General features: G+C 42.6%; 7 protein-coding genes across 11 annotated transcripts in view; 5 read left to right on the plus strand and 2 right to left on the minus strand.

Moving 5' to 3' along the window:
* Positions 1-4,388: 4,388 nt before the first annotated feature.
* Positions 4,389-18,932, minus strand: LOC110166970 (TIP41-like protein). 3 transcript variants are annotated; one of them, XM_055148718.1, is made up of 10 exons: positions 18,819-18,932; positions 18,270-18,397; positions 15,455-15,634; positions 14,168-14,267; positions 12,163-12,294; positions 11,333-11,428; positions 9,227-9,289; positions 6,993-7,085; positions 5,036-5,212; positions 4,389-4,613 (listed from the first exon to the last, which is right to left on the minus strand). In XM_055148718.1, the coding sequence occupies exons 1-10, from the start codon at positions 18,888-18,890 to the stop codon at positions 4,575-4,577; spliced, it is 1,080 nt and encodes a 359-aa protein (XP_055004693.1). In that variant the 5' UTR covers positions 18,891-18,932; the 3' UTR covers positions 4,389-4,574. The 3 variants fall into 3 exon arrangements, with proteins under 3 accessions (XP_055004693.1, XP_055004692.1, XP_020787933.1); XM_055148717.1 differs by lacking the exons at positions 4,389-4,613; positions 5,036-5,212; positions 6,993-7,085 and adding an exon at positions 8,594-8,876; XM_020932274.2 differs by lacking the exons at positions 4,389-4,613; positions 5,036-5,212; positions 6,993-7,085 and adding an exon at positions 8,594-8,876 and having other exon boundaries at positions 18,671-18,914.
* Positions 18,933-20,041: 1,109 nt separating this feature from the next.
* Positions 20,042-34,007, plus strand: zw10 (zw10 kinetochore protein). The gene is made up of 16 exons (XM_020932266.2): positions 20,042-20,273; positions 24,026-24,160; positions 24,658-24,759; positions 24,906-24,983; positions 25,086-25,245; positions 25,770-25,925; positions 26,261-26,458; positions 28,351-28,487; positions 30,080-30,262; positions 30,793-31,013; positions 31,790-31,861; positions 31,927-32,096; positions 32,208-32,338; positions 32,412-32,543; positions 32,828-33,030; positions 33,748-34,007. Exons 1-16 carry the CDS (start codon positions 20,169-20,171, stop codon positions 33,866-33,868), a joined length of 2,304 nt encoding a protein of 767 aa, XP_020787925.1. The 5' UTR covers positions 20,042-20,168; the 3' UTR covers positions 33,869-34,007.
* A 2,078-nt stretch (positions 34,008-36,085) lies between these two features.
* On the plus strand, positions 36,086-38,190 carry LOC110166978 (G protein-activated inward rectifier potassium channel 4-like). The gene is made up of 2 exons (XM_020932281.2): positions 36,086-37,110; positions 37,409-38,190. The coding sequence occupies exons 1-2, from the start codon at positions 36,138-36,140 to the stop codon at positions 37,609-37,611; spliced, it is 1,176 nt and encodes a 391-aa protein (XP_020787940.2). The 5' UTR covers positions 36,086-36,137; the 3' UTR covers positions 37,612-38,190.
* Positions 38,191-38,463: 273 nt separating this feature from the next.
* On the plus strand, positions 38,464-51,669 carry pom121 (POM121 transmembrane nucleoporin). The gene is made up of 13 exons (XM_055148780.1): positions 38,464-39,028; positions 39,453-39,656; positions 40,018-40,167; positions 40,602-40,682; positions 43,103-43,274; positions 45,112-45,197; positions 45,287-45,363; positions 46,217-46,332; positions 48,226-48,325; positions 48,434-48,646; positions 48,718-50,079; positions 50,270-50,359; positions 51,235-51,669. The coding sequence occupies exons 1-13, from the start codon at positions 38,475-38,477 to the stop codon at positions 51,333-51,335; spliced, it is 3,306 nt and encodes a 1,101-aa protein (XP_055004755.1). The 5' UTR covers positions 38,464-38,474; the 3' UTR covers positions 51,336-51,669.
* A 2,483-nt stretch (positions 51,670-54,152) lies between these two features.
* On the plus strand, positions 54,153-63,728 carry tbl2 (transducin beta like 2). The gene is made up of 7 exons (XM_020932267.2): positions 54,153-54,370; positions 56,035-56,165; positions 58,131-58,315; positions 58,607-58,758; positions 59,322-59,448; positions 59,956-60,108; positions 62,059-63,728. Exons 1-7 carry the CDS (start codon positions 54,256-54,258, stop codon positions 62,528-62,530), a joined length of 1,335 nt encoding a protein of 444 aa, XP_020787926.1. The 5' UTR covers positions 54,153-54,255; the 3' UTR covers positions 62,531-63,728.
* Positions 63,729-64,550: 822 nt separating this feature from the next.
* Positions 64,551-90,303, plus strand: mybbp1a (MYB binding protein (P160) 1a). 3 transcript variants are annotated; one of them, XM_020932269.2, is made up of 27 exons: positions 64,551-64,784; positions 65,577-65,672; positions 66,078-66,161; positions 67,218-67,292; positions 67,838-67,945; positions 68,834-69,024; positions 69,572-69,739; positions 69,812-69,929; positions 71,333-71,616; positions 71,987-72,094; positions 73,222-73,347; positions 74,689-74,892; positions 76,152-76,260; positions 80,254-80,338; positions 80,678-80,832; positions 81,645-81,812; positions 82,108-82,254; positions 82,859-83,032; positions 83,181-83,338; positions 84,606-84,740; positions 84,811-84,886; positions 85,470-85,601; positions 85,782-85,850; positions 86,343-86,456; positions 88,775-88,876; positions 88,994-89,118; positions 89,200-90,303. In XM_020932269.2, exons 1-27 carry the CDS (start codon positions 64,575-64,577, stop codon positions 89,543-89,545), a joined length of 3,867 nt encoding a protein of 1,288 aa, XP_020787928.2. In that variant the 5' UTR covers positions 64,551-64,574; the 3' UTR covers positions 89,546-90,303. The 3 variants fall into 3 exon arrangements, with proteins under 3 accessions (XP_020787928.2, XP_055004540.1, XP_055004541.1); XM_055148565.1 differs by having other exon boundaries at positions 81,645-81,785; XM_055148566.1 differs by having other exon boundaries at positions 88,994-89,122; positions 89,200-89,339.
* A 17,784-nt stretch (positions 90,304-108,087) lies between these two features.
* The window catches only part of doc2b (double C2-like domains, beta), a 218,045-nt gene continuing 200,871 nt past the window's right edge, over positions 108,088-125,261 (minus strand). The window contains exons 7-9 of the mRNA XM_055148661.1: positions 113,352-113,433; positions 109,668-109,764; positions 108,088-108,221 (exon numbers count right to left, since the gene is read on the minus strand). Coding sequence (XP_055004636.1) covers positions 108,088-108,221; positions 109,668-109,764; positions 113,352-113,433 — 313 coding nt within the window. The remainder of the gene's footprint in view (positions 108,222-109,667; positions 109,765-113,351; positions 113,434-125,261) is intronic.

Here is a 125,261-nt window from a genome sequence, read left to right on the forward strand (position 1 = left end):
AGATGACGTCACCATAAATGTACTTGTACTGTCCCATTCCAGCCTCCAGCAGTGAAGTACAGCCCAACCTAGACACGCCCCCTCCTTAATACTTACTCTGGTACTAAGACTGGGGGCAAGATCAGGCCCACAGAGTGAAATATTTCAAGTGTATTTCTTGAATTTTTATGATTGTGGCTCACAGATAATGAAAACCCAAAAATCAGTGTCTCAGAAAAATTGAAGATTACATAATATCTTTTTTTTTTTAAAGAAAACAGAAATGTCAAGCTTCTAAAGAGTATGTTCATATGTTCAAGTATGTTGAAGTACTCATAGTTGGCTGGGTCTCCTTTGGCATGAATTACTGCATCAATGCACCGACGCATGGACGAGATCACCCTGTGGCACTGCTCACGTGGAATGGATGATGTTTTGACAGTGGCCCTCAGGTCATCTGCTCTGTGCCTCTGGTGTGTCTCATCTTCCTCTCGACAGACATTCTCTGTGAGGTTCAGGTCAGGAGAGATTGTAGAACAATCAAAGTGAATCACCTGTTTGTACCTTTGGCTGTGTGGGCACGTGCCAAGTCCTGCTGTAAAATGAAGTCAGCATCTCCATAAAGCAGCAGATGGAAAGTGCTGTAAAATGTGCTGGTAGATGCTGCTCTGACTGTGGACTTCAGAAAACACGGTGGACCAACACCAGCAGATGACAGAGCAGCCCAAACCATCACTGACTGTGGAAACGTCACATCAGACTTCAAGAAACGTGGATTCTGTGCCTTTCCACTCTTCTTGCAGACTCTGGGACCTTGATTTCCAAACGATATGCAAAATGTGTTTTCATCTGAAAAGAGACTTTAGACTGAGCATGACTCCAGTTTTTTTTCTCCACAGCCCAGGTCAGACTCTCCTGACATCATCTCATATCACATGGGCTTCATCTCTGTGCACAGTGGCTCTTGATGCTCCAACTCCAGGCTCAGTCCTTGTGAAGCTCTAGATAATACATGGGTTTGACTTTCTGAAATGAGTGTCAAAAAGTATTGAGCTTTTTCATGATGTTCACATTTTCTGAGATGGACTAGACTGCACATGGCGACTGGGGGCTGAGGAACTCTGGGGTTTAGCAAGATATAGACTCTAAACTCAACACTGGACCTTACGGTTCCTTTTTTAGCCATATCCATGTTATAGGTTTTATGAAAGAGGAAAGGGACATTTCACTTCTACAGGGTAACTCTTAACTCTTAATACAGAACAGATTTAGATCACCGTGTACCTTTTATTGTTTTGAAAGTGTTATATTTGATGTTTTATAAGTTTCACTTTCATTTCATACGCTGAGTCCCCCCCACCCCTTTTGCTCTAAGCTCTCTCCCCCTTCAGAGCACTATCACAACAATCATCCCACAAATGAAACGACTGCACATCACACCAGGTTTGTCAAGTTGCTGTGGATTTAAGAGAAGTGTCGTGTGTGAGCATGGGTGACAGGCTTGTGGGCTAACTGTAGGGAGGGATTCAGTAGAGCCCAGGAGAGATCACCAGATTACTTAAACATGCATGGATGACTTTAATCCAAAGCCAGATGAGAATTTATTCTCCAGAAGTGTTCTATTTCCCATATTTAGTTTGTTCAAATGGACAACATTTGTATTTCTCTCTTCAGATTGTTTTGAAGTTGTATTTTGTCCATATTGTCATTGTTTATTTGCCTGTAAAGCTGCATTTTATTACAGTTTGGTTGAAAATTTGAAAAAATGTTTGCTTCAATGTTGTAATTGAAAAATTAAAAAATACCACAATTAAATATGTCATGTGGTTTCACTCTACAAGCTCAGCTTTTAATCAACTAAATAAGTCAAAAATAAACTCACTGCTTGGACATGTATGCTTAAAACAAGGGTACTTTTTTTTTGTTCCATGGCAGTGGAGTGTTTGGTTGCTTTTGTGACTCCGTTGCTCACACACTGAGCAGATTTTGAAACTTTTTTTTTTGAGTTCAGTTTTTGACATCCTGTCATAGGATTTTAACAAACTAGGAAGGGCAGCATGTGCATTTTAAAGGACATAAGTAAAGGACCGTTGGATTTTGTGAAATGAGCTGTTTGTTTTGGCTGTGTCCATGGTGACTGCAAGAGGATAGTTAAGGAGCTAACTATGTAACTATGGACATTTGAGATGCTACAGGCTTTTTACACCATATGGGGCAGCAAATGTGGCAGAAGACTTTCCAGAGGAAACACTTTGAAGGAATGAACCATTTCATCACCAACTGAAACACCAGAGTGGAGCCTTTCCTGTTGAGTTCACCTGTCTCCCCCTGGACTCAGCTGTGACGCTGCAGGACACAGAGGAGAGACACTTTTGTCTCTTCCACAGGATCTGCTGACCCTCCCTGACCAGTCCTCCTGTGAAACTGACCTCAGACCTTTGACTGAGACACAAAAGCCACTGAGACACGCAGTGGAAATGTTGCAGCAACATCAACTGCAACATTTTGCTGCAGCAAAACTTGAATTCAGAGGCCATGGTCCTGTATAACTGTATGGAAGGGGAGACTGACTGTTTTTGAAAGAAATCTCCAAACTTATGATCCACAAATGTTGAATGTTTCTAAGGCTATTGTGAAAAAGTACCACTACCTTTTACTTATTTATACTGACAAAGGCTTTAAGTTTATGCAAATTTTTGTTTCACAATATATAATAATGTATAGGACCAGTAATTACAGAGAACATTCCAGAAACACTCTACCTACTGAGCTACCGCCACCCATTTAAAGGTCCTATATTCATTTAATTGTGTCTTCAGACTAAATTCTAGCTTCAGTCAAAGTCCATCTTGAAAAGCCCAGAGGAGCATGTTTTCACATGAGAATGGCATTACAAAACTGACTACACTGCTCACAGTTTATGAGAGGAACGTGGCCTAAATATGCTGGAAGACTTATGTGAATGAAATGAACAAAACAACTACAGTATTTTTGAAAACATGATTACAACATTAAGTATAATAAACAACATTTAGAATACAGGTTAGACTAGGCACTGCACCAATACATAGTTAACATCATTACATTTAAGATTTGGTTCAAATCACTGTAACACTGTAAACAGGGGCCAAAGCTTGTTTCATTTTATGTAGTTTAATTCAACTACAACTTGTCCAAAACTCTGTAACCTGAATTATCACCAGATCCGCAGAGCCATCACATCACCCCCGTCCTCCAGCAGCTTCACTGTTCGTCCATTGAACAACACATCCTCCTCACATTCAAAGCCACATTCAGTCCTGCTCTCTCTGGTTCTCCTCCTCCTCCTGACACTCCCTACACTCCCCTGTACCCTCCACCCTGCTGGTCAACATGGAAATGAGCTTTCAGCTGTTCAGCATCTAGAATTCCCTCCCTCCTAAACTCAAATCACCTTTTTCAAGTCCCGCCTCAAATCCCACCTTTTTAGATGAGCTTATTTTGATCTTATTCTTATAATGTTCTTATCATTCTATTCATGTAAGGTCAAATGTATTGTGGTAGAATTTAGCATCCCCTGCAGAGCCTTAGCGAGGGCACCCCCACTTCATTACTGACATTTCTCAGTTGTTAGCTCTCGTGCCATTCAACTATTACAGAATTTGTCCTTCAGTTTCTTTGGTCAACTCGTTTCACAGAAGCGGTATTCGATACTCCTCCCATTTGACCTCGACCAGCTTTGCTCCAATCTGTTTTTCTTGGCTCTTATTGAAACCTTATGTGGAAGCACGGTTAAGCTTGAATAGTCAATATTAATGCACATTGTTGACTATTCAAGTCACCGGGTCCTGGACTGATGGTAAATGGTGGTTGATGCCTCTGCCTGAGTCTCCTTCCTCTGTACATCTCTAGGACTTGTTTTCCCTAACAAATCTTATTATTCATTTACACAATAGTTTGACATTGACAAATTCATGTAAAATAACCTTCATTTTGCACCATTGCACTTTGGATGGCAGAGATAGAGAATAAACCTGTTCTTCAGCTTGTTCCAAACTGTCACTTAAATGATACAAACCTATAATATATATTTACTATACCCACTAAACCTGTCAAATGCACTGGATATACATTCCTTTAGCAGCTACTGATTTTCATAATTAAATGGCAGTACTTTCTTTTATATTACCCGTGTATTTGCCTTATATCTGGGTAATCGTGTCGTCCATGTAGGTTTCATTACACTTGTTCTGAGGCAGCTCAAAATCTTTCTAAAGCTATTCACAGGAAAGGTTCATTTCCGTCCTGTGAATGGAACTTTTTTAATATTGATACCTGCTCAAATGAGTTGAGCTGATCTAGTGAATTGATCTAGTGTTGATACTTTTAGCAATACCTATCAGCTACCAATTTGCACCAAACAAGACACATTTCATGACAAGTATTTTAATAACACCAAAGTTCAAAAATTTTACAACATGTACAAAAGTCCATCTGCAGATTACAAATGTCAACATCATAGTATTAGGCTTGTGAAACTGTAGTAGAATGTTCAAAATATGAGCACATTTAAACCAGCATATCCACCCTGTCCTTCCACCGCGCTGACGCAATATTCATGTGGACTGTCCAGGAAGTGCAGCGTCCTGCAGCTCCTGTGGAGAAAACAAACACATGTATGAGCGACCAAGCACACCCACAAACCCACTGGTTCATACTCTACAGGCATAAAGACAGCAACAGTGAGTCAGGATTAGGTGGATGTACCTTAATGTGGTGGATGTACCTTAATGTGATGAATGTACCACATGTCTGATTTGGTCTACTTTGCCTTATGAACTGTACTGTCATGTGTGTGAGTGTTAAACGTGTGAATAAAACAAAACACTTCTCCAGGTGTGTTTTTTGAGGAACAATATTATAACATAGATCAGAAATGAGCATAATATGGGCCCTTTAATACATCAATACAGTGGTAATATAAGATTACATTAATACATGATTCATACAGGATTGTTAATCTTATATTTTTAAAATATCAAATGTATTTGTTTGTGTGAGCAGGAGCAGGGGTCACCTTTATTTGGGCAGTGTTCTGCAGCTGGCTCAACACCTCCACAGCCTGCTCCATGTTGGCCCTGATGGAGTCCATGGTGTGTGTGTGCTCTGAGGCCAGTTCCTGCAGCTGGCAGCTCAGAGCCGCGTGGCGAGCTTTGATGGCGGTCAGCTGCTCCAGCATGGCCACCGGGTTCTCCTGGAACACAGCACACTCTTAATGAAGGTTTTCTATTTGTATAGCTTTGTGTCAGTATTTAATAGAACATATCATAATAGAAATGTGTACGGCTGTGCTGAAATTACTGCTGAACTAAAGATGTGAAAGGCAGATTGATTAGACTAAAAAGAAGGCGTGGCAAAACCTCTAAAAAACTATTACATATCCAACCCAAAGTGCACTCACAAAGACTACACATGTACAGGAGTGTATGCAACAACTATTTATGCAGAAAAAAAATCTAGGAAACAGTATATAAAGACAGATTCAACTTTTGATTCATGAGTGTATAGCAGCTATCTCACTCACTTCTCCTTCCTGCTCTTGTCTCTGTCTAAATCCTTATAATCTAAAAAAATATCTAAAATAAAATACCATACTAATTTTGGTCAATTAAGACTTTGACTAAACGATTAAGTGTACAGTCCTAAGAATGTGAACAGTTGTTTCCCAGCACTGAGATTTCAGGTTCTCATTAAACATTGGATTTTTGCTGTCCTCTACTGGCAAAAGAGGGAAGTCATCCATGTTGAAACATGATGGACATACTGTACTTGGACGTTTAGATGCAAGAAGACGTCTAGATAACTGGCCTAGTCCAATTCAAACTAAGAGAAACAATAAGATCATCAAGAAGGCGGCCATGCTGTAGAGGAGGAACAGAACCCTCAAACTGTAGTGTCAGACCAGGGGCGGTCCTAGGCGAGGGTGGACAGGGCAGCCGCCCGGCAGAATTTCGTGAGGGGCAGCATAAGCAGTAGAAAAAACAAAAAACAAAAACGATTGCGATCACACACCCCTCTGTTACTGTTACTGACTGTTACTGTCACACTCCCCCACCCCACATCCCTTGGAGTTACAATATTTCCAGCAGCACTGAAAACTCTTCGATGATGCACTTGTTGCGCAGATGCACATGTACCTTGGTTGTCGTGTGGATATACCATGTGTAGTGTGTGTAGCATGTGTAGTATATGTAGTGTGTTTGCATAGGAGAAGTAACATTTGGCTTTGGAACAAGTACCACTGCATCTCTCCAGCTTTCACTGTGGCAGCTCGAGTCAGAATCCTGCACCAGGTCAGGTACCCGCGGACTTAAGAGAGAGAGCCCCGAACACAAGGAGCAGGTGTCTGCAAAGCACGGCCGCATTTAACTCCGTGTGGCGTGGAGCTCTGTGCCGGTCCTTTCACCTGCGGTCACCAGAAGGTCTACGCGGGTGCACATTAGTCCTGGTTTAGTCCTAGGTTATTACAGGCACGAGTGGTAATGGGTAGAATGTTAACAGGTCTGGGCAGGTGCGGGTCTCTAAAAATGGACCCATGCAGGACTCTGGGTCGGGTCATGTTGGTCACGTGCAGTGATCACGGTGACCCAACATGCACTGCGGTGATTTATTTTTGTGATTATTGCAATAGCCCTACACTGTACAACATATTCATACAATATTCTGTTCATAGATGTAAATATGGTATGAAGGTGCTATATTGTAAGTTAAAATGTATGTTTCTTTTAGTTGATAAAGACTGTACTTGCACTTATTTTCTTTGTGTTACTGATATTGAAACTTTCTTTAGTCTTGTAAGTGCGTTCTTCTCCTGGTTGGCTACATGTCATGCAAAGCATGGAGATGAAGATCTTGGAGATGAACAAAAGTCATTCTGACTCTGATGTGAGTAATCTGATTTGTTCTGATCTGGTTTTTCATGTGGACGGCTCGGTGATATTAATAACCATAGACACCATGGTGGTGCCGCTGACCTGATCTGTACAGCCGCTCGCTGAGGCTGTGTTGATGAAGTCCAGTTTGAGCCTCTTCTCAATGTAATCCAGATCTGCTTCTGATTTCTGAAACTGACCACACAACAAACACACAGACACAGACACAAACACACACACACACACACTTACTATTAAACGTGATAGCAACTGGGACATTTCAATATTTTAAACCACAGAACTCACCACGAATCACATGAAATCACAATAATATGGTAAACAACAATATATACATCATATCTAAAGTATTTATGTATTCTTGAAACGGAGCAGTTTTTCCGCCCCGCGCCCTCCCGGCCCGGGTCAGAGGCAGGTCTGCGCGCAGAGCAGACGTGCGCTGTCCGCGCTGTCCCCACTGTCCCCACTGTCCCCGCTGTCCCCGCTGTCCCCACTGTCCTCCTACGAATCTCACTAAAACAGTGATCATAAAATACCGAGCTCTTCTCACCAGAGCCTCCAGTTTCTCCACGGCGGGCTCCATCTTGAATGTCTTTACATATCCGGTGCACAGATACAGGGGCCGCGTCTCATTTCTCTTTCCTCGCTTCCATCTTCTTGATTCCTTTCCTCGATCCTCCGTTTTTCAGCTGTCAATTGAATGTGTCATAATGAGTGTTGTCCCAAAGAAAACCACGGAAGGAAAGATTAAACCCGAGGGAGGCATCAGGAGCAGACACCAGAGAAAAGAATCAAACTTTATTGGTCCCAGTGAGGAGTTTAGACCCTCTCTCCTCCTCTGTGGGCGGGACTTCCTCCCCCATTTCCTGCGCAATCCTCCGCCAAGTGCTGTTCCAATTCCTGCAAAGTCCTCACGCCCTCCTCGCTCCACTCCTCCGTCTGGCTTTTACCAAGGATGCACCGTGGATGTATGAGACGCACCTGAGGATCCTGGGCCCTCTCGGAGCGCTGCAAATTACCCACAATGCACTGCAACTTAAAATTTTACGAACTTGATTTAAGTTTACTCATTACACAATAAAAAGAAATTAATATTTTTCGATTTAAGCCGCTTTGCTTCAGATAGCACTATTATATCAGATTAAATGAATTCAAATCAGGATCATTGCAGCAAAATCTACTTCTGACAGGAAGCACTAACGATCTGCTGATAACAGATGATTCACTCAGCCTTCATTATTCACATGTTTTAATGCATACTAACACACAAAAACACATCTGACCATTTTTCTTGGGAGGAAAGACTCTGGGGCTTGAGAAACATTCAGTCTGTGACAGATGCGTGATGCTGAACCCACCAGGCATAAGGCACTTGCTTTGCAAATGGTCTGTAAATGTCCACGCAGTTATTACAAATCAAATAATGAGCAGGCTGTGCCACAATTCATAAATATAAGGTACACATTATGTACACAAATTTGACCTCCGCATTTGACCCATTCTTCATTATTGCTGGGGTACCTCATCAAGGGCAGTGGCCCTACCTCCAGATCTTGAGCTGGTCTTGGTCAGGACTCCCTTAGCTGGATGACTGAGCCTATTGTGTACATTTTGGGATGATGGGGGAAACTGAGAGGTGTGCCTGGACTCTTGCACTTTGTGTTGAGAAAATGAGAAAGTAAAACTCATGATGTATTAATTTTATTAGCCATTTTTCATCAGTGGAAAAACATCTTCACATGGAAACCTAAACACACAATAACAAGACCCACAAAATGAGGTGAGGTGAGCCCACAGAGCACCTCCCACAGGCTGAGAGGTGTAGTGCATGTTGGGTCACTGTGGCTCAGGGTCCCGTCCTGTCTGCCCTGTCGTCTCAGGGAACTCCAGCTTCTCGCAGTGGGTGAGCTTGAGGGTCAGGAGAGGAGCCACCTCGTTGGGGTCAGTGTAGAGGGCTGCAGGGACGTTCTGCAATAAACACGCACACATTATTTACAACAAAGGCTCAGCCACTCCATCCTACAGGTTAAGATGAATGAGAAAGACAAGCACATGGTGGTAAGTTACTACTGATGCCACAGCTGCCAGTCTCACTCCCTACATTTAAAGGGCCTATAAAACGCACACTTTTATCCATGTTGTAATGCTGTATAGTCACAGAGAGCTGGAGTTCCATTTTGTTTCATTCACACGTTTAACTTGACATGCCACTACATGACATCACAAGGTGCAAGAGAGAATTTGAGCTTTGGAGATGTAAACAGCCTAATAATAGTTGCGTAGTGCATGGCAGTGGTGCAGTGAGTGACATACTTTACCTTCAGCTCCTCCAACCTGCTCTCCCTCATGCTGAACTCTCGCAGCATGAAACTCGTCCCAGCCTGCAATCACAAACACAGCATCAGTACTTCCTGTTTGTATTAAGGTTGTCAAAAGTATCGAAAATCCCATACTAATCTATACTAAAAGTTCATACTTTACTAGATACAAACGTCATGCAAACTAGATATTAATTTGAGCAGGTATCAATACTAAAAAAGTCCCATTCACAGAACAGAGCAGAATCTTTCCTGAATAGTTTTTGAATGACCCTGAGCTGTATCAGAACATAACAGCATGTAGACTAGTATGGACCATTATGGTGCCTACTGCACCACTGAGGATTACACACATATAAGACACATGGGAACAAACAAAAAAGTACTAGGATCTAAATGATGTAATGTTATTACCTCCTCAAAATCATACCTGGAGTTGTATTTTGTTTCATTCACGCATGCTTGAGTAATCTGCGTTATTAGTCTGTCTACATCTCCAAATCTTAAAATGCTCTGCTCCACCTTGTGATGTCATGTAGAGGCAGTTTTCAAGTTAACAGCTACCTTTTACCTTTTGTTTAAAAGAGATTTTGCAAATCCAGAAAATTATCCACATGATTCTAATGAAGGTGTATAGAGTTTAAAAACACAATGGAGCACTTTCTGTACATGACATCACAAGGTGGAACAGAGTGTTTTCAGTTTAAGAGAAGAACAGTCTAAATATGCAGGGTTTGTGTGTTAAACATGTGAATGAAACAAAACACAACTCCAGCTATAATTTTGATGAAGAAACAACCTTATAACTACTGCTCAAATAAATAAATAAATAAATAAAGGAACACTTTGAAAACATTGATGTAAAAAAAAAAAAAAAAAAAAGCTGGAGCCGGATATCTATCTATACAAATATGTACAGGGCAATGTCTTAGTCAAGATCTTGGCTCGATGATGACGGCTGGAGTCTTGTGGGATGTTCTCCCAGATCTGTGTGAGGGCATCACTGAGCTCCTGTAGAGTCTGAGGAGCAACTCAGCAGCATCTGATGGACCCAAACATAATGTCCCAGAGGTGATTTATCCGGTTTAAGCCAGGTGATGGTGAGGGCCATTCAGCTGTATCAATCCCTTCATCCTTCAGGTTCTGCCTGCAGACTCTTGCCACATGCATCAAGAGGAACCCAGGACAATGGGTTCAAGGATTTCATCCTGATACCCAATGGCGTGAGACAGCTGTTTTCCAGCCAAGAGAAGTCTGTGTGTCCCTCCATGGATCTGCCATCCCAGACCATCACTGACACACCACCAAACCGCTCATGTGAACCATGTTGCAGGCAGCAGAGTGTTCTCCTTGTCTTCTCCAGACTCTTTCATGTCTATCACAGGTGTTCAGGGTGAACCTGCTCTCATCTGTGAAAAGCACAGGACACTAGTGTTGGACTTGACAATTCTGGTGTTATCTAGCAAATGCCAGTGGAGCTCCATGGTACTGGACGGTGGAGGACGTGGCGCCCTCAAGCCACCATCATGAAGTGTGTTTCTGATTGTTTGGGCAGAGACATTCACACCAGTGGTCTGCTGGAGGTCATTTTGAAACTGCCCGTCTCCTGAAATCTCCTCCATGTTCTGGAGATTGTGCTGGGAGACACATTAAATCTCTTTGAAACGGCACGTCCACATGTGGACTTCTGGAGAAGTTTGACAATCTGTGCAGCTTCTGTAGGGTTAAAGAGTCGCCAAAACACCAAGAGGGAGAAACCTGAAATGGCCTCCACCTGTAAAACCAGTTTTGTTTAAGGATTTGTCTCATTGGTGTCGCTCTAGAGCATCTGCTGTTAATTTCCGTTAAAAGATTTGGCATCCTTCTGTTCCTAAGACGTTGCCCTGTTCAGATTTGTACAGATATCCAACACATTTTTCACATTAAAATCTGATGTGTTTTTTGAGCAATGTATAATGTATTCACATTTAGCAAAGCACAGAACTTTAAACCTGTATCTCAATGTATTAACGCTGCTGTTACTGTAGCATAAATCAGGAAATAGCGTAATATGGGCCCTTTAATGATATGGAGCACTCAACAAATATATCCACACAATTTCCTAACCTCATGGTACAAGCGCGTGTCGTTTATTCGAATCATCACTCCATCCACTCGCAGGAAAAAACGCATCAACACAAAGAAACTGGTCGGCATCACCCTCTGCAAAATCAGATGTGAAAAAGATGAAGAGGAAATAAAAGGACAGAAGGAGGAGAAGAGGAGGAGATGAGGAGGAGAGAGACAGGAGGAGGAGAGAGGACAGGAGGAGAGCTGGATAGAGGACAGGAGGAAGAGAGAGGACAGGAGGAAGAGAGAGGACAGAAGGAAGAGAGAGACAGGAGGAGAGAGGACAGGAGGAGGAGAGAGGACAGGAGGAGAAGAGAGGACAGGAGGAGGAGAGAGGACAGGAGGGAGAGAGACCACAGGAGGAAGAGAGAAGAGAGCAGGAGGAGAGAGGACAGGAGAGAGGACAGGAGGAGGAGAGAGGTTTTAGAGAAAGGAGAGCAGGAGGAGACAGGCGAACAGGAGGAGAGTAAGAGGAAAGAGGAGAACAGGAGAGCAGGAGTAGGAGAAAAGAGGAGGAGGAAAACAGAAGGAAAGCAGGGAGGAGGAAGGAAGGAGAGAAGGAGACAGGAATGGTGGAGAGGAGAGGAACGCAGACGAGAAGAGGAGAGGGGGAGGAGGACGAGAAGAAAATAAGAGAAGAACAGGAGCAGAGGAGAGAGGAAAGAAGGATGGGAGGAGAGGAAAGAAGAGAAGGAGAGGGGAAGTGCGGGTAAGGAAAGAACAGAAATAATGAAGGAGAGAAAAAGGCAGGGAGAGGAGGGGTGAGGACAGAGAGGAGGAGGAGAGCAGGGGGAGAGAGAAAGAGCAGAAGAGGTGTAGACACTGACGATCTTGACGCTGATGCTGGAGACACCGTGGTCATGCAGCTCGTCCTCAAACAGCAGCACCTCCTGGAAGAACTTGATCTGCTCTCGCACCTTCAGCCGCTCCAGGTCGATGCGCTCGTCTGTGGGGATGACCTGAGGAGGGACGGGCTGTGTGTGAGCACCGGCTTACACAGTCAAACCTTTGAAAAACTCATTCTCTTTATTTATCTTTAGATTTACTACGTTCTATATTTTACATACACACAGAAGATGCACTATATGTGGATCTATGTAGCGAAGAAAAAAAAAGTGAAATAACTAATGTTTTGTATTCATATTCTTCAAAGTAGCCACCATTTGCTTTGTCGACAGTTCTGAAAACCTTGGCCTTCTCTAAGTTAGATTCATGATGAATTTTTTTTTTTTTTTAGGGCTGGGCAAAAATAAAAAATCTTAATCACATTAATCTCATGAGTTCCTGTGATTAATCATGATTAATCGCATGTTATACGCGAAACCAATATGTAATGAAAGTGCCATACATTTGTTGTGCAAACAGCATTTCTTTATACACAGGCAAGGAACTAGTCTGTAAAGTCCATGTTTATTCTTCTTCCTTTGGAGAATCTCACCCAATGCAGTTTGTCAATTCCTAGAATTTGACTTAATGAATTTAATTCAAAAGTAAAGTGCATGTGATCAGCATTTAAAAACAAAAACAAAAAAGAACAGCAGCAATAAAATAAAGTATTCAGTGTAAATCTCAAATGAAAAAAATCTCATCAAACTGAATACAAAACTGAAATGTATTGCCACTGCCAGGGTTTTAATGTTATCCTGTCACCAGAAAACAGTACACATGACCAGAAAACAGTTTGTCAAGTCCTAGAATTTTTATTTTTTTATTTTTTACTTTTCTGCACAATTGGCATATTATTATTATTATGATTATTATGATTATTATTTATTTATTTTTTCCCAATAAACACATGCAAAAATTTAGTAAAATTAAAGAGTTTGGGTTAGGGATATTAGGGTCAGTGAAAGGTGCAGCATTTTGCGTTGGCAGGCGTGAGGGCCAATCATTGTTGCTTGTGACTATATTTATTATTATTATTATTATTAAGAATGCGATCTCTGACACAAGCTTCTTGTGGAAGAAAAGTGAGACGGGAGATGACGAAGAGCGATGGACTGCGCGGTGGTGCCCTGAACGCTCTTGGTGCCCTGGTGCGTGTGCAGAGCGACGGCTCTGACATACATCTAACGTGGTCGGCCGAAGCCTCGCTCCACTTGTTTCTATGATTTGCATCAACAGAGTGTGTTGTATTTAGGTGTGATATTTCAGACTCCTGAAACTCCGGTGACAATTCAGCGTTGCAGTGTTACAAATGAGTGGCTCTGTCGACTGCACCATCTGGGAGAATTTTAAAATGAAAATGGCCATGTAAAAGTTCCTTACCCTTCTCCATGTTTGTTTATCCCACTTTCTTTCTCTCTTTTCTTTTCTGACTGTTTACTGTGAGCGCTGCAGGATGCAGCATTCTAGGCTCCTTCAGGATGGACCTCTTCAAAATATACATATATATATATATATATACACATATACATATATATATACACATATACACATATACATATATATACACACATATATATATATACACACACATATATATATATATATATATATATATATAATACAAACTGCGTTAAGGGGAGAAAAATAATCGTCAGCAAAGCAATAATGAAGTCATTAGTTTACGCGCAAAATTAACACATTAAGGTGCCCGGCCCTATTGTTTTTGTTTATTTTGTGTTTGCTATATTTATATGTCATTTGGTGAAATTATTCAATGACAGGTAATAAAGGGGCAATACAATGAATGTGAAGTAAAGTCTGTACACCAAGTTGGCAGGATTTATACAAAACTGGCCCCCAGGAGATTGAACCACCACTGAAATGGCTATGCTGATACGGACCAAACTTCCAGCCTTAGTGAAGACTAGAAACTGTCTGTCTTACCTTCATAAGTGCGTCCGCTCCGATCAGCGTGCCTTTGTAGTCTGTAGTATAGGTCCAGTCGTACGGTCGCACCACCTCCTTTGAATGCTCTGAGTCGGCCCTACACACACACACAAATGCTTTCAACGCTTGGAGTCATGAAAGGAAAGCTCCAAACAGTTGTTCACATAATAAAAGGATTATGCCATAACCTGATTTTTGTCCCCATAAGGGAGGCATGTTCATTAGGGATGCAAAGATATTCGATACAATATCAAATTGTTTGAAACTGGATTCACGATTCGATACGTGTGTCGATATGCACGTGTCCCTCCATGTGCACTGTTGTCGTTTATGTGGTTCGAAAGGAAAATAGTTATTGCGGTGTCCTCCTCAGATGCAGCAAGAAAACAGCTCCATAGGGACTTACAGCTGACTTATTCAGGGGAGGACTTTATCTTTCAGTCACTTTTTATTTGACATTGAAAGACCCAGGAATGACAAAGAGATTCACTTTAAAATACTTTCGAATTGCTTTACGCACATGCGAGCTTTACGCAGTCTTTTTCTCATCTTATTATCTCATAAGTTTTAGTCTGAAAACAGTCTGTTGAGACATTTCTACATAGTTTGAGTGTCCAGAAAGAGGATAGGAGAGCGCAGTGTGTCTGTAAGAGCACAGACTGTCGGGGGCAGTGTGGGAGGAGCTATGTATTGTCTCTGCTGGAGGCCAGAGCAGAGCAGCGTGGACACAGGCGTGTGCTGTAAGACTCAAGAAGAAAAGAAACCATCAAATCATCATCAAAGAAGGAAATGTCTGATAGTGTAACTCCACTACAGTCTATAGTAAGAGTAGACAGGCTATATTATAAAATACAAAACAGCCTGAGAAAGCTCTGTTCTTATTTTCACTGAATAAAATTTCTGAGCTGTAAATCCCTGAACCAAAAGAACTAAAAGACTTCACATTAAACTCCAGCTGTACAGTACTTGTATAGTAATGTATTGGATGTATTGTATGTAATGTTTCATTAACATCACAATGTTATTATATTATACTCATTAGCAGAAATAAACTGATATGAGATTTTTTTTTTGTCTCTTAAAATGTATCAATAAAGTTAAATCGATATTGTGACCCTTGTATCAAGATACGTATCGAATCATGACACCGTTGTGTCCCTAATGTCCATAGGAAGTGAGTATACAGATTTTAGTTCCCACAAGGTGATAAATAGCAGCTCAAATCATTATAAAACCCTTCATGTCCAGCTCACGGTGAGACTGTGACCAGGAGCTGCTGCTCACCTGCTCTGCTGCCACTCCTGCGCACACGCCACTTTGACACTGTCTGACATGTTGTTGACTCTTTTCAAGGAATCGATGGCGTTGAACTCAATGCCATATCCATCAGCGTGCTGGATACGAAGAACATTATCCCCAAAGAGCATCTCTGGAAGTGAGGGCATGTTCATCTCCTCTGACAGCCTGTGCAGACACAGTGGACATGACATATATCAAGCTATCACTTTTGTGGGTCAATATTTAAATTGTACCAGTGTTTTGTTTTTTTTTTGTTTTTTTTACTACAATAAAATTTGAGCAGCAGATTGTTGAATAAATAACTTGTATGACTCATTATAGATACAAAATCACTACTTAAGTGTCTCGTTCTGCTGTCTATTCATTACAGTTCGTGTTTTTAACCACATTATACATTTAAAACATTTTTTATGGATAATTTATCATCTACATTTTCTTCAGCAAAATATCACACTTTAAAAGTGGATCTCCTTCCAACTCCAACTTGACCTACAGTCAACAGAAGGTGCTACCTGACATAAAGTTATGTGTTAAAATTAGGGACAGGCATTCGATTAAATTTTCTTAATCGATCGTCGGAAGAATTAACGATCGATTATCGATTAATCATTAACGTTTTTATATTAAAATGATCATCATTATTATTACTATCTGCACTACTAATCTGCAAAAATAAATTCAACTTTACGACATATAAACCGTAACGACTCAAGAGCCACATCAATCCGTTTTAAGGGCCGTTCACACCAAAGCGTCAAAAAAACGCCTAGACGCCTCTATTTGGAGCCTTTGCATTTGAGTTCAGACGCCCCCGACGCGCATCTTTGACGCCGTGGAGGAACGGGACAAAAATACTTGACGCGCGTCCGTTGCCCTGGAAACAAGAGGCCCGGTCCCGCTCTTTTCCCGAAACAATGTCAGACCAGACTGAGAGAGTGTTTTTATGACATAAAACATCAAAGGAGGAGATCGGGTCGACGACTGGGGCGTATATATATTTATACTCCGCTAATGACACTGGATCAGTCCCGGTCTAGTCCTGGTCTAATACCGGTCTGGTCCCGGTCTAGTCCTGGTCTAATACCGGTCTGGTCCTGGTCTAATCACGGTCTAGTCCCGGTCTAGTGCTGGTCTAATCACGGTCTAGTCCCGGTCTAGTCCCGGTCTAATCACGGTCTAGTCCCGGTCTAGTCCCGGTCTAATCACGGTCTAGTCCCGGTCTAGTCCTGGTTTGGTCCTGGTCCGGTCCTGGTTTAGTCCTGGTCCGTTCCTGGTGTATTCCTCGCCATCGGCTCGGTAATTGTGGCGTATATATTTATTCTCCGCTCATGTTTGTGGTTCTCGTTCTGGTTCTCGGGTCTTGCTTCCTGATAATAACGTCAATGCGTCACTGGATACTCGTCCCTGATTGGTTGACGCGGCGCGTCTGACGCGAAAAGTTCAGCATTTTCAACTTCTTGATGCTGACGCCTTGGACGCGCGTCTTGGCCGCCGACGCCAAAACGCTGAAGACGCGCCGCGCTGACGCCAGATTCGCGCCGCGCTGACGCTGAAGACGTGCCGCAAAAACGCAGGACGCTCTAGTCGCGCGTCCACATCGACTTTACATTGAAACTGGACGCTTTGACGCCTTGGTGTGAACGGCCCTTTAGATTATAATGTGTTTAATTCAGTTTTGCGCAACTCTCACAGAAACGAAACTTAAAACCGCATCGCTAATTTGCATAAACTCAGCGAAAATAAAACTGCAGCTCTTGTGTCGCTGATGCGATGTTTATGTCGGATTAAAAGACATGACTCAGGTGAATACAGGTTAGTGTGACCAGATTTGCGTTTGTCAAAACCAGGACACCGTACGGGGGGTAGGAGGTGGGGACTCGTCATCGACATGCGCGACTCTCACCTGGTAAAGCTTTTTCCCACTGGACACCGAGACATATGCTCCTGCTTTGTACACTGTGCACATGGACTCACACTTGTCCCGAACGCAACGGAAAGTGTGGAATTTCTTGTACAAATCATCGTTAAATACACATTTGTGCTTCGGTACACTGCAGACTGACCGACTGTTTGCGTCTCGCTACCCCTGTTTGGTCACGCTACGCACAGCAACCTACATTCGGTTTGTCGATTAAAATTAACGTAATCGATGAAATTCTTAATGATCAATTATCGATTAATCATGCCCATCCCTAGTTAAAATCAAAGGCTTAAATGTCCTATATTACACATAACTGACTCTTGTCAACTTTAAGCCACGTTAGAATGTTGTTACTTGCTCAAAAAGATAACTGGAGTTTTGATTCGTTCACACATAATGGAACAGCCCTTTATATATAATATTTTCTGCACATTTAGGCTGTGTTCGTCCCTCAATCTGAAAACGCTCTGTTCCACCTTGTGATGTCATGAGGCAAAACAGAAGTGGGTTTTTAAACTTCCTACTCCTTCACCAGAATCATGCGGATGATTTCAGACGGGAATCGTCAATCTCTTCTAAAGTTAAGGTAAAAGGAGCTCTTAATTTGAAAACTACCACTACAAGGTGGAACAAAGTTTTCTGGGATATGTAGACTAATAATAAAGGATTATTCAAACTTGTGAATGAAACAAAACACAACTCCTGGTCTCTTTTCGAAGAAATAACAGCATTATAACATGGCTTAAAGCTCATGAGAGTCAATTTTAAACTGAACCCATTGTGGCAAAACTATATTCAAATATTGCAGTAAAAAGATATAGTTACTGAAAATGGAATCCAGTGTAGAGTGTGTAAGACTGTGAACAGAGACTCTGGTACCGTTCAATGTCCTTGGATTTCATGATGTGGTTCTTGGCGGCAGTCACCGTCCATGGACCAAAAGTGAAGTTCTGTCTACTGCTCTGGAATCCACTGTGGGACAACATGATGAGGGAGCAGAGAAGTCCCTGTAGAAGATAATCAAGCAACGTTGGGAATTACACTGACATGTATAGAACACGTTAGAGTGCATTAAAATGTAACTAAATACACTATCAAAGTCCTCTATCATCTCAACTGTTGATTAGACTCTTTACTGATCAAGTTGGTCTCCCACGACCACGTTTGATGGCTAAATGTAATCCTACATCATAACGGAACATTAAGCCATGTGAAATATAAAATATGATCCATGGCTGGTTTGCGAAATCGTAGAATTCGACATCAGAGCGGCCACTCACCAGCCCAGAGCCCGCAGCCCGCTATCCACCGCGGGCGGCTGCTTAGCTCACCCCGGGATCCTGTGTGTGACCCGCGGACGCAGGGCCCAGTTTAGAGGAGCTGGGCACGGGGCTGAGCACGGGGCTGGGCAGGGGGCTGAGCACTCACAGAAGCCGCTTTGGTGCCGCCTGTTCCGCAGGTACTCTCTACGATCGCTCGATGTGTTTTAATGTTTAGCATCAGTCCGTCGGTGAAATGTTTCCTTAAAGAACTTTTGCACACTCAGTGGTTCCTGGCCCCAGCGGTATCGTCTGTCATAAGACAGTATACGGTCTATGTATGGGTCTATGATGATTATCATGCTGTTTTGCTGTTTTACAACCAGCATTGCCTTTGATAGTACAAGTTTATTATATGTCCTTAGATACGTTTTGCAGTATAGACGACCACGTCCTGTACATGTCCCGATATCATATCATGATATCATGATCGAGACATTAATTATTAAAAAAGAAAGAAAAGGAAAAAAGAAAAAGTGTAGTCTAACTTGAATGCACTTTCCCAGTTTTTTATGATGGCACAGCACTATTATATGATTAGAAACAGAAAAAAAATATTTCTGGATCCTTGAAAAAACGAGATTTAATTTTATTGTAGACAACTGAAATGCCATACTGAGAATTCATTGACTTTAAAAGGGACTGGCTGGTCACGCAAGGAAACTAACTCTCCACAACAGAAGCAATAGGCGCGACTCCAATTAATATAAATACCATGAATAATCACTAGAGATACAGTCGCCACGGTAACCTGTAGTCAAGAATATCCAGGTCACAGCCGACATTTTGGGAGTGTACAGTTCGGGAGCTGGACTTTTTCATTTGAAAATGTCCTTTAATACTCTAATATTTGCATTTGTACTTTGTCCCCAAACCTAAAAAACATGCACCAGGGACTACAGGTGGAAATGATCTCTAATGATACAATCTGGCACAATGCACCTCACCTGTTAGGGGTAATGTATATTGTGGACTGTCCCTGTCTCATAAATAAACAAAAATAATAATAAATGAATCTATTCTATTTTATTTTTCGCCCATGTTCTACCAAGCTATCCACCCAACTCTTTATAGAAATTGGCGTTAAGTAAACATAATAGTTATCAATGGTTCTGCCCATATGGTAAACTAACACCTTATAATGTATGACACAAACATATTATAATTCTACATAAAATCTAAAGTACAGTGTTTTTAGGGTGTTTTTTATTTTATGAAATACGGTTTGCCACAAATACCATTATATATCAATTTAAACACTTGCTCCACTCACAAGATGGCCGCCGCATTTGCCACGGCAACAAAAGCCATGACCTATCTAGGCTTTCTAATCCTCGCGTTCTAGATTCATGTTGGCGCCGAGTCCGTTCACTTGCGCCCCTCCTCAGCCCGCTCCAGCCCGCTGCAGCCCGCTCCAGCCCGCTCCAGCCCGCTCCAGACTGATCAAGGCAAGAGGAGCATGGCTTCTTTTGTGACCGAGGTGCTCGCCAGCTCGGGCAAACTGGAGAAGGAAGCTCTGGCCAGAAAAATCAGTAAATTATCGCACAAAGTTCGGGACACCAAGGTACAGTTAGCTGTTAGCTGTTAGCTTAGCTGCTGAGATGCTCTGGTTCTGCTCGGTTACGTGGCCCAAACATTTGGCTCTTGTCTTGTGTGGAATCGAACGATCACTTTTAACATAAACATAATAACTATCTGGGAATAAAACACAGGTACTGTTTTGATCTCAGTTGATATCAGTCAGAACTAATGAAATAAAAATAGACTATTAGACTATAACATAATAGTCTATTAACAATTCGAGTGGCATCTTATTCTTAAACGTGTTACTCCCAGATGTGGAAAGAGTACTGACTATTTGTACACAAGTAAAAGTACAGTTCCTTGGCTGTTAATTGAATTCAGTTACAAGTACAAGTACAAGTACTGCTGCCAAAGTTGGACTTAAAGGTGCACAAGGCTACTTCTAAGGTGGGAGGTCCGCTACCTGCTTGCCTCCATGGAGTTGTTATTTCTTTGCCTGGAATGTTCGACAGTATGGCATTAAACATATCGCCCTTGGATTTGTTCAATTGCGATGTTTTATAGCTCAAAAATACCTTATAAAACATGAACTCTTACCATGAGCTTCTCCATAGATCTTACCATTAACCAGTCTCCATTGTGATTACTACGTTTATTTCCATACTCTGGAATATTTAAGACAAAGCAGTAATATGGAGACTAGCAGATGGTCGGCCCCTCCAATAGAAAAGTTACACATTACACCTTTTAAAGAGTTTATGAAGAAAAATGTAGATATTAAAACATAGGAAGTAGCAGTAAGTTCTAAATCAGAATCCTTTTACTTCTGTCATCAATACCAAAAACTCCATCCAAAATGCAGAGACACAAGGAAGGCATTTTTCTGATGGTTTTAAACAAAATACAGGCATTGTCATCAATTTTTATTTGTCTAATCATACTTATTGTGTTATTTAGACAGGATTTGGCCCTTGTTAATAGAGCTGGAATTACCTCTACATATGTCACATCTCCTGCCCTTGTAGTAAAATGATCAACTTCACCAGAAAAGGAAAAAAGTATAGTATACAAAATACCACTCACAGTACCAGCAGAGCTCTGTCCAGTCAGAGCAGGGGATGCAGTACTGTTATGTGTGTGGTTTTAGAAAGGAGCAGGGTTAGATGTGGGTTGGGACAATTGGGACTTGTACAGTACTCTTCTATGATCTAAAAATTAGCTTATTACAATTCCATGGCTAGAATTATTTAAGTACAGGTTTAAAATTCTACTCAAAAAAGTACAGTTGCCCCAAAAATCTACTCAGTTACATTAGTGTGAGTATTTGCAATTAGTTACTTTCCACCACTGGGCAAGAGGCAGTTTGTTTCAAAATTTCATGCGTAATATTATCAAGTAACTTGAGCATTTATATGTGTGACCAGGCATTTGAAATTGCTATACCACCATGTGGAAATGTGTGTTAAAGGAACTGTATATAGCCTGTGTTATGCCATAAATTTCTTTTGTCAGGGGGAAGGGGCTTTATGGGATAAATAACATATAGAAACTGGGATGCTCATAGGACACACACACACACACACGTACACACATTTTTATATTTGCCGATTCAGATATTAAGCTTGTAAAAATGTTAAAAAATGTTTTGCTTAGTCTGTTCAAAGTTTTTTTTGTTTTGTTTATTTAAAAGGGACAATGCATATTCATGAACATATACTTGTAAATACGCCAGAATTAGCCCAAAGGCTACTTTTCATCTGTAGTCCCTGGCAGGTCAGAGAGATCGAGACATAAAACATAAGAACATAAAACGCTTCACAATAGACAAACACACAAGCATGACATACAACACTGACATTTACATAGGAGCAGAACATTAGTGATCACAGATCTGGTTTCTCTTAAGCCATCATTTCAGATTACCTTTAAATTAACTGAATGTGGTGGAATCTCTTATAGCAGCTGGATGTTGTTCCAGATTTCTGTGCCCTTGACTGATAACACCTGTTGACTGAAAGTTGTGTGTCTAAAGGGTATTGCACAGTCGCCTCTGATAGAGGCTCTTGTTACCCGACCACTAGTGCTGGACTTGGGCTTAATGAACTCACCCAGAGCTGGTGGAGCAAGTCCATTTAAGATTTTGTAGACTGAGCAGGCGAGTTTAAATTTTTGAAAATTTCCAAAACTTAAGATATTATACTTCTGTAGTATGAGACAATGATGAAACGATAAAGATTTCCTATCAAATATCTTTAACGCTTTTTAAAAAAAGTGATTCTATTATTTTTAAGGTTGTCATGTTTGTCAGTGACCAGTTAGTAATGCTGTATTCAATATGAGAGAGAATCATGCTGTGGAGAAACATTTTAGCTGCATTTTCTGGCAATGATGCTCTAATTTGCCTAAAATTGTGAATATTAAAATTAACAATTTTTGATATGTTTTTTACATGTTTTTTAAAAGTTAAAGTGGAGTCCAAGGTAACACCAAGATATTTAAATTCATCTACGAACTGGAGTCCCTCATCCCTCAACAACACATTTAAACAAGACTTTGATGGACGTTTTGAAAAAAGCATGCAAACAGTTTTTTTAGTATTCAGTAAGAGACTGGACTTGGTCAGCCACTTATCTAAACAGGTGATTGCTGATGTTAACTTCTCTGAGGCTTCTATGACAGATTTTGCTTTTGTAAAAATTACGGCGTCATCAGCATACAACACAATGTTAAGGTCCGTACAAACATTCGGCAGATCATTAATGTATAATGAAAATAAAATAGGTCCAAGTATGGAGCCTTGTGGTACTCCAACCTTGCAATCGACATATGGGGATTTGATACCGCTGACGGACACACAATGGGTTTGATTTGCCAAGTATGATTTTATCCAAATTATGGCCTGCTCAGAGAAATTAAATTTTGTTAACCTAGTTAATAATGTTTGGTGGTCAACCGTATCAAAAGCTCTTTTCAAATCAAGAAAGACTGTACCAACAAAAGGGTAAGCATCTAAAGAAAATTTAACTTTTTCAAGAAAAAATGTATAGTAGTTTCAGTTGAAAAATTTGCACGGAAACCAAACTGCATAGCATGCAGTGGGGTGTAACCCATATTTAAGCGATCAATTAATTGTTTAGTGACCCATTTTTCAATTATTTTAGATTTAATAGACAATATGCTGATTGGTCTGTAATTCTTGACATCTGTTTTATTACCAGATTTGAAAATTGGAGTAATCGTGGCCACACGAGACACAAGACAAATGTGATGCACTGAGGACAAACTGGGAATGATACATGGGCACAGACTGGGGCAGTGCAGAAAAATATTGGTGCCAAATATTAGCAAAATATTCAATATTTGACCAATACCAAGATCTGGGGAAATCCTCTGATATCACTGAGATGTGATATAAAATCCCCAGACTCAACCAACTCCTAAATGTCTTTTATTATGCAAATTTGGCTGTTGTGAGATTTAAGCCATGTTAGAACGTTATTGTTGATGTTAATGTTATTACATCTTTAAAACATAGCTGGAGTTATGTTTGTTTCATTCAAACATTCTTTATTGTTAGTCTGTCTACATCTCCAATGCTCCAAATGCTCTGTTATACCTTGTGATGTCATGAAGCTGTTGTTTTCATGTTCACATTTACCTTTTACCTTTTAGTTTAGTACCTTTAGTAGAGGTTGTCAATTCCAGGGCTGAAATCATCCAGATGATTCTAGTGCAAGTTTTAAGGTATTTAAAAGCACAGTACAGCATTCCTGTATTTTGTGTGTGTACTAGGAGGAGGTATGCTGCGTGATGAACAGCAGATACAATGACTTCCTGCCCAGTCTGCAGTCGTCTGAGGAGCTGATGAAGCAGGTGCAGGAAGTGTCCAGAGAGATGCACGCCCTCAACAACTGCATCGACACAGAGGTTTGTGCTTCCATATCTGGCTTCAGCAGCATTTCATGTTTCTCTAATACTAACTTGTTTTAGTGAAATAGTACCTGTGGTCAATATGTATCATAGTTTTACAGCAGTCAAGTGGTAGTTTGTGTGGAATGTTGACAAATACAGAAAGAGCCTCTATCAGTGTCTTCAATACACTACATTTCATCCAAAATGCAGGAACAATTAACAAGCAAGGAACGAGATTTTCTAACAGTTTCAACATTCATAGCAAAATAATAAAATATTTGTCAGATCGTAACTATTGTAACTATTGCTAGTCTATGTGGTTCTGATACAGCTCAAGATCATTCTAAAGCTATTCAAAAAAAATTCTCCTTTTATGTCCTGTGAATGCAACTTTTTTAGTATCGATACTCACTCTTATCAAGTTTTGATAATAGTTGAAGTATTGATTACTATCAGATTTTCAATACTTTTGACAACCCTAATGTGAACTCTGGATTTGGTTGTTGGCGCAGGTGCAGCAGAACATCCATGCATCGGTGACAGAGTACGGCGAGCTGAAGCAGCAGCTCGAGAAGAACACAGTGATCATTACTATGCTCGGACACTTAATACAGGTATCACGAACCTAATCTCTCCAACTAAACATGGGATATCTGTTCAGTCATTTAGCCATAGTGTTGACCCAACCAAAGAGGAATCTAAGGGCACTAAACATGTTATCGCTCTACCAGGTATGATTTGGTTTCTCTGTATGTTGCAGTTTCATAATTCCATGGAGGAGTCCAACAAAGCTTTGATGGAAGAGAAGTATGTTGAGGCAGCCCAACAATTGAAGAAGGTATGTGTGATTATCTTTCTAGTAGTAGTGATATCAGTAGTAGTAGTGATATCAGTAGGAGTATTGGTGGTATTGAGAGTGTGTGTGTGATTTTGACCCCAGGCCAAAGACAGTGTGGCCCTCCTGAAGCAGTGGAAAAGCTCCCAGCTGCCTCTGCTCACTTCGCTCAGCTCGGAGCTCAGTATCCAGAGGGAGAACCTGCTCTACCACCTGGGGGACCAGTGGAAGCGCCTGGTGGTCTGGACGCTCCCCTCCTCTAAAGGTAAAGACAACGCTTCCCTGAATTTTTAGAACGCTGTAGAACAAAAGCCTTGTTTTGTTTACTTGATGTCTTTATCACTGTTGCAAAGTGACATGAAATTTTACTTTCAATCTTAAAAACATATTTTTGTATTTTCTTGTGATTAAGAAGACGTAAAAGTTCTATCCTTTGTAGCAAATAACTTTATATTTTCTGCCCTGAAACTCACTACAAAGGCCCTTTTTTAGAACACTCCATGGTTCTGTTGGGTTCTTTTCCTTTACATTTTACATAGGGACACCTGCATCATCTGAGGTTATACACCCGAGTAGATGCATAGTTCCACTTGAGTGGTCAATACACTAGTCTGGCCAGCCCTGTTCTATACAAAGCCTTTAGTCAGGGGACATCTTAATGATACAGGGATATTCAAGAGGAAATGTCTTGAGAGAACTCATTTTATGTGTCTTTGTCCCAGACCCTCCTGCATTCACTCTGCTCGCTGTTGGATAGATAGAATAGGCTCATGTGTTTGTTCCCCACAGATGGTGCAGGAATGAAGTCCTTCCTTAAGGTGTCGCTGAACCTACGTATGGGCTGTGACGAAGAGGACAGTAAAGCCCTGGACAAGGCTGTGCTTTGCTCTGTTCTGCAGGCTCTGGCCCTCCAGGGGGAGCTGCAGCACAGACTTAAGCTGTTCAGTAAGAGCCCACACTGCTCACCACACTGGCACCATCCCAATCCGATAAATGCACCTGGAATGTGACCTCTGCTTATCCCTGATGCAGCTGCTTGAGTAAAACTTAAGACCTGAACATTAGGAATGTATTGTACATAAATGCTTTCAAAACTACATGTCTGTACTCTACGGTGTGAAAGACACAATGGCAATTATTTCTGTTGTACATGTGCTTCCAAATATTTATTTTCAGTTGCACTGGCCAAATAGTTTTGAACCTTGCATTACAAAAACACTTAAAAGCCACTATCCATTGTTGCATTCCTCCCACACTCTGCCCTGTGCTGTGTGTTCCAGGCAAGGCTCTGCTCCAGTACATGCTGCGGCCCCTGGTGCTGTACCCCTCTCTGCATGTGTGTGTCACTCAGAAGCAGGGTGAGGGGCTGCTGCTGGCTCTGCAGTGTTTGGACCCTGAGAGCCAGGGCCCCTCCAGCCCAACCCAGGCCTACGACAAACTGCTACTGGTGCTCCGCACTTTGCACTCACACCTGCTCGGTACGTATCCCCAGCTCACACCACACACATCTTACACATTCAGTCAATTAGCTATTTTGCAAGACTGGGTGTTGTACCACTGCATATTTGGTGGCACGGTGACTGAGTGGCTACCACTCACACTTCACAGCTAGAAGGTTCCGGGTTCTCTCTGGATTTCCCCCAACACACACAGTAGTTCCTGGGGCCCTGAGCACTGTGCTGTGGTATCCACTGCATCCTCACTGAGGAGATGCCCCGGCACTGAGGAGGGGACCTAATCCTTGTTTTGCAAGAGTCAACTAAGTCTCAAGTCTTTGGTCTCAAGTCTAAGTCAAGTCCTAAGTCAGTGCCCCCCAAGTCAAGTCAAAGTCCTGTTTTGAGCCATTTGAGTAATTTCAGGTTTTTAAAACAAAGTGTTGAATACAGCTTGTATTTTTGCAATTTATAGACCTTTGCGTTAATTAATTGCATTTCTTTAAAAAGTCATGGTAACAAATCTCACAGTTCAATATTGCGATATTTTGAAGAGGCTAACAGAATATCAGATAAACTATCACGGCAAGACCTTAATGTGAATCATTACAGTCATAATAAGCCATTTTATTTTGTATCTGCACTGAAATGGAGCAAATGATCATAGTTTATGTAGCTCCCTGTCTTTTAGCTGCCACAAAACAATGCATATAATAACATTTTATCAAGTCAAGTCTCAAGTTGTGAAAATAGACTCAAGTCTGACTCGAGTCCAAACCTAAGCCCCAGTGCCATTCAAGAATGGGTCAAATGCAGACGACAAATTGTACCTACAGGGACAATAAAGTGTACCTTAACCTTAACTTAATATAGCAAAAAAAAAAAAACATCTTTATATTGGTCATTCAGAGTTTTTTTTTCCTTTTATGTGTTATTATCTGCTAACACATACCATCACCATGTTACCTTTGATTGTTTTGAAAATGCTGTATTACACCAGATGTGACAACATATTTAATATGGGCCATATTTACAACATATGTGGCAACAAATGTGGAAGAGGATCTTCCAGAGGAAACACTTTGAGCCATTTCATCCCCAACTGAAGGATCAGAGCAGAGTAGGAAGGGGAATAGAAGATGACAGCGCGCAGAGACGCAGCAGCTTGGAGCTCCTACAACTGGCACCTTACTGTTCAGTTTGTTGTGATGCTCTAACAGAATTTCGTGAGAATAAAGCAGTTCAGTTCAATTCAACTCAATATTTGCAGAAAACAGTGTATTAAAATGTTTCAGTTTAGTTTTTGGCACACTGAGAGTCCCCTTCCTTTGCTGCCCATGCTAAACCACTCCCCCTTCAGAGCGTACAACACAATCCGTCTTCTTCCCGCTAATAAAACTACTGCATCAGATTTTGAAGTTAAAGTGTGTTGTTTTGTATCTCCCTTATGTAGGTGGGAGGAGCCGGTTACAAGAGACATAGGTTCATACTGTTAAAATTAAATTGATTTGATCAAGAAGGTATGTGTACAGTTATTCCCCAACTGATATAAGAGAAGAAAACTGTAAAAGAAAAGCCCTATTGCTTTAAATATGGGGACAAAATCCAATCGGTCAGCTGTGATTTTATTTACATTTGGGATCGTAGGCCCAGTTGTGGGGCTTTCCTACTTTTAATTAAAACAGTATAGTAATTTATAAAAATGATAACAGTGCATTGACTGATAACAATAGAAGTGATTTTTTCCCAGTCCATCAGGAGTGTGTTAAATATGCCTATGTAAATGTCTTGAATGGGGTTCCTTGTTTGCATGGGCTTCTATTATTATATTGGTGAAAAAAATGGGAGCAGCCAAATGATAAACCAGAACTACATCACCAATATGAGACTGGATTCAAATAAGGATGAACAGTATCGTCCACTTGTGTGCTGTGCAGATGTGTCCATTGGGGACCAGAAGCTGTCCTCCATCCTAGGAGACCTGATCTGGGAGGAGTTCTCTCACTGCATCATCCACGAGTGTCTCCAGTACTCCATCCCCATGGACAGCAGTCAGCTGGAGCAGTACAGCACGGTACTCCACACTGTGGCTTTAAGCTTATCTATCCTGAAGTTATTTAATTACAGGTGTTTTTATTGGGGGAAAAAGTATTCCGTTATTGAAAAATATGAATTCTTCCTGTGAGTGGGTTCACATCTCCACAGATATGTGCTGTAACTTGACCTGGTTGAATCATGCCATACTGTGGAACATTCCAGGCAAAGTGAGTATATCCCCATGGAGACAAGCAGGTGGCAGAACCTCCACCAACATAGTGCAACATATGTGTTTTTTTTTTTTTTTTTTTTTTACTTCATTAACTTTAAGGTATCACAGCTTGTACATCATAGTCAGTTACAAAGCTGATTACACCTAATATATGTAAGAATGGACAAATGTACAAATACATTTAGAGCTCAAACAGTAAGAAAAAAACAAATATTAATAACAAAACAATTGCACACATACAATAATAATAATAGACAGAAGAAAAGGAAAAAAAAATCAATTAATAAAAATAAATCAATTAACAAAACATAAAAACATGCAAAGCTTGCTGAGATAATAGAGGAGACATGGGACTCCATCAGATTTTAATTTTTGTATCGTATTAGTTGACTGCTGCTTTTTTAAGCCTTATTGCCAGCAGCCTGCTTGTCTTGTTGTTTAGTAAATTTTAAATTGTCCCATATTTTTTCAGTAACCAAGCTGTCAAGTTCTCTGTGCAGATTCTTAAGATCACTAAGCAGTTCAGCTGATTGAGACTTTTTTCAAGTTATAATAACTGCATCTGGTGTGCTGGAGCACTGTTTTTCGGCCACACCTGCAATCCTGATGTTACCTCTTATCATTTGCCCCTCCAGATCTTCACTCTGGTCCCTAAGCTTTTATACTTCTGCTCTGAGACCAGTCACCAGTCTTCACTTCAACAAACTCGTCAGACAAAATGGACATCTCACCTTCCATAGTTTTCACATTGGCTTTTACCTGGTCATGCTCTCCCACAGGGCAGCGGTGTTATTTTATATCTTGGTTATTTGCGTTTTTTAGATGTCCTATCGCAGGGAGGCAAGAATGTCAGTTTTGATCACTGTTGTGTCCTTGCTACTAGCTTTCGGATCAGGCTTTGTTGTTGCTTGGTTAGCAGTTTTGTTGGAACTTCTTCCTGTGGTTACACTGGACCTAGTGTTTGGTGGGGCTTCGTACTTGTATTTTCACAAATTTGTGGCAACTTTTATGGGCGATTTTGCATGCTATTTGTAGCTAACAGTCTTAGAAATGTTTTATAACCCAGTTGGTAACTTAAGTGTCTTTTAGTAATGAAGTTTAAGCAAAAATGTTCAGGAGGCGTGAGTAGTGCATCTTCACTCCATTGCGATTGCTAGAGCCCCCAATCCATAGTGCATCTAACTAATCAGAGTGAAGAAGACAGGACTTTAAAAAAGCAGATGGTTATCTCCTAAAGGCAATATAGAAATAGTGTTCTTAAATAGTAAATTGACAACATTTCAGTAGTGAGCTGCAAAAAGTGTGGTATGTATGTTGTGGCATGTTGCACACACCTATTTAGTGTAAAGCACAGACACAATAAGATTGTTTAGTAACTTTTTCCCATGTTCTTGTAGGTAATAAAGGAGACTGAGGAGTTTGAGAAGAATCTGAAGGAGATGGAGTTTCTGCACGGAGACTGCACAGAGCTCCTCAAATACGCACGCAAAATCAACTGTCACTTTGCCAGCAAGAAGTGTCGAGACGTGATTGTGACAGCACGCAAGCTTATGACTTCCAAAATGCATGACACTGTCAAGGTACAGCTCCAGGAGAACCTGAACCTGCCCCTCCGCCGTGTACAGGCTACTCTGTAAAACCAGCCCACACGCTCATTCCTGTGTAGGACAAGGCACACTTTATCAGTGTCACAGTCAAATGTTTTGGGTTGATGGGTGCCTGGACGAAACCCATGCAACATGCAAACTCCACACGCCACACAGAAGGGCCCAGGCGGCCTGCGTTTGCTGTGAGGCCACCATGTCTCCTCATTTACAATAACATGTTGTGGGTGGAAATGCAGTTAATGGCAGATTGCCACAAAGTGTGAAAATTAGATCATGTGGTGGTTGAGTGACTCACCTGACAACAATGTCTTTGGTTTAATTCCCATGAGGGGTTTCGTCTCTGTTTAGAACCAGCTAAGATAGGTTAAATAAGTTGAATAGGGAAACCAAAGCACAAATGACTATTTAAGGTCTATCCCTTCAGATTCACTCTTTGGTACAAAGAATGGTGGACTATGTATGGTTGTGTATAGTAAAGTCCTTGAATGTTTGCTGTGCTTTAGATCAGCCCGGAGAGTAGACTGCCCCTGCCCAAGCTGCCCTCTCCAGGGGGGGAGCTGAAGAAGCAGGACAGCAGCGCGCCAGAGCCCGGCATGACCAACCAGAATCAGCTGAGCTCCTGGAGCATGTGCCTGCCCCCATGTCGCATCAGCAAGTCTGTGCAGCAGCTGATGGAGCTGGCCCTCCACACACTATCTGAGGCTGTGGGCAGCTCCACACAGTGGTACACTCACACATATATCTAGGGCTGGGTACTGTTTTTTTTCTGATACTAGTACTTTAGTGATACCTGATATTCAATACCAGTTCCTGAACGGTTCCTTTTTTAGTGCCTGTATTTTTTTAATGTAAATTACTGACCAATATTAATAAGAAAATACTTTTCAATGCTTGAATAACTACATTATTGTGGAATAGTTTGGATGTATCTTTGCGTCTGGCTGTCACCACACTTATTTGGGAATTACGCCTTTACCAGGACCAGGAGTTTGGTCCATGCTGTCAGTTTGGCTTCAACTTCATGTGCACTCTACAGACTGGAAATGGATTTATTATTGCGCACTCTGACTTTCAGACACTGTAAAGTCCGTGCACTGAAGATGTGATGTGTTTTTGGGTGGATAGGTTTCACACTGCATGCTGTTTCTTCAGCTCTGCTGTTTTACTGGGTAAGATGACACACTGCACTTTATTTGGACACATGCTAAAATGTGAGTGCTATTTTGTGGCATTCATTTGTTCAGAGCGCAGTCATTACGTGTGAGCACCTGTGCTGACAAATCTACGTTGTATACACTGGCTCATTGACACCCACATTTAAAGTCAAGGAACCGAAAGTTGGCTCCAAATGAACATTAGTTTTTCAGTACCAGTACTTTCCGAACCTTTTTGTTTGTTCCTACTTGGAACCGAGTTTCAGTGCCCAGCCCTGCGCACATGATCTCTTTTATCATCAACTCTTCTGTCTCTGTGCTCATGGTTGACTCTGGCTTCTTTCAGCGCACTGCAACTCTTTTTCACTGTGAGAAACATCTTCCAGTTGTTCTATGACGTGGTCCCCACATATCACAAGTAAGGCTGACATCATTATGGTCATGTTAAAGTCCTACTGTAATAAAGCCCTTTTCCTCCTCCAGAGAGAACCTGCTCAAGTTTCCTCACCTGGCAGCCATCCAGTACAACAACTGCATGTATCTGGCCCACCACTTGCTCACACTGGGCCACCATTTCAGGGCACACCTGCCCCAGCCCCTTAGTGAGGGAGTGGGCACATTTGTGGACATGGTGTCCAGCCTGAGGAAACTAGGTAAGCCACGTCAGTGGAGCCGTTTGTGTCGAGTACTTCTGTGAAATAGTTAATTATTCCACGGTCTGAACTCAACTGTACTTTTTTGTGTTATTGTGTTGATGTATCCAGGTGCTCGGTGCTTCCTGACCCAGCTGAACATGCAGAGGACAGAACTTCTGGACAGACTGTCTACTGCACACAACCTGTGTAATCTTGATGATGAAGACAACTACATAGCTGCCAGTAAAGCCGTCAGACAGGTAAGAGAGAGTGCTTAGATTTACCCCCTGCTCCTGCTCCTGATCCTGAACCCTCCCCTGTGCCCGTCTCCAGGTCATCCACCAGCTCAAACAGCTGGGCACTGTGTGGCAGGACGTCCTCCCCGTGAGCAACTACTGTCAAGCCATGGGAAACCTGCTCAGCACTGCCATCACCGAAATCACAGCCAAAGTCATGGCTCTGGAGGTCAGTCTACTTAACCACACACACATTCACTTCACATCACCACATGTAAATAAAGAAGCACCACTCCACTGCAGTGGAGGTTCTGTCATCTGTTACTTTACCTGGAATGTTTCTCAGTATGGCATTAGAAACATTACTGACAAAGCAATATCTCCATAGAGTAAAGTAGGTGGTGGACCTTTTGTCAAAAATGTTACATACTGTCCTTTATACAATGCTTACCCAATTTCCTGTTAACAGGCTTGGGAACATGCATGAGTTAATGTTCCCATGGATTTTCACAGGATATTTCTTCAGAGGAGGGGGAGCACCTCCACACATTGTGTCAGACCCTCATCGAAGAAGGTCCTCTGGTCTTCACTCCACTCACAGAAGAAAAGAAAAACCGCAAGTATCAGGAAGAGGTGGCCCTCTATGTGAAGAAGTGGAGCATGTTCAAGGAGCTGGCCATAGTGCTAAAGGCCAACCTGCAGGAAATCGTGGACCGGTGAGTGTGGGCGAGCAAACTAACGGCAGCACATACTCTCAAACTACATCATATTGGCATTCTCACATTAGCAGGACTCTCATGAATATATTATAGGTACGATATGTACCCTGCCTCTAGCCTCTACGTCTTGCTGGTTCACCCGTCTAGTTCTGGCCTCTTGGGGCAGTCAGTGTAGCCATTCCATTCCTGGGGGGTGCACGGAGATTCTGTGTGACGACTGTAGTTTTGCAAGGATTCATGTGGTTAGGAGGGATGTAGTCAAGGCAAGGGCCACTTGAATGCCAAGGCAGCTGCCTTAAATATAAAGTGCTGCAGGAAACACTGAGAATATACTGCAGCTGCAGAAGCTGCATTAGTACTGAGTCATGATTGGTGCAGGTACTTTGGTTTAGGTAGTGACCATTCAGATCAGAGAGAAGCATTTTAGGTTTATTTCTAACTGGCATCCCAAATGGGAGAGGCTCATTCTTCTTTCTGAGAACCAAAATGGCAAATGGCAAATGGTAATTTTTGTAATTACAAATAATGATACAAATATCAGTGTGACAGTTGTTATCAGTAAAGGCTGTATTTGAACATGCTTACTTCATATCTGGGACATATAGATGGGACATTTTTATGAAATTTGAGCTACAAATTCTGCAATCATTAGTTATGGGTACTTGAGTGGTCAGTTGATCATTCCTGTGTTCTAAACCTCTTGTCTGTCTGCAGCTGGGCGGATGGGAAAGGCCCTCTGGCTGTGGAGTTCTCCAGTTTCGAGGTGAAGAGTCTGATTCGTGCACTGTTCCAGAACACGGAGAGGAGGGCTATTGCTCTGACCAAAATCAAATGAGGCTCGAACAGCAGGCCAGTCACCTCTGTGCCTATCTGACATCTCTCACTGTCAACATTTTTATGTATTTATTTGTAATATAAATATTTGCTAAAATACTTTCCACTAAGATATAATAAACTGTACATTTCTATGACAATGGACTTGTCTTAAATCATTTTACTCATGATACTAGTCTGCAGTCATGAGGAAATTCACTTCTTGAACATAGCCTAAATATGGAGGGTTAGTACTAAACAAGTGTGAATGAAACGAAACACAACTTTGGGTGTTTTTGATTTTAGGCCCTTTGTTAAAGCTGTATATTTTAATAACACTGGGTCCAATCTCACAATAAACTATGCAAATAATCCATCATCTCAGGCTGAAATGAATACAGGGTAGTAACGGGGTCTTGAAAGTCTTAAAAAGGTCTTAAAATTCATGGTCCTAAATTAAGGCCTTAAAAAGTCTTTAATTATGTTGTTCAAGTCTTATATCTTTCGCAAAGGTCTTAAATTTCATTAGCCTATTTTTTTGCAAACTCAACCGGGCTGCAGTGCAATGTTAAATGGAGGGAGGAAAAAAACAACAACGTGAAATCACGTAACATGAAGGAATGTCTAATTTGAAGTATGAGCACACAATGCTTTCTTTACTCATTGCCGCCTGTGCCAGAAACCAATCAGTACAGAGCAGGAAGTTGGATGGATCATGGGGAAGTGTAGGTTTAATCCACAGTGGCTCTTAAATTCTAGATGCAGTAGTTGGTTGGTCATTATTAGAATTGGATCAGGTGTTTTTCGTCCGCATAATGGGTGCCAGGTTGGTCTTAATTTTCATTCAAGTGGTCTTTAAGACTTTTTTTAAAGACCTTTTTAATTTGGGGTAGTCAAACCTAGGGATACCCTGGAATACCAGCATCAATCTCATTCCACAGCAGGGGTCCCAGTCTGTTGCATGGTTATTTTTGGGAACATCTGAACTATGCAACACTGTTGTCCACACCATAAAATTGAATTATAAACATACTTTTTTCATTCACTTACCAAAACGTGTTGTATAATTGCCAGCAGGAGGCTATGCAGTTGTATTACAGCAGATGAGAGTCACATCTGGACATCCTTCCTCCAACACCCAACCATTGTCACTAATCTTTTCATCATGCTCCTTGGACTTTCTGCGATTGCTTTGTGGATTAGTGCTAATCCCCATGTACAATCAAGCACCGCCAGTCACTGAGAAGACCACTTCAGGCATGGGACGTCCTGTTAGCAGTTCACTGGTGTGGCTCAGTGGTTTTTTTTTGTTTTTTTTCCCCCAATAGAAACTAGCTTTTAGAGTCCTGTTTCTTTTATACTCTCTGTGTCATTGTACATGGAGAGCCCAGCGATGGAGCACCCCTTGGTGAGTGCAGCACCCCGTCTGTCCTGGGACCATCTCGAGAACTCACTCTCCCCACAACCAGCCTGCTGTCAACAGGTCAGTCTATTGGCAAACTCCACTGGAATTGGTTCTGGACTGGCTTTATAATAGAGAAAAGAGGAAGCTCCACATTGCCCTTGTTGGAGATGCTATCATACTGGCATTCTGAGGCTAGATCAGTGTCCCGAAGGTGCAGACAGACACTGACCACATCCACTGTGCCTCCCACCTGTCCTCCTCCATGGAAGTCATGGAGTCATGTTGTTTTGTTTTATGCTATTTGTTTTCATCGTTTTTAAAAGGGCAGTGTATATTAAAAATCATTCAGAATAGTAGCCAAAGCTAAATTTCATCTTTGCACCCTGCTTGTGTGCTCATTTCACATAATTGATAGGCAAAGATGTGATGGAAAGGCAACTACCACATGCTGACATGTCACATCCAAACAGACAGTAAGATTACAGTGAATTTAATGGTCAGTTTCATACTCACAGCATACTACAATCTGCAAGGCTTTAAACTAATGCAATTGCAATCCCAGACTGATTTGCAAAGATCACAGGCACACGCTGTACTTATGTTGACTTTACATGTGGTTTGTTTCTTGCAGCCTGCTACAGAACCCCATGTATCTGCTGTGGCAAAGATCCGAAGAGCTACTTTTCTGAACCTTATGAACAGCACTAGCTGGCCTCCTCCTCCACTGGACGAGCCTGCTTCTCAGTCCCTCAGCCCCCTCAGTGAGACCTCTGTGGTCCAGAGTGGCCCCTCTGAGCAGAGCACACTTCAGGCCCCTGATGTACTGAGTCAACCTGTCTCGGAGCTATCCCGCCAGGGCAGCGGACACACTGTGGACTCTGTGGACATGTCCAAGCCCCAGCGGCCTCAGCGCAGCAGGCGCATGAAACGCTTCAGCTCTAGGTGGCAGTCCAGAGGGTCCACTGGCAGTTCCAACATCCCAGCTCACAGTCTGGACAAGCTGACCAAGAGGAAACACTGCAAGCTTCTGGGAGACCAGAACCTCATCCAGGTGAGCAGCAACAGCCAGCGACAGCGCTATGTAACCAAGGATGGCAAGTGCCAGGTAAACCTGGGCCCCATAGCTGAGAAGAGGCGCTTCCTTTCAGATATCTTCACCACATTAGTGGACCTCAAGTACCGCTGGTTCCTCCTGGTCTTCAGTCTGTGCTACGTTCTGACATGGGTGGCCTTTGGGGCAGTCTACTTCCTGGGTGCATGGCTTAGAGGTGACATTGCTCATGCGAGGGACCCCCAGTGGGAGCCCTGCTTTGAGAAGGTGGATGGCTTCCTTTCAGCCCTGTTGCTTTCTCTGGAGAGTCAGAGGACAATTGGCTATGGCTCCAGGATGGTGACCGCACACTGCCCGGAGGGGGTGGTTCTCCTCATGGTGCAGTCAATTGTGGGTTCCATCATTGACGCCTTGATGGTGGGCTGCATGTTTGTGAAGATTTCTCGTCCACAGCAGAGAGCCCAGACCCTCATCTTCAGTAAACACTGCGTCATATGTGAACGAGATAACAAACTATGCATGCTCTTCCGCATAGGGGACCTGCGGGAGAGCCACATGGTGGATGCCAAGGTCCGTGCCAAGCTCATCAAGTCTCGGCAGACCAAGGAGGGTGAGTTTATCCCCTTGGAACAGTCTGAGATTAACCTGGGCTACGACACCGGGGGCGACCGGCTGCTCCTAGTGGAACCTCAGACCATCACACACATCATCAATGACAGCAGTCCCTTCTGGGAGGTGGGAGCTGAGCGCCTCTGCAAGGAGACCTTTGAGATCATTGTCATCCTGGAAGGCATCGTGGAGGCCTCAGGTGGGTCTCTACTTACAGATACAGTATGTGTGGCCTCTAAGTCTAGCCCAGAGGACAACAGGTAAACCTTCCAGTTTAGAGTTAATCGCACTCACATATCAGATGAACTGACCTATATCCACTGCAGCTCTAGTCAACCGAGCTAAAGGGCACTGCTATATTTTAATACTAGATTGAAAACAACCATATTTGGCCGTATATTACATATTACTTACCATCACATCCCAAGTATGATAGTGGGATCAGTGTCAGAGCATGTACAGTCTGGCTCTAATGAGAAGTGTTGTCTGTGCTGCAGGCATGACGTGCCAGGCCCGCACCTCCTACACAGAGGATGAGGTGCTGTGGGGTCACCGCTTTGAGTCATGCATTTCTCTGGAGAAGGAGGCATTCCGTGTGGACCACAGTGCGTTTGACAAGACCTTTGAGGTACAGATGTCCTCGGACAGCGCTAAAGAGCGCAGCAACCGGCTCAGGAAGAGCTCAGTGACGTCTCAGTGACACATTCTCTCTGCTGCACACTTGGACACCATGCATTTCTATTGTTGTATTGTTCCTTCTATTTTTCAAACTGTTACAGCGTCTATACAGTCTGTGTTCCTAACCTGTGCCCAGTGACCCATTATGACCTGTGGATATGCAGACCAAGTCCACTCCTCTATTTATGTTTTAAAGGCAATGCTTAAGATGCCAATAGGATTCTAATCGAACAATACTTTTTGGAAAATTGCTGGAACAAATTATTTATTTATAATCCTATAGGAATTTTACTTTAAGACCAATCCAATTTAAACACTTTTATTATATGGTAATTTTATTGGATTTCTTTTAAAAATACGTAATAGCCTATAAAGTGTAGACATTATTTGAATAGAATGCACCATACTTTCCCTCTCCCCCTTCTCTGTCTTTCCCTTCACCAGTGACAGGACCAATGGTTATTTCATATTTTTCATGTGTCTTTGATATAATAAATGTGATATTTTTACATGGTTTCTTTTTTATTTTAATTGTCTCCAAATAATGACCTACATTTTCCCTTCTTGTTCAATCCAATTAAATTACCCAAAATTGTTTAGATTCTACTGGTATGAAAGGGAAAATCTATCCCTATTTATAAATATATTATGGCTTCCATTTTGTGTTTGTTACGAAAGGAGAATTGCATGGCCTACTCTGAGACTGTGTGAATAAAGACTGATCTAACAGCAGCACTTTGCCGCTTTCTCTTCGCATTTGTTTACACCGAAGCGCACGGAATAATCACGTGGAGCCATCAGCAGAGTGCGCATGCGCACATGACCCACACGCGGAGGCTGTCCCGGAAGTGTATGAGTCCAGTTTCCGCCGGCGTTCAGGCCGCCATGTCCCCCGCGCGAAGCAGACATTTAGCGCTCTTTTCTGCTCTGGGAATCCTCACTCTAGCGCTTTATTATTGGCCTCTTTTATTCTATTTTTCTGTTATTCTCGTATTTCTTTTCATTGTACTTTATTGTCGCAGTCCAGAAGCACTTCTCGGACGATTAGGCTTGGATCCTCGGACTGGAGCGAACATTCAGCGCGTGCTGCGGCGCTGGGGCTGGGCTTGGGGGGTTAGCGGCGTGTCGGTGCCTCCGCTGAGGCTGGAAAAGTTAATCAGCGGCAAAAGCAAACTCCCATCTCGGGAACCATCACAGCTCTACGAGCGTAGGTTTGGATCGGGTGGTCCGTATCGACCGGAGGCTCAGAACAGCGAGTCATTTCTGTTCAGCCCGCGAGACCTGCTCATGGGGAGTTACATCGCCAAAGCCGAGAGTCCGCCGTCGGAAAACTCGCTCCGAGCCATAGCTCCACGGAACCCCGGGGAACAGCTGCGACTCGGGCTCGCCAAACCCAACTATGCAGTGTACACTCCCAAACGCAGGCTGTCCTTTACCGGGTGAGTGCGATTACTGTAGCCGTGCACAGGTTCTTATGAATGAGTGCCTCCTCCAGCGCGTCCGGGTAAACACACGGACAGCGGATCAGACCCGCGGCGGTTCTGCCGGGCCAAAGGAGTCGCACCCGAGAGGCTCCAAAAGACAGCCGCTCATTTGTGTTTACATTCTAGTCGTGTTAACCTTGATTTAAATGAGATGTGCTCATACTTCACTCTTTCACCCTTTTTAAGTAATCAGTGTATTTTTAATGAAAACAATGAGAACATCTTCATGGTATGTCTATGTAAACAGTGAGTGGGTACAGGCCCTGCCCCAGTGCTTTGGAAGAAACTGTCAATTGTGGCAATCTCCTTGCTCGATAAAGATACTTAATTTGAACCTGCTTGCGCTCTGTTCATTCATGTTTGTGTGTCGGTGTCCCAGAGAGCCTTTGGGGTCAGCGGCCAGGTTCACCATCACCCCCCAGCGACACTACCCCCTCCAGCAGCAGGGGGCACATCCTGTGGGGCTCCTACCCCCACTCAGGTGGGACGGCTTCAGGCAGAAGAGTGTTCTCAGACCCCGGAACTCCTCTGTCTCCAGCCCAGTGACAGTGAAGATCGCCCGGCCGGATGGACCTGCTCACAGGTGGGTTTGGGTGTCACTTAAAAATAGGGCTGTCTTGATTTTTTAAATTAATAAATCTCTAGTAATATTTAGAATGTATGACTTTTTGTTTTTTGAGCTCAGTAGCTCAGTTGGTAGAGTATTCATCCACTGATCTGAAGGTTGGCAGTTGGAATCCCGCTCTTGACATAAAAAACATTGGTTGAGCGGTCAGATCCACTGACCCACTTTTTCAAAACTGCCATCACAATATGACTGATTGAAGGCTTTTACTTGTTGCATTAATGTAACAAAAATTTTATTTGGCCTATTCGGTTAATTTACTCATTTTTTGATGGTTAGAAGATAAAGCCTGTGCTGACTTTGTTTATACATTTTTCAGCTTGGAGCATGTGGGCAGCCCAGTGTTCCCCAGGGCCACAGCTGACCCCTGCTCCAGAGAGAGTGTGCTCAAGGTGCTGAAGGAGAGCCGCAAGCGAGAAGTGGAGGACGAGGGGAGCGGCTTCACAGCCCAGCAGAGGAGCAAAAGGAGGTAAGGCTGGACTACCCATCTCTGTCCTGTCACTCCTCTGTTCCAGCCTGCTCAAGAACATTCTAAAGCTAGAATGTCAGCAAAAGTTCATTTCTGTCCTGTAAATGGGACTTTATCATATAGATCCCTAGCAGCATCTAGTTCTGATACTAGTTTTAATATTAATTTTAATATCTGATTTTCAATACTTCTGACAAACCAAGCACACACAGAAGAACAGAGAAAAACAACTTTCTTTCTATTCCAGTAGTTCTGAATCTGAAGTCTCTAGCATTCATGTATTAGTTTAACAGTTCAGATTTCAGAGTTCTCTCACAGGTGAATGCTCCTGCATGTGCTTTAAATGGACCCTGAACTGGAGTTTGAAAACCTAAAGCACTTGATGCATCCACAGTAACCCATGTAAGTCCGTGTTGTTCTTTTGTGTGTGGCAGGCGCAATGACAGTGGAGGAAGTGCTCAGTCTGCTTTTGAGCCTCTGCTGCCCAATGGGACATCCAGCCAGCTCATCCCCAAGTGAGTGTCACCCTATCCAACTTCATTAGATGACTGAAATTAACCTCTGAGTGTCACCCTGTTCAGTCCCAGCCTTTACCCTACTGTAATGCACACGTTTTTACTGAAGAAACGTCAGTGTTTCCCATACATAGAGCAGTCTGTGGCGCAGCGCCAAAGAATGATAAGATCAACAGGCACACATACATGTCAATGGGGGTACACTTAGAAAACACTATTTGCACTGTTTGATCTCCAGATCTTTCTGCCCGCGGTGCAGCGGTGGGACAGGAAATTATTTCTCCCAAGCCCACAGAGCAGGTTGGCTGCAAAGGGTGTTCGGGCGATGGCTACGTCCCGTGGGGCCTAAACGTTTGGGTTTGGCTGACCAGTCCTTTCGCCCACTGTTACCGGACAGTCTATGCAAGAGGATCTCTGGGCCCGTCCCGACACTTGGATAACTAAGCCCAGTCCAGGGGTAGCCTGGCCCTCTAAGGAGGTCACTTATGATAGGACACTTGAGTTATTTTTCAGAAAGCCACGTGAAATGTGGTGTCCTGATAGGGCATGCAAGCCCTGCACCAAACAGGCTCATGCTATTTCAGTATTTCAGTTGCTGTTTCAGTATTTTAGTTGCCTTGTTGTACCTTTAGTAGTTTCTTATGTCTAATTATAGTGCCAGTATTTTATTTATTTTATTTGTATTATTATATAATTGTTACATTATATTATTTATTTTGTTTTACCAAAAAAGTTAAATACAACAACAAATTGTTGTTTTGGTTGAGCAGGTCTTGAGTTAAGTATTTGAAATAAAAACCTCAAGATTTATTAAATTTTTTCTTTTTTTCTAATTCATTCCTTGAATGTCAAAGAATCTAAAGTTCAGGTAAAAACTAAACTTAAACTTCAATTTTGGTTAGTAATTCTCAAGATGAAACTTAAAATACAGATCTTCCTCTAACATAATGTGTATAAGCAAACTGTACTGACTCTGCTTATAGTCCAGTGGGGGCGGCTGTCACCGTCTGATCAGGGCCAGGGGGTCACACAATGTTCACAATCAGTCACACAATGCTACTTGGTCTGTGGGAAACACTGAACATATTGTGATAAATCCACTTTTATGAGCTTCTAACCGTGGCATTATTCCCTCATTATCTCACTCAGTTGTATTTTGATTGAGTCATGCTTCTTTGAGTAATCCTGTATTGTCCTGCATCTATCCCCCATCTCCACCTCTTTGTACTATGTTCTGTGCCCCACAGCGAATAATCACATGTAGGGTTCAAAAATGTTACATAGCCATTTTTCTAAAATAAAAAAAAATCAGCTGATTCCTAAAGAGCATTGCTAATGTTGCTAGGTGTTGTTGTTGTTATTAACAATAATAATGATGATAATAATAATAATGATAATATATGCAGAACTACTATTTACTCTTTATGAAACTAATCTTTCTTGTATGAATGCAAACTTATGATTCACAATTTTTACATGTGTAGCACTTGTGGTCGGATAAAGAGGCTTCAGAGAGTGTGTATTTACTTCCATTTAATGCCGTATGCACTGAAACACAAGAGACACATTTATGATAAGATAAGATAAGATATGCCTTTATTAGTCCCACAGTGGGGAAATTCCAGTGTTGCAACGCACAATTCACGCTATTCATGTCAAGGCACACTTTACAATTAGGTCACACCTTACAGGACGCATCTAACTTAAAAACTTTTGTTTATCAAAAGAAATATTCACTTAAAGTGACGTTTCTCACCTGAAACACAAGAGACACATTTATGATCACGCTATTCATGTCAAGGCACACTTTACAATTAGGACCCGCGAGGCCCCCCCCGAGTTGCCTTCCCCTGCCTGCGTGTATCCCCAGCATATCTCCTGTCTACAATCGTATCCGTTTCTTGTGTCCATGAAATATAAAAAAATACAATTTCCTTTGTACAAATTTGGTATAAAATAATTTAAAAAATAAAATGAGGTGGGTGGTGCTTTCTACTTCATTACCATTACAGTGCCTGCTTAATACTATTGGTCCCACACATGTATATAGAAAAAATACCAATACTCACTCCTCATTTCTGCCATTGTCTCATATAAGTACATATAAAATATAAATACTAGTCTAAAAAAAATTATCAGTCAACTAATACAAACTTTAGTTGATTAATATACTGATTGTGTCTTAGTCAACCAATCAACTGAAGAACTACAGCCCATTACAATGTCATTATCACTAATTAAACCCCCTTTTTCTTTGCCATTTTTGCTGCTAAGTTCAGCCAAAACACTAATGCCAAATGATGTTACTTGGTTGCTCTTTGTTGTTTTGTTATGTTTTTCATCACATGTGGTTAATGATATTTACCACATGTGTTGGTTGTCCTGTCCAAATGTGTGACTTGTGGTGCTTCTTGTCCCAGGCCCGGCAGTTTGAAGAGAGGGCTGACAACAGCATTGGAGGAACCCAGTCTGAAGCACTCCCGCACCTCCTCTGTGAGCTCATCCAGTGGAGGGCCCCCCTTCAGAGGGACCCCGAGCTTCAACAGGAACCCCATCTCCAGCTCCTACAGCTCCTCCAGGGGGATGGGACAGGTAATGCACTCTGCTCTTTTGCATTTTAGTGACGTGAACATAAATGGCAAAGGGTTGTTTTGCATACTAACCACAGTGTAAACAAAACATTATATTAAAATAAAATGCACTGATTAAGCTTGTTCCAATACCGATACTGGAATCGACAAAAACTCTTATACCACACAGTTTTCAGGTATTGTATCAGTAGTCAGACCAAAAACCGAAAACAGTGCTAACACAGACTTTGTTTACTCTGCATAAGTAGCCATGTGCTCCCAGGATGAGCATCTTTTTACAGGCCTCACTGTTGTTTTTCACCACGCTCTGTGGTAGAAAATGACTGCTGACTGATTGATTCAAATGAACCAGAGCGCACTGTTGATCCTCATGTGGACTGACACACACTTGAGTTTCACTTTCTTTTCTCTGTATATACGGCTACTTTATAGCCTATCAAAGGAAAGCTGTGGAGCACACACTCCTCATTTTGATAAATAACTGTACTCTGTTACCTGGCCAGAGGAGGCATTTGGAGAACTTAACTTGAACTTGAACATCTGGCTGCATCTTTATGCACACTGAATATTCACTACACCACATTTGGGAATTACGCTTTTTCAAGAGGAAGAGGAGGATGTTGACGGAGTTTGGTTCATAGTATCTGTTTGACTTTAACTTTACACGGACACAGCAGACTTTGAGTGGATGTAGGTTTATGATAAGAACAACACTTTGACTTTGAGACTCTGTAAAGGCCCACACTGGAGACAATTTTCAAGTAGACATAAGTTTCATGCTGCACACTGTTCCGTCAGCTCTTCTGTTTTACCAGTAAGATGACACACTGCCCTTTGTTTTGATCGACTCCGATTCCAGTTCGCTCTGTATTGAAAAAAGTTTTCCCTCTCTCTGTAACTTCTGTTGTCAGGCTTGTCATTTTGGCCTTTAAAGTCATGACAGCAAGTCATGTTCCCAGTGCATGTTCGATTCTGCCTGGGCTGCCCTTTGTTTGTTTGTTGTATTTATGGACAGAATCCGGTTAGTCACACGGTTTAATCACACAGGAGGAGCTCAAAGTAGAGCCTCAGCTGCTCCTCTCCACCTGAACGTCTGAGGGATAACAATCACTCCTATGTCCTGTATTTTATTATTTTTTTTACTTTTATCAACTTTTCTTCACAAACTATCACTTAACTGATGTAAAATTATGATCAATATTTGGCACACATACTATCCACCAAACCAAGTCAGCATTAGAAAAAATATATTAATCTATCTAATGCACTTTAACAGATATTTGCCAGTACAGATATTGGTGCCAATTATTTATTTATTTATTTTTATTTATTTATTTATTTATTTCATACAGAAAGCATAAAAAGACATTGACAGTGTCAGAACATCAGACACACAAGAAATGAATGAAAAGGAGCAGAAAGAAGAAAAAATCTTATGTTATCTGTCCCCCTTTTCCTTTTTCAAGACAGTACATCAACACCGATGGTTACTAAACATTCCATATCAGTTGAGGCACAATTACTGATCAGTTGCAAACAGTAATCTTCATTATTATACACAACAACTTGTTTTCTTTTTCATACATACACATTGCATTCGATTTTATGTTTTTTAAATGTCATCATTGTATTTGATTCTTTTATTTCTTTGTCAAGACTATTCCATAAGTTAACTCCTTTCACAGCCTTTATCAGATGAACTTTATGAAGATGGCAAATATATTATTAGGACTGTGTAGTTTTTACATAGGATTAGTTTAGCTATTCAGATTTCATTCATAGTACTCAAGTATGGATGTGTTTTAAAGTGTATTTTGTTAATTTCCCATTGTTTTTAGCGAAAGAGGCCATTAGCTGCATCGCCTCTGTCCAGCACCGGGCCTTCACGTGCTCAGACTCCAGAGGGAAGCTCCAAAAAGACCAGGTATACTCCCAAACCTATCCAAAACTCCTCAGAGTTTGGCTTTGGCTGTGAAAGACATCCTTTCTGAAAGCTTTGATTTGTGTTTGCAGAGAGGAGGAGCAGGAATGTCCCAGCACAGAGTCATCAGTGAAGTCCGACCGAGTCTCAGGACAGCTGCCTGTGCTAGGTGAGTATGGAGCTAGACTGGGTCACTCCTCACCCTTACTATGGTAACAAGCACACCAGGAAAACTGGACAATTGGCCAAGTTCAATTTAAACTGTATTCTGGAAGTATGATTGAGGTGTCGTGATTTAATTCTCCCAGATCTTAATAATGCAACCAGCCGATGTGTGCTTGCATGTATATTAGACACAGGCTAGCTGAGGCATTCTGGAAAACCATCAAGAAAGTATTCATTTTAGATCAGCAGTGATGGCAAACTATGGTTTCTCCACTGAATACATGTTGCTTTGTTTTGCTTTGCTACGTTAATGTGAAAATGAAACTTAGCGGAGTTTCAGTTTGTGCAGTGGAGAACAAATAACTTGTGACTAAATAATTTTGTTGCATGTCTAAAAATCTACTTCACAGTGTAAATGAGAGGTTGCTTATGTATTTCTGGCAAAGGTGTGGTTATATGTATGATGGTGGTTTTTATTAGTAATTAGAGCCAAGTTGAGTATTTAAAGCTAAGCGCCTGAACGGCTCGTATCCCCCGTTGGCACCTATTGGGTTCTTTGACCTGCTGTAGGCTGAGCTAATAGTGGTCTGACTTAGGGCAAAAGCAATTTGAATTTGTTTGTTTAGTGCAATCGGCTTTGCCTGTGCATCGAAACGTAATGACATGTAATGAGGAATAGACTGTACAATTCTCATAATGATCCCCAAGTTCTGTATCATTCGCACCTTTTACCTGTGAATGTCCTCTGCAACCACTACACACGCAGAGTGGTTTTATGTACCAATGTATGTTCCAATGTAGATGGATATGTATTGGTGGCTTGGTTCCAATATTAATATGTTCTTTTAACATTCCAGATGCATTGTCACCTCCTCCCACTGAGCTTGGCACCAGCTCAACAGAGCTCACTGGGAGTGGAGGGAAGCGTAAGCGTAAGATACAGCTCATGACCCGAGACCCAAGCCTTTCTCTGGTAAGAACACGAGATACAACCATAGACTGTAAATTGACATAGCTAACCTGCAGTTACCAATACCCTCGCTCTGGTTTGGCACTTTGATTGCTATAATACTTGTGATCAGCTCCAAATGCATCCCTGTAACTGCCAGTCTCGATGAGCGTAATTTGACTGGAGCCAAACGCTGTGTGTGACGTCATACTCCATTCATACAATCTGTGGACACAACCTAGACCAAGACGTTTGTCTGGTAAGAACAGAAGACACAACCCAGGCCTGGAGACCACACAGGGTCATGAGCTGTGAGCAGGTCTAGCTCACATCATCATGGGGACTCAGATCTGCATCATGGGGACAAAAAGAAAAGAATGTGCCAAAAATCTAAATATTGATATTTTACGATCTTTGGTCAAACTTTTGGTCGATCTTGATAATAAGGCACATGCATTGATAATAAGGCACATGCATTCAGTCTTCAGTATGTGGAGCTCAAAATTCATCGCTCTCTTGTTTAGAAAGCTCAGAGTCAGGGACACTGCACCTAGGTACCTGTAGCAATCCACCATTTCCACATCATGGCCATGGATGGCTCCACTGGTGTCCTTTTCCTCCTCAAGTCAATCACCAGTTCCTTGGTCTTGTCATTGTTCAAGAGCAGGAGGTTTGCCTGGGACCACTCCACAAAATTTGCAATAAGTGTCTTGTACTCCAGCTACTGTCCATTTCTGATACAATCTACCACTGCAGAGTCCTCTGCAGGTAGCAGGGACAAAATAAAACAAAATGTAGTTCTTTAGTGAACCTGCTCTTTATGTATGTTTATACTATGATGGAAGAAGAACAAATAGAACAAATCAAAAATCAATATGGGAGGAAACTAGAGCTGGGCAATATGGAGCAAAAAAAAACAACAACTATGCTATAGCTATAGCTACAAGATATCCCACAATCTACTGCACAGATCGGTCCCAACGTTTCCAAACATTATTGTACAAGTTGTACACTGCAGCAGATCATTCATTAAAATCTTCTGCATAAATAAACTTTACATGACTAAACTTAACAACATATACACCATAACGACTATAGAGCCACATCAACCTGTTTGATATTATAATGTGTTTAATGCTGCTTTGTGCACATTTGTTTTACAGAAACAAAACTTAAAACCACATGACTCATTTGCATAAAACTATAAGCGCTGAATAAACAGCTTGCTCCCTTTGCCAGCGAGCACAGAGAAGACAAACAAGTGAGGCGGCAAAATCTGAATTAAATATAAGCATTATATCGATATATACGATATGTCAGAATCCATTTTGTGTTTAAAAAATATCTCGATATATCTTAAATATCAAGATATCACTGACCCCCAGATGAAACTATCCTGATTTATTTAATTTTTATTTATTTACGTATCACCCAGCCCTACCACAGAGATGTGTGTTTCCTGTGGTTTCAAGGTAACAACCCCATATCCACACCTGCACTAAGACAATCTACTTTCAGGTACTTTTACCAAGACCTTTGTAGGCATTAGTTGATTTATTTAGAGGAAATAGGTCATTTTAATTGTTAAGATGGCATTAGAGAGAGAATCTGGAGTAAATTGGATCAGCAAATCCAACTTTTACTGTAGTAAATTTTGGTTCTAGTCATACATATTATCTCTCTAAGATTTAAATGGGGCTGCTGTGTTAGTGGTTCTCAATGGAGCAACCACAGCCAAAGTTAACATGATAAATGTACCTTCAGATACACAAATATCCATTAATGACCTCTGATTTAGATTCATGTTAGAGTAGTAGTTGTTTTGTTAGGGAAAGGAAAATATCCCAAGGAAATGAATGAATATAATGTCCCCAAGAAGGATGAAAACTCACCATGCGTGTGTTTGTGTGCACGCAGCCTCCCCCTCCAGAGCTGGGCTACACTGTCACAGCGAAGGACCTGGATGAGGAGAAACGCAGCACTCTCAACAAGATCTGCAAGGTCCTGGAGACGCCTAGTGAGTCTTGCTGCAGTCCTATTTCTGTCCTTATTTTTCTCATCAGCAGCCATGTTTATTATTGATATGGAGGGACCATGCATCTAATCTTGTCATGTTTGTGTATAGCTCCTGAGACCACCACCTCCAGTGCTCCCTTCACTGTTGGCTCTAGTGGAACCCTCAGCACCTCAGTTGTGACCTTGAGCAGTACCCTGGGTACCTCTGTGATTGCGGGGGGTGGCAGCAGCACTCCTACGTTAAGCAATGCGGAGGGTGCTTCAGCTCAGACCAACATCCTTCTGGAGTCTCTGAAGAGGAAGAGCCCTGGCCCTGCCTCAGGTTAGTGTCCTCCAGGTGGATTTGGTTCATAGACTTTTGGCTGGTTCTCACAGTTGTTCTGTTCTTTACAGTGACTGTGTCGACTCAGGTCCAGCCCACTGTGGCCCCGCAGCCGTCGCTCCCTCCTGTCTCTACCTCTGTGGTGCCTCCAGCAACAGCCTCGTGTCAGCAGCCCCCTGCCCCTGCTCCTACTTCTACTCCAGGTCTCTTCAGCCTGCTGTCTGCTTCCTCCAGCACATCCGCCCCTGCTGCCAGCGTTGCCCCCTCTCAGCTGACCTCGGGCTTCAAACCAATCTTCAGCACCCCCAGCAGCACCCCCAGTAGCACCCCTAGCAACACAGCTGCTGATACCAAACCTCTCCAGAACTTTAAGCCCATTTTTGGCACTGCTCCTGAAAGTGCTGTGTCCACCTCAGCCTCCTCTGCCTCACTCCCTGTGTCCAGTGGCTCCAGTATCACCACCACAGCTTCTCTGTTCTCGGTCAATGCCGCGGCCATCAGTGGGGGGTCAGCTCTCACACCCATGTTTGGAGGCGCTTCTGGGAACTCACTGCAGGTGTCTTCAACTCCTGGGACCAAGCCACCCAGCTCCTCTCAGACTGGAGTGAGCCTTGTACAGACGGCTCCCACTCAAAGCAGCAATGGAGGGGCCACGTTTGGAGGCTTCGGGACCATCAGTACACTGGCCCCTCAAACATTTGGGACCACCACCACACAAGCTCCTCCCCCTTACGGGACCACCTCCACACAGGCCCCTCCAGCTTTCAGCTCCACTGCTTCCGCCTCCATACAGGCCCCTCCCACTTTCAGCTCCACCGCCTCCACACAAGCTCCTCCTACCTTTGGCTCCACTTCCTCCACACAGGCCCCTCCCACTTTTGGCTCCACTGCCTCTACACAAGCCCCTCTGACTTTCGAGTCCACCGCCTCCACACAGGCCCCTCCCACCTTTGGTTCCACCGCCTCCACACAGTCTAATACCTTTGGGAGCACCATGTCACAGTCTACATTCACTTTTGGGAAGTCATCTTTAGACTCTAGTGCGACTCAGCCCAGCTTCAGTTCCACAGCAGAACCTCCCAAAGCCTTCACATTTGGAGCGACGCCCTCAGCTCCAGCTTCACAGACTGCTCCTCCTGCTCTGGGACAGACCCCCAGCACAGCGCCCTCCTTTGGGACTCTGCCTAAGCCTTCCTTCTCCTTTGGCAGCTCCACAGCCGCAGCTCCCGCCTTTGGAACTGAGGCCCCTCAGAGCTCCGGCGCCTTCACGTTTGGCAGCTCCGGTCAGCCACCTGCCCCCTCCAACACCCAGCCCTCAGCTGTATTCAAGTTTGGGGCTTCATCAGCCCCCCAGTTTGGGACGCCCGTCAATACTGCACCCCAGATGGGAGCGTTCACATTTGGGGCCACGAACTCCGATAAACCAGCTTTTGGTAAGTTGGCAACGTACCATATGACGTGCCCCATCTCCAACAGGGAGGTGGCCATGTTAAATCCCAGACATGTTAGCCCCACAGACATGCATGTGTTTACTCCTTCAGAAGTGTCCTGGGGCTCAACAGTAGTTGTTCTCCGTTGAAGGGCCATAGATCAAACTGACTTGTTGGCGGTTTTCTCTTTCAGGACCCACAGTCCCTGTGTTTGGTGCTCCTGCTCCCATCCCCTTTGGAAGTCCAGGGACTCTAGGCCAGAGCTTCAACACTGCTCCTTTTGGTGAAGCTCCTTTTGTTGTTTATCAGAGCTCTGCTCTGCTTTTCAAAAGTACTCATAATACATGTGGGAAATTAAGGTGTGACACCAATATAAAACTTTTTAACACTATTCAAATTTTCTGAGACACAGAATTTGGGGTATTCATTTCCTTCTGTAAACCATAATCATCAACATGTCAAAAAATAAAGACCTGAAAGTTTGTATCCTGGTTATGACAAATCGGGATACTCACTGGGTTTTTCTAATAGTATCCAGGATACTGTGGATTTCTCAAAACTGGTGCTATACTGACTATGTGCCAATTAAACTAACAAAAATGGTAGGAGCAGTTACTTTCCCAAAACAAATCAAAGTCTATTTTATACTCAAAATAAAGCAGTCTACTGTTTAATACAGCCACCTTTTAACACCAGGCTCACGTCTGTGGTGGTTTGTGCTGCTCTTGAATTAAACTGATACTGTGACACTGTTGTGTTTTTCCAACTGTTAAAAACAGACAGCTCCACAGTCTAGTGTTCTTATTTGAATGTATGTCTTCTTTTTTGTTAGAAACCTGTTAAAAGCCTTGCGTTAGCTATGTTGCTACTTATTTCACTCCTTGCCATACCTGTACCCTAGTTACCATAGCAACCACTATCAGGATACTTTAATGGCGCATTTATACAAGAATATGAGTATCCTGGTTTCTCTTAGCACAGGTAAGCGCCATATTCTGAATACTTCACTTTGAGTGTGTTTAGATCCGTATCCTGGATTCGGCCAATAGCTGGGAGCTTTATCCAGCAGATGTCAGAACTGATATTTCTGTGTGTACATTTAAGAACCGTCATTATGTTCATACAATAGCTAACGTGGTTTTCCGGTTTGTTTTCCAGGCTCTCCAGCCACCCCCTCCTTTTCCATTGGTGCTGGTTCAAAACCTTCAGCCACGCGCCAAAGACTCCAGGCTCGACGACCACACATCCGCAAGAAGTAACCAGCACCAGAAGTAACCACACAGCTCCACACACTGGCCTAAGCACAGACCTGGTGCTGAGCTGGAACATGCATTGAAGGCTAAATGCACGCTGGACTACCTTCCCCTGAGTGGATTTCTCCCTCTCTGTTCACCAATTAGAACATCAAATGTGTTCAGCAAGCCGCCTCCTGCTGCATTTGTGTTTTACTAAAGAAACAATGGTCAGTGACCATCCTTGAACTGCTCAGATGGGCTTAGACCTTAACATGGAGCTCCCTCTTTGTTAAGCTGTAGATATATTATGTGCATAAATAATTTTTATGTAAATAAATATTTTTCTGAACATCCTGCATTTTGTTGCTCTTGTATGTCTCGTACTGTGGTTCTCACGTCTCATGTAGTGGCCCTTCCAGCTCTCACATGTCTCGTGTTGTCGTATGTTGTAAGTATTTTTTGTATGTATGTTTGTTATATGTATGTATACATATATATGTATGCATGTGTGCGTACGTACGTACGTACGTGTATGTATGTATGTATGTATGTAAATAAGTAAATAAGAAAGTAACACAAGTCCTCACTGAGACAAATAGTTTGCTGTTCCTGAACTCTCACTCATGTTTCCTCTTTGATTTCTTTCCCTTGCCTCCTTCAAGCTTTTGGTCACTTAACATTTGATTGACAGCTGAAAAATGTTTGGGGAAAAAAGAACTGAGATGCAGCCCTCGTCTGTGCCAGGGTTTACCAACCTTTTTTGATGTGAGTGCCGCTTCAAGAGCATTCAAGTTCAGAAATAAGTTTCAAAGTTGTACTATTTAGTTGTAGAGCATAAACCTGCCAGTATCATGTCTCAAGTATGTATTTAATAGAGACTCACAGAACAGAATCAGACTGCAAAAAAATCTTTTTTTTTTTAAGGTCTCAAAAGAGGGCACGTTGGTGGTCTGTGTTATATTCTATAGTGTGTGGTATGTATGTAATATTCTATAGTGTGTGGTATGTATGTGTAATATTCTATAGTGTGTGGTATGTATGTAATATTCTATAGTGTGGTATGTATGTAATATTCTATAGTGTGTGGTATGTGTGTAATATTCTATAGTGTGTGGTATGTATGTAATATTCTATAGTGTGGTATGTATGTAATATTCTATAGTGTGTGGTATGTGTGTAATATTCTATAGTGTGTGGTATGTATGTAATATTCTATAGTGTGTGGTATGTGTGTAATATTCTATAGTGTGTGGTATGTATGTAATATTCTATAGTGTGTGGTATGTGTGTAATATTCTATAGTGTGTGGTATGTGTGTAATATTCTATAGTGTGTGGTATGTATGTAATATTCTCAGTGTTGGGGAGTAACGGATTACAGGTACCGCCGTTACGTAATCAGAGTACAAATTATGAGTAACTGTATTCCGTTACAGTTACTGTTTCAATGAGTGGTAATTGGATTACAGTTACTTTGCTGAAATAAGTGGATTACAAGGCGGTATTTTCCTGTTTTCACATTTTGTGCTACATCCCATTTATTTATTTATTTTATTTCGGTAATTCCACTCATTGCCGGAAACCCAAACAGAACGCGCGCAATAAGAGCGATGTAAACGTCATGTTAAAGTTGGCGGTGTCAGTCACACAGTGGAAGCAGCAGTGCATTGGTAAAAACGCATTTGTGTCTTGGAAATTCTTCTCCCGATGTGAGATATATATAAAAAAAAACAAATATAAAATCGCCTACAACTTAAATGTGAAACAGGAGCTACTGGCACTGGTGAAAACAACCTGCATAGACTCATAATATCTGCACTACTGTCCTATAATGACCTGTCACATGAGGGGACGTGCACACAAACACACACAAACACACACCTTCATACACCTTCATCATCGTCATCAACCTGAGAACCCGCGGACCACGTCTCCTTCCGTAGTTACTGCGCGGACACCGCCGTCTCGTGCGCCGCGTGTGGACCGTGTTTTCTCGCGTAAACCGCGCTTCCTCCTGTGCGCCTCTAAACCAGAACTAACACCAGGACTAAACCAGAACTAATCCAGGACTAAACCAGGACTAAAGCAGGACTGAACCAGGTTTAAACTAAGACTAAACCACGACTAAACCAGAACTAAAGACCTGGTCTAGACCTGGTCTAGACCTGGTCTGAACCAGGTCTAAAATCAGGACTAAACCAGGACTAAACCAGGTCTAAACAACATGACACCTAACAGTAGGTTGACATAATTTAAGGTGATCTCATATAAAAAATAATTTCTCTATCAATAATATTTTTTAATCTGGTGAAGGAAAGGCTGATCTTGTTTCTGTCTTTTAACAGACAAAACCTCTTACATTAAGATATCGTGGTCTTTGTTTCTCTACAGCAAACAGTTGCTTATTCATGGAGACTTGGGCTCAGACAATTTGAAGACAACAAACAAGAATTTTCAGGATGTGGTCGCTACATTCATGTCGTTTAAAAAAACATGACAATATCAAGTAATCCAAAGTAATCAGATAACGTTACTCACTTTAAGTAATTTAATGGATTACGTTACAAACTACATTTTGGGGTGTGTAATCTGTAATCTGTAGGGGATTACATTTTAAAAGTAACCTTCCCAACACTGAATATTCTATAGTGTGTGGTATGTGTGTAATAGTCTATAGTGTGTGGTATGTGTGTAATAGTCTATAGTGTGTGGTATGTGTGTAATATTCTATAGTGTGTGGTATGTGTGTAATAGTCTATTGTCGTACGGGCATCGCTGCTCCAGTCCACTAGGGGTCAGCAGACACAGACCTTCCATTGCCACATGGATGAAAGTTTCCCAACAAAAGGCGGAAGGGTGACGCATGGGCTGACGGCGGGGTCATTGAGCCGAGCCCGAGGAGCCTGGGGCCGGTGGAAGTTCAGCGGGACGCGGGTCTGCTCAGTATGGAGGCGGCTGCTCTGGGGGCCCTGTCGCTGCTGCTGGGAGCGCTGGTTCTGCTGGTGCTCTTGGCCGTGGGCAGAAGGAAGGAAGAGACGGAGCCGGCCGCGGGGTTAGCAGGTAAGTCTCTTTCCGGCCGAGCCGAGCCGTGCGGGCTGCGGAGCATGGACACGTACACGGTCACACAGACACGCACAGAGGCGCACAGAGGCGCACAGAGTGGCCGGCCCTGTGGCTGCGGGCCCTGTGGCTGCGCTGGAGCTTTCAGTCACAGGGATGAGAATTCTCTTAGAGCAGCTGACATTTCACATCAACTTTTCTGTGCTTCCCGATTTATTTTGGTTAGAGGGACCAAAATTCAAAACTGGGACACACCTGGGTTGGGATGGTTGGTATAAATAACATAGTAAAGAGAGCGTGTAACGTTGTGCGCTCTCGTGGCAGTCAATCTGAGAGATTTCTGTCGCTGCATTTTTAAAATTAATTTACTTATTTTTTGCTTTATTGTCATTTGCAAACAAGGTATTCTGTATTTTGGCTAAAATACATTACATGACAATTTATGCTCCTCTTTACTGTTGGCGAGGATCTGATTAGTCAAAAACTGATAGTCCTGTTTTAGACCTGGTTTAGACCTGATGTAGTCCTGGTTTAGATCAGGTTGGTCAAAAATAGGGACACCTGGAACATTTCTTGTATAAAACTGGGACAAATCACAGATTTTGTATGAATGTGTTGGGACAGGGAACATAGTTCACAGCACCACATCACATAGTTTCAAAGCGGAGAAGGGCTTGTATCTTAATGTGGATAATTTCTTTACCTTGATCATCCCAGAGAAATGCATCAGTAGTGGGTGTTTTAAAAAGGGCCTGTATTACTAGAGTGACCAGAGGTTCAAAATAAAAAACTGGCGCATACCAAGTTTTTTGGTGGTTGGTAATAATAAACTTATGAAATGAAATGAGTGCATAACTAAGGAAAATTGTTTTGCAGAGACTATTCATGACGAACATGTGAGTCAGTATAGTCACATTTTCTTTGTGTTTTGGTCATTTTTAAGCAGCTTTTCTGGCTTTTACCTGAACAAATGATAATTTTGTGTCTCTTTTTACTGTTGGCAGGGATCAAATTGGCCAAAAATAGGGACACCTGGGACATTTCATGTATAAAACTGGGACAAATCATGGGGTTTAGATAAATCTGCTGGGACAGGGGACACAGGGCTCAAAACTGGAACTGTCCCAGGGAAATAAGGAACATCTGCTCACTCTACATATTACGCTATTTTCGGATCCATGTTATAAAATTGTTTCCTCATCAAAAACACACCTGCACTTCTGTTTGTTTCATTACACATATTTAACACACAAACCCTGCATATTTAGGCTGTGTGCTTCTCTCAAATGGAAAACGCTCCACCTTGTGATGTCATGTGGTTATACAGGAAGTGTTCCACTGTATACACCTTCACTAGAATAATTTGTATGATTTCAGCCCAGGAATTGTCAGTCTCTGCTGAACTAAGGTAACTGTTAACTTGAAAACTACACAAAATGACATCAAAAGGTAGAACAGAGCATTTTGGACTTGCAGACAGACCAATAATGCAGGATTACTCAAACATGTGTGAATGAAACAAAACACAACTGGGTATGTTTTTGAGGAGGACATTATAACTTTGGAAGCTCAGAAGAGTCAATTTAGTGTAGGCCAATAAAAGTCTAATACTAGGGCTTTAAACCTGTGATGAGATGGTTCTGAGTTGGTTTTCCTGTGTACAGTTCCAGAGGAGAGCAGTGCAGTGAAGCCCTCTGCGGTGAAGAAGCTGAAGCAGGAGAAACAACAGCGGAGGAGCAAAGACAAGAGCACCCAGCACACCTTTTCACACCCTCTGCTGGCCGCCACACTCAAGGTACCCGACTTCTGCCGAGTTCTGCTCTGCCTAAGACTTTGTTACTCCAGTCAGACTTTAATCTGAGTTTTATTTGAACACAATTTGACCAAAAAGTGCTGATTTAGGAACTACAACAAGTAAGCTGATTTGTGCTGTAAACAGTGTCACGGCAAAGTATGAATACAGTAGGTAAGACTAACCTGTCTTTAAATGTAGTAAGGGATGAATATTTCATCAGATGGAAAGTCCCCCTGAATTGAATTGAACTTTTTTGAAACTAAGTTAGTTAATCTATATACTGTACATATAATAATCTTTTTTTCATTATATATATATATTGTATTAATTACACACGCAAGCTGCAATATATCTCTACACATTTGTTCATACATACAAACAAAACATGCAAAAAATGATTTGTGTAACTTCTTCTGTTTAACCAACTCCATTTTATGGCACAGCAACAAATTTTGTAGCTTTCTAAGTTTCTTGTGTTGCGCTGGTTACAAATTATGCTCATGGGAGGTAAGGAAATAATTAATATTTCTTCCCAAATCAACAGTTACAGATATTATAGGACATGGGGAACGAGAAAAAAATATTTAAAATACGATTTCATAGTAAACTTCTGTGAGAAGATGAGATTATATTGATATTACATAGTGAAAAAATGTGTGCCGCTTCGGGAAGATCAGTGAAATGACAAACAAGGCCCAACATTTGGTCTGGTACATTCACATTTCATTTTATGATGATATAGAAGCTGATTTACTAACATGATACATCTCAGTGCGTGATGCAGCAGACTAAAGGCCGGTGAGAACGTCCCCCCTCTCCCGGGCACAGCAGGATCCCGTGTGCCACCCAAGAGGAGGGGGACGTTCCCTCCGAGAGAATGGAACGCTCGTGCTGGGACTTTCAAGCCAGGAGGACGCTTGAGTCTGCATTTGGATTGCTCCCTCTTCTCAGTATTTTGAGTATTCAGGTCTTGCGTAAGATATTAGGATGTTACCAATACATTTTTATGAGAAGGGACTACTTACCTTTAAGATACCAAACTGAATAGTATTGCATTCATGTATCTGTCACCATAATCTGAACGTAGTGTGTAACATAATCATAAAATTGTCATTAGAAGCTAGTCAAATATTGCCAGCTATAAGCTATAGCAATGTTTGTGCGTCATAAAAGTAAAATGCAGTGCTGGCTAATTATTTAAAGAATATTAACCTCAAAAAGCCACTCACATTGTAAATATATCGCCTATAAAGACTTTCTGTGAATTTTAGTACTAGCTGGTTGAAGAACTCTGCAAGGGGACACATTTGTTGTCAGGCAGAACTCTGCAGAACACACCAACCTCCTCACTGCTCCGGAGCCGGTCCTGTGGAAATCCTTTAGAATCCACATAGTTTGTGAACTGTGAAAGTGAACTGGAGGACAGCTCTGAAGTCTGTAGTGGACTTTATGGTTTGATGTGGTTTATGTTTATTATCTCTGGGTCTATCTACATGAACTTTGTGCCAGTTTTTGTTTCAACAGCTTCTCTGTCAGCACAAATAAAGGAGAAATCATTTATATTCTACCATTACTGCCATTGTCATGATTTGATCTAAAAGGATGCACCAACCTTGTACAAGGTCCTAATACAATATCATGTTTTTGTATATTTATGGAGAATCATTGTGCGGGAGCATGGGTGACATGAGCTTGTGGGCGGAGCCATGTACAGACTCGTACTGCTAACCATAAGGAGGGTTTGAATACTGCCCAGGAGAGATTGCTAAAATACTCATACATTACATATAAAACTGTCATGTTTTTGATGAACATGCTAGAACACTAAAATGGATTTTGCATAATACCGTCTTTACTGAAGTTCTTTTTTATTAACATTAACTTCTGAAAAGGCAAGAGACTTCAGAATATCATTTCTGCTTGTTTTTTTCTTATTTAGAATAAATAATGTAAAGTGTTCTCCAGGCCCACAATGGGAACGTGACCTGCCTGGACTTCAGCAGTAATGGGAAGTACCTGGCCTCCTGTGCAGACGACCGCACCGTGCGCATCTGGTCCACCAAGGACTTCACGGACAGAGAACACAAGTGTCTGAGGGCCAACGTAGAGCTGGACCATGCAGTGCTGGTCCGGTTCAGCCCGGACTCCAGGTCTGCTCCTCAACCTCATCACACTGCTCATCACCCGCATCACAGTGCTCCTCAGAGTCTCTGCACAGCTCCAATGTTCTGCATCGTGTTCTGCTCTGTGTGCTTTTCTTATGCTCTCCTCTATGTTCTCCTGCATGTTCTACTGTTCTTGCCCTCCATGTTCTCCTACTGCTTTTGTCCTCCACGCCCTCCTCCACGCCCTCCTCCACGCTCTCCTCCACGCTATTCTACTTGTTCATGCTCCTCCATAGTCCAATTAGGTTCATACATTTTTTTTTTTTTATTCTACAGGGCCTTCATCACGTGGCTGGCTAATGGAGACACCATTCGGATCTTCAAAATGGTGAAGAAGGATGACGGAACGCTGAGCTTTAAAGCCACTGCGGAGGACTTCCCTCAGAAGCATAAGGCCAGCATCATCAACATCGGGATTGCAGAGACAGGTACGCCACATGAGGGCGCTCACGAACCTCGGCACCTAAACCAAGCCATGTTTATATGATGTTTTTTCATTCTGAAGTAATTGTTCTGAATTAAATAGTTCAGAATTAAAATATTATCAGAGTTTACAAATAATCATTCCAAACTGAGGTTTACATGGAAAAATGGCCTGTATTTAATTTCGCTTTGTGTCTGGGGGTGGGGAAGGATTCTGATTGGACAGAGACACCAACGGATTTATGTCGACCGGAAGAAGAGTGTGTCGTTACACCACACACATACACACACATTTATTTTATTTCATTTTATTTTATTTTATTTTATTTTATATATAATATATAAAATTGTTCTATAAGTTCTTCAGACGTTTTTAACATTGTGAGTTAAAATGTCCTGATGATGACATAGTGCTCCACGGATGTCATAGATTATAACTAGATTGCATACACGAGCACAGTATGTCTGTATGTTCTGTAAATGCCCTCATTGTTGTCACATTATCTACAACCTTGTGCAGGGTACTTCCCCATTTCCCCAATCTAAAACTGATCTGCTGCTGTTTCAGGTAAATTCATCATGAGTGCCTCGGCAGACACCACCATCCACATCTGGGACCTGAGAGGGGACATCCTTGCCACAATCAACACCAACCAGGTCACCAACAGTTACGCCGCTGTGTCACCCTGCGGCAGGTGGGTGTATACCCGCACGTCACCCGCACGTCACCCGCACGTCACCCGCACGTCACCCGCACGTCACCCGCACGTCACCCGCACGTCACCCGCACGTACACCTCTGTACGCACACACATCACTTAGAAGAGACCAGAAATGTTAGCCCTTGTTTACAGTTTGGTTGCTAGGTAATAGTTGAAATGCCCGTTGGTTTAAAGTCACAGACCTTCGTGACCCAAGTCAATAGACATTATTTGTTAATCACAAAATAAAGGTGGATTTGACCAGTCTTTGGGAAACAATGCTCTAAATTAATTGTTAAACTCGAAAAAACTTGGCAAGATTCTTTTAGCCAATTCTTAAATAATGAAATATTTAGTGAAATGAGTAGACTCGAACAAGCTCTTATGACGCCATGACATCACCATATGAAGAAGAAGCACGTTTTGTACAAAGACTAACCCAGAGAAAGACAAAAAAAGAGAACCTCATGTACCTCATGTATGTGTGTGTGTGTGTGTGTAGGTTTGTGGCGTCCTGTGGCTTCACTCCAGATGTGAAGGTGTGGGAGGTGTGCTTCGGAAAAGGAGGAGAGTTCCGGGAGGTGATCCGAGCGTTCGACCTGAAGGGACATTCTGCGGGGGTGCATGCCTTCGCCTTCTCCAACAACTCTGATAGGTACCTGCTCACAGCTGCAGTGTGCAGCTTCTTGTGTATTAATCCTGAATATTTCATATGTTTGTGCTTAGGTTGGTTTAAGAATTAGATCCTTTTGTTATATGGGTGCGGCCTTTGCATGTTTCACATGAGTGTGCTTTTAACCACCATCCAGAGATGGAGCTCAGGTGTGGGTTAGTCTTGAACAGGGGTCGGCAACCCAAAATGTTCAAAGAGTCATATTGGCCCAAAAAAACAAAAACCATACCTGCCTGGAGCCGCAAAAAATTAAAAGCCTTATATAAGCCTAATATGAAGGCAACACAGGCTGTCAGTATATTAGCTATATAAGCCGACTATTAAAATGACTAAGTAGGCTACAAATACAAAATGAGCATTCATGATACACAAACCCCTTTTGCGACCCTCTCATACTCGGTACAGCGTCTGTAGCCACTGAAATCAGGTGGTTAGTGTTTATTCCTTTGTCATTTAGGCCCCGTTTACACGTACACGGGTATTTTTAAAAACATTTGTTCACATCGTTTACACGCAAACAGCAAATTTGCCTCTGAAAACGAATCTTTCTAAAAACTCCGGCTAGAGTGGAGATTTTGGAAAACTCTGGTTTTATGTTTGCGTGTAAACTGAGATAAACAGAGTTTTAGGAGCTGACGGGCTGAAAGTGCGACCGACGTTTACCTGTTGCTATGACGACGATGACGGAAGCATTCAGAGCAGCAGTCGCATTTCTTCTGATCGTGCATAGGAGCACTCAGAAAACAGCAGCATGGAGAACTTTGTACGCAACTCACCGCACATCAGCCTGGAGTCTGAGCTCGGGCAGCAGCGCCAAACACACGGGGCAGTCAGCGCGCAGCTCCTCAAGACGGGGCTGGGGGTCCAGTGTTGGTCAGATTGTCCAGAGGCTTCGTCCTCCATGTCCTGGTTCCAGACGGGGGCGAGCAAGACCAGAGCGCATAGGACTGGGTCCGAGTGCTTCAGTGCAGTCGTCTGTGCGCTGGTTCCGTGCGGGAAAAGCGAGAATGCGCTGTGGGCCACAGGTCCGGGCGGGCTGCTCCGGTCCTACGCGCTCAACTGCGGCTGGTTCTGAGTTGGTGCAGCATCCGGACAGAAGCGTGAATCCCGTTTGGTTCGTTATATGTTGTTCTGAGCGTCCGTCTGCGCACGTGTTTTTTTGTTTTGTTTTTTTCGGGGAAAGTTCTTCTCAGGTGGAGGCACCGGACACCACCCCCCGCTTCAGTTCATCTATTTGTTCTGCTGAAACACTTTGTGTTTCATTTACACACAGCTGATGGATCAGATCCATGACCAGAGATGAACGAGGGTTTTACCCCTAAAGAAACCAGATTAAAACAACAACCAAAAAAATCATTCCTTTTCCATTTTCACTCATTTTTGAAAAAGCTCCAGGGAGCCACTAGGGGAGTGCTAAAGAGCCGCAGGTTGCCGACCCCTGGTCTACAACGCTGGATGCTTGTCCAGGAGAAGGATAGGCAGTTTGTAGTGAAGTCTTCACACTTACACACCACGTCCAACCTGGGACTAAACCCAAAACCTGGATAAGACCAGGCCAAGGGTGAACAGTTTTTTTTTTGTTTTTTTTTATTAAAACATTTGCAGGAATCATGTTTGAGTGATGAATATGAGTTAAACACATGTTCAGACTTCCTGATGAAGGCTTAAGCCTTTAGTGTTTGTGCTGCAGTCTCTGTAGTTTGGCACATAAAAGGAGTACCGTAGATTACAATTACCAGTGCAGACATACTACTCCAGAAAGTACAGTAACTTGCACATTTTTGTAATGGGTTACTTTTCAGCTCTTGAGGCCTCTAGCTGTGTTTCTTTCCTCCTGACTCATAGAACTGTAGTTACATCTATTACACCGCACTGCTCCTCTTATGGTTTCCTCTTATGGTTTCCTCTTATGGTTTCCTCTCTTGCCCACAGAATGGCCACAGTGTCCAAAGACGGCACATGGAAGCTGTGGAACACCGATGTGGAGTACCGCAAGCAACAGGACCCCTACCTCCTCAAGACCGTGCCCTGCTCCTCCTCTGAGGGCAGCCGGGTGGCGCTCTCTCCCGATGGGCGTGTGCTAGCCGTCAGTAGTGGTAGCGATGTTTGCCTGTACAACTGTGAGAGTGGAGAGCTGGAGGAGACGCTGAGCTCGGTGCACTCCTCTCCTCTGACCGACCTGCGCTTCGACACCACAGGGCTATTCCTGGCCTGCAGTGGGGACAGAGCCATCCGTGTGCTGCATAATGCACCCGGGCACCGCGCTGCCCTTGCACACCTCCGCATGCTGTTAAAGAAGGCCCAGAGCGATGCCATGAGGGACAGACTCACACAGCAGGTGGAGGAGGCCGAGCGGGCTCTGAACATGCTGCTGTCACACACACACACGCAGCAGCTGCCGTAGGCTCGCTGCACAATGGGGCCTGAATTACTCTATAGTTTGAAGGAAATATCCAAACAGACAAAATGTATTTTCTGTTTAGGATTGGGTTCACACATTTAATCCTGTGACCTTTCAACTGACACTTGTGCCTTTGTCTTTTAATGAGAAAAAGGTTTGTCATTGTCCGTGTTCAAAGTGAGAAACTTGGAAATTGCTTCGGCATAAAATGTTGAATAATCTAATAAACTGTAAATTATGTTAAAATAAAGTCAGGGTGAACTTGCCACTAACCCTAAGAATATATTTCACCTTAGTGACCATTTGAGCTGACACTAAGACGCTGAACTTTGTACCAGTTTTTGTTTGTCATAGACGCAGTAATTAGAGCTTAACCATGAACCAGTTCCAAACATTTCTCACAATTAAAAGGCAGATTCAACTATAAAACTCTGTACTGCCCTCAAACTCGATTTTGAGTTCTGATCATTTGCAATGTTAATGTGAACCTGACTGTTGAAGAGACATATCAGGCCGAGTGGACTTTGAGTTATTCACCCTCATTCTGGAGTGGTTTAGTTTGTGTGTGGTGTGAGGTTGTCGTCTTGGTTGAAACTTGCTCCATGTGTGTCTGACCAAATGGGTTATTACCAGTTTTGCTTGCAGACACTATTTTTTAGACTTTTCCCCATTGTTTCCAGCAAAGGGAGACAACACTAATCCAAGTGTTTTCTTTAAAAGTACATTAGAGGGCCTATACCTGATTTAAAGCATGACTCTGGAACATGTTTTAGTTTGAATGTTTAGCCCCGCCCACTTAGTCATTTCTGTCTTTGTGATATTGCACCATAACACAGAAACTACTGTGTGGAATAGTGTTGTGCAGTTGTTTCCTTAAAATTTTCTGTCTTTGCACTTTGTTATAGAATACATTTGTTATCAATCAAGTGTTTGGGATTGTGTCAGGCAGTTTGTTACACATGATTCTCAGAAACAATGTGCCTGACCCTGTTCCTGTCAGTAGCTTCTGTTTTTGTTTTTCACCTGCTTTGTGAAATTAGTAGATTTTTTTTTTTTTAAGTCTTTTTTTCTTATTTAGAAGCTTTAACCAAACTGTGTGACATAAAGAGAAGTTCTCTTGATCAGGTACAGGCCCTCGAAGTGATCAAATGTGACATACCAAAAGAAGTCTGTAAAGAGAATAAATAAGTCTTTCCTTAAACTGGTCCATCTATTCATCTGAATCATTTCAAGATTTATAGAATTTTTAAAATGACAAAGACTTTTACATGAGAATGACTTTTTGGAAACATGTTTCCACTCATCAGTGTTGTACTCTAGTCTGGACTGTTGCAGTCTGTCAGTGTAATACTGAAAAAAGCATCGACTTAACGGACTAAATGCCTGAGAGAGGTTTATTTTGGAGATGGACATATTAATGCAGCCAAAAACTGTGTTCAAGTGAGTTTTTACTATATTACTAATGCAATATCATTAATGGTACAAGTACAAAGTAGTGGCCTAATTACTTGGTTATGTGCAAAAAAAGTATTTTATAGTTGGTTATATCTCCTAGTATTCAAGAGTAAAAGAGTAACTGTCAGGACATAACATCTGACTTATAATTTTATAAATTAGAAAAGTTAATGTAATTTGAAGGACAAAATATTCAATTAAATTATGCCCAAAATCCGGTGTTTTCAAAGGACAGACACAAAAATTAGACAAACTAAATCATATTTGAGCTGCAAGAAACAAATGTTCAAATCATTTCATTTTGTCACATAAAGTTTTTGTCTCTTTAGACTCACAGTGGGAAGAGGAAGCACAACTTTTACTTAAGACTACTGTTACTTCAATAAAAAATATTACAGAAAAGTACAATTTCTTTAAAAAGTTGCTCAAGTAAAAAGTACTACTACTGTACTTATCCACACAAAGCACAGGCGCACAGTAGGGGGCGCTCTTCCCCCGCACTGAACCTAACCCGGAAGCAGTGAGGGCTGCGTGGTGCACGTGTTGTCACTGCGCAGAGTCACGTGGTTTTCAGCATTCGCATGAACATCACATGGAGAACATGTCCGAGCAGAGCGCACAGGGTCCGGAGCCCGTCCCGGAGCCCGGTCCGGAGCCCGGTCCGGAGCCCACCCGGCCCGCCGCGGCCCTCCACCAGAATCGCGTGTTTCTGGACCTGTTTTGGGACCTGGCCAAACCCGAGCAGGAGGTCCGGCTGCGGGCTGTGGACAGTCTAGTCCAGTACCTCCAGACCAACAATAAGGTGAGGGAGAGCAGACACTGTCTGTGGAGCAGAGGGACGAGACTTGACAACATGGACCAGTTTACAAAAACTCTCATCTCTGTTTGTACCTGTCAAGTTCTGCTTTAGCACAGGTTCCGTTTCACACTTGACATAAACCAAGAATTTAGGTCCTCCTGGTGTAGCCCAGTCTTTAGTCCCTCTGCAGTCCTGATATAGTCCTTTTTTAGTGTGCTGTGCACTTCTGATCAGTGGGTAGTAATAAGTTCCACAGTTGACTTTGCTTGTATGAAACAGGTGACTGAACATAGTGGACCTGAGCCACGAGCAGCTCCTGACTTACTGATGCTCTCTGTATCCTGACTGTCGTTATCAAAGTTTCCTCTAGTTTACTCACGACACTCAATAACCATTCTGATACCCCAATGGAAATAAAAAAAAACCTTTTCTTTAGACAATAGAATGTGTTTTTCAACATTAAATGGAAGTATTTTCTCTTCCCATGTGTGTTATCTGTGTGTAATGGTCAGTGCTGCAGTAGGTTCATGTTGGTCCATGTGTGTACTAGTCTATGTGCTCTGACACATGTTCTGATACAACTCAAGATCATTCTAAAACTCTTTAGGAAAGGTTCATTTCTGTCTTGTTCATGGGACATTTTAGTATCAATACCTGCTCAAATAAGTATTTAGTTTAGATTAGTATCTGATTTTCAACACTTTTGACAAACAGTTTCTACACACAGCTCTGATTATAGTGCAGATGAATTTGACACATGTCTGATTGGTCTTTTGCCTCTGTGTGTGTGTTCAGGAGGAAGAGCTGGAATACACTCTGAAGCGCCTGGTAGATGGACTGTCCCACAGCAGAGAGAGCGCCCGGCCCGCCTTCAGCCTGGCCCTGGGGCAGGTCAGAGTCCACTATCAGCATCACTGTCTCACTACTTAAGTCTCATTAGAAATCCTAAAGAATAATAATACTATACAGATATTATAATGTTGTTTCCTTTAACAGAAACATACCTGGGGTCTTTTGTTTTATTTACACATTACAAAATGTATCTGTTGACTTGCAAACTACCACTTCATGTGGAACAGAGCATTTTGATCTTTGGAGCTGTAGTCACAATAATAATGCAGGGTTACTCAAACATGTGTGAATGAAACACACACAAGCCTGGGTATGTTTCTGACGAGGTAACAGCATCATAACATGGCTTCAAGCCCACAAAAGTTCAGTTTGCATAATGTAGGACCTTTTAACTCAATTGTCTGATGTGTGACTTACATTGTGAGTGCATGTTGACTGGTGCAGGTGCTGAGTGCTTTTAAAGACATCTCGCTGCTGCAGACTCTGGACAGGATCCGGGTTAAGTACAACCTCCTCACTGTCAAGAAGGTCTGTACCCCTCAGCTCCTCTCTTCTTGTGTCCTCGTGTTTTTAGGGATGTAACAATATCCATATTTCTCTGTTCAATATTCTCACAATATGCATCTCACTGTATGATTATTACTGCAGTAACTTAAACGCAGCAGTGCAGCACATGCGCAGATATCACTTTTCATTTGAACCTTTTGGACAGTCGACACGTAACTACACTACATCTCACTCCAATTAGGTTAGAGTCAGCGTAGCATTTCCAGACTTTTTATATTTGGAAGACAGGAATAAGCAGGTGATGTCAACACTTCCTACTGGCATTTCAAAATGCGTTCTCTAAAAGCTCAGGGAATGACTCATGATGGACTATGGAGAGTCTACAGCTCTGGAGAATAAATATAAAACACTTCACGATGTCAAGAACAACTTCTGAAAAGGCTCCTGGAGCAGACAATCAAAGTGAAATGGTGAGTAGCCTCATTATTTCGAGCATCGCAGACATGGTTTGTTATCGCCACAAAGCATTTTCTCTTCATGTCAATTATTATATAAAACATAATTCATCCAATCCAATCAACAATGAATACACAAGCAAAGTAAAAGAGGTCGGTGTTTAAACGTGAGAATATACAGAGGCTGGAGCTGCAGGAGCAGATCTGTTGCCTCTTCTGTAAATTTACACTTTTAAAAAACTGCATATATACATTTTTGCCTATGTTACGCATTGCTGCTCCTGGTTTAAATTCTGGGTAACAGAATTTGAGAGGTACTACTTTTTCCTTCTTCAATGTGAATCATTACTGTCATATTCCAAAATAATTTGAGAAGTTATTTATCATGTAGTCTGCACTGAACTGAAGCAAAAGATCCTATGTAGTTCACCCTTATTTAAATACTTTTAAGTGAAAAACCTCGCAGTTCAGTATATTGTGACAGTGATTTATATTATTGTGAGAGTTTTGATGATTCAATATCACAATATTTCTCTTATTGTTACATCCCTAAGTCCTAATGTCCTCCTGTCCTTGTCTCTTCGCTCCTAAGCCTACTCAGCACTGTACTTGTCTCTTTCAGAAGCTCCAGAGAAGTGCCATGTTTGGGAGCCTTTTTGGGGTCTTGGCTCTGCACCAGTCAGGCCGCCTCACACAGGTAGGACCTCCAGAAGGGGAAGGAAGCTTCTGCTTTTCTGTTTGGGAGCTGTCAGTACTATAACATGATAGACCTGTCATGACAAATTCTAAAGTGCCATGTATTGTTTTCTCCCACTCGCTCACTCAAAATCAATCTATTGCGCTCAGTTTTCATTCTGTGGCGCTGCACTATAAACATTCTTATGTCGCTTCCTTTCCACCCTGTATGAAATTGAGATGCGGATTTACACAAGTCTGTGACATGGTTTAAAAACATGAACTGCAATAAGTTAACAACAGCATAAGACTGTAGATTAGATTAGTAGTAATGATTTTGTATTTCTAATGAGTCATAGAAGTGATTTATTCAACAGTCTACAGCTCAGATAAAATAAGTAAGAAAAAGACCCCCACTAGTACAAATGAAAAGTCCCACCCTGACCCTCAGATAGTATTGTTCCAGCCTACACTGAATAATAATTTGGTATAGTCATTGTGACAGGCCTACTAGATCGCTTTTAACACTGGTTTTAAACACAGTCTTCTCCCCGTCCGTCTCCACAGGACCCTCAGGTGGTGGTGGCCTGTGTGCAGCTGCTCCAGAGTCTGACCCCTCACAGACAGCACCTCAAGGACCTACCCACCAAAACCATGATGGACATCCTCAACCAGGTCAGGTCCAGTGTTTGTCCCCTGCCCAGTTGGCTGAGCCCGCAGTCTCTCAGCTCAGGAGCTCTTTTACACATTTACACTTTTAAATACATACAATACATACAATACCAGTCAAAAGTTTGGACACTTTCGAAGTTTCATTTACGCTACATTGTTATTTCCATGATTATTTACATTGTAAATTCTCAGGCATCAAAACTATGAATGACACTTATGGAATGCAGTAAACAAAGAATAAACTCAGAATAACTAAAGTTGTTAATCAGATTTTAGATTTTTAAAACTAGCCTTTACCCTTTGCTTTAATCACTGTTTTTGACAATCAGCCTTCATTGGCCCTGGCATGGCACATCTTGAAGTGAAAATCATTTCAGGTGACTTTAATATAAAGAACACTGGGTTGGGTTCCTGGTTCATCTGTGTGTCCTCCTCTGTAATTCCACAGGAATGTCAGGTTTATATCCAGACAGCACTGGGGACTTGGAGGGTGAAAGTAGGTGCTCACTGGAAAACATACAATAGGCCGACTGCTCTGCAGCGTCTCACAGCCAAGAACAAAGAGGCCGAAAAAAATGCTCAAAAACATGGTGTTTAGTTGGACGGATGAAGTAAAATAAAAAGTAAAGAAAATCTTAAAATGCAAACAAGCGTAACTTAAAGGTGGAGATTTAAGGACATTTTCAGGAGCTACTTCTATTGTACTGCTGCTACTCTCTCTGGTGCTCAGATCAGAATATTTAATGTAGAAAGTAGTAAATCTAAAGGGCACATTTGAAAAGTTTGAAAAGGTCTATTTGATGTTTGATGTATTTGATGTGTTACTTGACCAAATGTATAATGTTGACTGCTGCTTCTTATATGAATGTGTGTGTGTATGTGTGCTGACAGGTGGAGGAGGAGGTCTTTGAGCAGGTCCTGTTCTCAGCGCTGCAGTCAGATCTCTCCACCCCCTTCAAGACTCCAGAGCAGCTGCACCTTCTACTGGTGGCTCTGCAGCGCTTCCCTCACACGCTCAAACCCAAGAAACTCAAGAAGCTGCTGGGCTTCTCCACCATCATCCACCAGGACAATGTGCCCAGGTTTGTGTGTGTGTCCTCTTCTCAGGAACCTGGGGCTGCTGTGACACATCACTGGTCCTGGGGCAAATCTTGGGTTGTCGCTGTAGGTCTCAGTAAGACGGGGGCAAAGATTAAACCGTGGTATGACTAAAGAGAAGCTGCCACTCTTAACTATGTGACCTACAGGAAACACTCACAAGTATTCTGTATATTTCAAATTCTTTTCCCTTAATAAACAAATAGTTATGGCGTGAACACATGGTATGACGCGTGCAAAGGCAATAACCTGACAGCACAGACCATTTACAGAGCCTCCATAGACCAAAACCTAGACATGTGTCTGCAGCTCTGTGTCAGAGTCAGTCTGGAGCTGCTTATGCGCTTCCACCTTTTTAGACGCACGGCTCCAGAAAAGTGCTTTGTGTCTGCATGGTATTTGTTTTATAGTTCACTATTTTGGCAAAAGATCCATGATAACAGGAAAAGCTCCTGTCTAACATGCTCATGTTTTACATGTGTTTACAATGCTTATGATGTAGAAGCATTATATGTTGTGCTGTGTGTGCAGGCTGACAGAGCTGTTGAAGACGGTGGCTAACTCTGTGAAGAAGGAGCATGTTCTACCTCCAGTCATGTTGGACCTGCTCAAACTGTCCCTCAGAGAAGACAGCTTCCAACTCTTCTGGACCAAAGTCATCAGTGAGGGCCTGCTGAAGGAGCCTCCAGGGCCTTGCCAGTGAGTGTGCTGCTGTAATGTCTGGAGGACAGCGGTGACAGAGCTGTGGTCTGAGTGTTCTCTGTGTTGCAGTTACCTGAGCTTCCGTTTGTTGGGAGCCGCTCTGCCTCTTTTTTCAGACGCCCAGCTCCAGGACGTTCTGAAGGGGGACCTGATGAGGCAGTACGGCCTGCATTTGCTCTCCTCACAGGTCAGGCTCTTATTATACTTTATTCTAGCTCAAGTTTAATGCCATATTGTGGTAAATTGCAGGCAAAGCAGTACAGGGCTAAAGACAGAGGTAGCTGTAGTCGTCTGCTAGTAGACACAACAAACAACGAAAGACTATAGCATGGTTTAAAGCAGGCGTGTCCAAACTATGGCCCGGGGGCCAAATGTGGCCATCAGACAAATTTTTCTTGGCCCCCAGACTTCCAGGTGAATTGGCCCAAATTACCTTGCATCAATTAAAAAATATTTTTTTACTGCAAGTTTTTTGAAAATCTACCTTGATAAAGCTCATATTTAATATTTAGTGTGTGGTTTTAAGGATCTTAGCATGAATCAAGTCTGATGGTTCATTCTAACGTGTTAAACATGCACATATTTCATTTTTTCCCTGTATTGATCACCAGTCTATGGCCCTCGATCAGCCCTCTGCTTTGTCTTTGTTTAGATATGTGGCCCTTGATGAAAAAAGTTTGGACACTCCTGGTTTAAAGCTTCCATTGGTAATTACCGTATTTTTCAAACTATAAGTCGCACTTTATTTCATGGTTTGCGTGTTTACTGCGACTTATACTCCAGTGCGACTTATATATTAAAATTTTCAGACTGACAGCCACAAGAGGCTCTAGGCTCGTGTGTCAGTATCTAGTATTACTATTACTCCTGTACCACTGTCACACTCTACTGCGCATGTCTCCTGTAGAAAAAGCCGCTGTCTTGCTGCAAATAGTGAAATATTCAGCCGAAAACAGTAATTGAGCAGCAGAAAGAAAGTTTGGAGTGAGTGAAAAACTTGTGAGGGACTGCCGGAAAGTGGGGATGGAGAAGACAGCTTCACGGCAACCGGGGGGGTTGTTGTTTATGCTATAATTATCTGAATAACCGTTAATATGTTAACGTATTAATGCCTATTCAGCCTGTTGTTCTCTATTCTGTTGTTATTACTATAACTATATATATACTATATAAGTGCAACTTATAGTCTGGTGAGACTTATATATGTTTTTTCTTCTTCATTCCACATTTTTTGGCTGGTGCGACTTATACTCTGGAGCTACATATAGTCCGGAAATATGGTAACAGGATTGTAATTCTTCAGTTTTTTTAGTCGATAATTCGTTTGATGGCGTCTCAGTTGACCAAAATTTATATTAGATGACTATTTTAATTTGATTAAGGATTTACAGCAAAAGGAAGAAGTGAATGAATGAGTTAGCTGAAGATTTATTTTTTTTTATTTTTTTTGTATTATTTGTAAAAAGGCAGAGTCATCTGTGTTTATATAAATACATTGTTTCCGAGTCCTTTTTTTCTGCATAAATAGTGCCATAACCACGCAAGCTCTGTGTTGAATGGCTCTCCTCTGATCTCCTTGTGGTTGTGCAGAAGCCTGGACGGTTCCAGTTGGCTCCAGAGATGGACATGTACGTGTCCACCTTCCTACAGGGCTGTGAGGACGCGGACAGGCAGCTGCTGGTGTTGAGGGGCTTTTCCTCTCTGTGTAACCAGGGCTGCCCCTTGGTGCCCCCCTCCTGGAAAGTGGTGCAGCATCTCCATCCCTCTGCGCTCCAGGCCTACACTGCCTGGCTCTTTGACATGTTCCTCAGGCCTCAGCACCACCTGCTGCTGGATGTGAACACCAAGAAGCCCCGAGATGAGAAGGAAGACAGGTGAGGGGATGGCGCGGCAGGCGAGGGGATGGTGAGGACAGGTTTCAGGGTCCAAAAGCAAACGGGTCCAATTCTTTTGCATAAACTAATCCAAAAATCATCCAGTCCAAATCTAATCCAAAAAATGTATGTCCTGTCATTTGTAGAAGGCTACTCTACAGGGTTAGTGTCTTTTTAGAAATTAAATGCTGAAATTAATGTAGTTTTGTAAAGATCGAAAAAAAAATCTCAATCTTTCTGGATTTTTTTTTCTGTATTCTTGACAAATCGGTGCTGGTCTCAATGTTAAATGTTTGAGATTGGGGCCTAATAATATTGGTGAGCTTGTGGTTGTGTGGCAGAGTCTCTTACCGCCTCTCTGCTCCTGTAGGCCGCCCTGGGTTCACCGCTTAAGGAAGTGGATTGGCGCGCGGCTCGTGGCGCTGGTGGACAACCAGCAGCTGAAGAAAGAGGAGGTCATGGTGCTACAGGTGTCCAGGTCAGTCATGTCCCTCAGCTCCACTGCCCTGACCTGCTGACCTTTTCTTTTCCAGTGACACCAGGTTTTGTGTATAGGAGGGCTCAGTTTGGTTTGTCATTGGGATTCGATTTGCAGTTAAAGGTGTCCTATGTAACTTTTCTTTTAGGGAATCTTAAATGTTTGAAAGATTCACTTCACAAACATTGCACATTTCAAACACATCTCCGAATATTCATGTTGTGGGAAAACCAAAATAATTTTTTTTCTGCATGTTTTATCACTGGGTTTCAGATGACAACACAACATTCTATTGGCCAATAATATTTAATACAAATGGGAACAGCTTGACCTAATATTGTTAAAATGCAGATTTCTTTGTGAAATACAGTGAACTTTTTGGGTATTTCATTGCAAATTTATAGTACAGATTATTTGAGTTCTAGTGAAGGTTACAAAGTTTTTGCTTTTGTAAAAATAAAAACAAAATGTTTTTATTTATGTATTATTTGTTTTATTTAGCAGCAACATTTCTGTAAATATACTGGAATTGGCCAGAGAGGCAATTTTTTCATCTGCAGTCCTTGGACAGATGGTAAACATGGTCACCCGATCATCATAAATCATATTATCATTACTCATTTACCAGTAGTCTGTTCAACACACAGACTGGGGCAGTGCACAAAAAGATCAATGTCAAAAATCATGCCAAAATCGATCTCTATGGAAACTAATTACTAATATAGCATCCCTAGTAAACTATCTTGTCACCACCTATAGTGCTCTGTTAATTCCTTATTGATTTGATACCGTTTACGTTAGGGTGAAAATAAGGCTGTGTGATTGTTTATAGAAATTAACATCTAACCTGCTAAGCGCCCAGTTCCACATTGTCTCAACTCCGGATTGACTCTTTGGTTGCCATGATACTTGCTGTCAGAATTCAAAATATGGAACTTGTCTCCAAATTCATCCTTATAACTGCAGGCCTCGATTGACTTCACTTGGCTGGACACTAAGGCTGAGGTCATGATGTCACACTCGCTTAGTCCACCTGTTTCTACTTGTTTCTTCTTTACTCTTCTTCGGTGTATGGTTTGTGCTTTCTGCATGATGTGCGACGATAAGGCTGTGTGTTCCCTCTGTAGGTTCCTGCTGTTCCACGCCTTCTTCTCGACCACAGCGGTGTGTGCAGAGGTGCCAGAGAGCGCAGAGCAGCTGTCTGTGCCCCTTCAGGAGGAAACCAGGGCCACAATGGCAAACTCATTCTTCAGGTACAGCTCCAGATCCCTCCCTCCTCAGCATTAGACCTCTATGGGACTCTGAGGAAAATGTTTGTCTACATGAACTGCTTTCAGTTTGTCATATCAGGATGCCCCTCCCCCTGTCTTGTAAGCCCCTATCCTTTTTCTAAGACCATGGGTAGTTCCATATACATCAAACTGGCCTCTTATCTCCTAGCTCCTTAAGCCAAAACCAGATGTGCGTCACCGCCTGCCATGATGAGGACTGTCTTAGGAGTTAGGAAGATGTTAGGAAAAAGAACCTGCATGCTTCCTTTCATATGTCCTCTAGCAGAGGAACTTCAGGAGCTTCTTAACCAGCCGTACAGAACTATGAGGCATCCCACAATCCAGTGCACATTTTTCCCTAAGCTTTCTGAACTGGGCCGATCTCTATGAAGAATTTGTAATGCTTTAAAAGTTTCATTGCCTCAGATGTTATAGAAATATTTGGACAAACACAACTTTATATAAGAATGAAAATAAACACTTTTAAGGCCAGCACAGCTTACACTTATCTGTAGACTACATCATGACATAAGGGGGATAACAGAAGGGAGGTGCTGATGGAGCCTGTGCACACCGTGTTCCACTGCAAATGGACTAAAGGACATTTGGTGAAATATTTGTTGGGACAGAGGGCAGAGCAGGCTGCAGCTGGTGAGTCTGTAGAATATATTTATTCTCTTCTGTGCATATGTGTGTGTTGAGATGTTGAGGTAGTTCATGTTCACAGGTACTGTCTGTTGGGTTTATTGCAGAGCTATTTTATTCACCTCATGAGCAGACAGGTCATTTATAAAATGTACACGTTTATGTTATGCTGAGATTTGCATTAAAACTAGAGCAGTAGAGGAGAATGAGGAGCGCTTATTGTAGGCCCTTTTTGTGAGTGTTGTAGTTTTTTATTAAACAGCTGTAGGGTCACGTGGCGTCTCCATTGTTCCCACCACGGGAACAATGGTCAGATTTTCCAAACGCAGCTGAAGCTCCTTCTCTCTGCCTAGTAACTTTTATGGTTGACCCCCTGGACATAGCTCCAGAGGTAAAGGCGTTGGGAGCTAGGAGCTATGATTTGATGTATTCAGAACTAACCCATCTCTTTTTTGTAAGCCACTCCCTCTGTCTTGTACAGCCCTGTTTTTTTAAGCCCCTCCCCTTGTTTTGTAAACCCTCTTATTTTGTGAGCTCCTCCCATTGTCTGGTACTTGTCTTCCCTTGTTTTCTTGTAAGCCCCTCTTTTTGTCTTGTTAGTCCCTTTCTTTGCTCCCTCCCGCTGTGTAAGCCCCTCCCCTTGTCATCTCTGTTGTGACTGAGTGCCTTGCTCTCCAGCCTGCTGCTGTCCCTGCACCACCTGCCCCAGGAGCAGGGCACAGAGGAGGAGAGTGCCCCCCACAGGAGGCCACAGGGCGTGCGGGCGGATGGCAGCATGTGGATCTGTCACATTTTTGAGTTTGCTCAGATGCTCCTGCAGCAGCAGCAGCATGTGGAGCCAGGCCCTGCATTCGGCCCCGCGCAGAGGGACGCCTGGGACAGGTACTTTTATAATAAGTACATATGTGCGGTGCATCTAATTGTCTGATAAAGGAAGTGTACAGGCGTTCATATATGTCATTGTGAATGTGCTTCAAGCTTCAAGGCAAGGAAAGTTTATTTGTATAGCACAGTTCGTACACAAAGTAATTCAAAGTGCTTTACTACATAAGAAATACATTAAAATCATAATAAAAACAAATCAAAACATAAATAATCATAAAGATTAAAATTAAAAAAGAGAGACATAAATTGGAGAGAAGAGTGTGGAATGAAAACCTTTCAGTTATATGCACAGTTAAACAAATGTTTAGAGTCTGGATTTAAACAGCGTCACAGAAGAGTCTGTCTCACATGTTCAGACTGTTCCAGGTTTTAGCTGCATGAACCTGAAACTCTGACTCCCCTTGTTTAGTTGTGACTCTGGGCACCAGCAGGAGTTGGTCCCTGAGCTTCTCAGAGTGTGAGATGTTCATATGACACTAACATGTCACAGATGGACTTTGGTGCTCGGACATGGAGAGACTTGTTCATAGCACTACAACTTTTTTTGAAATGTTGGTGTGGCAATTTTAATTAAAAAAATGACAATGTTTGGCAAAAATCTGAATCTGCTGAAAGGCCAGAACCTTTGAAATCAGTCACTGAGTTTGACAGTCCACAAATCTATTTTACTGGCTATTCAGGAGCTTCAGAAACACAAAGACATTTTTTTCAATGTTTCAATTCAACCAACTTGTGCCATACCTCATTCTAAAGAAGAACCTTTATCACCACGCTAAATACATGCACATTTTTGAATCAAACCATTTAGATTATATGAAATGTATTTAGATCACGCAAGCCCTATTTGGTTTATTCTTGAATGCTGCTATTCCAGACAGACGGGTGTAACCTTCAAGGGGCCCAAAGCAAAATGTGGTTTGGGGGCCCTCGTCATATTAGTGCAGCTCGGGCTAAACTACTGAAACATTCCACAACATGAAGCACAACTGTACATGTATCTGAAATCAGTCTTTCCCAATCACTTATTGCCCCTGCTGATAAATCACTGTTTACACATTTCATATAATTACTTCTACATACAATTACTTCTTAACACCAGAACTGTTACATTCCAACTTTACATAGCCTATCCAAATGATCCATATGGGGCCCTAATATGCCATTGCCAAGCTTATTTCATTCTGAGCTGACTTTAAAATGGTTGCTAAAGCTGAGCATGTGTGTTTAATTCCTCTAAACATGTGCTCTGTCCTCAGCCTGCTGCAGTCTGTGTCCAGCCTCAGGAAGAAGATGAAGAAAGTTCCGAGCCCAGAGAACAAGGCCTTCCTGCAGCTCTTCCTCCTGGTCGGCCTCCACCTCTTCAAGGTACCTCTTGCGCACACACGCACACACTCGCGCGCACACACGCGCACACTCGCGCGCACACACGCGCACACTCGCACACGCACACACTCGCGCACACTCGCGCGCACACGCGCACACACGCGCACACTCGCGCACACACGCGCACACACGCGCACACTCGTGCACACGCACACACTCGTGCACACGCACACTCGCGCACACATGCACACACACTCTCGCGCACACATGCACACTCTCGCGCACAAACGCACACTCGCGCACACACGCGCACACTCGTGCACAAACGCACACTCGCGCACACATGCACACACACTCGCGCACACACACACACACTCGTGCACAAACGCACACTCGCGCACACATGCACACACACTCGCGCACACATGCACACACACTCGCGCACACACATGCACACACTCGCGCACACATGCACACGCACACACTCGCGCACACATGCACACACACTCGCGCACACATGCACACACACTCGCGTACACATGCACACACACTCACGCACACACATGCACACACACTCGCGCACACATGCACACACACTCGCGCACACACATGCACACACTCGCGCACACATGCACACACTCGCACACACACGCTTACACTCGCGCACACATGCACACGCACACACTCGCGCACACATGCACACGCACACACTCGTGCACACACGCACACACTCACACACACTCACGCACACTCGCGCACACACACACACACACACACGCACACATTCGCACACACTCGCACGCACACACACACGCACACACTCGCACGCACACACACACGCACACATTCGCACACACTCGCGCACACATGCACACGCACACACTCGTGCACACACGTACACACTCGCGCACACACACACGCACACACACACGCACACATTCGCACACACTCGCACACACACACGCACACATTCGCACGCACACGCACACACTCGCGCACACATTCGCACGCACACGCACACACTCGCGCACACATTCGCATGCACACGCACACACTCGCGCACACTTACAGCATGTCAGGTGTCCATAGTTCCTGGGGACATTATCTGGACTTCCATTAAGTTCCTGGAGACTGATCCTAACCTTAACAATAGTCACTACTTGTCTAATCATAACCTTGACCTTAATCTTAGCCTAAACCCTAATCCTAAACTATTTTAATGCTCCTATGTTGCCACTAATACAGAATATCCAAATTTAAAGCAGCTGTTAATATTATGTATAAGTTCCATGTTTAAATAACTATTACTCTACTACAAAACCTGCTATAGCCCATATGTGAACTGTGGCATGTGCATACAAACCAGGGCTATGCAATCGATCCAGGTGAAATGGCTGACGCTTTTGAATGGAAAGCTCTACAGCTAATCCTGTCAGTAAAAACATGTGACTTGGACCTTCAGACTTTGAAGGAAGAAATGTGGCTAAAATGTGTACAGTCCCTGACAAACGTCTTGTCGCTTATCCATTTTGTAGAAACAAAAGCTTATAACCTGACTTTAAATTAATTGGTCGGTTTTAGAAATGTCTCATATGAAAGCTAAAACCCTCCCAAATTATGCTCAATATACTAAAATAAATTTGCTTCACTGAAGAAAGATTGATCATTTAATGAACACAGAAAGGTCAGATTTTGGCAAGACAAAAGTCTTGTCGCCTTGTCACATGATGCACCCAATCCTAGATTACAGCCTCACCTGTGATCAGTTACTGATCAATCAATTAGTGGGTGTGTATAAAAAGAAGCCCAGCACACCAGACCTTCACATCAACTGCAACTTGACCTCTGACAACATGCCTAAGATCCACCCTGAGACCAAAGTGTTAATTATCAAGAGGCTGAAGACCAGATCCACTGCTGAGGTGGTAACACCTTCAATGTGTCTCAGTGTCAAGTACAAAGAATAAGAAAAAGATCTGAAATGACTGGAGATGTTTTTGACAAGCCCAGGTCCGGCAGACCCCACAAGACAACTGCTTAGGAGGACAGTTTGTTGATTCGAAAATCCAAGGCCAGACCCTTTTCCACTACAGCAGACTCCACCAGGCCTGGTCACCTCAAGTCCCTGTGTCAACCACAACAGTTTGTAGAATTCTGTCTGGAAATGGCCTCCATGGTCGAATCAGTGCACAGAAACCAGCACTAAACAAAAGGCAATTAGAAAACTGTGTGGCATTTGCCAAGGCCCACAGCCTGCTAAAAGGATGGACACTGGAAAAGTGGCAGAAGGTGGATTTCTCAGATGAATTCTCGGTTGAATTACATCACAGCCGATGAAAATATTGCAGGAGACCTACTGGAGCCCACATGGATCCAAGATTCACCCAGAAAACAGTTAAGTTTGGTGGTGGAAAAATCCTGGTCTGGGGTTCCATCCAGTATGGGGCTGTGCGAGACATTTGCAGGGTGGAAGACAATATCAATATCCTAAAATATCAAGAAGTATTAGCTCCTCTTACATTCCCAACCATAAAAGGGGTCAAATTTTGCAGCAGGATGGTGCTCCATCACATACTTCTATCTCTACATCAAAGTTTCTCAAGGCGAAGAAGATCAAGGTGCTCCAGGACTGGCCAGCCCAGTCACCAGACATGAACATCATTGAGCATGTCTGGGGTAGAATGAAAGAGGAAGCATGGAAGGCAAAACCAAAGAATCTTGATGAACTCTGGGAGGCATGTAAGACGCTTTGTTTGCTATTCCTGATGACTTCATCAACAAATTGTATGAATCATTGTTGAACCACATGGATGTAGTCCTTGAAGCTCATGGAGTCATACAAGATATTAAATCTGGATCTCACAGCACCACTACTTCATTCACTGACGTTATGCAACATATTTTTGTATTTGAAGTAAATTATTTGTTCAATTTTCTGTAGGCGACAAAAGTTTTGTCTTGCCAAAATCTGACCTTTCTGTGTTCATTAGATGATCAATCTTTCTTCAGTGAAGCAAATTTATTTTAGTTTATTGAGCATAATTTGGGAGGGTTTTAGCTTCATATGAGACATTTCTAAAACCAATCGATTAATTTAAAGTCAGGTTATAAGCTTTTGTTTCTACAAAGTGGATAAGTGACAAGACTTTTGTCAGGGACTGTATTGTCTATATTGTTTATATAATATAATATAATGTTGAATATTATAATATTGAAACCCATTTTATTTGTTATTTTTTGTAATAAGACAAAATAAAACTGGTATATGAGAGAAAAAACATTTTTCAGTCTGTTCCAGGGCAGCTAATAAATGCATAGTTTATTAGCTAAAAAGAAAAGCGGAACCTTGTTCTCATAACAGAATATTATTCTTTCTTTCTTTTTTCTAACCAACTCACCCAGCAACAATGGCAAACTCACACAATTTTGCCATCTATTAAAACTCGTGCTTTGGCTATTTCCATTTTCTAAAAATAAACAAAATGGCACGTCCGTGAACGACACAAAAAAAACAAACAGAAGTCGATCACGACAAAACAATAACAAAAAATATCATTACGCCAACGGCGTCTGCTCCACCAAAGGTCACCCATATTTGATTAAATCTGACTTAACATTTTTTGTCAACATCTAACTTTTACAAACTCCTCCTAGAGCGTTCACCCGAACAGGCTCAGATTGGTGCACATTATTTGCCTGGAAAAATCCAGACTCATGGTTGTAGCAATGGCTGATATGGATCTGTAGAACAAATACACAGATATCCTTCTGGATTTTCAGGCAAACACATCAAGGTGTGGTACATTAGAAGATATCAGAGTTTTTTTTACACAATTTTTACGGTCTCTGTAACATAGCCACAATTGCTCAGAATTTGGGAAATTTGTAATTTTTACATATTGCTGTCATTTGCGCAAACAAGCTCCGAAACTGCTGTTAAACTTCCTGCCCAAATCCATTTAATGTGAAAAACTGGAATTTGGTGCATTAGCCTTGACAGATTGAATGTTTAAAGCATATGTCTGTGTTCTCTAGGCCCCTGAGGAGATGTTGGACATCATCCGTGACCTGCAGAGCTGTGTGGAGCGCGCCAACAAGAAGAAGCGCCGCAGCAAACCAGGTGAGTGCGCAGTCTCACTGTGATGGTCTTTGGTGATAGTCTTCATTTATTTCAGTTTGGAGTTAGAGATCCACCACAATGTCTTAACACCTGTGATTAAGTCAGGAAATTATGCTTCTAAAGTCTGAAAAGTCTAAAGTCTAAAATCTTCATCACAATCATAATGCCCTCCTTAAAATTGAACTTTGTTTCATTCCTGCATACTGAGTTTAGTAAATACTTCCACCTTGTGATGTCATTAGGTGTTATTCCAGGAAATGCTCCTATTTTTAAGTCCATACACTGATCAGACTATTTGTGATCATTTTGTTGTTCCACTTACTGTGTGTGTGCTTATAGGCGAGGAGGAGGAGCCCGCCTGGATCGAGGTCCTGGTGGAGCTGCTGCTGTCTCTGCTGTCTCAACCCAGCAGACACATGAGGCAGGTCTGCAAGATGGTCTTCAGTTCTGTGTGTCCTCACATCACCGAGCCCGCCCTCAGCGCCATCCTCAAGGTATGTCAGCGGTCTAGTGATGGGTAAATGTGGCCTCAAGGTGAGTGTGTAACACATTTCCAACACTGTGTGACACAGTGTTGGAAATGTGTGTTGGTGCATTCTATAGTACCATCTTGTCTTTTAAAAAGCATTGCAGAAGCATTGACACAGCGCAGGTCTTGTTCATTCAGACATGTGAACACTCATTTGTCAGTGATGCTCTGATATCTAACAAATGAATGAACTGAGAAGATGATGCAATCTTATGTCATTAGAGCAAAGCAGAGCCTATTGTACAATAATGCAGACATATACATGACACATGACAAGGTGAGTGGTTGTGAAAATGGTAGTGAAATGATAATAAAATAATATAGTTCTTTCAGTAGAACTGTAGTGAGCTCCACTTTTTGACTAGTGGACTGATCAAAATGATGTGAAGTGGTGTGTGTGTGAGCGATGGTGGTGGTGGTCGGAGGTACCAATGGAGCCGATTCACACGACAGACGCGCTTCAGTGAGTCTGCCCCAGGGCAGATATGGAGTGAGTGAATAATGCTCTGTAAAGCGTTTTTGTGACAAATGCCTGTGAAAAGCGCTGTAGAAATAAAAACCTTCCTGATATACACAGTGACACAGCTCAACACATGTGTGTTCAAACCACTGACAATTTAAAAATAAAATCATTCAGATTTTAATATTATGAATAAATTCCATGTTTAAACAACTCTTATGGTTTTAAATCACATGATCTCATAGACTGGTTGCTGTTTTCTCCACCATTCTGCTGTAGCACCAAACACATTAACCATGTGTGTGGTCACTGCTCAGGTACTGGAACCAGAGCTGGACGAGGCGGACAGCGCACTCCTCATCACTGACGACAACCCAGGCCTCAGCAGAGAGGAAGAGGAAGAAGAGGAGGAAGAGGACAAAGAGGAGCAGGGCGAGGAGGGCGAGGAGGGCTCACAGGTACAAGAGGAGGAGGAGGGCACATGGGTAAGAAAGGAAGAGGGAACACACGTGAGAGAGGGGAGGTGGAGGGTGGTGTGCATGTGAGAGAGTAAGAGGAAGAGGAGGGTGGTGTATGAGTGAGGGGGAGGAGGAAGAGGAGGGTGGTGTGTGGGGGAGGGGGAGGAGGAAGAGGAGGGCAGGTGAGGGGTAAATGTGTTCTAGGTTGGACTGACTACATTTAAATGACAGCTGGTCGATTTAAAGGTCAGAATGAAAAACCAGGGCTCGTGCGGTGCCTGTTCATTGTTTTTCTGTGTTCTATTGAATGATGTGTCTTCAGGAGGAGGGCTCTGGCTCGGACTTGGACGATGAAGAGAATGTTGACGCTGATGATGATGAAGATGAGGATGAAGAGGAGCTCCAGGAGGACGTGGACCCGGAGTTTCGCCTGCGCCTCATGAAGGTCCTGGAGCAGCAGAATGCTCTGGTCAGTGGCACATGCCCTTTGCCCCTCGTACCCCTCTGTCCGTGTGACCGATATATCTGCTCTTCATCTCTTTAGCTAGTGTTGTCACCATACAAACATTTCAATGCTAAGGAATAGACTTGATACCGATACCAATGCCGATACCATGACAATGGTATTTTTTTTCTATTCCCTTGTGTGTTATGTGTGTGTAATGGTCAGTTGTGCAGTAGGTTCATGTTGGTCCATGTGTGTACTAGTCTATGTGCTCTGACACTTGTTCTGATACAACTCAATATCATTCTAAAACGATTCAAGAAAGCGTAATTTCTGTCCTGTGAATGGGACTTTTTTAGTATCGATACCTGCTCAAATTAGTGTCTAGTTTCAATACTAGTTTTAATATTAATTAATCAGATTTTTGATACCTTTGGCAACCCAGCTTTTCTGTTTGGGTGTACAGAAGTTTTCTTTGTTCTACTAGTACCTTTTGTCTTGCAGCTCCTCAGGTCTGCAGAAATTGCCTCGGGGGGTTAACAGTGTTTCCGCTTGTTTCTGTGTCTGTGTGTGTGTCTGTGTGTGTGTCTGTGTGTGTGTCTGTGTGTGTGTGTGTCTGTATGCACAGGCCAAAGAGGAGGACAGCAGTGGGGACGAGGACCTGGGCGATGAGGAGATGATGAAGCTGGATCAGAGCCTGGCTGCAGTCTTCTCTGAGCAGAAGAAGAAGACCCAGGCCAAGAAGGACGAGAAGTCCAAACTCAAGAAGGAGAAGCTCCTCATTCGGGACTTTAAAATCAAGGTACAGCAGTTTCCCACGCTGTCCCCCCTCTGCACCCACCCTGTTCCTCTCCTGCACCCACCCTGTTCCTCTCCTGCACCCACCCTGTCCACCCTCCACCTCTGTCTGTCCTCTGCCTCCCTCTCTCAGCTGAATGTGTCCTCCTCAGGTTCTGGACTTGGTGGAAGTATATGTGTCCCGTCAGTGTGGCAGTCCCCTGGTGCTGTCCCTGGTGCAGCCTCTGCTCACTCTGATTGAGAGGTGCATGGGCTCAGACAGAGAGCTGCACGAGCAGGACCTCCTCCGCAGGACGGCCCACATCCTCAGGTACCACAGCACACAGCATTCACTCATGATCATGATTTCAAGTGCATATGGCAGGGTCGACAAATTTCACCAGAAATCTTGCCTCCTTTCATTTTGGAGTTTACAAGTCTAGTTCCTGTTTGGATACAGGCAGCAGATATGACATACATAGAGGTAATTCCAAACCAGTTACCTGGAAACCCTAATGTTAAACCAGGGCCAACACTTCTCTAAATTGTACAATACTTAAAATGATGGTTCGATTTCACATCCTGCAGCTCTGTTCCTCTGTGCTGCGTCTCACACTACACAGTACTTGCTCACCTCTTTTAGAGAATGATCAGTGCTACACCTGTGCCCCGCCCACTGCCCCACCCACTGGATTACCCACTGCACTGTCCTCCCACAAAATTATGGATAAAGTATTTTGTTCTCTGCCGGTTTCAGGCCTGATCAAGCTCCACTGTTCAGAACTGGGCTTTATTTACATCAGATGACCCATAGTAGATATTATATTGTTGTTTTGAGTTGGGTTCCATGTCACTTCATTGCCTAACTGCCCCTGGGGAGGAGAAAAACACATAGAAACTGGTGATGTGAGCTAAAGAGCTATCTCATTTAGTACAGTAGTGGTTTGCGCTCTTGTTTTGGGGTGAAAGTTATTTTGGTCTTAAATAAGGACTTTTGTGTCACAGACTGGTGGTCTCTATGTATTCTCTCCTCTGACTCAGCCCACTGCATCACTGCCATGAACAGATCCTTCATTATGATCAGACATGATCCTTCATTAGAGGCAATTCTGCTGCATGATGATGTGGAATCCACCTATTAGACTAATTCAAATGAATGACAACATCACTATTTTGTTAAATTAAGGTTTGAACTGCCAGTTTATGACCATTTTAAACAACTAGACTAGTTGAAAATCTATGCATCTGTAGAGATTTCAACTGCAGGCACAGCAGTTTTTACAGAGAATCAGGCCATATGATTTTAATATTAATTATAGCCCTTATGTTTTGCTGCTTGAATAAAAATTATATAATTAAACAATATTTCATATGAAATTATTCGGCTGGCGTCCTGCAGAAAGGAGAGGAAGAGGAACCTGCATGATGGCCCCAGTTACATGAAACCAGGGACACCAGGCTGAGGCGTCCCTGGTTACTAGACCACAGATGTTTAGACTATAAAATCCATTTTCATTTTGCAATGACTCAAGTTAAAATGGCTTCCCTTCACTGCACTGTAGATGTGAGAGTTGTGATCATTGTTTGTACATTTGTAGAAACAAGTTGTTCCGTGCTAAAGTGTACTGCCGCTGTGTGGAGGACAGGACTCAGGAGCTGCATGATCTGCTGGAGACACTGCTCCACAAGACCCTCAAGCTGCACGACTCCTCTGTGGCCCTTTACTACTTCAGGTACTTCAAGCCTGTGCTCACATTTCAACCATGTGTTTGTTTGGCGTGACTGCTGTGCTGTGTCCTGTAGTGCCTGTTTGTACCTGGTCAAAGTGCTGCGAGGAGCTCCTCCGTCCAAAGACTCAGAGGAGGACACTGCAGACAGCGTAAGGACACCAGCCCTGTTTATATTTGTCACAACACAACCAGAGCATAGCATTATTAACTGGACCATCATATCCAGTGTTTTTACTTTTAAGAATAAATCAGCTTTACAGTTGTTCACAGCAAATGTTCTGTTTAATTTGAACATATTGACTTTATGAGATTCAAAGTATTTAAAGCTGCACTATGTAACTTAGCATGTGGGAAAGTCCACCTCTGGGTTATTGCTTTTGCTGGAATGTTCTACAGTATGATATTGAGCCTGTTTCCATGGAGACAAGCAGGTGATGCAAACCAGAGTAAATTGTGGATCAGCTCTGTGGCGAGGTGAGTCCAAACACAATATGTAATCATTATTTTAAAGAGAATATATTACGCTAAAGCCATACTGTGGATCATTTCAGGCAAATCAAAGCATGTTACACTTCATTCTGTAATTTCTTATTTAGAAATACTGTGACAATAGTATAGGGCTCTTTTAGACTTGGACTGGCCCCAGTTTCTCAAAAATTCCAGACCTGGTGTAGACCGTCCGTATAGAGCAGGAGAATTGTTTGTGAGCCGTGTGTCTGACCCTCTGTCCAGGTGCGCTGGATGGGCAGTGTGGACCAGCAGCGAGTGTCGTCCCTGTTCAGAGCTGCCCTCAGTTCCTTCTTCAGCCGCAGGAAGACCCCGCTCACCACGCAGATGTTCTCTGACCTCTTCACACGCTTCCCGGTCAGTGCGCCTCACCACAGCTTTCAGTGCTCACAATTCTTCAGAACATTGCCATTGTCAAAACATACTTGAATCACCCGCCCTGGGATGTGATCTGAACCAGCAGCACTTTATGCTCAGATCATTACCATTGTTTTAGTGGTGTGGGCGGGGCCTGATTGAAGTGCTGCTCTGTTTCAGGTGCTGTGTGTGGACCTCCTGGACACAGCTGTTGAAAACATCACTGCAGGCGTCAGGGAACATCAGCGGGTACCGCTCCTTTTTTCACTAGGACTATTTTGCTTAAGTCCAAAATTCCTAGTTTTCGTCCATATTTATTAGGGATGGGCCAATAGGGATTTCTCTGTTTTTGTTTTTAGTGTTGTTTTTTTTTGCCAATATCTGATATTTGCCAATACTGATATTTCACATTTACAATCCATAGCGAGACCCACAAATTAATTAGTTTAAGTAAGGTTAAAATGAACTCTTCGCTTTTGTAAAAATAATGGAACAAAATGTATTTGTCTCGAATACATAATTATTACATGTTTGTGTAAACATTCTGTTTCCAATTTTACTCCTTAATCGGCTCAAAAAGGACCCACACAGAATGGGGAAGCACAAAAAATATGTATTGATATCGGTATCGATACTGATACTGGAACCAGCATATCGCCCATCCCTAATATTTCGTGTAGTTGTCCTCGTGCATGTGTTGTTCATGCAGACTGGCCTTGTTAACCCTTGTGTTGTGTGCAGGGCCAGGCGTGTGTGCTAGTGCAGCAGGCGCTGCAGAACCGGGACGTGCAGATGCTGCTCACTGGTGACCCCTGGACCCAGCTCTGCACCAGAGTCACAGACCAGCTGGTGCTGGTGAGCTCCACAGACCCTCTACACACGCACACTGACCCTCTACACACGCACACTGACCCTCTACACACGCACACTGACCCTCTACACACGCACACTGACCCTCTACACACTGACCCACACACGCACACTGACCCTCTACACACGCACACTGACCCTTTACACACGCACACTGACCCACACTGACCCTCTACACACGCACACTGACCCTCTACACACGCACACTGACCACACTGACCCTTTACACACGCACACTGACCCACACTGACCCTCTACACACGCACACTGACCCTTTACACACGCACACTGACCCTTTACACACGCACACTGACCCTCTACACACGCACACTGACCCTCTACACACGCACACTGACCCTCTACAGTCCCTGACAAAAGTCTTGTCACTTATCCATTTTGTAGAAACAAAAGCTTATAACCTGACTTTAAATGAATCGATTGGTTTTAGAAATGTCTCATATGAAGCTAAAACCCTCCCAAATTATGCTCAATATACTAAAATAAATTTGCTTCACTGAAGAAAGATTGATCATTCAATGAACACAGAAAGGTCAGATTTTGGCAAGACAGAAGTCTTGTGGCCTTGTCATATGATGCACCCAATCCTAGATTACAGCCTCATCTGTGATCAGTTACTGATCAATCAATTAGTGGGTGTGTATAAAAAGAACCCAGCACACCAGACCTTCACATCAACTGCAACTTGACCTCTGACAACATGCCTAAGATCCACCCTGAGACCAAAGCCTTAATTATCAAGAGGCTGAAGACCAGATCCACTGCTGAGGTGGTGACACCTTCAATGTGTCTCAGCGTCAAGTACAAAGAATAAGAAAAAGATCTGAAATGACTGGAGATGTTTTTGACAAGCCCAGGTCCGGCAGACCCCACAAGACAACTGCTTGGGAGGACCGTTTGTTGATTCGAAAATCCAAGGCCCCTTTTCCACTGCAGCAGACTCCACCAGGCCTGGTCACCTCAAGTCCCTGTGTCAACCACAACAGTTTGTAGAATTCTGTCTGGAAATGGCCTCCATGGTCGAATCAGTGCACAGAAACCAGCACTAAACAAAAGGCAATTAAAAAACTGTGTGGCATTTGCCAAGGCCCACAGCCTGCTAAAAGGATGGACACTGGAAAAGTGGCAGAAGGTGGATTTCTCAGATGAATCCTCAGTTGAATTACATCACAGCCGATGAAAATATTGCAGGAGACCTACTGGAGCCGCATGGATCCAAGATTCACCCAGAAAACAGTAAAGTTTGGTGGTGGAAAAATCCTGGTCTGGGGTTCCATCCAGTATGGGGCTGTGCGAGACATTTGCAGGGTGGAAGACAATATCAATAACCTAAAATATCAAGAAGTATTAGCTCCTCTTACATTCCCAACCATAAAAGGGGTCAAATTTTGCATCAGGATGGTGCTTCATCACATACTTCTTCGCCTTGAGAAACTTTGATGTAGAGATAGAAGATCAAGGTGCTCCAGGACTGACCAGCCCAGTCACCAGACATGAACATCATTGAGCATGTCTGGGGTAGAATGAAAGAGGAAGCATGGAAGGCAAAACCAAAGAATCTTGATGAACTCTGGGAGGCATGTAAGACGCTTTCTTTGCTATTCCTGATGACTTCATCAACAAATTGTATGAATCATTGTCGAACTGCATGGATGCGTCCTTCAAGCTCATGGAGTCACACAAGATATTAAATATGGATCTCACAGCACCACTACTTCATTCACTGACGTTATGCAACATATTTTTGTATTTGAAGTAAATTATTTGTTAAATTTTCTGTAGGCGACAAAACTTTTGTCTTGCCAAAATCTGACCTTTCTGTGTTCATTAAATGATCAATCTTTCTTCAGTGAAGCAAATTTATTTTAGTTTATTGAGCATAATTTGGGAGGGTTTTAGCTTCATATGAGACATTTCTAAAACCAATCGATTAAGTTAAAGTCAGGTTATAAGCTTTTGTTTCTACAAAATGGATAAGTGACAAGACTTTTGTCAGGGACTGTACGCACACACACTGACCCTCTACGCACACACACTGACCCTCTACGCACACACACTGACCCTCTACACACACAGACCCTCTACACACACAGACCCTCTACGCACACAGACCCTCTACACACACAGACCCTCTACGCACGCACACTGACCCTCTACACACACTGACCCTCTACACACACTGACCCTCTACACACACTGACCCTCTACACACGCACACACAGACCCTCCACAGACCTTCTGATCTGCTGTGAGTCCATGTCTCACAAAGTGCTCCTTTGTTCCAGAGTGTGCAGCAGATGTGTGGCTCCGAGCAGAAGGCCTTGAAAGACAAACTGCAACAAGTCCTGGAGCTGTGTCAGTGTGTTCTGGGACATGCCCACAGACAGGTGAGTGTGCTCAGCCTATACACACAACTACAGACACACCCACAGACAGGTGACCACAGAACTTAGACTTTGGCCCATGTTGTTGACTTGTGTTTCTGTGCGTGGTTTTGTGTTCAGAAGCTGCCTCTGTCCCTGGAGCCACTGCAGACTTCTCTGCAGGAGCTGAGCAGCACCGTGAACTTGAACCGGACGGGCCGCCTGGAGGACACGTATTGGGCTGTGATGAGGAGGTTTGGAGTCCTGTAGGTACCTGGCCCTTTTACTGCTGCGTCTGTGTCTGATCGTGTTTGTGAAGAGACTGAATTTCCTGTTGTTTTTGTCAGGAAACCTAAAGCTGAAAAGGTTAAGCCAAACCCGGCAGACGAGCCAAAGACTGCTCCCAAAAGGAAGAAGAAAGGCTTCTTACCGGAGACTAAAAAACGTAAGAAACGCAAAGTCCTGGAAACCACAGACTCCACAGGCAACATCCAAGAGGCCCACAAGCAGAGCAACAAGGATTCTAAGAAGGAGTCTAAGAAGGACTCTAGGAAGGACTTTAAGAAGAAGGCGAAGAAGCGACCAGCAGGGACAGTATCTGTCCAGGACAGTCCACCCAAAAAGAGCAAACCCCTCCAGAAGAAGAAGAAGAAAGAAAAAGGGAAAGGACAGAAGAGCCAGACCCATGGTTGAAGCGCAGTGAGGGGCAGCACAGCTCAGCTCAGGTTGGCCTCTCTGCTGTGGCCTTCGGTTTTGTTCCTAGGTAGTACATCAAATGGTGGATAATATTATATAAAGCTGTATAAAATAGCTGAAAAAAGCCCAAATGGACCTGTTGTATCGTTCAGATAAGTCAGGTTTTAGCACATTTAGGAATTGGCTGAATATCTTCTCTTATCCTGAATATCCTGACTCTTCAAAAACTCAGTAGTCAGTTTTGTCCACAAGGCCCATCCCAAGAGTGGAGGAAGAGGACGGACGGCATGAACCAGCAGGGGCCATGTGTACTGTAAACTGTGTGGGATTTTTGTTTGTATTAAAAATATGGTAAAAATATTTTGTTTGTTGGAACGTTTAAGGCGAGACACAGCAAATGAATAAGAAAGAAATCTTATATTTAGAGAGTCCAATATGAAACTTATTGTGTAGTTTTACATCATTGTAAGTAAAAAGGTGTGTGTATAGGTTTTTCATCATGTGATGTAATTGCCAAAATGTGACATATTTGAGACTGAAAAATGGACAAACCCAGGTTTAAATTTCTTGCTTCATTTGGAGTTAAACTTCAATAAATCAGGCTTGGAATTAGATATCAATAAATCCTTAGTACAATCTGTCAAAATCTTAAGATGAGAGAAAAATGTATTTTGAGTCAAGGACCTTTGAATTTATAATGTCCCACATAAATCTATGTCTGCAAATTGATTAAATAAAAAAGGCATTTTGCTGCAGAGTGGACAGTTTTGCAGTTTCCAAATGAAAGTGTTGCTAAGAGACTGACTGACCTAAAGTTAAATACAAAATGGGTTTTGTCTGTAGTATCACGTGAACCTGACGAGCTGGGTTGGGGGGCTTTAAATTCAGAGTTATGTTTGTGTGAGATGAGGCCTTCACCTTGGTTGGGTTGGACACATGGAACTTTTTTTTTTTGGTTTGTTGCCAGCAGAGGGGTGACATCACTAATCAAAGTGTGTTCTGTCCACTGAACTGTTTTCTATAAGCACAGTACATAAAGTGGTCACATGTGACATACCAAGACCAAGGTGTCCACAAAACAAGTGTGTAAAAAGAATAAATCACAATCCTTATCTTAAACTGGCCCATCCGTTCATCCAAATGATTCAGAAGCTGATGGACAGAGTTGTACATGAGAGAAATGAGGGAATGAGGAGGCAGTGTGGAGACAGGTTATACCAGGGGTGGGCAAATCTTTCAACTTGTGGACCAAAAAGGGTTCAAAAATTTGTCGGAAGGGCCACACCAGGAGCAGATGGATGGAGTTTTTTGGTAATCCACCTCATAAGAGAGAAAAATGACATGTTACAATATTACATTATTGAAATATCCCATATCCCACAGTATTACTATTTATTGAAATGACTTTTGAAACACTGAAAATCATCATCATTATTATTATTTTTCAAGTTCGGTGGGCCAGATTAAAAAGATTAAAGGGCCACATATGGCCCCCGGGCCGTAGTTTGCTCACCCCTGGGTTCTACTGTCTGTGGTCAGAAGGTGAGGTGATGTTTCAGGGCGTTTCACAAAGTAAAACTACAGGACACATGATAGACAGGCAAAGTGCAAACGTTTAGAGACAAGAATCTGCATTTGTCCCATCATAGGAAAATTCCAGTGTTGCAACACCAGAAGTGACACACACACACACTGTCCCCTTAAATCAAACCACTGAACTTGAACTAGAATAAAAACAGTTTCTCTGATCTGATGTGTGTTCCATTCTCACATCACTGGGTACATTTGCAAAGCGAGTACAAATCTAAAATGTAGAAGAATCAGATCAGATTTGTTTGTGTTGTGTTCAGTGTCTTTCTTAGTCTGTTTTACTCTTCTATACAAATTATGCAGTACAAATAAACCTGCCTATCCTTGTGTGAGTTTCTCTTTCAATTTATTTCATTTCTGTCTTGGTCACATTAGTTTGCTCTTTTTTTTTTTTTTTTTTGCATAATTTTCATCAGGAAATAACCACATTTCTCACAGATGGAACTCGTAACTATTTCCAGGGATCAGATCATGTCAGATTTTTGGTGCATGTATAGAATCTGTAGGCCCTACTTATGTTCCTGCTGCACCCATCCACACTGACACACACTGTTCCACCTTTAAAAAGTCCCAGAGCGCACAGCAGAGGGCGCTAGTCCACCACACTCACCCTGACCCAGAGCAGTGACAGGTGTGTGGAGAAGTGTGTGTGCGCCAAATGTTGCGTGTTTAATACATGTCTCTATATATTGTTTTAATAATAATCTACTTTAGTAAATCAAAGACTATATTTACACAAAACTGACTCTTGTGAGCTCGTGTCATGTTATAATACTGTTAGCTCATCACAAACACACACAGAACTGTTTTGTTTCATTCACACATCTACTTTAAGTATTATTGGATTATCAGGTTATCTGCATCCCCCAAACTCCAAATGCTCCATTCCACCTTGTGATGTCATCAAGTGCTAGTTTTAAGGTTAACAGCATTTTTAGCCTCAACTGAACTTCCATACACTAGAAACGTCTTACATTGTTGCTTTTATTTTTGAATATTTGTGTTTTGTCATTTGTACAGTCGAGATAAGATCTACAACAACAACAGCTGAAACTTCAAATTTAGTCGAATCCACGGCGGAAATGATCAAAATGATTCTGATGAAGGATCATGAAGTTTGGAGACACAGGGGAACATTTCTTGTATTCCCACATCACAAGGTGGAAAGCAGTGTTTTAATGAGAAAAGAACACAATCTGCAAGGTTTGTGTGTTAAACAAAACACAACTCCAGATCTGATGAAGAGAAGAGGTAGTGCTTCACTGGGTCTTAAAAAAGTCAAAAAGCAGCGGTGCAGGTCTACAATGGTTGACTTGAAATATTAACAAAATGTAGCCCTTACTAAAAATGTCAAAGTGGGCAAGGTACAAACCCGAGGCACTCCCACTGACTATATTAAAAATTCTTTATTACATGGAGGGACGCCAACGTGTTTGGACCAACAAGAGTCTTCATGAGGACATAAGGCTCAGCCAGCTCTGTTTGTAAATAGAACATTACAATAGAAACAGTGATAGGCCCTTTAATAAATAATACTTATTATTAAAAGGAAGCAACATTCAAAATGATTCATTATCATAACATAACCACACAAGGGAAAACTGACCAGCAGAGTTGTATTTTTTAATATTCCCAAAGACAAAAATCCAAGACCCTCTTTAAAGAGCCGCTATGACTCTATTTTCTGATCTGTCCTAATGTCATTTCCTCATCACAAACAGAGCTGGAGTTGTGTTTTGTTTCACTCACACATGTTTAACACACAAATCCTGCTCATTTAAGATGACTTCTTCTCTCAAACTGAAAACACTCACTGCTAACATGAAAACTACCTCTTCATGACAGGTTCCTTTTAAAATGTAATCCCCTACAGATTACACTTTACATACACCAAAATGTAGTTTATAATGTAATCCATTAAATTACTTAATCTGAATACTTTGGATTACTTGGTTTGCTGTAGAGAAGCAAAGACATTGTAACATAAGATGTTTTATCTGCTAAAAGACAATAAAAAGCCCAGACTTTACTTCACTGTATTAAAAAGATTATTGATAAAAGAGACGTCTGCGCAGCATGATTTAGTCCTGTTAAATCCTGGTTTAGTCCTGGTTTAATCCTGGTTCAGTCCTGGTTTAGACCTGGTTTTAGACCTGGTTTAGATCTAGTTTAGCCTCCTAAGGCCCAAGAGGTTTTTTTACGTGCATTTTTAATTTCTCTTTGCTATTTGGGATTATTGGAACCTAATTAGAATAAAAACTAATTATCAGATTTTGATATTATGACTTTTGGAGAAAATTGATGTCCACACTTGTGGACTCTTGGCCTGAATCTCCATAAAACACAAGAAAGTCCCCTTTGAGTAATGGAAAGAAAAAGTCTTTATTTTCAGTTTTTTTTTTCCTGGCTGATTTTGCATGTATTAAAAACACATACATAACATTAGCGCATTCTGCAATCATTGCCATCAAATCTCTGTCTAGTTGTGACCGTGGTCTCGTGGGGTCCCGTCATGTCTAGATCAGTTTTGTCCTGATGTCTCTGCAATATTTGGGGTCAATGGAGTTGCCTTCCAGCTAATTCCACGTCCTGCACAACCAGATTTAGGATAAAATATATGTATTTTTATATTTATTTAAGTATTTATTTATGTATGTATTTATTTATGTCTTTATATTTATTTATTTAGTTATTACAATATATGTATTGTGTAAATAATACTAAATTAAATTAATGATAATAAATACATAAAATAATACTAAAAGACAAAAATAATAAGGATTACCCTGTTTGGACACTCCCTTTTTCTTGGTTTGACTTGGTCCTGGTGTTGGTTCGTCCAAATCTTCTGAACTATCAGTGTCAATCTTTTGAGTTTGACAGTGACATTTGCAAGTGCAGGATGAACCTGTCGCTGTCTCTGCCCCTGTTTCTGTCCCTGCCCATGAACCTGTCAACAAGTGTTGTTAATTTGCATTTGCTGCCAGTTCTTCATGTAGCCCTGAGGCCCTAACTACATCACTACATCAAATGTTTAGGTCTGCTGTGCTGAGTGGGGGCCTCATCTTCACTGCTGCTTTGCTCCTGTGATGATGTTTGGTCATTTTCATCCATGATATGATCATCATTGTCAGACAAGTCCAAATCCAAGTTCTCTCCATCAAGTAACCCAAGTAGCTCTAATACTCTTTGTACAGAAAAACGCTCTAGAAATAAAAACATAACCGTAACCCTAACCAGATAAAATGTCATTTATGTATGTAGTTATGCAGTATTTATATCAGTGGTACAGTGTACAGTGTTTTATCTGCATCAGAGTTGGCTGTAAATTAGTAAGTAAGTGAACTAACATTTTTTACTACCGTATTAGATTTTCAACATTTTCAAGCCAACTAATCTATGTATATATGTATGTATTTAGTGATTTGATTATTTATTTCACTGGGACAATGTACAGATTTTTAGGTGCAAGAGAGATTTTTTCTTATTGTACAAATGTGAATGTGGATTAGCATTTTAGTGTTTTCAAGGAGCTTCAGTCCCTAAGTACACATACATCATGTACATCATGTTACCTCACATAAGTTGATATTTTTACAATTTTTTTTTCAAATTTGCATGTCATGACAGATGTACAACACTTTCATAAATATCTAAATCAGAATAAGCCATAAAATATGACAGCACCTCGAACCTGATCGATGTTTGTGTATGGAGGTGCCACTTGAATATTACCATGTGTTCGCCACTATATTGAATTTGGACTTGGAACCAAAACTGTGCAGAGGAAGGATCTTGTGCAGGTCTAAAGGATCTGGAATCAACATCAACATCAGAAGAGAAGCAAGAACAAATTCATGAAAAACTCTTCCAAAGCTCCAACAAGTCCGTAAGGAGAACAACTTTACAAATCCAGATTCAGCCTTCCTCTGCACAGTTTTGGTATCAAGTCCAGATTTGTTTTGCCAGTTGGTGAAGTTTTTCCAAATGTTGTGTTGAAGCTGCACAGTGTTGGGTGATTGTGTACAGAAGATTCAAGACGCAACATGACTTTCTTTGGAAGTGAACAGCTCAACCTGAAAACACACACACAGAAAAATAAAACTTTCCATATAAATTCTTGATCTGTTTCTAAACATTCTGTGAAAATTTGAGATTATTTCAACAAGAATTATCAAAATTACTGGCCTATAAAATGATGTGAGATTTTTTGGGACCTCCTGTATATTTATTATGTATTTGACTCATTTTGAACAGTCCATACTGTGAAGAGGGAGTATTACACTTCTGTGGGTGATTAATTGCTAACACACACTTTTATTGTTTTGAAGCTGACTGTGAGGAGAGTTTGAACAAGACCCAGGACACATCGCTGAAACAACAACATGAACATGGTTCACATGTTTTTAACGATGTTACAGCTCCAAAAAGCAACAATACCCCTCTTTATGGATGGATAATACCATCTATCCATCCTTTTTCTTCTGCTTATCCAGGGCTGGGTTGCAAGAGCATCAGTCTAAGCAGGGACTCCCTTCACCCCAGACACTTCCTCCAGCTCCTCCGGGTGACCCTGAGGTGTTCCCAGGCCAGTCCAGAGACATAGTCCCTCCAGTGTGTCCTGGGTCTTCCCCGGGGCCTCCTCCTGGTGGGACATGAACACCTCCTGAGGGAGACGCCCAGGAGACATCAGAACAGATACCGGAGCCTCAACTGGTTCCTCTCAACATGGAGGAGCAGCGGCTCTACTCCGAGCTCCTCCTGTGTGACTGAGCTCCTCGCTCTATCTCTAAGGGAGCGCCCAGACACCCTGCGAAGGAAACTCATTTATGCCTCTTGCATCCACAATCTCGTCCTTTCAGTCATTACCCAAAGCTCATGACCACAGGTGAGGGGAGGAACATAAACTGAGGGTAAATCGAGAGCTTCTTCTGCCTTCACATATCTTTATTAATACCCTGCGTTATTAACACCCCTCTTTATTAATACCCTCTTCCCTCATTGAAGCTCATGTGATGGGAGTTCCCAGACGTCAATTTGAACAGACATAAAAACATGAGGAGAAAAAAAGGACCATTTATAGAAGAATTTACAATCAATACAATTGAATACTTTTGCATCACATTTTGCATGGGTTAAAACAGAGTAAACAATACTGAGGGTCAGACAGGCAAACAGCGTCCAGCTCGGCGGCAGACCAAACCTCCTTTTCAAGCTCACAGTTTGATGAGTGTCTTGGCAGCAGTCACAACAATATAATCACAAACTATTCTTTTTTCATTTAAAGAACAAATACGGTGCATTACTTGTACTGGGAGTAAAAGCCCTGCACTATGAAAATGGACCCTTGTGACCTTAAAGCTATTACAATATTGTTACATCATCAGAGACACACCTGGATTTGTGTTTTGTTTCATTCACACATGCTGATCAGTCTGTCTACATTGCAAAAATACTCTGTTCCACCTTGTGATGTCATGAAGTGGTAGTTTCCAAGTGAACAGCTCCTTTTACCTTCAGTTCTGCACAGAGATGTGATTCTAAGGCTGAAATGATCCAAATGGTTCTAGTGAAGATGTGTGGAGGTTAAAAACACAATGGAGCACTTCCTGTATCACTACATGACATTACAAGGGTTTTGTGTCTGAGAGAAGAACTGAGCCTAAACGTGCAGGTTTCTGTGTTAAACATGTGAATGAAACAAAACACAACAAGTGGTCTGTTTGTGAAGAGGAAACTATATTAGAACATGGATCAGAAAACAGAGTAACATGGCCCTTTAAACATGCTCCAGAGTATCTTTGGTTTGGCATTTCATTATTTAGAAAATTAAAATAATGGCCAATAAAAAGAGCCACACTTGGGAGTATACTCTGAGCTGGTGCAGCCTGCCCTCTACAGGCAGCAGAGGGAATCACCACAGACACATGGTGAGTCTGTATGAACATGCAGCAGTAATGAATGAAATGTGATGGCACAAACAGATGCTGAAAACAAGTCTGGTGATGATTTACAACATGTCCCAACTATCTCCAAATGTAAATAATTCTACGTCTATAACATCAGTAACATCTCGTTGTCTTATGATCCAAGGGTTTGGTGTGGACTTTTTACAGATGATTACGGAAGCTGTGTGAATGACATGAAATAGAACTCGTGTTATGTTTTTAAAGATGGAACCAGATTCTTACACAGTTCAAAGCTCCACAAGGTCCATTTTGCATAACATGTGGTTTATAGTTGATCATCTGCTCACTGTGGATAAGCGCCTTTTGCTAAAGACATTTCTGCTGACTATGTCCTTTATATTAAAACCACTGACACTGCTGAGCAAAAAGTACCAAAGGTAAAAGCAATTTATAACCTGTATATGCTAATGACATTGTTTACAAGTTGAACAGGTCAAATAGTCCTGGTATAATCAAAAGTAAAACTCAAAACATCACTCTCCACATGAATCAAAAAACTGAGTTCAACATTTTCTTTGTATGTAAATAAACGTGAAATCATTTTTCAGAATAGTCTCAGAAATTGGTGCCATTATTCAACTCCAAAGGTGTGAGCTGTAAAGACTTTAAAGGGCCTGTAGCTGATTTCAAATTTCACTCTGGAAAATGCACCATGACAGAGAATCAAGTGTCTGGGAGAATGTCACGCCCCAAACACACGAGCGTTTAGAAACAGAATGGAGAGAAAGTGCAGCAAGTCTCCAGCTCATTTCCTTTATGTTCCTGGTTTATAATAAAAGCTCATCAACCAAACTCTGCTTAGAGTGTACAGTCCCTGACAAAAGTCTTGTCGCTTATCTATTTTGTAGAAACAAAAGCTTATAACTTGACTTTAAATTAATCGATTGGTTTTAGAAATGTCTCATATGAAGCTAAAACCCTCCCAAATTATGCTCAATAAACTAAAATAAATTTGCTTCACTGAAGAAAGATTGATCATTTAATGAACACAGAAAGGTCAGATTTTGGCAAGACAAAAGTTTTGTCGCCTACAGAAAATTGAACAAATAATTTACTTCAAATACAAAAATATGTTGCATAACGTCAGTGAATGAAGTAGTGGTGCTGTGAGATCCATATTTAATATCTTGTATGACTCCATGAGCTTGAAGGACGCATCCATGCGGTTCGACAATGATTCATACAATTTGTTGATGAAGTCATGAGGAATAGCAAAGAAAGCGTCTTACATGCCTCCCAGAGTTCATCAAGATTCTTTGGTTTTGCCTTCCATGCTTCCTCTTTCATTCTACCCCAGACATGCTCAATGATGTTCATGTCTGGTGACTGGGCTGGCCAGTCCTGGAGCACCTTGATCTTCTTCACCTTGAGAAACTTTGATGTAGAGAAGTATGCGATGGAGCACCATCCTGCTGCAAAATTTGACCCCTTTTATGGTTGGGAATGTAAGAGGAGCTAATACTTCTTGATATTTTAGGTTATTGATATTGTCTTCCACCCTGCAAATGTCTCGCACACACCCCCATACTGGATGTAACCCCAGACCAGGATTTTTCCACCACCAAACTTAACTGTTTTCTGGGTGAATCTTGGATCCATGTGGGCTCCAGTAGGTCTCCTGCAATATTTTCATCGGCTGTGATGTAATTCAACTGAGGATTCATCTGAGAAATCCACCTTCTGCCACTTTTCCAGTGTCCATCCTTTTAGCAGGCTGTGGGCCTTGGCAAATGCCACACGGTTTTTTTATTGCCTTTTGTTTAGTGCTGGTTTCTGTGCACTGATTCGACCATGGAGGCCATTTCCAGACAGAATTCTACAAACTGTTGTGGTTGACACAGGGACTTGAGGTGACCAGGCCTGGTGGAGTCTGCTGCAGTGGAAAAGGGGCCTTGGATTTTCGAATCAACAAACGGTCCTCCCAAGCAGTTGTCTTGTGGGGTCTGCCGGACCTGGGCTTGTCAAAAACATCTCCAGTCATTTCAGATCTTTTTCTTATTCTTTGTACTTGACGCTGAGACACATTGAAGGTGTCACCACCTCAGCAGTGGATCTGGTCTTCAGCCTCTTGATAATTAACACTTTGGTCTCAGGGTGGATCTTAGGCATGTTGTCAGAGGTCAAGTTGCAGTTGATGTGAAGGTCTGGTGTGCTGGGCTTCTTTTTATACACACCCACTAATTGATTGATCAGTAACTGATCACAGGTGAGGCTGTAATCTAGGATTGGGTGCATCATGTGACAAGGCGACAAGACTTTTGTCTTGCCAAGATCTGACCTTTCTGTGTTCATTAAATGATCAATCTTTCTTCAGTGAAGCAAATTTATTTTAGTATATTGAACATAATTTGGGAGGGTTTTAGCTTCATATGAGACATTTCTAAAACCAATCGATTCATTTAAGTCAAGTTATAAGCTTTTGTTTCTACAAAATGGATAAGCGACAAGACTTTTGTCAGGGACTGTATTTCATTCACACATTGAAGGAAATACACAGAATATTATCTATTGTTGATGCTTTCGGAGGATTAGACCAACACCACGGGCCCATCACACACTGATTAAACATCAGACAGAAGTGGGAGAGACAAATTCGAAAACTTTTTTCTTTCATAAAGTCTTGTGTGTGACCTCAGCAGTGTTGGGGAGTAACAGATTACATGTACTGGAGTTACGTAATCAGAGTACAAATTCTGAGCAACTGTATTCAGTTACAGTTACTGTTTCAGTGAGTGGTAATTGGATTACAGTTACTTTGTTGAAATAAATGGATTACACAGCGATATTTTCCTGTTTTTACATTTTGGGCTATATCCCTTCTTTTTTTTTTTTTTTTTCTTCAGTAATTCCACTCATTACCAGACACTAAATCAGGTCTAAAACCAGGAATAAACCAGGACTAACCCAGGACTAAATCAGGGATAAAAACAGGACTAAATCAGGACTAAAAACAGGACTAAAAACAGGACTAAATCAGGACTAAATCAGGATTAAAACCAGGACTAAAACCAGGACTAAACCAGGACTAAATTAGGACTAAAAACAGGACTAAAAACAGGACTAAATCAGGACTAAACCAGGATTAAAACCAGGACTAAAACAGGACTAAAACCAGGACTAAAACAGGACTAAACCAGATATAAACCAGGACTAAAATAGGACTAAAACAGGTTTAAAACAGGATTTAACAGGACTAAACCAATGCTGTACGGACCGTGTCTCCTCCTCTTCTATCAATAATACTTTTAGTTTGGTCATTTTCTTTTAGCAGACAAAACTTCTTATGTGAAGATTTCCTCGTTTTTGCTTTTCTACAGCAAATCAAGTAATCCAAAATATTCAGATTATGTTACTCACTTTAAGTAATTTAATGGATTACGTTATAAACTACATTTTGGCGTATGTAATCTGTAATCTGTAGGGGAATACATTTTAAAAGTCACCTTCCCAACACTGGACCTCAGCAGTCCACAGAGGAGTGGACAGTGGAGACGTTCTGTCTGCTGGTGTGTTTACCTGGTCGTCCTGTTCTCTGAGCTGGAATCAGCTCTACACTTCCCCTCACAGAGCAGCTGCACACTCTTCTCTCTGAAGGTGTGGGGCTCTCGTTTGCTCATGTGCTGTGTTTTGGGCATCAGGCAGTTGGTCCCATGATTCTTTGTAACAGTGTGCCTGACTGGAAGCAAAGACTTGACTATCAGACACTTCTGTTTTAGTAATTACCTGAGAAAATATTGTAAAATGAATAGATTATATTTTACAGTTTCAATTTGTTTCCTATTTAGTAGCTTTCAAGTACCCCGTTGAAAACGAGATGGCGACACATCTCAAGGGGCTTATCCTCCAAACAAATAAATTCAAATTCAAATTCAAATTTTGCCAAAGAGCACATGATGTAAAGAGCATTTATCTGGACAAGAATAAAAGAAAATGAGGTAGAGGCTCTTTAAGCCTGTCTTTAAAAATAAAGTGTAAATGTCCTGTTGAGTTCTACAGTTGAAATGATGACACCATCATATTCTAACATGAACACAGCCTATTGTACTGAACTGTTTTCAACCTTTTTCCACCAGCCATGTACTCTCCTCCTCCTCCTCCTCCTCCTCCTCCTGCTCCCTACCTCTGGTTTCACTGGAACTAATCTGATACTAAATACTGGGGTTGGTGAGGATTGTAGATCCAGTCCCAAACTAAATAATGCTGAGCTTCAACATGCTGGGATCATACGTTTCGAGATTTCTGTCAGAAACAGTAACTCTTCTGCAGCATCTTCACACAGACACCTGCACTCTGACATGATGACACAGTCACATCCTACAATGTGAATACAACCGATGGATCGAACCATAACTTAAACTGCACCAACTTGACTTAGCTGTGTCCTCAGACACGAGGTAAACGTTCAAATCAAATACAGCTTATACTTTGAACAAATGTAATGCTGATTCACTCTTAATGAATAAATCAGCGTTACACTTGAACATGATGGCCCATTTATTTATGTTGTAATTTGTTTTGGTTCAAGACGATTATCCAATCAGAAAGCAGAATGAATACCTGCCTAAAACCACTTCCATAAAGCCAATCCAATCCAATCCTCAATCAGTGCTCGTGCTGCTTCTGCAGCTCAGTTTGTGAATTCTGGAGCTTCTGCTACATACAGATCCTTTGAAATATTTACAATTAAGTAAATTAATAAATGAAAAAAATCTCACATTATCCATCCCTGCTTAAAAGTCTGATATTAAGCAAAATGGGCCCTTGTGAGTTTTAAGCCATGTTAGAATGTTACTACGACATCAGAAACAGACCTGGAGCTCTGTCTTGGTTCATTCACAGATTTACGAATTATTAGTAATCAATAGTAAATATTATTATTAACTAAGAGTAATTATTATTGGGCTGTCTACATATCCAAAGCTCAAACTGTTCAGTTTCCCCTGAAATTAACCAAATGATTCATGGAGCACTTCCTGTATTATCACATGACCTCACAAGGAGGGTTTTTGTTTTGAGAACATGTGTGAATGAAACGAAACACAACTCCAGGCACGTTTGAGATGATGATTAAATATGTTTGAGATGATGATTAAATATGTTTGAGATGATGATTAAATATGTTTGAGATGATGATTAAATATGTTTGAGATGATGATTAAATATGTTTGAGATGATGATTAAATATGTTTGTGATGATTATGACAGAATATTTGGGCCCATACAAAAACAGAGTTTGCAGAGGGAAATCATGCCAAATAAAAGCAGGTAGAGTGGAGCTGGTGGAAAGGAGATCACTAACTTCCAATTGTGTAGTGATTTAGTGTTTTACATTCTTTATATTGCGCCTCTACAGACATGCCATCCTGTAGGGAGCCGTCTGGAGTGGTCTACCCATTTACAAAATGCAAAACGTCAACATGTACATTCTTTAAACATTTACAAAGGAGAAAAACACAACATAAGCATAATGCATTTGTCATTAGTCATTATAGGTGAGGAGTTCACATATGGGAAAGTTGGGCCCTTCTCGCGGCAGCCTGCCGGGGCCACACTCGTGCACTGCAGGGGTGGCCATCGGGAGCAGGAGACAGGCTGGTGTAAACATGCTTGGTCCATGTAAACGTTGATACTCTGCCCTTTGTGGCATATACAGCGAGACATCCAGGTGGAAATGTCTTCACAGAGGAGTGTAAACATAGAGAGCTGCCCTGCCCCGCGGGATTGTGGGATTTGGAGTTTCATTGGCTTTACTGACAAACTTAAAAAGACATGATGAATCATTCTTTTTCAGGGAGTCGTACTGAACTAAATGATTCTAAATGAATTCATTCCACAGTAGAGCCTCAAACGTATTCATCTGATGTATGTTTAAATGTATGTTTCCATGATATTGTTTATATTGTACTGAAAAGATCAGTTTAAACTTTAAACTACATTATGCAAAAAAGACTCTTGTGAGCTTTTAGCCGTGTAAGAATGTTGTTACCGCCTCAAGAACACACCTGGAGTTGTGTTCTGTTTCATTCACACATGTCATCCTTATTATTAGTGTGTTTACTCAAAATGCTCTGTTCCACCTTGTGATGTCATGAAGTGGTAGTTTCCAAGTTAATAGCTCCTTTTACCTTTAGTTTAGCAGAGACTGAAATTATCCAACTGATTCTTATTACCACTTGACATCACAAGGTGGAACGGAGTGTTTAAGATTACAGTTTATGTTTGGACAGATGTGTTCTATGTCAGCATTTGAGAATGCATGGATTAGGTGGGTGACGTATCTCACAGCTGTGGTGTATTTTGGTGACTCAAGCTCTGATACTTAAAGTAGAACTAAACTGTGGAACTGTGCGTCTGGTGTTTTAATGACATGATCTAAACTTCCAGGTCATTTTTATCAGCTTAAGTTGGTAAAAACTTAAGTTTTAAATTCACATCTTTCTTTTCAAAAACACTTACACCTAAGAGTGTGCTGCCTCCAGTGGTCTCTACAGTTGCCAGTAGTTGGTGACATCACACACGACTGCCCTGATTACAGTCAGATATTGCTGATACAAACACCTGTCTGCAGGGGTGGAGTTTTAAGCGTTAGACCTTCAGGTAGGGCCCAGTTTAACAGCTCTATGTGAAATGTCATTATAGATAAGTTTAGTCCTATGTCAAAATGTGTGAATGGAACAAAACACTAACCCAGGGATGTTTTGGGGCAAACAATATTATACCAGGGTCAAAATCACAAAAAAGTCTGTGAACCTATATCCTCTTTTGTGTGGACGCGCTGACACTGCCTTCGCTCATGCACAGTATCATAAGCAGAAAATCTGAAAAATCATGACACATTCTCCACCATCCCACAATCCTCCACAGCCGGCAGCACAATCAATAGTACATGCTTTTCTGTAGATCTACAATCGCTTTTATCAAATCTTATTTTTGACTTTTTTACCGGCCTCAGTCAGTCGTGACAGCGTTGCATAAAAGAAATGAAACTCTTAACACAAGTTTCCATACAGCATTTTTGTATAGAGATGCGTTGGATTACCATAGAGTTTACTGCATTCATGCATACTTGAAGTGAAGGAGATTATCCAAGCTACGCAACAGTGTGAACGGACCCATGATAAGGTGCAGTGTCTGTGTGAAAAAGGAAAAGTGCTGTAATATATAATACTGGGATGGAGTCAAACATGAGGACAGCAAACTCCTGTCGTCTGTTGATACTTTGCAGCTGATTTAATGATGCTAACTAGAAGCCCTGCTCTGTCTGAAGCTCTGTTATGCAAGTTAGACTTTAATCTTTTTGTTCTAATAGAATTGTAACAGAAAGAGACGACTTAGCTGCAACTACAACAGGTGAGTGAAGAATCAGTCTTCCCTCAGTCGTCCAGGTAGAATCCATGTCGAGGAGAAAATTCAGTTTGTCGATTGGACAAAAGTTAGTTTGGTTGAAGACGTTTCGCAGCTCATCCAAGCTGCTTCTTCAGTTCTGGTCAGACGTTGGTGGACACTTCCTTACATCTGTCTGCAGGGAGGAGCTAACAAACTGAAACTAACACACACACTCGTTTACAGTTTCTGTTTGTTAGTTGGGCCTATTAACCTGTGCAGGGTGTGGGGTCATATTATCAGAACAATTCATGGCCATAATGGAGCTCCCACACCTCTGGACCTGAACTGGCTACACCTGTTGTTCTCTTGTTTGTTTTGATTTCGGTTTGAGGATGGAGTTGTAAATAGGAGATAGATGGTGTCTGAGTCTCCATTTCTGTTTAGAGAAGGATTCTCTTTCTTAACAAAAATGGCTTCTTTCACTCCCCTCTCAAACCAATTCTTTTCTCTGGCTAAAATCTGTACCTCACTGTCCTCAAATGAGTGACCTGTGGCTTTTAAGTGGAAATGTACAGCAGACTGAGATCCACAGCTGCTCTCTTGTCTGTGTTGGTACATCCTCTTGTGAAGTAGCTGTTTTGTTTCTTTAGACAGAGACTGGTCCACCCAAAGGACAAAACACCGAGCCACAAACAAAGCAATGTGCTCTACTCTATTCAGTGCAGTGAAGACTGCAGTGAACGCTACACTGGAGAAACTTAGTTAGTGTTAGTTTCAGTGTAATTAGCTCCTCCCTGCAGACAGATATAAGGAAGTGTCCACCAGCGTCTGACCAGAACTGAAGAAGCAGCTTGGATGAACTGTGAAACGTCTTCAACCAAACTAACTTTTGTCCAGTCGACCAACTGAATTTTCTCCTCAACATACAATGGATGAGCTTAAACAAGTCTCTCACATATAAAATGACTATCCCAAACAAACCTAAGCAAGATCGTGTACACTTGTTTTGATCGAAGGCTCCTCAAAAAGTGTTGTTTAAATCCATTTTGTAGTTTTTCTTTTTTGTTAAATTTCAGGTTGTTTGATAATGTGTACATGGAGTGCATTGTGCCTCCATAGTAACTGCTGAACATTCCGTCATAGACATACATGCATATCATCCGAGTGTGATGTCACTGCAAAGTATCAATAGTTATAGTTGGTCTGAGAGCTCTGGTCATGCTTTCAAATGAGCATCAGCATAGACAGTAGAATAAAGTGGACTCTCGGAATAGAGGATATTTCCTGGTACTTTTTTGGTACTTGTTTGAATGCAGCTCAAGTATTTCATCTCATTCTGAAAACACAGACGGTCTACTACTATAACTCAACTTAGAAGTCCCAGATCCTGCATAAGAGATTGCCCAATATGAAGTTTTGGAGCTGATATTAAAAATGGGAATGACACATGCACGGCACACACACCAGTGCAGGGAAAATATTGGTGTCAAATATCAGTAACATTTTCCTCTTGATATTTCTGGTACTGATATTGGAACCAACATCTCTCATGCACTAGTCAGGCTTTTCAAACTACCTGTGCATGCCCCAGTTTATATAACGAGAACGACATCACAAAGCAGGAAGACATTTGGAAACATACGATGAAAAGTTCCGGTGTAGTTCCCGACACTGGACTCATCGACAGATTGTGATCAAACCCACTGGAGTAAATGTGATCAGTGGTAAAATGAAGACTGCAGACGTATGTGCTGTTTGGAATCATCTGGAATTTGGTTGGAATTGTTGATGAGCCAAACATAACAGAACACTACAAAGACATGAAGATGAAAAAAACTGGGACATTTTCTCATTTTTCTTAGATTTTGTCACACGTACTACTGAGCCCACAGGAAGTTGTCGTCGCATGTTTCCAAACGTCTTTCTGGTTTGTTTGGTTTGGTAAGCGTGAATAGAGCCTGTGGGGCGAGGACTTCAACGGAGGATGATGCACTGAAGAGGGAAGCACATCAAATCAGGCTGTTAATACTAGCTGCTACAAAAAATACTCAAAATAAGACTGCCGTGTACTTTACCATACTGCATCTAATTATAAAGCGTTGTGTTGTCTGATAATACAGAAGTGCACAATTAGTGAGTTACTAATTCCTGAACGTCATAATTGTGTTTTTCAAAATTTTAAGAGTGTACAAATCTGGTACAGGGTTTTCAAACTGTTCAAAAGTACCGTAATTTCTGGACTATAAGCCGCTACTTTTTTCTCACACTTTGAAGCCAGCAGCTTTTACAATGATGAGGCGAATATATGGACAGATTCATTGTTTGGCACATGGTTCATTTGTATATACAGTCTATGGTTTGGCAACACAGCGGATGCGCCTCAGCCTGAGTGCAGAAAACGCCGCTGTCTGTGCGGTTCACATGAAGTTGTAATGTTAGAGCTGTTGTCAGCACTGAAACAGTTTATCGCCGTGTGATCAAATAAGTTGTGATGCTACAGTAAATGAACATTAGTGAGCGGGATTCATAATAACAACCTGTATGTGTTAAATCCAGGTGAGTGTGTAAATGATGAGAAGAAATGTCTCAAACTTCAGCAGCCGGACATCCACTCATACCTGATCCATACACCTGTCCCCGCCCCCGAGAGAGTCTGAAATCTGCTGAAATCCTACAAGACTCTGACATGATACAGACAAGACAGAGACTCTTGAAGATGTGGACACCTGTGGCTTATAGACAAGTGCTGCCTATATATGTTAAAAAAAAATAAAATTTGTTGATGCAACTTATAGTCCGGAAATTACGGTAGTCACATTTCAGAGTCCACATGCCCAAATGTCCAACCCTCATCAAAGCATAACAGTAACACCACAATCAGATTGTAAAGGGACAAGCTTTAAGTCACATTCTAATGTGGTTTCCACATCACAATTAGACCTGCAGTTGTGTTTTGTTTCATTCACACATGTACACATGCGCTATTAGGCTGTCTATATCTCCAAAACACTTGAAAACTGGTTTCTTGTCAATTTTGTTCAGTTGTGAAGTTGAGCCACAGAAAGACACAAACAGCTCAAACAAAAACTGTAGCTTCAAAGTTAAACTAATCCAGGCCTGAAATGACCCACGTGATTCTAGTGGAGGTGTGTGGAGTTTAAAAACACAGTGAAGCACGACCTGTATCACCACATGACATCACAAGGTGCTTTCACAAGGAGTGTTTTCAGTTTGAGAGAAAAACTCAGTCTAACTCAGCAGGATTTTGGTGTGAATGAAACAAAACACAGTTCCAGTTATGTTTTTTGAGGAAACAACATTAGAACATAAATTATAAATGAGTGTAATACAGGCCCTTTCAAACTTAAAATACTTTTGGTATTTTGATAATACTGTCCTTGTTTTGGTCCGTTTATTCTTACTGTCAATGTTTTTTGCAAAATCAACCAGAATCGACCAAAATCAACGGACTGAGTAAAATCATGAATTTGAAATGACTCATGAGCCCTGTGTGTTTGTGCGTGTGCGTGTTAAGTGTGAAAAGATGAACATTCCATAGCACAGTTCAGTCCAGAGAGGGTGGGGTCCCATGGGTGCAGCCGGGTCGGGGGAAGAGGGTGCAGTGGGCGGGACCAGTGGGCGGGACTTGGAGCGTTAGTCATTTAGCGCTCCTGGCAGCTCATTGGTTAGCGTGTGCCAACGCTCGATTTTCTTGTCCTTGTTTTTGAGGCAGTCAAACCAGTGCTTGAGCCGCTCCCCGTTTGCATTGATGCCCAAAGACACGCCCCCTGCAGGTTACATGACACATTACAGTTCAGTTACATTAATGACACTACCGCACATCGCATCAGGTTTGTGAAGTTGTTGTGTACAGTTTTGTATCATGTTTTTGTATTTATGAATTGTGAACTGTCGTGTGGGAGCATGGGTGACGTGGGCTTGTGGGTGGAGCCTTGCACACACTCTTGCACTTAACTGTAAAGAGGGTTTGAATAGGGCCCAGGCGAGATTGCTAAATTACTCAAACATGCTTGTATCTAAAACCTCTCCAGTTAAGTTTTTGATGAGGGAACAACGTGGGACATGGGAGAAAGCTCAAAATGTTTTTGCATAATACTCTATTTTTCACACCCATGACTTGGTATTTTACACTTTAATAACGTCTAAATATTACAGGTACGGACAATGAGTTCTGTTTTAGCCCCAAAGTCTGCATGGATTGGGTGTCAGACACCCATTTAGAAAAGACAAAGTCCCACATAAAAATGATTTGTTTTTGCATTGATGGAAGCATCGTTCATGGGCAGAGGTGGGTAGAGTACCCCAAAATTACTCAAGTAAGAGTACTTCAAAATATTAACTCAAGTAGAAGTGGTGGTCCAAGAAAATGCAAAAAAGTATTTGGGAATACTACTACTCAATTAAGAATACCTTAATAATGAGTAACTGTTGGGACATAACATGTGAGATGAGGTTAAATGTTTTTGAGGTCCTCATTTATGAAACTGCCGTACGGTGAGATCAGTGTGTATATTTAGTGTAAAACAAAAATGAATCAGTACAAATATTTAGTGTACGACACACAAATGACTAACTGCACAGGAAAACAACTTTTAACTGCATGAAACATATTGCTCCTTAATATGTTTTATTTTTTAGAATCAGTTGATCCAAAATTCCATTAATTTTTTTTTGTTCACTTTTGTTTGATTATTTGTTCCACACCAGGCGATAAAATAGTTATTATGTAGCACATAGACTCCAGTGTGGAGTCCAGTGACATATATCCAGCACTCCTGCACACAGTGGGTTTGACTGTGCGTGACTCGGGGATGCGGGCTCCAAAATGCAGTGAAATACAGTAAAAAGTCCCCTGGTGAGGACCCCAGACCCTCTGATACACACAGTATCACACATTTGTAATATTAAAGTCAAACACCAACAGAAATCATGGTCACAAAGTACAAACATTGACAATATTTTCTCCCTCAACCCCAGTCTCCTGCTTTTTGATAATCCCAGTGTGATCACCCTAAGATACATTCACTTCAGTTACTGGACTAGTTTCCCCAAATGCGTTCTTCTAATTTGAGTACCACTATTTTGTACTTCTACTTGAGTAAAATTATTTTACTTGAGTACATTTTTGGCCACTATTCCCATCCTCCTTGGCTAGGCTGAGTAGTTTGAGTGTTCTACAGTTCTACAATAGGTCCAGTTTAAAGAGCTGTTACCAATGAAGTCGTTGGATTTGCCGATGTCGTAGTCCCACACAGTCACCTCCAGGGTCTTCTTGGTCAGGTCTGCATATTTAATGTCATAACAGAACTCCTGCAGCAGAGGGACAAGACACACATTACCAACACCACAAAGCTCTTATATTACACAAAACTGACCATGATGTTGTTCCCTCCACGTGAACAGAGCTGGACTTGTGTTTTGTTCCTTTTACATGTTTGACTAACTCTTTCTTTTTAGTCTGTCTACATTTCCAAAGCTCTAAATGCTCTTTTCCATCTTGTGATGTCATGAGGCAGTAGTTTAAAGTGAACAGCTCCTTTTACCTTGATTATAGTGAACAATGGAGCACTGAATTACGCTATGACATCACAAGGTGGAACAGAATGTTTTGTGTTTGAGAGAAGAACTTAGCCTAAATCTGCAGGGTTTTGTGTTAAACATGTGTGAATGAAACAAACACAACTCCAGGTCTGTTTGTGATGAGGAAACGACATCAGAACAGATGAGAAAATAATGTATTATGGCCAATTTAAAAACGTCATGTTGTGCTTGTGTCTGCTGAAATTATATTTGCACATTTTCAATCCTTCACTGAGGGAGGAGCCTGTTTTCTGCTGAGATCATCTACAAGCTACAAGCTGACACTGACGTCTGCTCTCAGTGGACACCACAATCTAAACTATAATAAGATGGAAGTCAGAGGAATTGCTTCTTTTATTAAGTCATTTTAGATCAATATTGTGATTTAAAATGTCCAAATTATAACATAATGATCCACAGGTTTCACAGATTCTTACTGTAGAGCACACACAAACACAAGATTTTTTCTTTAAGGTGTGTTGGATTGAGGACACGTGCTGAAAATATCAGTCTGTTTATTCCTACAAGTACAAAGATCTGCATCCAACAACAAACAAACAACTAATAAATAAATAATAATATACACCATACAAAAAGATCGACCTCAAAACAAGCCTGAAGTGACACTCATGAACTTTTGCTAAAATCATCAGCCCCTCACATGGACACTGGCTTCAACAGGACCCTAAACCACAGTGTGTCCTCTTCTAAAGGAACAGAGGACAGAACTTTAATTTCACCCATGAAGCTGCTACTTTGACATGAAACTTTATGTCACGTGTATCATGTAAATCTGTGAGTGAAATCTGACTCATGTACAAACATCACACTGTTCAACTGCACTGTGGAAACGTCTCATACTCATCTCATCTGTTTTATTTATGATGGAAACATTGTTTAATGTCATTGATTATCATCATATTATGTCATTGTATTATGATTACAGCTGTTATTTATGCTACAGTCAAAGTTAACAATGTCATTTTTATTTTAAACTGGAGTTCAAGAAGGACGAGCTGAGAGGAAGCCCTGATATGTCCATGTAATGTCATCAGGACGCCAGGCCCTGTCCACCGGGCCCTGTCCACCGGGCCCTGTCCCATAAGAGGCAATATATATTCTTACATACTGGTGCAACCCGCGTAAAGCAGTCATTATTTCTACAATGAGAATATATTTTTCCATGTATTTTGAACCAGTAAATGTAGACATATTTAAATAATGCAAGACAGAGTCCTGATGGCAGATGTAATGTGAACAGATGAGATGAGAATATATATTCAAAAGATATAATGTTTTGTGTTAATCTCATTCTGGAAAGCCGCGGGTCGCTCACATGAGAGGATTGTGTAGTCTGAGTGTGACCGCTGCTGGGGTCAGAGAATGGCCAGAGGGTGAGAGGAGGACACTGCCCGCAAATGTCAACCAAATGTCACAATCACAGTGACACGCAGTCCACACGCTCCTGTCATCCCACAATACTGTACTGGACATCCTCTGCACCAAAACACCTGAAACACCTGACATCCTCTGCACCAAAACACCTGAAACACCTGACATCCTCTGCACCAAAACACCTGAAACACCTGACATCCTCTGCACCAAAACACCTGAAACACCTGACATCCTCTGCACCAAAACACCTGCCAGTACATCCTCTGCACCAAAACACCTGCCAATACAATCTCTGCACCAAAACACCTGCCAGTACATCTCCTGCACCAAAACACCTGAAACACCTGACATCCTCTGCACCAAAACACCTCCTGCACCAAAACACCTGCCAGTACATCTCCTGCACCAAAACACCTGCCAGTACATCCTCTGCACCAAAACACCTGCCAGTACATCCTCTGCACCAAAACACCTGCCAGTACATCCTCTGCACCAAAACACCTGCCAGTACATCTCCTGCACCAAAACACCTGCCAATACATCCTCTGCACCAAAACACCTGACATCCTCTGCACCTCTGCACCAAAACACCTGCCAGTACATCCTCTGCACCAAAACACCTGAAACACCTGACATCCTCTGCACCAAAACACCTCACATCCTCTGCACCTGCAAATGTCAACCAAATGTCAGCCATCAGAGAGACATGCAGTCTTCATCACAGCTGAGGCTGTTTGAATGTCCTGCTACAGATCCTCAAGATCAGCCCCAGAAATGTAGAGCTGCTCAGCCTCTCAGCCATTTTTAGTTAGTAACTAAGTCCAGCCCCGTTGTGTTTTAGAGCGAAACTTCTTAAAACCACATCTTTAAACTGCATTCATCTGAAGACAGGGAGGGTTAAGCTCAGAGTTGCTTTTTTAAAGGGGTAGTAAAGAAGTTAAATGAAGCTATTGTTGTGAAGATAGAGAATCACTCTCTGAACAGGCATGGTGGACACAGAAGTGTCCATAGACCTTGGAATAAAGCTACAGCAAGCCAATCAAACACTAATCAGATACCGTATTTTCTGGGCTATTAGTCGCTCTAGATTATAAGTCGCACTGTCATAGAATGGTCTATTTTCCAACTTTTTTCACATATAAACTGCACCAGACTATAAGGTGCATTAAAGGAAACCCAACAGTGTGATGGGTGAGTGGTTTTGTTTGTTTGTGGTGTTCACGGTGACTCTGGGCTTTGTTCAGTTGTGGTGTGTAGGGAGGGTGCTGTCTGGGACCAACGGATTGTCGGCGTGTTCAGTGACTCAGTTGTTCAGTTGTGTCTAGAAGTGGCACATTGCACTTGCTTTTTCGGTTTGTTCCTTCGTTCCGTTCCTCGTCGTGGAGTGATGAGTGTGTCTGTGGGTGTGTTTCTCTGTGCGGTCGCTGTCTGCTCCGTGTGTGTTTGCGTGTTCTGTGGGTGGTGCAGCTTTGTAGTTTACTGAAGTCGTGCTGGGACACCTGAGTGGATTAGTGTATAGGGCACTCTGGACTGTGGGGCGCGCGGTCGTTTTTTGATGGAGTTAGAGGCTTAAGAGCGCGTCTAATAGTCCGGAAAATACAGTATTTAACAAGGAACGCAAATGCACAATAACAACCTGTAATGATGTTAGCTGCAAACAAGGGCAGGCCAGTGTGGGGCTGGACTGAGTGAACTCAGTGTTGGACAAACCCTATAGAACCTCAAGCCAGTTCCATCAAACTGAAAATGGTTTCTAGATGGAAACCAAAACCAAACCAAAACATCTTGATTAGAAAAACAGTGCCCAGATGAACACGGTTGAAACCTGCTCTACAATGAGATAAACATGACTGGGTTAAATGTTTTACTCTTGTATTACACAGGAGGTCCATGTATAGTATGTTTGGGTCAAATGTCCATACCTCGTTGAATTCTGGGTTGAGCGTCTTCTTCTTCACGGCCGTCTTGTGCTTGGATTTCTTGTTCTCGTCTGGCTTCAGATACCTGCACACACACAACCACGAGAGGAGACGGAGAGGTGAGGAGGCTGCTGCTTCTCCACAACAAAAGTTTCATATTGCATCTTTAAAGGCCTGTAGTACACAGAATGGACTCTTGTGAGCTTTCAGTGATGTTACTGCTACCTGCCCAAACTCAGACGTGGAGTTGTGTTTTTACACATGTTTGAGTACTCCTGCATTATTAGTCTGTTTACATTAAGTCTGTTTTCCATTTTTTCAAGAGGTAGTTTTAAAGTAACACCTAATTTATACCTTTAGTTCAGCAGAGATTGGCAATTCCAGAAGAAATTATCCAAATTATTCCAGTGAAGTTAGTCAAGTGAAGTAGTGAAAGAGTTTAAAACACAGTGGAGCACTTTCTGCTCCTCCTTGAACCGTCACCTTATCGTGGTGGAGGGGTTTGAGTGCCCGAATGATCCCAGGAGCTATGTTGTTGGGGGCTTCATGCCCCTGGTAGGGTCACCCAAGGCAAACAGGTCCGGGGGGACGGGTCAGACGAAGAACGGTTCAGAAGCCCCTTATGATGAATCACACACAGAGGCCAGTTACGTCGCCCGGATTGGCGTCACCGGGGCCTCACCCTGGAGCCAGGCCTGGGGTGGGTGCTCGCCAGCGAGCGCCTGGTGGCCGAGCCTCCCCCCACGGGGCTCGGCCAGGCTCAGCCCGAAGGAGCGACGTGGGGCCGTCCTCACGTGGGCCCACCACCCGCAGGAGGATCCATATGGGGCCGGTGCAGAGAGATCTGGGCAGCAGTCGACGGCGGGGGCCTCGGCGACCAGATCTCCGGACATGGAGACTAGCTCTGGGGACATGGAATGTCACCTCGCTGGGGGGGAAGGAGCCTGAGCTTGTGCGGGAGGTTGAGCGTTACCGACTAGATATAGTCGGCCTCACCTCCACGCACAGTTTGGGCTCTGGAACCCAACTCCTTGAGAGGGGCTGGACTCTCCATTTCTCTGGCGTTGGCCGCGGGGAGCGGCGGCGGGCTGGTGTGGGCCTGCTCATTGCCCCACAGCTCAGTCGCTGTGTGTTGGAGTTCACCCCGGTGAACGAGAGGGTCGCGTCCCTGCGCCTTCGGGTCGGGGACAGGTCTCTCACTGTGGTGTCGGCCTACGGGCCGAACAGCAGTGCAGAGTACCCGGCCTTCTTGGAGTCCTTGGGAGGGGTACTAGACAGTGCACCGACCGGGGACTCCGTTGTTCTCCTGGGGGACTTCAACGCCCACGTGGGCAACGACAGTGACACTTGGAGAGGGGTGATTGGGAGGAACGGCCTCCCCGATCTGAACCCGAGCGGTGTTTTGTTATTGGACTTCTGTGCTAGTCACAGTTTGTCCATAACGAACACCATGTTCGAGCACAAGGGTGTCCATAAGTGCACGTGGCACCAGGACACCCTAGGCCGGAGGTCGATGATCGACTTTGTCGTCGTGTCATCTGATCTCCGGCCGCGTGTCTTGGACACTCGGGTGAAGAGAGGGGCTGAGCTGTCAACTGATCACCACCTGGTTGTGAGTTGGGTTCGCTGGCGGAGGAGGAAGCCGGAAAGACCTGGCAGGCCCAAGCGTGTAGTGAGGGTCTGTTGGGAACGTCTGGCGGAGCCCTCTGTCAGAGGGACCTTCAACTCGCACCTCCGGGAGGACTTCTCCCGGATTCCGGGGGAGGCCGGAGATATGGAGTCCGAGTGGGCTTCATTCTCGGCCTCTATTGTCAATGCAGCTGCTCGGAGCTGTGGGCGTAAGGTCTGTGGTGCCTGTCGCGGCGGCAACCCCAGAACCCGGTGGTGGACACCGGAAGTAAGGGATGCTGTCAAGCTGAAGAAGGAGTCCTATCGGGCCTTGCTGGCTCGGGGGACTCCTGAGGCAGCTGACAGGTACCGGCGGGCCAAGCGTGCTGCAGCCCGTGTGGTCGCGGAGGCAAAAACTCGGAGCTGGGAGGAGTTCGGGGAGGCCATGGAGAAGGACTATCGGACGGCCTCAAAGAGATTCTGGCAAACCGTCCGGCACCTCAGGAGGGGAAAGCAGTTCTTCACCAACACTGTTTACAGTGCGGGGGGAGAGCTGCTTGAACCTCGACTGGGGACGTTGTCCGGCGGTGGAAGGAATACTTTGAGGATCTCCTCAATCCCACCGTCACGTCCTCCGAGGAGGAGGCCGAGGCTGGGGACTCGGAGGCGGACTCATCCATCACCCTGGCCGAAGTCACTGAGGTGGTTGGCAAGCTCCTTGGTGGCAAGGCTCCGGGGTTGGATGAGATCCGTCCTGAGTACCTGAAGTCTCTGGATGTTGTGGGGCTGTCTTGGCTGACACGCCTCTTCAACATCGCGTGGCGGTCGGGGACAGTACCTCTGGACTGGCAAACCGGGGTGGTGGTCCCTCTGTATAAGAAGGGGGACCGGAGGGTGTGTTCCAACTATAGGGGGATCACACTCCTCAGCCTTCCCGGTAAGGTCTATGCCAGGGTACTGGAGAGGAGAATCCGGCCGATAGTCGAACCTCGGATTCAGGAGGAGCAGTGTGGTTTTCGTCCTGGCCGTGGAACACTGGACCAGCTCTACACTCTCCATAGGGTGCTCGAGGGTTCATGGGAGTTTGCCCAACCAGTCCACATGTGTTTTGTGGATCTGGAGAAGGCATTCGACCGTGTCCCTCGTGGTGTCCTGTGGGGGGTGCTCTGGGAGTATGGGGTCCGGGGCCCTTTGCTAAGGGCTGTCCGGTCCCTGTATGACCGGAGCAGGAGCTGTGTTCGCATTGCCGGCAGTAAGTCAGACCTGTTCCCGGTGCATGTTGGACTCCGCCAGGGCTGCCCTTTGTCACCGGTTCTGTTCATTGTATTTATGGACAGAATTTCTAGGCGCAGTCAGGGGCCGGAGTGGGTCCGGTTCGGGGACCACAGGATTTCATCTCTGCTGTTTGCGGACGATGTTGTTCTGTTGGCTTCATCGAGCCAGGACCTGCAGTGTGCACTGGGGCGGTTTGCAGCCGAGTGTGAAGCGGCTGGGATGAAGATCAGCTCTTCCAAGTCCGAGGCCATGGTTCTCGACCGGAAAAAGGTGGCTTGCCCTCTCCGGGTGGGTGGGGAGTCTTTGCCTCAAGTGGAGGAGTTCAAGTATCTCGGGGTCTTGTTCGTTGTGGTGAAGAGGGAGCTGAGTCGAAAGGCGAAGCTCTCGATTTACCGGTCAGTCTTCGTTCCTACTCTCACCTATGGTCATGAGCTCTGGGTAGTGACCGAAAGGACAAGATCGCGGATACAAGCGCTCGAAATGAGTTTCCTCCGCAGGGTGGCTGGGCGCTCCCTTAGAGATAGGGTGAGGAGCTCAGTCACACGGGAGGAGCTCGGAGTAGAGCCGCTGCTCCTCCAGGTCGAGAGGAGCCAGTTGAGGTGGCTCGGGCATCTGTTCCGGATGCCTCCTGGGCGCCTCCCTCGGGAGGTGTTCCGGGCATGTCCCACCGGGAGGAGGCCCCGGGGAAGACCCAGGACACGCTGGAGGGACTATGTCTCTCGGCTGGCCTGGGAACGCCTCGGGGTCCCCCGGAGGAGCTGGAGGACGTGTCTGGGGTGAAGGAAGTCTGGGAGTCCCTGCTTAGGCTGCTCCCCCCGCGACCCGGCCCCGGATAAGCGGACGAAAATGGATGGATGGATGGATGGAGCACTTTCTGTATTTCATCATCACAAGGTAGAAGAGAGAGGTTTTTTTATTTGAGAGAAGAAGTATGATTTGATGAGAAACTTTATAACATAGATGAGAAAATAGCATGATGTATAAGTCCATGTTTAGTTCAGCTGTGTTTCCCATTTCTTCTTATTTGATGTTTTCAGAATTTATTTACTAATGAGTTCATTTATGTTCTCCATTGACCAAAGTAACTTTGCGACTAAACAGCCACAAAATCTTTCTGGCACAAAGGGCCCATATATTTGTCTGTTCTTCAAAAGTTTAGTTTGAATTGAGGGCCATTTTGGTCCAGCATTTTTGGACACTGCACTGACCATCTCTAGGGGGCGCACACTCTGACTGAAACCGTGAAAATGAAAGATGGCTTTGACTGCTCTTTATAGTGGCTAAAAATTCACACACAAGTATCCAAAAATAACAACATAGCAGACCTAGACCTAGACCATGGTTCAGTCCAAGTTTAGTCCTGTTTTATTCCTGATTCAGTCCTGGTTTAGTCCTGGTGCAGTACTTGTGTAATCCTTGTGCAGTCCTGGTTCAGTCCTGGTTTAGTCCTGGTTCAGTCCTGGTTCAGTCCTGGTTTAGTCCTGGTTTAGTCTTGGTTTAGTCCTGGTTTACTTCTGGTTTAGTCCTGGTTCAGTCCTGGTTTAGTCCTGGTTTAGTCTTGGTTTAGTCCTGGTTTACTTCTGGTTTAGTCCTGGTTTAGTTCTGGTTTAGTCCTGGTTTAGTTCTGGTTTAGTCCTGGTTTAGTCTTGGTTTAGTTCTGGTTTAGTTCTGGTTCAGTCCTGGTTTAGTCCTGGTTTAGTCTTGGTTTAGTCCTGGTTTACTTCTGGTTTAGTCCTGGTTTAGTCTTGGTTTAGTCCTGGTTTACTTCTGGTTTAGTCCTGGTTTAGTTCTGGTTTAGTCCTGGTTTAGTTCTGGTTTAGTCCTGGTTTAGTCTTGGTTTAGTTCTGGTTTAGTCCTGGTTTAGTCAAGATTTAGTTCTGGTTCAGTCCTGGTTTAGTCCTGGTTTTTAGTCTTGGTTTAGTCCTAGTTTAGTTCTGGTTTAGTTCTGGTTTAGTCCTGGTTTAGTCTTGGTTTAGTCCTGGTTTAGTTCTGGTTTAGTTCTGGTTTAGTCCTGGTTTAGTCTTGGTTTAGTCCTAGTTTAGTTCTGGTTTAGTTCTGGTTTAGTCCTGGTTTAGTCTTGGTTTAGTTCTGGTTTAGTTCTGGTTTAGTCCTGGTTTAGTCATGATTTAGTTCTGGTTCAGTCCTAGTTTAGTCCTACTTTAGTCCTGGTTTAGTCCTGGTTTAGTCCATGGGAGTGGATCTTTCCTTCACTGTGGATCTTGTGGTGAACTCTTGAGTTTTTGTGAGCTCTTCCTGCAGGAGGGGGGTCGGGGGGACAGGGGGCGCTCTGGGACAAATCTCCATCACTCATAGATGATGTTCTTGTTCCACAAAGCCTGTTATCCAAATCAAGGACTGCAGCTATGACAGTATTGATCTTGTGACCACTACTGATCACGTGACAGTAGATTTGAATATACATATTAAATAAACTCGTCCATTACCTCTGCAATCGGTGTTTCAAAGCCACTTGGCTGCAATGGGAGGACTTTGTTGTGTCCATAAAAAATAAAATTGATTTATATTTTGATTGAAACATCAGTCAAACTAGTGCCAGTGCAAAGTGGGAGGTGTTCAAAGCCTTCATCAGAGGAGAAATCATTAGTTCTACAAGCTCAAACAATTAAAGAGAGACGCTCACTGTAGAAAGACAAATAAAAACACTAGAATATGATACAGATCAAACAGATGATTTAACCAAACAAAAAGAATTGCTCCTTTTGAGAAGTAAATGAAAGAAACTATCAACAGAAAAAGCAGCAAAAAGTCTATTGCGACTTTAACAATCCTGTTATGATCAAGGGGAAAAGGCAACATGTTTGGCTTGGAGAATTAAACTGCAGACAGAACGAGCAATCAATATAAAAACATCTGATGATGATTTAACTGTTGACCCCCAACATATAAATGATTCTTTTATGAATCAGATGTTCTCAAACATGTCCTCAAATGAGAAATGAGAAAAGAAGAAAGACTCAACCCTGAAGTCCACACTCCGTTCTCAAATACAAAAGGGGGATTTACTTAGTTAAGTGTCAAAACTGCTCCTGATATTATGAATGAGGTTCAACTGAATTATAATCCCTTAACGTCAGAGGTGTGACAATCATTAGACAGATGGAAAACAATGACCATTTCAATAACTGGCTGAATAAATATGATTAAAATGGCCATGTTAGTCTTTACAACATATCTTTTTCAGTATCTTTTTCAGTCTATACCTCTTCCGTTGACTGAATTATTTTTGAGATAAACTGCTTCTGAGCTTCATGTGGAACAATAAGAAGGCAGGATTATGCCTGAGAGCTTTACCTGCTTTATGACACAGGAGGTTTACAGCTGCCCATTTTGAAATGCTCTAATATTTTGATTTCTGCTCAGTTATGTTCTGCAATGTTTTACTTCTCCACAGAGGATCCACCATCTTGCGTAGCAATAGAACATCTCTCCATAAAAGAATATTTATACTCTCCTCAACCTAGGATCTTAAAAAGCTTACCCACAATCCCTTTTGTGGAATGCACAGAAAGGTATAAATGATCTAGGCTATATGTATTCAAATGGTCAACTACTGATGCTTCATCAAATTTCTCAGAAATTTTCTATCCCTGTCATCAGAGCTTAAACTCCTCAAATTTAAATGGACGGAAGTAGATCTTTGTTTTAAAAGACTTTAATGTCACATGATAAAGAATTGAGCATGGATAGAAAGGAAACATGGATGATGGACACTCAAGAGAGCACTCAAGCTGCCGACTGGGAAAAAGCTCGTGTTAAAGCCCAAAATAAACCATTTATACTAGAATACGGTTGTTAAAATATAAATGATTAATGAGAACCTACAGTATGTCGCTCCTGTCAAATGACATGAATGGGCCTTGATATTCCAGATATTTGTAATAAATGTGTAAATGATGAGGGTACTTTGTTGCACTGTTTATGGGACTGCTGAAAAGTTCAGAACTACTGACAATCTGATTCAGACCATATTCACTGTAGCTGGTGTGGAGGTTCCTCATCAGGCAACGCTCTGTATTGTGGGTTTGTATCCCAAAGATTTCATTGTCAATAAAAAACAAGCCACACTGGTGGATTTTGGTCTCTGCAGGTCAGAAGGACTCTCTAACAATCAAAATGTGAGCGGCCAACTTTAAAAGTTTAGAATATGGAAATGCATCTTGCTTTGCATTCTAAAGACTTACATTAATTTCGAGAGGGACAGTTGAGGATTTTGAGCACATTTGGAGACCCTCAGTAGAGCTTTTGATAAAATAAGTAATTTTTATTATGATAAATAAATATTAAATAGATTGTTAAAAAAAAAAAAAAAAAGAAGTCAGAGTGCTATCACAACACAATCAGCGTGCATCCTCCTCAAGAAACTCCTGCACATCACATCAGGTTTGTCAAGTTGTGACAGTTTTGTATCATATTTTTGTGTATTTATGGAGAATAGTTGTGTGGGAGCATGAGGGATGTAGGCTTGAGGCTTGTGGGTGGAGCATTGGACAGAATCGTCCTGTAAACCATAAAGAAGAGGACCTTGGAGAGTTCTCTAGATCACTTAAACATGCAGGCGGGTGAGGCGGGCGGTGTACGTGCGGGTGAGGCGGGCGGTGTACGTGCGGGTGAGGCGCGGGCGGTGTACACGCGGGTGAGGCGCGCGGTGGTGGTACACGGGTGAGGCGCGCGGTGTACGTGCGGGTGAGGCGGTGCGTGTACACGCGGGTGAGCGGGCGGTGTACGTGCGGGTGAGGCGGGCGTGTGTACGTGCGGGTGAGGCGGGGTGGTGTACACGGGGTGAGGCGGGCGGTGTACGTGCAGGTGAGGCGGGTGTTGTACACACGGGTGAGGCGGGCGGTGTACGTGCAGGTGAGGCGGGTGTTGTACACACGGGTGAGGCGCGCGGTGTACGTGCAGGTGAGGCGGCGTGTACGTGCGGGTGAGGCGGGTGGTGTACACGCGGGTGAGGCGGCGGTGTACGTGCGGGTGAGGCGGGTGGTGTACACGCGGGTGAGGCGGGCGGTGTTGTACGTGCGGGTGAGGCGGGCGGTGTACGTGCAGGTGAGGCGGGTAGTGTACACGCGGGTGGTGTATATCTCTCCACAGCAGCACAGTCGATGTTCAGTGGCGGGGGTTGGGTGTGGTCTCTCTGGAAGTCCACAACAATCTGCTTAGTCTTGGTGACATTCAGTTGGAGGTTGTTGTCTCTGCACCACGTGGTCAGAAGTTCGACCTCTTTCCTGTAGTGAGTCTCGTCGTCCTTGGTGATGAAACCCACCAGACTTGTGTCGTCGGTGAACTTCACAAGGTGCTTGGTGCTGGAGGTTGTTGTGCAGTCATGTGTCAGCAGGGTGAAGAGCAGAGGACTGAGCACGCAGCCTTGGGGACATTATTATTTTTTTATATTATTAAGTCATATTATGCTTCAATAAATTTGATGCCTTCTCTGCCCAGCTCTGACTAGAAGCTTACAGGGTCATTGCACAGGCCCTTTAACTAAAGTTTCAACTAAAGTAAAAAACAAAAACAAACAAGGTACCATAGACTGCACATGATCCCACTGAAGGGCTAACCACTCTGCCACACAGGATATTCAGATACTCAGATTTTTTTTCTCCAAAAGAATGTGAGTATGCACATTTCATTAGGTTCCCATAAATGTGAACATACAATCTGAAAACTGTTCATACATAAAACATGTGATTCTTAGAGTTTGCAAACCTTTTATCTTCACTTCATTTTTCATTTCATTTTCAAACCAGCTGCATTGATTCTACTGATCGATCAGCTCAGCCCATCCCACAGTGTCACTGAACAAAAATGGCTGCTTTAAGATGAATGCACTGATGTCCACGGAGATGGATGGGCTGTGGAAAGATGTGAATGCATGGATATAGTACCCTGACATCCAGGAAAAAAATTCATTCACCTCTCTAGACTTACAATGTGGGAGTACAAACTCTGAAATACTGTATGAGAAGTGATTAGCACCCAAAGTACCCCATGAGCACCCAAAGCACAGACGCATACAGCCCTTTGCCTGTGCGTCTGCTGACACGTCCCTGTTCCATGAACTATCTATCCTCTCCACATTACTACAACTATGATCATGAAATAATAACACATTCAGAGAGTTCACTCTAGACAAAGGAACAGCCTCAGGAATATATAAAATGCTCAATAACTTTTATAACACAGCCTCAGTGAGAACAGAATTTAAAGTGCAATTTAACTCCACAATGGAAACAAATCTGGAGAGACGCTACAAAAATCTCCAAATCAGTGAGACTTAGGTTGATACAACTTAAAACATTACACAAAGCAAATGTAACTCCAGCCACACTCAAAAGAGCCTCACTCCAGTGACCTTTGTGAGCAAAAAGGAACATTACCTCCATGTTGTGGCACTGTCCAGAGATTCAGGCTTTTTGGAATCAAATAACTTGTGTTGTTTCTAAGTTACTAAATAAAAGCCTTTCGTTAAGTCCACTTACCTGTTTGTTAGGTTGCCTTTCTGCTCAATTTCCAATAAAATATCAGTACAAAATTGCCAGTCGCGCCTTTATAGTAGCAACAATTATAATGATTAAGTGGAAACACAGCAAACCAAACAGTTTTTCAATAGAAAATTGCATGCAGGAATTTGTTTTTTCTGATGGAACAGATTTTTGACCATGATAAGAGGATGAATCTAAATATTAAAACTGATCAGATTTAGAATCATGCTTCTAATATATAATACACCAAAGTATTGTAAGTATATAAGTATTAGCAGAACAACAGAAGGTGCTCTGTGGGGATGCACTGTTGAGACACAGGTGTTAGAAATTGGCGATGATGTGGAAATTTGTTTTGTATCGAATGTTGGTCCTATTTGGTGTATATATATTTACATATATATACACACACACACACACACACACACACACACACGCACACACACACACATATATATATATATAAAAGTGCTCCTCACTTTTCACCTTTCACTTTCTTCTCTCACATCCAACTTGACTCCTCTACCAGAGGCCTGGGAGCTTGAGAGTTCTGGACAGTATCTTTGCTGTTAATATCCTGCACTTTTCTGGACTGACCACAGGCACCATTGATGCCTTCACCTTCCAGACCTTCTCCAGCTCTTCTTGAGCCCCTGGTATTTCTCTAGTTTCTCTATGTTCCTTTTTCCTTATACTACTATGTCTGGTTGGCCCATCACCATCCTCTCAGTCTGTATCTGAAGTCCCACAGGATCTTGGCTTGGTTGTTCTCCACAACCTTTGGAGGTGTTTCCCACCTTGATCCTGGGGTTTCCAGCCCGTACTCTGCACAGATGTTTCTGTACACTATGCCCGCCACTTGGTTATGTCGCTCCATGTCTGTTTCCCTGCAGCATCTTACACCTGCAGTTATGTGCTGGACTGTCTCAGGAGCCTCTTTGCACAGTCTACACCGTGGGTCTGGTCTGGTGTGGTAGATCCGGGCCTCTACTGCCCGGGTGCTCAGGGCCTGCTCCTGTACTCCAGGATCAGTGCCTCTGTGTGTCCTTCAGACCAGTCCTCTGAAGCCATTGGTAGGATTTCTTGATACTAGCCACTTCAGTTCTGTTCCGGTGGTTTGCTCCATGTAGGGGTTTGTCCCTCCAGCTCCTCTTCCTCTGGACCCCACTGTCTGAGACATTCATCTGTCGGGGCCTTGTCCTTGATGTTCTCAAGCAGCTTGGATGTTTCATCCTGGACAGTGGTTCCCACACTCACTAGTCCTCAGCCTCCTTCCTTCCGGCCTGTGTACAGTCTCAAGGTGCTGGATTTGGGATGGAACCCTCCCTGTAGCACTTTGAGATTATTTTATGTAAAGTGCAATATAAATAAAATGTATTATTATTATTATTATTATTACATGGTCAGGAGCTTTTGTGTCTTAACATCTGTGATCTGTATCTCCTCCTTTGGCCAGTGCATGATTCCTGCTGGGATCTGATCACTGACAGGACGGAGCTGTTTACTGCCCAGGTCTTGTTCTTGACATTGAGCTGCTTCTTAGGACTTGTGTCACTCGTATTTGGCTTGTCCTTGTTGCCTCTTCTACTGTAAATACTATAGACAAGCCTGTTAATCAATTAGTTGACTGAAAAGAGTTTGTGGTAAAAGCTCTCAAAACTATTCTTCTGTAATCTCTGTATTTGACCCAAACTGCACTCACAAGACTACACCTGCAGGGGGGAGCTCATGATAAAATTTCTCTTTCTTTAAAAAAGTACTAGGACTTGTGAATCATGAGTTTAATCAGATTTTTTACAGAGAAATGCCAAAAAATATTGCTCTGTCCCACAGAAATCCTGATCATCTCAATAAAACAAAGAGTCGATCCATCCAAACTTTGGTTTAAGACTCCATCCACCCATTCACTGTCTAAGCTGAACAACTGAAGAAGCACAGTCCTGTACGACGTACTTTAACCTTTCCACGTCTCAGATCTGTACAAACATTGTAGGACTTTGACTTGAGTTTGAGTCCATTTTACGTTTATCATTTGTGGAGAAATGGATCTTGTTGCACACCTGATAATCACTGTCCATCAGCAGCCTATCATCATAACAGCACTGGTGACACGAGTCCAACAGAGCCCCATCTGATCCAAGTCCTAACACACACAGCAAAGCCTGGTCGACTCTGCGCTCCCAGCCAATCAGAGCTCTCCAATTTCCCTCTTTGCACCAGGTTATTATTGCAATAATATCATTACAGTAGATTACAGACCGAGCTGTCAGTCAAAGAGTCTCCCACTGACAATAAGAGAAAGTCTCTGACCACATTCAAACTGCACCTTAAACTGTGGTTGAAGGAAAACCAAGTCTGTGAACACTCTGAATTTGGCCTTTTACTGCTCTGTGTTCTGTCTCTGTGAAACAGTTTTATATTTTGTGTTGTTCTCTGTGTCACCTGCCCTGGATCAAGACTTTAGACTTTAGAATTTAGACTTTATTATCTCCAGGGAGAAATTCATTTTCATGCACACAGAGCTCTTTTG

Source organism: Boleophthalmus pectinirostris, unplaced genomic scaffold, assembly GCF_026225935.1.
Source record: "Boleophthalmus pectinirostris isolate CB_2022bp ecotype Guang Dong unplaced genomic scaffold, ASM2622593v1 HiC_scaffold_12, whole genome shotgun sequence".
NCBI lineage: Eukaryota > Metazoa > Chordata > Actinopteri > Gobiiformes > Gobiidae > Boleophthalmus > Boleophthalmus pectinirostris.

What these genes read in the sequence shown, in the direction of transcription:
- tbl2 (XM_020932267.2), top strand. Translation starts at nt 54,256, where the DNA reads ATGGAGGCGGCTGCTCTGGGGGCCCTGTCGCTGCTGCTGGGAGCGCTG. An exon ending in GCCGGCCGCGGGGTTAGCAG is followed by an intron (nt 54,371 to 56,034) that starts GTAAGTCTCTTT and finishes TCCTGTGTACAG; the next exon opens with TTCCAGAGGAGAGCAGTGCA. An exon ending in CGGTTCAGCCCGGACTCCAG is followed by an intron (nt 58,316 to 58,606) that starts GTCTGCTCCTCA and finishes TTTATTCTACAG; the next exon opens with GGCCTTCATCACGTGGCTGG.
- mybbp1a (XM_020932269.2), top strand. Translation starts at nt 64,575, where the DNA reads ATGGAGAACATGTCCGAGCAGAGCGCACAGGGTCCGGAGCCCGTCCCG. An exon ending in ACCTCCAGACCAACAATAAG is followed by an intron (nt 64,785 to 65,576) that starts GTGAGGGAGAGC and finishes GTGTGTGTTCAG; the next exon opens with GAGGAAGAGCTGGAATACAC. An exon ending in TCACAGACCAGCTGGTGCTG is followed by an intron (nt 86,457 to 88,774) that starts GTGAGCTCCACA and finishes CCTTTGTTCCAG; the next exon opens with AGTGTGCAGCAGATGTGTGG.
- pom121 (XM_055148780.1), top strand. Translation starts at nt 38,475, where the DNA reads ATGTCCCCCGCGCGAAGCAGACATTTAGCGCTCTTTTCTGCTCTGGGA. An exon ending in CCGGATGGACCTGCTCACAG is followed by an intron (nt 39,657 to 40,017) that starts GTGGGTTTGGGT and finishes TACATTTTTCAG; the next exon opens with CTTGGAGCATGTGGGCAGCC. An exon ending in CAGCAGAGGAGCAAAAGGAG is followed by an intron (nt 40,168 to 40,601) that starts GTAAGGCTGGAC and finishes TGTGTGTGGCAG; the next exon opens with GCGCAATGACAGTGGAGGAA.
- LOC110166970 (XM_055148718.1), bottom strand. Translation starts at nt 18,890, where the DNA reads ATGCTAAACATTAAAACACATCGAGCGATCGTAGAGAGTACCTGCGGA. An exon ending in GCAGGTTGGAGGAGCTGAAG is followed by an intron (nt 7,086 to 9,226) that starts GTAAAGTATGTC and finishes TTGTGTGGTCAG; the next exon opens with TTTCAGAAATCAGAAGCAGA. An exon ending in CGAGCGGCTGTACAGATCAG is followed by an intron (nt 5,213 to 6,992) that starts GTCAGCGGCACC and finishes GCTGTGTTCCAG; the next exon opens with GAGAACCCGGTGGCCATGCT.
- LOC110166978 (XM_020932281.2), top strand. Translation starts at nt 36,138, where the DNA reads ATGTCCAAGCCCCAGCGGCCTCAGCGCAGCAGGCGCATGAAACGCTTC. An exon ending in AGGCATCGTGGAGGCCTCAG is followed by an intron (nt 37,111 to 37,408) that starts GTGGGTCTCTAC and finishes TCTGTGCTGCAG; the next exon opens with GCATGACGTGCCAGGCCCGC.
- zw10 (XM_020932266.2), top strand. Translation starts at nt 20,169, where the DNA reads ATGGCTTCTTTTGTGACCGAGGTGCTCGCCAGCTCGGGCAAACTGGAG. An exon ending in GACGCTCCCCTCCTCTAAAG is followed by an intron (nt 25,246 to 25,769) that starts GTAAAGACAACG and finishes TGTTCCCCACAG; the next exon opens with ATGGTGCAGGAATGAAGTCC. An exon ending in GCACAGACTTAAGCTGTTCA is followed by an intron (nt 25,926 to 26,260) that starts GTAAGAGCCCAC and finishes TGTGTGTTCCAG; the next exon opens with GCAAGGCTCTGCTCCAGTAC.